This window comes from Gallinula chloropus (assembly GCF_964237585.1).
Source record: "Gallinula chloropus genome assembly, chromosome: 22".
Classification (NCBI taxonomy): Eukaryota; Metazoa; Chordata; class Aves; order Gruiformes; family Rallidae; genus Gallinula; species Gallinula chloropus.
In genome coordinates, this window is record NC_140107.1 from 9,172,726 (window position 1) to 9,307,776 (window position 135,051).

At 50.9% G+C, this 135,051-nt stretch overlaps 13 protein-coding genes across 20 annotated transcripts; 4 read left to right on the forward strand and 9 right to left on the reverse strand.

Annotated features, from left to right (window-relative positions):
* Positions 1–6,606: 6,606 nt before the first annotated feature.
* ELOA (elongin A) lies at positions 6,607–14,873 on the forward strand (the record flags this gene model as incomplete). Its single annotated transcript, XM_084274154.1, has 10 exons — positions 6,607–6,699; positions 7,295–7,413; positions 8,353–9,559; positions 10,804–10,918; positions 11,258–11,413; positions 11,987–12,084; positions 12,347–12,527; positions 13,052–13,163; positions 13,432–13,583; positions 14,040–14,873. The coding sequence occupies 10 exons, from the start codon at positions 6,607–6,609 to the stop codon at positions 14,099–14,101; spliced, it is 2,295 nt and encodes a 764-aa protein (XP_084130280.1). The 3' UTR covers positions 14,102–14,873.
* Positions 14,874–18,007: 3,134 nt separating this feature from the next.
* Positions 18,008–20,323, forward strand: PITHD1 (PITH domain containing 1). The gene is made up of 6 exons (XM_084274386.1): positions 18,008–18,198; positions 18,412–18,455; positions 18,573–18,650; positions 18,953–19,057; positions 19,489–19,597; positions 19,878–20,323. The coding sequence occupies exons 1-6, from the start codon at positions 18,016–18,018 to the stop codon at positions 19,977–19,979; spliced, it is 621 nt and encodes a 206-aa protein (XP_084130512.1). The 5' UTR covers positions 18,008–18,015; the 3' UTR covers positions 19,980–20,323.
* A 235-nt stretch (positions 20,324–20,558) lies between these two features.
* Positions 20,559–29,050, forward strand: LYPLA2 (lysophospholipase 2). Of its 2 annotated transcripts, XM_084274265.1 has the most exons (10): positions 20,559–20,608; positions 22,870–22,975; positions 23,587–23,618; positions 24,267–24,332; positions 25,028–25,075; positions 25,254–25,324; positions 25,762–25,835; positions 25,951–26,052; positions 26,466–26,642; positions 26,798–29,050. In XM_084274265.1, the coding sequence occupies exons 2-10, from the start codon at positions 22,898–22,900 to the stop codon at positions 26,846–26,848; spliced, it is 699 nt and encodes a 232-aa protein (XP_084130391.1). In that variant the 5' UTR covers positions 20,559–20,608; positions 22,870–22,897; the 3' UTR covers positions 26,849–29,050. The 2 variants fall into 2 exon arrangements, with proteins under 2 accessions (XP_084130391.1, XP_084130390.1); XM_084274264.1 differs by lacking the exon at positions 20,559–20,608 and having other exon boundaries at positions 22,717–22,975.
* Positions 29,051–29,427: 377 nt separating this feature from the next.
* Positions 29,428–32,527, reverse strand: GALE (UDP-galactose-4-epimerase). The gene is made up of 10 exons (XM_084274263.1): positions 32,104–32,527; positions 31,885–32,000; positions 31,537–31,650; positions 30,661–30,837; positions 30,452–30,565; positions 30,287–30,353; positions 30,121–30,206; positions 29,935–30,012; positions 29,699–29,813; positions 29,428–29,612 (listed from the first exon to the last, which is right to left on the reverse strand). Exons 1-10 carry the CDS (start codon positions 32,222–32,224, stop codon positions 29,557–29,559), a joined length of 1,044 nt encoding a protein of 347 aa, XP_084130389.1. The 5' UTR covers positions 32,225–32,527; the 3' UTR covers positions 29,428–29,556.
* A 1,093-nt stretch (positions 32,528–33,620) lies between these two features.
* Positions 33,621–38,175, reverse strand: HMGCL (3-hydroxy-3-methylglutaryl-CoA lyase). 2 transcript variants are annotated; one of them, XM_084274421.1, is made up of 9 exons: positions 37,992–38,175; positions 37,539–37,625; positions 37,229–37,336; positions 36,755–36,850; positions 36,043–36,191; positions 35,303–35,366; positions 34,884–35,072; positions 34,639–34,764; positions 33,621–34,270 (listed from the first exon to the last, which is right to left on the reverse strand). In XM_084274421.1, the coding sequence occupies exons 1-9, from the start codon at positions 38,040–38,042 to the stop codon at positions 34,169–34,171; spliced, it is 972 nt and encodes a 323-aa protein (XP_084130547.1). In that variant the 5' UTR covers positions 38,043–38,175; the 3' UTR covers positions 33,621–34,168. The 2 variants fall into 2 exon arrangements, with proteins under 2 accessions (XP_084130547.1, XP_084130548.1); XM_084274422.1 differs by having other exon boundaries at positions 37,714–38,135.
* Positions 38,176–39,369: 1,194 nt separating this feature from the next.
* Positions 39,370–44,304, reverse strand: FUCA1 (alpha-L-fucosidase 1; the record flags this gene model as incomplete). Its single annotated transcript, XM_084274242.1, has 8 exons — positions 39,370–39,610; positions 40,227–40,326; positions 41,204–41,394; positions 41,587–41,787; positions 42,181–42,286; positions 42,965–43,102; positions 43,324–43,458; positions 43,961–44,304. 8 exons carry the CDS (start codon positions 44,302–44,304, stop codon positions 39,464–39,466), a joined length of 1,362 nt encoding a protein of 453 aa, XP_084130368.1. The 3' UTR covers positions 39,370–39,463.
* A 1,483-nt stretch (positions 44,305–45,787) lies between these two features.
* CNR2 (cannabinoid receptor 2) lies at positions 45,788–47,115 on the reverse strand (the record flags this gene model as incomplete). Its single annotated transcript, XM_084274359.1, has 1 exon — positions 45,788–47,115. One exon carries the CDS (start codon positions 47,113–47,115, stop codon positions 46,066–46,068), a length of 1,050 nt encoding a protein of 349 aa, XP_084130485.1. The 3' UTR covers positions 45,788–46,065.
* An 11,145-nt stretch (positions 47,116–58,260) lies between these two features.
* Positions 58,261–62,208, forward strand: PNRC2 (proline rich nuclear receptor coactivator 2). 2 transcript variants are annotated; one of them, XM_084274414.1, is made up of 3 exons: positions 58,261–58,354; positions 59,336–59,540; positions 60,193–62,208. In XM_084274414.1, exon 3 carries the CDS (start codon positions 60,211–60,213, stop codon positions 60,631–60,633), a length of 423 nt encoding a protein of 140 aa, XP_084130540.1. In that variant the 5' UTR covers positions 58,261–58,354; positions 59,336–59,540; positions 60,193–60,210; the 3' UTR covers positions 60,634–62,208. The 2 variants fall into 2 exon arrangements, with proteins under 2 accessions (XP_084130540.1, XP_084130541.1); XM_084274415.1 differs by lacking the exon at positions 58,261–58,354 and having other exon boundaries at positions 58,852–59,540.
* Positions 62,209–62,467: 259 nt separating this feature from the next.
* On the reverse strand, positions 62,468–73,324 carry SRSF10 (serine and arginine rich splicing factor 10). 5 transcript variants are annotated; one of them, XM_084274418.1, is made up of 7 exons: positions 73,150–73,324; positions 71,037–71,143; positions 69,209–69,310; positions 67,450–67,612; positions 67,095–67,148; positions 66,819–66,920; positions 62,468–63,733 (listed from the first exon to the last, which is right to left on the reverse strand). In XM_084274418.1, exons 1-7 carry the CDS (start codon positions 73,212–73,214, stop codon positions 63,715–63,717), a joined length of 612 nt encoding a protein of 203 aa, XP_084130544.1. In that variant the 5' UTR covers positions 73,215–73,324; the 3' UTR covers positions 62,468–63,714. The 5 variants fall into 5 exon arrangements, with proteins under 5 accessions (XP_084130544.1, XP_084130546.1, XP_084130545.1 ...); XM_084274420.1 differs by lacking the exon at positions 66,819–66,920 and having other exon boundaries at positions 67,095–67,145; XM_084274419.1 differs by lacking the exon at positions 66,819–66,920.
* Positions 73,325–76,738: 3,414 nt separating this feature from the next.
* Positions 76,739–79,613, reverse strand: LOC311200094 (fatty acid-binding protein, liver). Its single transcript, XM_084274262.1, has 4 exons — positions 79,462–79,613; positions 78,291–78,463; positions 77,927–78,016; positions 76,739–76,849 (listed from the first exon to the last, which is right to left on the reverse strand). The coding sequence occupies exons 1-4, from the start codon at positions 79,595–79,597 to the stop codon at positions 76,799–76,801; spliced, it is 450 nt and encodes a 149-aa protein (XP_084130388.1). The 5' UTR covers positions 79,598–79,613; the 3' UTR covers positions 76,739–76,798.
* A 1,907-nt stretch (positions 79,614–81,520) lies between these two features.
* MYOM3 (myomesin 3) lies at positions 81,521–110,214 on the reverse strand. Its single transcript, XM_084274267.1, has 37 exons — positions 110,195–110,214; positions 107,905–108,039; positions 107,685–107,759; positions 106,859–107,018; positions 106,467–106,624; positions 105,326–105,421; positions 104,475–104,563; positions 101,645–101,689; positions 101,301–101,441; positions 100,547–100,708; positions 100,114–100,255; positions 99,062–99,261; positions 98,717–98,770; positions 98,258–98,385; positions 97,460–97,643; positions 96,394–96,568; positions 95,268–95,389; positions 94,442–94,629; positions 94,137–94,263; positions 93,201–93,379; positions 93,010–93,124; positions 92,597–92,753; positions 92,154–92,263; positions 91,636–91,680; positions 91,309–91,445; positions 89,552–89,696; positions 88,293–88,352; positions 87,347–87,414; positions 86,985–87,095; positions 86,483–86,570; positions 85,342–85,380; positions 84,727–84,832; positions 83,733–83,896; positions 83,090–83,126; positions 82,951–82,973; positions 82,805–82,860; positions 81,521–82,108 (listed from the first exon to the last, which is right to left on the reverse strand). The coding sequence occupies exons 2-37, from the start codon at positions 108,009–108,011 to the stop codon at positions 81,812–81,814; spliced, it is 4,290 nt and encodes a 1,429-aa protein (XP_084130393.1). The 5' UTR covers positions 108,012–108,039; positions 110,195–110,214; the 3' UTR covers positions 81,521–81,811.
* Positions 110,215–115,858: 5,644 nt separating this feature from the next.
* On the reverse strand, positions 115,859–123,175 carry IL22RA1 (interleukin 22 receptor subunit alpha 1; the record flags this gene model as incomplete). The annotated part of the gene is made up of 7 exons (XM_084274339.1): positions 115,859–116,968; positions 117,822–117,943; positions 118,193–118,328; positions 118,803–118,987; positions 120,051–120,232; positions 120,913–121,045; positions 123,133–123,175. The coding sequence occupies 7 exons, from the start codon at positions 123,173–123,175 to the stop codon at positions 115,970–115,972; spliced, it is 1,800 nt and encodes a 599-aa protein (XP_084130465.1). The 3' UTR covers positions 115,859–115,969.
* Positions 123,176–126,643: 3,468 nt separating this feature from the next.
* IFNLR1 (interferon lambda receptor 1) lies at positions 126,644–132,224 on the reverse strand (the record flags this gene model as incomplete). The annotated part of the gene is made up of 7 exons (XM_084274076.1): positions 126,644–128,189; positions 128,386–128,513; positions 129,198–129,354; positions 129,867–130,009; positions 130,854–131,032; positions 131,282–131,405; positions 132,167–132,224. The coding sequence occupies 7 exons, from the start codon at positions 132,222–132,224 to the stop codon at positions 127,281–127,283; spliced, it is 1,698 nt and encodes a 565-aa protein (XP_084130202.1). The 3' UTR covers positions 126,644–127,280.
* Positions 132,225–135,051: the final 2,827 nt, after the last annotated feature.

The window sequence follows — 135,051 nt, forward strand, 5'->3', positions numbered from 1 at the left end:
CCTCCTGTCTGTGGACCAAGCCCAAAGAGAAGCAGGATTTGTCCTGGAGGGAAGTGGCTGCTGTCCTGTGCCGCTCAGACAGCTCCCAGCAGGATGGGTGCCAGGCTGAGAGGTCTGCAACCTGCTGGGGCAGGAAGGTTTGGCCTTCTGAAAGGAGTGACTGGGCTGTGTGAGGGTCTCCCCCAACCCCTTCTGCTCTCCAGCCTGCTTTGAGTTTGCCCTTTTTTAACAGGAACAAGCACAGGATCTGCAACAAGCCACTGGGTTTGTCCATAAAACTGCTCAGAGGCTCCAGACCCCATTTTAGAGACGTGAGCCCAGCGCTCAGCAGCTCCTAGTGCAGAGCCCAGTGTCACAGCTGCCTGAGCTGAGCTCTCAAAGCTCCTTCACTCCTCCCAGAAAGCCCAGCAATGCAGCTGCCTTTCTCCATCCCCTGTCCACCCCACTCCAGAGTCCTTCTGGGATAAAAGAGGTTTCCTAACCACGTTCCACTTGAAATACACTGGAGCCATGAGAAGTCTGGGCTGGTGTTGATGGCTGTGGGATGCTGCCCATCCCCTCTGGGCACCTGACGGGCTCCAATCTGAAGTGCATGTTCCTGTTCTTCCAGTGCCTGACTGGAGGGCAGAGTGACCTTTACTACCTGCAGCTGATTTCAAACAGGGTGTCGCTCCTGCTTCTCACTGAAACACCACTGTAGTGACTTGAAAGGGGTATTTTCCCAACAGATTAATCCTGGCTGCTGGAGCTGGGATGGTGTGAAGAGATTTCAAAGGGCCCAGGCAGAACAGGAGGGAAAGACAGGTCTTTTGCTAGGCAGTAGTTGTCCTCACATCCTGTCAGTGCTGCTTATCTCAGCCCCACACCACATAGCTGAGCTAAGAGAGAGCAGGACTGATGCTGTGTGACACCGTGTACAAGTTACAACAGGCTTATTTTCTTCCCTAACTGACCAGGCAGAGTTCCTGTCCTTCACCTGCTGGTGCCCCCAGCCCTGAGTTCAAGCAGGGTCTGAGCCACAGCAAACACCAAACTGGCCTGGAAAACTACCTGGACACTGCAGCTCCCAGCACTGTTTTGCTGCCTGTAGTTCCCCCAGCCCCAAGACAACAACAAAGGTTTTTCCTGTCCCATCATTTCCACTATTCAGCAGACCTGTGCCCCATGCAAGGTCTCTGCAAATCCTGGTTCCCTCTGACTCATCTGTGGGCTGTGTCAGCTCCTTACCTTGCTGTTAACACTGGTTAGTCCAAGGGGACACTCTGGCCAGCGCAGGGCTCTGCAGATTGAGAGACAAAGACCCTCAGCTTTCCCCACAGGACATCCCCCTCCCCTCCCAGCCAGCTGACTGCTCTTACCACCTCCACACTTACAGCTTTGGGGGTGATGTGGGGACAGCAGCCCTCAGCCGAGTCCCGAGAGACATGGGAAGGAGTCAGGTAGCACCACTCCAGCCAAGGGCTCGCTGGAAGCACTGCCCAGGCCAGGCCTGATTCTCCTCCCACTGCCAAGGGCAGGAACGGAGGGAGCAAAGCCTGGCTCCAGCCCAGAGGGGTTCACCCGGGCACGGGGGGGTGCCGGGGGCTGTTGCTGACGGCCTCCCCTGAGGGGGGGCGGCTCTGTGCCCCCGGCCTGAGGGACTCCAGGCCTGGGGGAGTCTGGTCCGAGGCCCAGCCCGAGCAGTGCCCGGCCCGGGCAGCTGCGGCCCAGCGACATTCGCCTCTGGCCACCAGCAAATCCCCCCCCTGCGCTTCACTCGCTCCCCACAGCCGTGGCGGCGCCGTCGGGAGCCAAGGGGAACCGGTGTCCCGAGGCGCTGAGCCCGCCGGCTGCAGCTCGGCCCCTCGGAGGGGCCATGGAGGCCGCGCCCCCCGCAGCGCCCTGCCAGCACTCAGCATGGCGCTGCCGGCACTCAGCATGGCGCTGCCGGCACTCAGCATGGCGCTGCCGGCCGCCGCCGCCAGGGCCCGGCATGGCGCCCGCCGAACTCTGCCCTCACTCGCCATGGCCGCCGACCGCCGAGGTAGCGGCTGCGCCGCTTCCGTTTCCTGCCCACAGTCAAGATGGCGGCAGCGGTGGGGAAACGTCGTGTGGGCAGCGGGTGGTGAAGCCGCTTCCGCCGCCGCGGCCTCTCCAGCAGTAAAAATGGCGGAGTCGGTGCTGGAAGTTGTGGGCAGGCTGCAGTCGCGGCTGGCCGGCAGCTCGGAGCCCAAGAAGGTGACGGCAGCGGCGGCGCGGCCGGGGCTCTGGCTCCGCGGCGGGGGCGGCGCCGGGGGTCGGGAGAGTCCGGGGTACTCCGCGGGGGGCCCGGGGAGCGGGGCCGGGCCGGGCCTGCTCTCCATCGCGCCGGGTTCCCCCTTCCCCCTCCTCCTCCTCCTCCTCCTCCTCCCCGAAGTTTCCTGCCCGCGGTCCGCGGGGCAGCGCGGGCGGCCCATCGCCCCGAGCCCCGTGGCTCGTCCGCGGTGGGAACCCCCCGCGCCGCTCCCAGCCTGGGGCCGGGCTGGCCGGGCCCGGCTGCCCCGGCGGGGAGCCCCGCTGAGGAGGTCCGGGAAGGGAGGGGGGTGAGGGGGGGGTTTCCCCTGCTCACCGCGGTGGGGCCGGTGTGGGGGGCAGGCAGGCGGGCAGCGGCAGAACGAGCCGGAAGAACCCTGCCCTGGTGACGTGTTCGCGGTGGAGGAGCCGCCGTGCCCGGCTGCCAGGAGCCGGGGGGCTGGGCAGGGGGCCCCGCAGGGCAGCCGGGGGGTTGGGGTCAGGGCGAGAATTCGCCCGGCTCTGACTCTGCCGGTTCCCTCTGCGGCCTTGGGGAAGCCGCTTGACACCTCTCGGCCGCCCTGGCCGGGGAGCGTGGCCGCTGTCGTGCCCCCGGCAGCCGTGGTGCTGCCGCTGCCCCGCTCGGCGCCTGTGCCGGGGCTGCCCGGCTCCTGCCCGGCTCCTGCCCGGCTCCGTCCGCCGCTGGCAGCGGCTGTCCCGGGCGCAGGTGTCGGTGCCCGTTAGCGCAGCGGGGCTTCGGGCCGAGCTGGGGCCTGGGCCCCGGGCCTGCTCCCGCTGATCTCTGCCGTGTCGTGCGCTGCAGGGCAGCGGCTGTTTGCGGCTCTGTGGCCGAGCTCAGCGGGCAGCGAGGGCTCTGCAGCCGCTCTGTGCTCAGGTGACTGTCAGACAGTCACAAACCGTCGCAGAACCGCTGCCCTGGCCAAGGAGAGGGACGGGGACCCAGTGCTGAGCCCTGGAAAGGCAGGTCCCAGTACCCCGGCTCCAGCCTGGCTGGGGGTGGAGCGGTGGGGACCCTGGGGCCTGTTCTCAGCCAGGACCAAAGCAGGTGACTGGTGGGGCCCCTACGGAGCTGAGGGGCTGCTGAGGAGTCGACTCCAGCTGCTCTTGGGCTCTGCGGTGCTGAGAGCACGTGCAGGGCTCCGAATATCACTTCAGCACGCTGTGAGCAGAGAGTCAGTGCTCCTGTCTCCCAGACCCTCCTGTCTCCCAGACCCTCCTGTCTCCCAGACCCTCCTGTCAGCTGGGGGGAACAGCCGTGTGCCTGCGCCTCCTGGGCACTGTCAGTCTGCAGGCACTGCTTGCACGGCTCTTTCTCCAGTGACCCCGTGGTGTTACGTCGCTTCTCTGTAGAGCTGATGCAGCTCTGCAAAGTGAGGGAGATGTGTTGAGTGTCTGCAGGCTGTAAGTGCTGTGATAGTGATTTTGAACCTGTTTCTCAGCAGAGAGGTCCCATGCAGTGTACTCTCATCGTTTCTGATCCCTTTTCAGCCTCATCCTTGGCAGGGTCAGCGTTTCTAGACTTGAATTTAGTAGCTGTTGCATCATCTGGATAGTTGGTGTATTTTCTGAGCACCTTCTTGTCTCAGAAAATGACTTCCAGCTCTTGTGTAGCAACTGTTTCCACTACAGTCCTGTAGCAGCTACAGCTTTGCCCTCTCAGCAGGACAAATCCACAGCACCTCTGGGTGCTGCCCCCACGTTATGCAATCTCCAGCCTTCAGTTTTCTTACCTCATCCTTTTGAAGTCTGTTATCAGTAGAGTGAAAGGATATTTGCCCCATATCACATACAACTCTCTATTGCCTTGCTGAAAAGTATGAAGTCTTAACATCCATTTTGGGTGAAAATCAAGCTGCTGTCACGAGGGAAGCTTTGGATGCTGCTGTAACAGTTTGGGAAGGGGCTGGTTTAGTTTGGTTTGTTGGGGTTTTTTCCATTTGTTGGGTTTTCTTCCATCAGAGAAGGTGCAGGCTCTGCTGTGGGACTGAGGGAAGGAGGAGTAAGGGAAACATGAGCGAAAGGGCATCCTCACAGACAGGCAGCTGTGCTGTGCTGCAGTGATGTGGTGGTGATGTGTGTTGTAGTGGTCTGGCTGACTTGGAGAGAAAGAAAACAACCTGCTCGTGGCGACCCAGACTTCATTGGAGCTGGAGCTTAGGGAGGTTTTTATGGTTTGTATCTTTTGACTCACTGAAACTCTGCTCTGGAGTGCTGCAGAAGAGCTTTCTCAGACCTGTTTCATGTGGTGTCCAGCAAGAGATGAGCCTGGTGTCTTCTCTCTGTTCCCTGGGCGTCTTTTTCTCCTAGGACGTGTAGGACCTCTGTTGTTTCTGAGGTGAGCTGCCAGATTTGAGTCTGCTTGGCTGGTTTTCAGCTGCAGGCAGTGGGGAGCACTCCCATCAGTGTGTTTCCAGGAGAAACACAGCTCAGAACTGCATCAGGCTCCTCTCACTCGGCGTGTTTCACACACGTGGACCCGTGGTCTGCAGAGGCCACGAGCAGAGCGAGGTGTTGCTGGGCTGTAGGAACACGGGTCCCAGGTAATCCCTACGCAGAGACAGTGTCAGTGTCACAGGGTTTGACAGCCTGGCCTGTCAGATAAGGGCAAAGGTAACCAAAGTGCCTTGTTTCCTGACAGTGTCTTTGGGATCTACCTCTCTGCTGGGAGCTCTGCTGGACTCTGTTAATTATGAACACGCAGGTGTGATGAGTGGAGGGGTCCAATTACTGACCTCAGTGGGTGTGGGATAAGGCAGGTCACTGTGATGTGTTCTGGATCAAGTGTGTGGGTCCCCTGGTCTCAAACCTCACTTCCCCTGCTATACAAAATCCAGAGGTGAGCTCTGCTGAGGATGACACTTTTCTCCTTGGAATTCAGCCCTAGAGGCAGCTGATAAGTAAAGAGGAAAAAGAGCTGTGCAAGATACTACGGTGGGGTGTAGCTAGAAAAGAATTGGGAATTCCCTGAATCCTGTGGGAGATTCCACGTTACCTGGAGGTTCCAACTCCAGGAGCCTGGAATTGCCAGCACAGAAGGCTGAGACCTGGCTGGCTGTGGATTCAGCACAGCTGGAACTGGTGTGTCCCTCCAGCATCCGAGGTGAAGAGTGTGGAGAGGCTGCTGGTATCAGTGTCGTGCTCTTGTAAAACAAGCAGGAGAAACCTGCAGTTGTGGCACAGAAGCCCCAAATCCAGCTGAGACAGGGTTGTGGTGTCTGGTGAACAGAAACTGTCCTGGGGTTCTGCTGAAGCTGGGTGAAGCCTTATCTCTGCATTGAGGAGGGTTTTCTCTCTGGAAGTGGTAGCACTCCTCAGATAGGTTAAAAGAACAGATTTCCTTCAGAAGGAAGGCAGCCTCTGAACCCCTCTGATCCCTGTGCAGTGGAAGCAGGGGTGACTGGGATAGCTCAGGCCATGAGCACAGTGCTTTAAAGAGAGGATCTGGATCAGGGACAGCCCTTTCTCCAGCACACAGCACAGCCCTGCTGAGCAAAGCCTGGGCTGTAGAGGGGCTGTAGTAATGGCAGTGCTGACGAGGTGGGTTTGTGGCTGGAGCTGAGCTGTGGGAAGCTACCTGGGGGGCAGCGTTGCTGTGGGGGTCTCGGTGAAGCAGTGTCCCAGCCCACCTGGGTGGCAGAGGTACAAGCCTGTCCCCTTCACTTGCAGCCTGGCTGCAAGTTGGAGAGAGCTCCTTTTCCCTCCCTGGCCTGTGGAGCAGCTGTGTGCTGTGTCAGTCTCTCTTGGCAGTGTTGGTGTGGGGAGAAAACTTATTTCAGTGGTCTGTGGCAAAGGGAAGGAGAAGATGGGGATGAGAGGCAGTAGCTGTGGAAGGGCCTTTCCAGCCTGTGGCTGAGAGGAGAGAGCCTGTCAGCACCACTGACAGAGTGGAGGATCCATAGGGGAGATGCAGTTCCCTCTTCACTCTTCAGAGCATCCAGAGATCTACCCTGCCTCAGTGTCTACCTTGCATAACTGGGAAGGATTCATTTTTTTCCCCTCCTTTCAGTGAGTGATGTGATTCTCAGCATCATTTTCTGAGAGTCCCAAGCTTCAGAGTCCTTTCCCCACCATGCTGTGCAGCCCAGTTCTTGTCTCTGTGCTGATGCTTTAAGGCAAAGGACAAGGTGTGAAGAAAGCATTAATATTTGCAAGCACTTCAGGATTCTCAGATGAGCCCTTGTAAGCAAAGGGCCCTTGTGTTCAGCTGCTCAGGAGCTTGATTTGCAGCAGGACACTGGCTGGCTGCCACTCAGATCTTTCTAACAAGCTCCAGAATTGGAGAACTCCAACAAGTGCAGAATTTTCTTCCTTTCTAATCTCAGTCTGTGGTTCAGCATGACAAGTCTGAACGCTTCCTTCTTGTCTCTGCAGCTGCTGAAAAGTCTGAAGAGGCTGTCTGAGTTGCCCATCACCGTCGACATTCTTGTGGTAAGAGCTGTGAAATCTCTCACCGTGTCTGTCAGTCGCGGGGGTAACCTGTTTGTTGAGGAATCGCTGGTTTCCCTGGAGTGAGGTGGCTGGCCTCAGCCACCTGCTACAGCCCAGGAGTGATTGTGACACAGCCACAGAGAAGGAGCGTGGCAGAGCAAGTGTGAAGCCCTGGAGGACGGTCTGTCACCCTCAGTTCTCCCAGCAGCTTAACGCTCGCCTGGGATACGAGAGTCGGAGCAGTTCTTAACTGACTCAGCATCAGATTAGGAAATGCTGATCCTGAAAATCACTAGTGACTTCAGTCTTCAAACTTAACCAGGAATCATGGTAAATACTAGCTTGGCTTAGTGATAGGAGTAATTAACGTTTGAGGTGGAGTGAAGTCTACTTTGATTGATGAAAATGTAGTAAACAGTGTGATACCTGCTGAAAATGTGGTATGTTGTGTAATCTCTCTGCTGTTAGATCAAGGAAGTTCATTCCCTAGCAGCCACTGGTAGTGGGATAACTGTATTGGCTTTAGAAGTTCAGCAGAGGGGAGAAAGCTGACTGCTTGGCTGCAATTCATTCCTGTCTTGGCTCTCTCCTGAAGGAGACGGGTGTTGGGAAGACTGTGAACAGCTTACGGAAACACGAGCTGGTGGGAGACTTTGCAAAGAGTCTCGTATCCAGGTGGAAGAAGCTGGTGCCAGTGTCCCAGGAGCCAGACAGGTAAGTGACCCTGTTTGCTTATCACAGAACCATAAGGGGTTGGAAGGGACCTCAGGAGATCATCAGGTCCAACCCCCTGACCCATAGGCTGTACTGTGTTGTTGTGGTGGAGATGACACAGTTCTCTGACCAAGGGAACGAAGAGAAGGCTCTGGAAAAACTCGTAACACTAACAGTGTGCTAACTCTGCCTGGGGTTTTTGCCTTGTTTTGGCATAAACTTCCTGCCTGGGCTAGCCACAGAGCGCTGGGCTGCTGATGGAGGCAGTTCTGTGGGGAAAAGGAGGGACTGATTTCTCAAGCATCTGCAGTTTGCTGCAGAGATTAAACAGCAGATGCCAGAAAAGGGCCCTTAACAGAGCGAGACGTGCAGTCTGCTTGCTGCTGGTTCTGTGATGCTAAAGGCAGGAAGTTCCAGGCCCAAGTGAAGGAAGTGGTTTGCTTTGAAAGAAGGCTGTTAGGTGCAAAAACCCTCTGGAGCCTGGAAGCTCTTGCTAGCCAGTACGTTGTTGACCGCAGCTTTGTTAGTACCCAGCAGTGACATCGCTTGGATGTTGATGTGGGTGATCAAGACCCCATTGATCATGATAATTTTGATGCCTGTGGTCTCCCTGTGTGTTTAACTGGGGGACATGTTTCCCATAGGCAAAGTGCAGCCAGGAGTGTGTGGGCAGGGAGAAGTCCCCTGTGTGCTTGTCCCTTCTTCCCAGTGCACTGTGGAGTCTCAAGTCCTAATAAAACACTGAGTAACTCCTGTGCTAGAGATGCAGTTTCTAAATCCCTGAGTGTTGCTGAGAGAATTAGTGGTATTCCTGCCACAAAACTACCAAATACAACATTGGTCTTCTGTAAGAGAGGTTCCTGTCCACGTGGTCCTTGGAGTTGATGTTTTTTTCATTCATACTGGGAAGTTTTCATCCATCTTATTTAATCCTTGCAGAAACAACCTAGACCCTGAAGACCGTGACTGTGAGAGGAGCAGCTCAAGCAAAAGACATCAAGAATCCTCCTTCAGAGAGGATGAGGATCCTGACCAGGAGTATCCAGAACACTTCCAGCCTTCTTGCAGCCAGTCTTATAGCCCAGATCATAGGGAAAAGAAGTCCAAAAGGTATCCTAGGCCTGATAGAGCCCATGAGACTTACGGCTATAGCAGCCACGAAGGGAAGAGTTGGGGCAGATCTTCCCCGGTGCTCTCCTCAGATCAGGAGTACTCGGACTATGGACAAGCTGTGTCACCTGAGCCAAGTGAGAGCCCTCAGGATATGTACACAGACCCTTATGGCTCTGAGGAGCAGGAAGAACCGGCAGGATTGAATCGGAAAGCAGTCAGTAAAGGCCCCAGCTTTCAGGAGAAGCTGGGAGGAGGCCGGGAGAAGAACCCTAGTGAGTTCTGTGACAAAGGGAACGTGAGTCGAGGCAAAGAGCACAAGTCTTCTCACAAGAAGCAGCGAGTTGATGGCAGAGGGGAGGACAGGACCTTCAGCCCAGAAAGATTGCACAAGAGCTCTTTGAAAGAGCAGCTCCGAGAAGCCCCCGCGGCTGGGGACAGCAAGGAGAAGCAGAGGCTGTCAGATGGTGCCAAGAAAGAGAAGAATCGAGAAAGCAGCACCCCCAGAAAGGAGAAGTCTCATCTGTTGCCACACTTGGATGAGCCTCTGGACAACCACGTTAAAAAGCAAAAGCATCGGGACTCTGAGAAAAGCAGATCGGAGAAGCCCAAGCTGAGCCTGGAGAGCTCGAACCCAGAGCGGGAGAAGCGGAAAGCTGAGCCTGACTCAAACAGGGTGAAAGACAAGGGGGGTTCTGGGAACTTAAAGTCTGCAGAGGGGAAGCGCAAAGTGTCTGACCCGGACAGAAAACCAGCGGGCCTTTCCTCCAGCTTTGGGGAGGGGGAAGCGGAGGATGAGTTTGAACAGCCTACCATGTCCTTCGAGTCGTACCTCAGCTACGACCAGCCCCAGAAGAAGAAAAAGAAAGTGGTCAAAGCCTCTGTGCCAGCTGGGGAGAAGGACCGGGGACACAGCAAGCAGAACGGAGCCAAAGCCAGCGCCACCAGCTCGGCCTCCAGCCGCAAGAGTCCCAGCCACAAGCGAACAGGCGAGAAACGGGCGGAGAAGGAACCGGAGTCGCCCAAACCAAAGAGGGTAAGGGGCTGGATGAGCTGGAAGTGGACACAGCCAACTGGGCCAGCTGCTCTTGGTCCTCAGCCATCTGGGGCTTGTTAGTTTTGCCCTTGGAGGTGCTGGGCTGCGCCCTGCCCCAGGCTGTGCTTGCAGTGCTCACTGGTATCCGGGACTCCCGGCTCCTGCTGGGAGTCGCCGTGTGTCTCCAGTGTCCCCAGTGTCACTGTGGTGTGGGAGCAGAACTGCTGGAGACGTGGGTGAAGAGGGAGGGAGAGGGCAAGAGAGATGCAATAGGGAAACCCCTAATTATTAAAAAAATGGGGAAAATAAGAGAACCCCTTCAGCCAAATACTCCTATGAGAGCGTATCAGATGTGATTCGCCTGTTAAGCACGAGGAATATTTTTAGGTGTGAGTCAGCTCAGAATCAGGCCCAATACACAGCTCATCTCTACCTGCTAGCAAGGCTCCCCTGTCTCCCCTGAGTGTTTATGGCTCTCTAAGAGAGCCCACCTTATCTGTACCAGTTAACTCGACCTGTTGGTCTCCAGAAATGGGATAAACTGGGAGGATGGGTTTTAGTGTAGCTTGTTGCAGAATACTGACCTTCTTTTGTGAAGGCTTGAAACACCAGTGATGTTCATGTGTTCATTGCCACATGGGTGCCAGGGTTTTGTATATAAATAGAGGAGAACACGTAAAACCTTCTCTGCCTAATCTTTTTACTCAACTTTGAAAGGCTTTGCTCCTCAAAAAGGGTTTTTTTATAATCTTTGAGGCATTTTAAAATCCCACTCTCAGTCTGATAAAACTTTGACACTAGGCACTCAGGCTTCCCTCAGGTGGTGTGGTTCCTCTCCCCTCCACCACTGTTGAGTGTTTTTCAGGCACTGGGGAGGAGGAGAAAAGACAGAATGGGAAAATAAGAGCTTGAGATTAAGGAAGTATTCCCACCAGCTTTCTCCTCTGTTTTTTCCACAGTTCTTTGTGTTATTAATGTGACTGGTGTCCTTCAGTGCTCAGCTAGCAGGTTAGAGGTAGGGATGGCTTTTACTGGAGGGAGCTGGGTCATTCAGATCTTAGACAGAGCCAGGGTACCGTGGCAGGAGTGCAGCCACCCCCTGAGGCTGGTTCTGGTGCAAGCTGATCAGCGGTGAGTGGCTTAATCAGCATCTCAAAATGCAGTTCAGTGCTGCTTGTCTGCTGGCAGGTTGTAACCTCCTCCTGTGTTCTTGGCTTGCTTACATGTACGTGCTCTCCTTCCAGATAATTCTAGATGTGGTACCAACGTTACCAGACATCCCACTGCCCCCGATCCAGGCCAATTACCGCCCTCTTCCTTCAATCGAGTCCATCACCTGCTCCCAGACAAAAAGGAAAGGTACGTCGGGTCTGAAATGGGCTCTGGCCACTGTTTGTGGGAGGGAGTGGATGCTGACTGGGTTCAAGTCTTTCTGTTGTGGTCTGGTGTCCTGCCTCTGATGCCTGGAGCCCCGGTAGCTCCTTTCTCACGTGCTGTAGCAGGAATGACAAAGAACCTTTGTTGAGCCTTTTTGAGGCTTGGGCTTTGGACTTGCCTTTCTTGGACTAGATTGCAGTCTCTCAGAGAAGACTTGTCCCTGTAGGTTGCTTTCCAGTGACTGCAGTTTGTGTCCCTCTGCCCTCTGTCAGGTTGGGCCCTTCTCTGTTCCCTCCTTACTCCACGTGTTTCACTCCACAGCAGTGTCCTCACCCGTTGAAGAGAGCGAAGCGGGTTTTACAGGCCGGCGGTTGAATTCAAAGATGCAAGTGTATTCAGGCTCCAAAACTGCCTACCTCCCCAAGATGATGTCTCTGTATCAGCAGTGCATCAGAGTCCTCAGTAACAACATTGACTGTAAGTACCCTTCCTCGGCTCTGTAAGTCCTGCTGTTGCCGTACAGGTATGCTGACACCTGTGTGTGTGTGTCCTGGGAACACCTGGCACGTGTTGCAAGGCAAAGTGTTGTGGGACAGATCATAGAATCATAGACTGGTCTGAGTTGGGAGGGACCCAAAGGATCACAGAGCTCCAACCCCCTGCCACAGGCAGGGACACCAACCTCCAGGCCTGGAGCTACACAAGGTTGCCCAGGGCCCCATCCAACCTGACCATGAACACCCCCAGGGACGGGGCACCCACCCCCTCTCTGGGCAGCCTGAAAGCTCAGCTTCTGCAGGAATCAGCAGGCAGAGTCCTTTCCAGGAGCACTAAAGTACTGGAAATGGTGGTAAACAGAGCAGACACCCCTTAACTGGGAGGTACTGGTGCCTACTGACTCACCAGAGCTGCTGGTTCCCTTCTCCTTCCCTCGTGTTGTGCAGCGTCGTGCAGTGCTGCTGCTTTTTCCACTGCATTTCAAGGTGTGAAGCCCTTTCCTCAGCCAGGGAGGAACAGGATAACTACTCTGTGCATCTCGCTTCTCTCTAGCCATCTTTGAAGTGGGTGGAGTCCCTTTCACAGTGCTGGAGCCAGTGTTGGAGAAATGCACCCCGGAGCAGCTGTATCGCATCGAGGAGTGTAATCATGTGAGTGCCTGGGCCTGGGGAAGGGGCGGTGATGTGGGAGAGATGGTCTGTCCCCATCTGCAGTAGCAGCAAAGAACAATGCTCTTTACAACAACAGGTGGGGTCTGCTAATCCCAAATTCCTGGCTTTGCCATCTGCCCATCTTTGGCTGCCCCTGAGCTGAATTGCTCTCTGGTATTCCAGTGACACCGGCAGTAGTGCTGAGGAAGAGGGGTGTGAAGGTGTCAGGAGGGATCCCAGCTTACGTGTGGGTTTGTCTCAGGTACTTATTGAGGACACAGATCAACTGTGGCACAATCACTGCCTGCGAGACTTCAAGAATGAGAAGCCAGAGGAGTTTGAGTCCTGGAGGGAAATGTACCTGCGGCTCCACGACGCGCGCGAGCAGCGGCTGCTGATGTTAGCACGGAACATCGGCTCAGCTCACGCCAACAAACCCAAAGGTAGAGTAGGGCTGAACTATCAGAGAGGGGTCTGGGAAGGCTGCTGGGATTGTCTTTGTCAGGGGAAGATCTTCTGGAGTGGCTGGTTTGGGGCTAGTCCAGTTTAGGAGTTGCTGAACTCTGTTCTTTTTGGTGGCTGCTGTTTATTGGCTTGGCAGGGTCCTGATTCCATGTGCAGTGTTGCTGCTGCAGACTGGACACAGCAGTGTTTTACAGCAAGAACATGGAGAACTGCAGAGTCCCCTCCTGTCCTAGTAGAGTGGCTTCTACATGCTGGGCTGAATAATACCAAGGTGGAGGGAAGTGTACCTGCTCTTTGGTGAACACAATGAGAAGTTCTGAGCTGGTGGTCGGACTTCTCACAGCCCGTGTTGCGACCGCAGGAGTTTCAGATCCTGGGGAGGAGCGCTGGCACGGCTGGGTTGGGGAGAGGTGGCTGGAGCTTGCTGTAAGAAGACAAGCACCTAGGAGCCTTGTTCACAAGAGGCTGGATCTCAGCAGTGTCTCCCTCTGGTCTCCTACAGGTAGAGTGGCCAAAATGGCATTTGTGAACTCTGCAGCGAAGCCCCCTCGGGATGTACGGCGGAGGCAGGAGAAGTTTGGAACAGGAGGACCTCTTCTGCCAGGGAAGACCAAGTGAGTGGCTGCTCAGTAGCACCTGCTGTCCAGGGCCTCTTTTCCTGTGGGATCCTCCTGCCAGCTTCTCCCTGAAGCAGATACTGCATGTCCACAGGGTCCTTTGGCCCTGAAACTTGTCACTGTCATAGGTTCTTTCTTGCTGGGAAGGTTGGAGATGCTGGTCACCGCTGGTTCCATGTGGTAGCAGAGGTGGCTTTGTGTCTGAAGAACTGCATCCAGCCCCAGTGACCTCATTACAGAGGTGCCTGTCCCATCTCTGTTTCAGAATCAAACCAGTCCTGTACACAGCTGGCAAAAGCCACGCTCGGGTGAGCGAGGAGCAGTCCTATGACGGGCCCAGCACCAGCAGCGCCCACTCTGTCCCATCTTCAGGTAGCACCTTCTCCTCCTACGACCCCAGGAAACCACCAGTGAAGAGTAAGTACAAACCCCAGGAGACCCCTGTGATCTCCTAGAGCTTCTCCTTTACAAACACAGGAATCTGCTGCTGCTGCAGGGAAATGCAGGCTGCGCAGGAGGCTTGAAATGTCTGATTGCACCTGCCTGCCCAGTGCTGATCGTGTCAGCCTGGCCTTAATGGCCCTAAGGAGGCAGCAGCCCTGCCTTGTCTGGCTGGCTGTTTGGAGCAATGAAATTGTAGTGCAGCACCCTTGGGAAGGAAACAGGGAGAGCTGAAGCAGAGAACTCTGTTCTCACAGTGCAGGAAGCTGAGTGGGCTCTCCTCAGTCTTTAACCTGTGATCAGAGAGCACACCGTCCACCTTGGGGCTGCAGCTGGGATTGCTCTCTGTTCCTGGAGTCTCTGACTGTTGCTTTAACACGTGGGGGGTTGTTTGGATTATTTTTTAATATTATCAATTGTTCTCTGTTGCAGAAATTGCACCCATGATGGCAAAGACTATCAAAGCTTTCAAGAACAGGTTCTCTCGGAGATAAGTTTGCAGTGCAGATCTGGGACTGTCCCTGGCGCTGGGGAGTGGCACTGAAGGAGGAGAAGGTACCCAAACAGCCCTTTTCTTTGAACTCTTTGGAGGCTGCAGCTGCTGGGAGAAGCTTCCACCTGCACAAGACGACAGCACAGTATTTTATCTTCTATTCTGGTCCCATTCTCAGTGTCAAGCCCCCTCTTCCCCCCCTGCCCTTACCATCCTGTTTCTGGCTGTGCCATCCCTCACAAGAAGGGTGCACAGAATCTCCCAACACCAGAAAATGTGAAGTCTTGGCACCTGCTGAGAGTGGAAGATCCAGAGACTATTTACTATTTAACCTTTTAATAAATTATAAGATGGTTTTAATTAATATTTTGCCCCTCTTTCCTGCTGGTATTATTTATGTTGCTCCCAGTAGTCTCTGCCCTCCCAGTGCAGTGCTTGGGCCAGTGTCTGTGTGACTTGAGCTGGCAGGCATCCCTCTGTCTGAGTGGACACTGGGTATCACAGGAGTCTCTCCTCCTGATCTGGTACTTGCTGGGCCTGAAGTCCCACCTGGTCTCTGGGGGACAGGTAGGACCCATTTCCTCATCCATCCCTTGGCAAGCACGTCAGGTCCTGAGGCTTTGCTCTCTACTTGTGTATGTTAATAAAGTCTTAGCTCTTGACCTCCTCTCTGCTGTTACTGTAGATCTTGTACAGATGCTTATGTTGTTGTGCAGGGATGCCAAGAGCCACTGGGGACTTTTTCTCTGCTGCTGTTGTCTTCTGCTGGCTACTGGGAATAAAACTGCAAGGGGTTTGGGGAGAAATTTTCCTGTGCACCAAGTCAGATTAATTACTTTTTATTTTTTTTTGAGAGAGAAAAATGTCTCTGAAATTTAAAGTGTTTTTTTAAATATCAATGATGGCATTGATTTGCCTCTTTTAGTGGAAAGAAGGAATACTTTTATCCTGTTTTCTGTGTGGAATCAGGAAGGATTTTATTTCCAGTTTGGAGCTGGTGCTTAAATCCTGTCTGGTCCCTGTTCTGTTTTCCTCAGCACTGTCTTTGGAAAAAGCAAGGATTTTAGTCTTTGAATGTGAAACCCCTTGAGTGGGGTTGGAAGGAAGGGAGTAAAGGGAATCATGTGCGTACTGCATAGCAGGGGGTCAGAAAGCTTGGTTGTACTTGATGTCTGAGGAACTGGAGCCCTGGGGGGACAGGGTGTGCGATGCTGGGGGCCGTGGAGTGTGAGGAGCAGTGACAGCTCCTTGGGGGAGCTTGTCAGGAGCTGTGAGGGGTGTGGGATTCCAGGTGGAGTCGCTGAGGAGAGCCAGACACCAGCTAGGCACCCACTGTGGTGACTGCTGCTGCCTGTGGGTTACAAACCTCTCTGGAGGTGATGCAGGGCAGAGGATGGAGCTGGGTAGACCCAGGTCATGTGGAGAGCAAGATGCTCCATAGTGCTCAGAGGTCTGATCGCAGGCAGGAGAGATCCTCCTGTTCCAAGCCATAGCTGTTGCCCTAGGATTTTGCTGTCTTACTGGAGGAGATGCTGGTAGGGGCTGCTGTTGGTGGTGGAAGCTCTTGAGAAGCTCTGCTGCTGCTTTCTGCAGCTGCCAAATCCTGAACCAGTGGCTGTGTCCTGTGTGCACTGCCTGGGGGGGAAACCTTGCTGTGAAGAGCCCCCCTAGAAAAAAACCCCTGTATGCTTCTGGTTTCTGTTTGGTTTCTTTCTTTTCTCTTCCCTTTTGTTGAAGCCATTCTGAACACCTGTCTCTTGGTCTGTTCTTATTTTGAAGGTCTTGGAAAAACGTTCTCAGCCTCTCACGTGCTGTAAGTTTGTTACAGTCCCAGATGCTTTAATGTTACCCTGCAGCATTTCAGTGTGTGTTGTGCTGTACAGTAATGGCTCCTTACTCTTGCATTTTTGCTGTATTTAATTTTGCTGTATTTTTAATTAGATAACAATATATTCTCTTCTGCTGACCGTTGTGCTACCATTTATTCCTCCTCTGTACTCGGGGTAGGGGCAGAGGGGAGGGAAGAGGGAGCCTGGAGCAGAGGATCTGTGTGAGGTCTGAGAACAAGCTCTGGCACTGCTAAACTGCCACTTAATGAATACTACAGCTCGCTCCTCTGGGGAGGGTATTGCTCAAAGCATTGCCCAGAGGGGGTGATGCACCTTCCCTCTCCCAGCAGCCTCTTTGCTCCAGGCTTTGCCAACTGTGTCTGTACTTTAGTGTAGCTGGATTGCAGGACAGGGGGACATACAGACCCCACACAGAGACCAGCAGCTGTGGCACTGGGTCTGAATTGGTTTCGTGGATCCCACTGGTCCTGGGACTGATGTCAACTGTGCCACCTTCCCTCCTCTTCCTCAGACACTAAACCCACATGGCTGGAAGAGCTGGGCACCAGAGGAGGGTTGTTACTTTCTGAGACACAAACACAACAAGGCCTAGGGGGGAGTGCTTGCTCTGGTCCCAGGCCCTGGGCTGAGACTGGTGCAATGTTTTGTGTGACACTACACACGAAGGACCTGGCAGAGCTGCCTCTTCCCCCCTCTGCATCCCACTGGGGGTGGGATGAGCAACGTGGGCAGGAGGGGGGTGACTGACTTGCATTTGTATTCTGGTCCCTGACTGTGTATATACAATTTTCTATGTTCCTTTTTTTTGTGGTAACCAAGATGAATATTTTAATTAGATAAGTTATACGAAAAGAGGATCCCCTGTCTCAATAAAAGCCGAACACTGGACTGTGGCTGTTGGATCTCTTCTGTCCCTGAGCCCTGGCTGTTCCCTGTGCTGTCAGCAAAACAGAGGCCCTGGGGCATCTCGGGGGGCTTCTGCTCCCAGTCCCCCCTCCCCGGGTTAAACCTCAGGAGTTCTTCCTGCTGCAGCCGGAGCAGCTGAGGGGGCCGGTGTAGCCTGACCCTGCCCAGGGCCGGGCACCCTCTCATAGAATTGTAGGGGTTGGAAGGGACCTCCAGAGATCATCGGGTCCAACCCCCCTGCCAGAGCAGCTCCCTAGGACAGGGCACACAGGTCGGTGTCCAGACGGGGCTGGAATCTTTCCAGAGAAGGAGACTCCACACCCCCTGGGCAGCCTGTCCCAGGGCTCCCTCACCCTCACTGGGAAGAAGTTCTTCCCCATGTTGGTGTGGAACTCCCTGTGCTCCAACTTGCAGCCATTGCCCCTTGTCCTGTCCCCACAGACACTGAGAAGGGGCTGGCTGATTCCCCCTGCCTCCCCTGCTTCAGATAATTACAAACTTTAATTAGCTCCCCTCTTAGTCTTCTCCAGGCTGAACAGTCCCAACTTAGCCTGTGCTCAGAGGGAGATGCTCCAGGCCCTTCAGCATCTCTGTCCCTCCTCTGGACTCTCTCCAGGAGATCCCTGGCTGTTTGATCCCAGGGAGCCCAGCACTGGACACAACACTCCAGGTGGGGCCTGGCCAGGGCAGAGCAGAGGGGGAGGATCCCCTCCTGTCACCTGCTGCCCACACTCCTCCTGATGCCCCCAGGATCCCCTTGGCTCTCTCAGCCCCCAGGGCACACTGCTGGCTCATGGCCACCCTGTCACCCACCAGCACCCCCAGGTCCTTCTCCACAGAGCTCTTCTCCAGCAGCTCACCCCCCTCCGCCGGCGCGGCCCCCCTGCCCGGGCCGGCCCCCAGCTCCTCTCCCCAGCCCCGTCCCCTGCCCGGGCTCCTCGCCCTGTGCCCGCCCCCCCCTGCCCGGGCCGGCCCCCAGCTGCCCTCCCCGGGCCCGACGCCCCCTGCTGGCGCTCGCTCCGCCGCGGCGGGTTGGGAGGGGGCGTGGGAGGGGCGTGGGGAGCCGCGCACACGTGCAGCGCCCAGCCCCGCCCCTCCCGCGCGCTGCGGGCGGGGCGGTGTCGCTGCGCATGCGCGGCGGGCGGGGCGCGGGCCGGCCATGGCGCACGGGCCGGGGCGCTGCGGCTGCTGCGGGGAGGCGGCGGCCGGCGGGGCGCGGGGCGCGGGCTGGGGCCTGTACCTGCGCATCGACCGGCAGCGCCTGCAGTGCCTCAACGAGCGCCGCGAGGGCAGCGGCGCGCTCGTCTTCCGCGCTTGGGAGGAGCGGGGCGACCGTGCCCAGGTGGGGCCGGGCCGGGGCTCGGGGGGGCGGGGGGGGGGGGGTTGAGGGGGGCACCGGGCTGGGGGGGGGGGTGTGGGGGGGGTGTGGGGGGGGCGGGCGAGGTGCCGCGGGGCCCGGCCTCGCTCCTCAGCCCCTCCGAGCTCCCCTGTGTCCCCTCCCCGGCTCCCCGCACACGTACCTGCGCGGCCCTGACCTGCTCGTCTCTCTCCGCAGTTCGTGGAAAGCGACGATGACGAGGAGCTTCTCTTTAACATCCCGTAAGGCCGCGCCCCGAGCTGCTGCCCCGAGGTCCCGGCGGGCCGGCGCCTTGCCTGGGGACCCACGGGGAGACGGCAGAGGTGATGCAGGCGCCGTCCCTGCGTCTCTCTCTGCAGGTTTACGGGCAACGTGAAGTTAAAAGGAGTGATTGTGATGGGAGAAGATGACGGCTCACACCCAGCAGAGATGAGACTGTGAGTACAACGAGCGTTAACTTTGCTGGAGCCCTTCATTAGGAGCGCTTGGCTGAGACACTGTGTAGAAGCCAAGTGCTGCTGGCTGCAGGGGCATCGACAGGCCGAGGGGGCTACATGTGCAGGGTGTTGTTGAGGGGGTGCTGGGTGTTCTGGATGTGATCCTGCTTCGCAGCAGCGCTGGTATTTCCTCTCTTAGGAGACAGAACAAATCCAGCGTCTCATTGTGGAGAGGAAGGCAGAGCCAGCCAACCCGCTGGCGCGTGCTAATCACTGCCTGCGCTCCCTCCCTTGCTTCCCAGGTTCAGGAACATTCCTCACATGTCCTTTGATGATGCAGCCAGGGAACCAGACCAGATGTTCAGCCTCAACCGGGATCCGACGGGAGAGCTGGAGTACCCCACCAAGTATGACACAGAGCGGGGGCCGGGGGGCCTGGGGGCTGCTGCTGCCGCATGCAGAGGCTGCTGGTGTGCTGCTCAGGTTTAGGGAGAGGGCAGCTCCTTCCCTTGCATCTCAAACCTGTCCACAGTAGGCTTTACCTCCCCAGCTCCATCCTGCCCTTGTCAGGAGAGAGCTCCAGTCTGGAAACATCCTCCCTGGAGCCAGGGGGTGCAGAGTCATCCCGGTGCCGTGTCCCCTGCTTCTGGCCCCAGTCACAGCTTGTCACCGTCCTGCTCTCCACAAGTGTGAGGGGAGCTGCTCCTCCTGCACCCTCAGGCGTCCGCTCCCAAGTCTGACGTGGGTCAGGGTGGGAGCTACACACAGAGGAGGTGGCAGCCCAGCAGAGTGGCAGCTTGTACACACAGCTCCTGCTTCAGAGTCTGTTTTCTTGCAGAATTGCCCGTTTCTCCAACGTTTCCCACCTCTCCATCCACTTCCCGAAGAACTTCGGAGCGGAAACAACGAAGATTTTTTATATAGGCCTGAAAGGAGAGTGGACAGAGGTGGGTGAGAGCAGAGATGAGCAGCCTGGCCTTGCAGAGATGTCCCTGCTCGCTGCAGGGGGGTGGAGTAGCTGACCTTTGAAGGTCCCTTCCAGCCTAACGCAGTCTGTCATTCTAACTCTGCGCTGAGAGTGTAGAAGGGGCTTTAAGTCGTAGCTGAGATGAAAGTCTGGCGATGGGGAAGAAGTGGGAGTGGTGGGTCTGTGAGCAGGGAGGGAGCCTGCTGAGCTCCTGCCAGTCAGGGGCTGGAGGGGTGACTCGACTTGTCCTTTCCTCTCAGCCTCATCGCCACGAAGTCACCATCTGCAGCTACGAAGCGTCAGCGAACCCCACTGACCACAAGCTGGAGCAGATCACCCCGCAGACCCACTTCATCTCCTAGCAGCGCCCTGGGGACCCTCCGGCAGGCCCACGGACGCGGCAGGCGGGCCCGGGCCAGACACCGGCTCTCCCGGAGCCCCGCGGGGCCTGGATCGCGTCCCGGCCGTTGCCTCAGGCAGTGGAGCGCCGGGTGCGGGCGGCGCCGGGGCGGCCGCTGCGAGCGAGCGGTGCGCCGGGCCCCGGGGAGGCGGCGGCCCCGCCGCCGTTAACGGGACAGAGACCGGTGTTCAGGCGGCCGGTCCCGCTCCGCCGGGGTTGAGTGCCAATAAACCGCGCTGAGGCGCAGAGCTGCGGCCTGGTCACCGCGTCTGGCCCCGCCCCGGGGGCGCGGCTGGGCGGCGGGAGGGGGGGGTGGGCGCGGCGCTCGGGGGTCGCGCCGGCAGCCGGGGCGGGGAGGGGGGCGGGCGGGGGCCGGGCCGGCGCGGATGATGCGGGAGGCGGGGCCGGGGCCGCGCCGGGGCCTCCCGCGGCCTTTCCCCGCCCGCCCCCGCGGAGATGCCCGTCCCGCAGGCTTGGCCCGCGCGTCACTTCCGCCGCGCTGACCCGCGGCGGGGCCCTGGCGGGCGGAAGTTCCGGTGGGAGCGCGTCGGGGGAGCCGGGAGGAGAGCGCGCGCCGGGCCCGCGGGAGAGGTGGGGGCCGGGCCGGGCCGGGCCGGGCCGGGACGTACCACGGGCGGGGGCGGGGGGGGGGGAACGGGACCCCCCACCAGGGCAGCGGGGGGGGGGAGGGCGGTTCGCGCGCGCCGCGGGGGTGGGGGCGGCGGGAGGCGCCTGGTCCCGGCGCGGGGTGTCCCGGGTCGGGGGCCCGCGGGCTGGGGGCGGGCCGGGCCGGGGGCCGCGCAGCCTCCGCCGGTCGGTACCGGCCTCTAGAGCCGCCTTGGCCCGGGGAACGAGTGTCCGGGAGGATCGCGGGGCGGCCGGGCCGGGCGCTGGGCTCGGGCTGCCCCGCCCGGGCGGGGCTTCTCCAGCCTCCCGCTGCGTTCCCGTCCCTGCCCCGCTTCCCTCCGCGCCGGGCCCGCGGGCGGAACGGGGCCCGTTGTTGACCCGCAGCTCGCGAGGCACCGGCGCCGGGCCCCGGGCTCCCGTAGCGGGGGCAGCCGTGGGAGCCGGCAGCCCGCACGGCCCGGCCCGGCCCGCCCGGGGCTTGTCCCGCCCGGGGCCCGGCTCGGCCCCGCCGCGGCCTCCGCTCCAGCTGCTCTTGGGGGGCGGATGTGGCCCCTGGGGATGCCCCGGGAGCGGGAGCAGCGCCCCAGGGAGGCACCTGTGGGGGGACCCTTGGGGTGATGCTCGGGGTGTCCCGTGGGGTGTCCTGTGGGGTGTCCCGTGGGGTGTCCCGTGGGGTGTCCTGTGGGGTGCCCCTTGCAGGGACACGGGGGGGTTGACCCATGGGGTGACCCTTGGGGTGATATCCCGTGGGGTGTCCTGTGGGGTGGCCCATGGGAAGACACATGGATCACGACCCATGGGGTGTCCCCTGGGATAACCCTTGGGGTGATACATGGGATGTCCCATGGGGGGTTCTGTGGGGTGACCCGTGGGGTGACCCCGTGGGGATGCCACAGGCAGCCTCGACCCTCCTGTCCCCGAGTCCTCTGTGGAGGAGGCGCAGACGCCGTGTCTGCCGGGGCAGCCGCAGGTCTCCGGTCCCACCTGTCACGGGAGCTGCTTTGCCTGTGGCTCGTCGTGCCAGGGATTTTGGCAGGTGCTGTTCCCCTCTCTGCCTGTCCTGACCCGGGACTACACGCCAGCACGTGGGCTGAGCCTCTGCCAGGTTTGCCAGACCTGAGGAGCTTGTTATTCCCTTGTTGTTCCCGGTGTTTTTATTGGAGTGGGGAGGAGAGCTGATGCACAGTTGGTGAAACGAGTCGGGCAGGTCTTGGCCCAGGCTGGTAGAGGAGGCAGCTCGTTCTGGTGGGTAAGGCTGGCTGCGTGGTACCGGGGCTCTGGGCAGGGGGGACTGGTGGTCCTGTGCCATCTGAAACCCTCTGGGGATGGTGCTCGCTGTGAGGTGATGAGAAGGCTCGGGCAGATCATGGGGTTTGATCCTCCTGGTAGTAACCAGGAGGCTGATCTTGCTCCTGGGAGCTGATGGCAGCACTGGGAACGTAAGTGGGGGGCTAGGGCCTGTCGTGTGTGGTGTGGCAGCTGCAGGGATTTGTGCTGGACTGGGAGTGATCCCCATCGCCTGCCGTGCCTGAGGGTGCTGTGGTGGGGGCTGCCAGCTCTGCCAGAGCCGTGCACCCCACGGGGGACCAGGGTTTGGGGGTGGGGGTGATGATCAGCCCGTCACGCTGGCTGCTGCGCTGAGCACAGCGGTGGTGGCCCTGGCTGGCTGCTCAGCACAGAGGGGGGGACACGGGGATGGCTTTGCTGGGGGGGTGGGTACAGGCTTGGAGAATGCCATGTCAGTGCCTGAACGCCTGGGTTTATCCCCAAACAGCCCCATAAAAGAGGGCTGGACCTTTTATTAGCACCATAAAGCCTGTGCTGCTGCGCTTCCTGTCCCCAGCAGATGTGGGTCAGGCTGCTCCTGGCAGCCAAGGGACGCTGAGGCTGCCTGTTGCCCTCTGCCCACATCCTCACAGTCACACCAGCAGCTCGGGGCTCTGAGGTGTGACAGGAGGAGCTAATTGTAACGCTGCTGCCGCCCCACGCGCGGCCCCGCTCACCGGCATCGGCCGTGGGGCTGTGGGGAGAGCCGGCTGCTCCCCGGCTCCCCAGCCTTGCTGTGGGCCAGGGATGGGGCAGGACGGCCCCAGGAGCACCGGCCTCAAAGCTTTCAGCAGCTCTCAAACCCCCTCCCCCAGAGAACTGGTCCCTCGGGAGCAGCCCGTGGGTGTCGGGGGGGGGCTGAGGCTCCCCTGCCTCACCTCTGTCCGTCTGTCCCGCAGGTGCCAGTGTCCGAGTCCCGCTCGGTGTATGTGTGGTAACAACATGTCTGTCCCCCTCCTCGCTGACGCAGTGACTGTCTCAGGGGCAGAGCGGGAGACGGCCGCGGTAAGGCCCAGACCCCTCCTGCTCCTCCCTCCCGCAGCTGCGGGGCTCGGGAGCTGCTTCCCTGGGGCCGAGGGAGCCCCGCGGGCTGAGCCGGCGTCCCCGGGGCTTGGCTGGTCGCAGGGGATGCAGGACCTGGGGAGGGGGAACTGTCCCTTGGGCTGGGACCTGCCCTGCAGTGGGAGTCGCACCCAGTTTGGTTGTTGGAGCTTTCAGAACTCCTTGGTCCTGCCCCAGGGCCGGGCAGGCTGCCTCCCCCCTGCTGCTCCCCGGGCTGCTCTCCCCTCGGGTGGGTTTGCAGCCCCTTGGTGAGCTCGGCTCAGCCTGGCAGGACCAGCCCTCCCTCCCTCCATCCCTCCCTGGCCCTCTGTGGTGCTGGGCAGCCCAGGGGGCTGAGGAAGGGCGCCCACAAACCTGGCTGTGACAGCCCAATGATGAGGAGGTGCCTGTTCCACCCACCCCTCCTGCTCCAAGCTGCAGAGCCATTACCCTCCGCTCCTCTCCCCTGTGACTCAGGGGCCTTTTGCCACCTCCCCACCAGCCCAGCCCAGCCTCTCCTGCCTCCCAGCCTTTCACACCATCTAATTCCCTTGCTTTTCTGCTTCATTTCCCAGGTTATTTTTTTACATGGCCTTGGAGACACGGGGTGAGTACAACCAGAGCAGCTGTTGATGGGTTCGGCTGTTTGCTGGGAGCCCCAGCTGTGAGATTTGGCTGGGACTTGGAGCTCAGCCCCGTGGCTGTGCTGCTGGCCAGCAGCTGCCTGGGCTTGAGTATTTATTGTGATCCCAGCAGCCCCCCCAGGTTTGATGTTCTGCTGCCTTTGAGGGGAGCAGATGAGCGCTGTGGGGTTTTCCAGCCCTTGGGAGGGCTGGGAGTTGTGTTGTGTCTGTGAGAGTGCATCTCCCCCCAGCGCAAGGCCACCTTGGAGAGGGCAGCGTGAGGTGCAGCAGTTCAAAGGCTTCTCCCTTCCTGGGAGATTCTCCCTTCCTGCCTTGCTGACAACAGCCCCTTGCTGACAACAGCCCCTTGCTGACAACAGCCCCTTGCTGACAACAGCCCCTTGCTGATAACAGCCCCTTGCTGATAACAGCCCCTTGCTGACAACAGCCCCTCCGCTGTTACCGCTTGTGCAGCGGGGCTTCACGGTGGGAGTCAGGCTGCTGGGGTGGGTAGGATAACCTCAGCACACAGGGCCAAGCAGCTCTGGAGGAGAAGTGTCCTCGGGGAAGTCCCTCACCGTCTCCAGGAAGCTCAGGTGAGCCTTCAGCTCCCTCCTCTCCTCTCTTCCCAGGCACAGCTGGGCTGATGCCCTCTCCTCCATCCGCCTCCCCTACGTGAAGTACATCTGCCCTCACGCGTAAGTGCCGCTCTCACCGCAGGAGGGGCCCTGGGGAGCCTGGGTGGGCTGTGCCAGCCCTCCTGAGGCTCTGGGAGGGCAGAGGGGGGGCTGTGCCAGCCCTCCTGAGGCTCTGTGGGAGGGCAGAGGGGGTGCTGTGGGAGCAGTGCCCCAGCCCTGGCCTGTTCTGGCTGTGGGCAGTGGTTCCCCACAGCGGCTGCTCGGGGCGGTGTTGTCCCTGCCTCTGCCCTCCGCCTCTCCCCGGGGGCTGCTGGGGGCTCGGCTGAGGGGAAGGGAACTGCTCCCTGATGCTGAAGGCATCCTGAGCCAGGGGTGGGGGGACACTCACCGGGCTGGGAGAGCTCTGCTCTGCCGCAGCAGTGTCCCCAGCAGCAGGACCTTGGCTTCCTACTGGTCTCAGCAGCAGAAGCAGCCGCTCTGGCAGCGTCTCTGGGCTCAGCAGGAGCAGACAGGAGAGGGAGGAGGCTGGTGCTCCCTCCCCAAATGGGCTCTGTACCACCCCGGGGCTGCCACCACAGCCAGGCTCTGCTCAGGGACCGGCCCTGGGGTCACCTGGCAGTCCCTGGGCTGGGTCTGGTGGCCCTGACCTGCTGCTGTCCCTTGTCCTGCAGCTGGGGGTGGGAGGGTGTCCCCCCCTCCCCTGGGCTGGGGCTGGCTGCCCTCCAGCAGAAACACCCAGACTGTTTCCTCCACAGGCCCCGGATCCCAGTGACGCTCAACATGAAGATGGTGATGCCCTCCTGGTCAGTGCTGCAGGTTTGGGGAGGGGGGGACACACAACACGGGGCTGAAGAGCTTAAATCCACTGTCCTGGCAGAGTTGGGGGAGGGCAGAGCTTTGACAGCTCCCACCTCCCCACACCCAGGGGGGCTGGGAGAGGTTTGGGGCGACAGCTTGGGGTGACCCTGTGTCTCCTCCCAGGTTTGATCTGATGGGGTTGACCCCGGATGCACCAGAGGATGAAGCTGGGATCAAGAAAGCTGCAGAAAACAGTAAGAAACTTCAGGGGGGAGGGAGTGCCAAGCTCCTGGGTGCCTTTCCAGGACATGGGCCTGTCGGAAGGGGTCCAGAGGAGGCCAAGAAGATGATGGGTGCCCAGGGAAGTGGTGGCTGCCCCCTCCCTGGAGGTGTCTGAGGCCGAGTTGGATGGGGCCTTGAGCAGCCTGGGCTGGGGAGGGTGTCCCTGCCCATGGCAGGGGGTGGGACTGGATGATCTTTAGGGTCCCTTCCAACCCAAACCAGTCTGTGGTTCTGAGATTTTCCCTTGCTGGGACAGGAGTGAGTGTCTTCCCTCCCCCTGTCCCGCTCCCCCCATCCCAGCCCACCTTCTCCCTGGCTGGAGCCGCATGTGTTTGGTCTCCCCTCTCCCTGACGCCTCGGGTGCTGCTCTCCAGCCCTTCACTGACCCGTTTCTCTTGCCTTCTCCCAGTTAAAGCAATTATTGAGCACGAGATGAAGAACGGGATCCCCCCCAACCGCATCATCCTGGGGGGCTTCTCGCAGGTGAGCTGTGGGCTGGGGGGGCTGAGCCCCCCCCCAAAGGGCCTGTCCATGGCAGGGGGGCGGGTGGGGGCTGGTGGGCACCCCGCAGTGCTGACCCCTCCCTCACCTGCTGCAGGGCGGTGCCTTGTCGCTGTACACAGCCCTCACCTGCCAGCACCAGCTCGCCGGCATCGTGGCGCTCAGCTGCTGGCTGCCGCTGCACAAGGCCTTCCCCCAGGTACCCCACCGCCGTCTGCGGGGAGGGGGGTGTGGGGTGGGGAGGTGGGGAGTGTTTCCCATCCGGAATTTTCCACAGTGTGAGCCCAGGGTGCCTGTGGGGGGGGAGTTAATCCCAGCCCCCTGCTCCCTGGATGTGGTCAGGGCTCTGCCACCCCTGTGGGGGGGGTTTAATCCCAGCCCCCTGCTCCCTGGATGTGGTCAGGGCTCTGCCACCCCTGTGTGGGCATCTCTGAGCGGGGAGCAGTGCCCTGGTCCTGGTGCCAGCGCTGGGGGGGGGGGCATTCGGTGTGGGGGCAACCACAGCTCTGCCGCTTCCCTCATGAGGACGGCTGGGAGCTGCCTGGGGGGCTGCAGGAAAAGCACCAGCTCCCCTCCCCTGGGCACCCCCAAGCGCTTCCCTCCTCGCTGCAGGCGGCCAACAACGGCGTGAACAAGGACATTGCCATCCTGCAGTGCCACGGGGAGATGGACCCCATGATCCCCGTGCGTTTCGGGGCGCTCACCGCCGAGAAGCTGAAATCTGTCGTCACCCCCACCAAGGTGCAGTTCAAAACCTACCCTGGGGTGATGCACAGTTCCTGTCCTCAGGTCAGTCCCTGGGCGTGGGGCCGGTGGGGGCCCGGGGTGGGTCTTGGGACCCCCCCGGGATGCGTTTGCTGCCCGTGGTGGCCGCGCAGCCCCCGTGCCTGGGGCTGGGGGTGCCCCTTGAGCCCCCCGTGTGACGGGCTCGGCGCTGCCCGCAGGAGATGATGGCGGTGAAGGAGTTCATTGAGAAGCTGCTGCCCCGGATCTGAGCGGAGCCGCTGGGGACGGGCGCGGGGAAGGAGGCCCAGGCCGCAGCCGCCCATCTCCCCCCCATGACCCGTCTGCTGCAGACAGAAGCCATGGCCCCCCCCCCGCCCCTCCCGCCGCACCCCCGGGCCCTGCCCCCCCCAGCTCCTCGCACCGCGTCCTCTCCAGCTGGGTGGGGGGCCCTGCCAGCCCCTGCTGCTGCCGGAGCTGAGACCGGAGCTCAGGCCAGTCTGGGCGGGGCCTTTTCTCTGCTCCCAGGGGGGCGGGTGGGGGTCTCCATCCCGCCGCCTCCCCGGCCGGGCACTGCGGGGCGGGGGTCTGGGCTGGCACGGGCCGGGCCTTGGTGTTGGGTTTGGTTTTTCTCGTGACAGTATTAGGGGTGGGACGGGAGGAGCTCGGTGGGCGAGGGCAGGGCTGGGGCACCCTCCGGAACCTTCCGGAACCCTCCGTGGGGCAGAGCAGCCCCTGCTCCTCCTCTGCCCTCAGCCCCTCAGCCTCCGCTCAGGCGACTCCCGGGTTCCCAGGGGGAGCTCCGGAACCCGGGACTCTCCTGCCGAGGCCGCGGGGCGCAGGGAGAGGCTCCGCTCTGGGCCAGCAGCTGCCCGGGGGCGGCAGAGGGACACCCCACAGCTCCTGCACCCCCACGCCGGGCCTGGCCCCAGCCCTGTCGCACACGCACACTCCCCGGCGGGCTCACCCCTCCTCCAGCAGCCTTGGCTTGGGGCAGCTCTGCCCTCCTCCAGATAATCACCTCCTCCCTCCTCTTCCTCCTCCTCTTGTTGCTTTTACAATCTCCTCCTTGACCTGGGGGGGTCCCAGAGGGGTCTCCCCCTCCCTGGGCCGGCTCGCTGCCCTCACAGCCAGCTCGCAGGCGGCTTCGCTGCGGAGCCCACCCGGCGCCCACCCCCTCCTCACTGTCGCTCTTGCTGCTACTTCTCCTTCCCTTGGCACTCGGGCTGGCGCTGGGCAGGAGAGGGGAGGGGAGACCCCCCCAGCCCCTGAGCCGGCTCCTGGCGCAGCTGGAGGAAGCAGCTTTGCTTCCAGCGTCATCTCACCAGCATCCGATGCTGGGGGGCTGCTGTGGCCCAGCCCGGGGGTCTCTGGGCCCTGCCCAACAATCACTCCTCTCCCCAGGGCCTGCAGGCTGTGGCCAAGCCGTGTCCCCCCAGGCTGGGGGCCAGGACCTGCCCCCGCCCAGAGCAGCTCCCGAATGTCTCTCGTGGTGGTGGGGGGGTGGTCCTGGCTGCCCCCCTCCTCTCCCCAGGGCTGTTGAGCAGCGCTGCCCTTCTCCTCGCTCTCCTCCCTGGGCTGAGCCCGCAGCAGGGTCGGGCCCTGCGGGGCTGGAGCTGTACATGTCTTTTAGGAAACAAAACGACCCCCGCAGCCCCCCACCCCCCCCAACCAGCCTCCAGCCCCTCCGCTGCCCCCCGGGCGCCCGCGGTGCCGCCAGGCCCGACCCCTGCCCAGGGCTGCCCGGGGGGCTCGGTGCCGGCAGCGCTGCCCCCGGCCGGGATGCGCAAAGCAATAACCCGCTCTGAGAGCCAGACCCACCCTGGGGTGGTCCCTTGGGGCTGGGGGGTGGGTTTGTCCCCCAACACACCCCCACCCTCCCCCTCCCAACACCTCCCCCAGTCTTAACCCAGCAACGCTGCTGCTGGCAGCGGGGGGACCCCGGCTCTGTCCCCCTGTTTGGGGTTCGGTCCCGCTCACTCTTCTACTTCATCTGTGTTAAAGCTGCTGTGCCCCCCCCCCCCCCTGCACTCGGTGGGTGGGAGGGGGCGAGAAGGGGGCTGGGGAGGGGGGCAGGGGGGTGCTGGGACGGGGCAGCGGCTCCCTGCGTGTTACCTGGGCGCTGGCGGACGGACAGACTGACCTATCTGCCTGTGAACTGGAACCGGGTGCGCAGGGGGGGTCTGGGCCGCGCAGCGATCCTCGGGCACGGCCGGGGGGCAGTGCTGGCCCCTCCCCAGAGCATTCCTGCTCCCTCGGGCCTGGGCAGCACCCGCTGCGGGCCCGGGAGGGACAACGGCTTCTCTCCATTCCTCCATCCAGCTTTCTTTATCCTTTGGGTTGGGGTTGGTTTTTTTTCCTTTCTTCTTCTGTTTCTCCCCCTCTCTCTTCTGTCTTCCTTGTACGTGTTTGGGGTTTGTGTGTGTGTGTTCCACAGAGTCCAGAAACAAGGGTAAATAAATCATGAACCTCTCCCAGCGCCGCTCTGAGTCCTGGCTGGGTGGGAGGCCCCGCGGTGCCCTTTCTGGGGCAGCAGCTCCAGCAGAACAGAGCTGCCACTGAGAAAGTAAGAAAGTTTATTTAAAACCAACTCAAAAGCTCGATTCATAATTTAGTCGTGTCAGGTATGAAGCCAGCTGGTGCGTCAGCAGCACCGGAGCCGCCGGAGCCGGCGGCAATAAATAGGAGCAGGAGCTGAGGGCCCAGGGGAGCCTTCTGGGCAACGTGATTATGGGCACTGGGTGAGCCAGGGGGGCTGTGTGCAGGGGGGGGGCTGGCCAAGCCCCAGCCAGCAGCTGCTCCACCACGGCTGGAGCGCGGAGGAGCTGAGGTTTGGTCCTCACAAACCAGAATGGGGGGCAGGAGAAGGGGGGGCAGCCCCTGGCAGCCATCAGGGCGTTCTCCTGGGGTGACGGGGGCTGGGGGGGGCTCCTGGAGCTCCCTCCCCTGCCCCCCAGAGAGATGCCCTGGGGGCCCTGGCTCAGTTCTTGCTGAAGCCGGTGGGATTCTGCAGCTGCCACCGCCACAGGTCCTCACCTGCAAGAGGGAGAGCGGCGGTGAGGGATGGGGGGAGGCAGAAGGGGGGCTGGGGGCAGCACAGGGGGTGGGGGAGATGCTCTTACACATCTTGTCCAGGCCAAAGGCAGCTTTCCAGCCCAGCTCGCGCTCCGCCAGCGCCGGGTCGGCGTAGCAGGAGGCGACGTCTCCCTCCCGCCGGCCCACGACCTTGTACCGGATCTGGGGGGACAGTGGCACCGTGGGCTGGGGCTGGGGGGCTCCTGCCATGGCAGGGACAGTGGGGGGGGGGGGGGGCGGCCAGGGTGAGCCGCTGGCTCTGTGCCGGTGGGGCAGACCTTACCTCCCTCCCTGAGGCTTTCTCCATGGCCCGGACCATCTGCAGGACAGAGTAGCCGGTGCCTGTGCCCAGGTTGTAGATCTGGGAGAAGGGTGAGTGACACAGATCAGGTTCCTCCCCAGGGCCCCTGTCAGCTCCCCCAGGGCTGCGCCCGCCCAGCCCCACCCCAGACAACAGCCACCCTGGTACCTTGCAGCCACAGTTCTCCTTGAGCTTCTTCAAAGCAGCGAGATGGCCCCTGGCCAGATCCACCACGTGGATGTAATCCCTGACGCCTGTGGGGACACGCAGGGTGAGCGGGGGGCTGGGGCTGCAGGGCCAGGGGGGTCTCTGCTCCGCCCGTCCTGCAACGCACCCGTCCCATCCTCTGTCTTGTAGTCGTCCCCAAACACGCTCAGGAACTCCCGGCGTCCCACGGCCACCTGCAGAGAGGGACGAGCCCAGGGCAGCCCCGTCAGCTCACACCCCACACGGGCACCGTGAGCCTGGGGGGCCTCAGCAGCTGCAGTGGGGGCTCTACCTGCGCCACGTAGGGCATGAGGTTGTTGGGGATCCCCTGGGGATCTTCTCCAATCATCCCCGACTCGTGGGCGCCGATGGGGTTGAAGTAGCGCAGGAGAACAGCGTTCCAGTCCTGGGGAGACACAGACGGGGCTGCTGGGTCACCCCAGCGCGCTCCAGGGGAAAAGGCTCCATTCCCAGCGCTGGGTGCCAGGGGCAGCTCCTCACCCTCTCTGCTCTGCAGAGATCCCGAATCATCTCCTCGATGAAGAACTTGGATTTGCCGTAGGGGTTGGTGCAGCCGCCAGCCGGGTGGTTCTCGTCCAGGGGCAGGTACTTGGGGTCTCCGTAGACGGTGGCAGAGCTGCTGAACACGATGCTCCTCACGCCGTGGGCCCTCATGGTCTGGGGAGCAGGGACCAGCCAGCACTGAGCAGCGAGCTCCATGCCCTCCAGCTCAGCTCAGCCCCGGGCAGGCGGCAGTTCCCAGGGTGCCAGCGCAGCCCTGGGAGCAGGGCAGGGGCTGCGGGCAGCAGAGTCACCCCAGAGCGGGGTCACACCCAGCCAGAGCCTCACAGACCCACCGAGGAGCCGTTAACCCAGCGCTGCCAAGGCCACCCCCACCCCATGGCCCCGAGCGCCACATCCCAACGGCTCCTAAATCCCAACGGGGACCAGGACTCCCCCGCTGCCCCAGGCAGCCAGTTCCAGGGCTTGGCAGCCCTTTGTGGGAAGAAATGTTTCCTGATATCCAGCCAAACCTCCCCCAGCGCTACCTGAGGCTGTTTCCTCTTGTCTTATCACTTGATACCTGTGTGAAGAGACCAACCCACCCCCCTTGGCTACACCCCCCTTCCCAAGAGCTGCAGAGAGGGATCAGATCTCCCCTCAGCCTCCTCTTCCCCTGACCAGCCCCCACCAAATTCCCTCAGCTGCTCCCCCTCAGACTTGTGCTCCAGCCCCTTCCCCAGCCCTGCTCCAGCCCTTCAATGTCCTTCTGGTAGCGAGGAGCCCAGAACTGGAACTCAGCACTCGAGGGGTGTCCTCACCAGTGCCCAGGACAGGGGGACGATCACATCCCTGGCACCTCCCAGCCCCGCTCACCTCCAGCAGCCGGATGGTCCCAGTCAGGTTCACCCTGTAGTACTCCAGGGGCTTCTGCACCGACTCCCCCACTGCCTTCAGCCCCGCAAAGTGCATCACGGCCGAGAAGCGGTGCTGCAGAGGGAGAAAGGGCTGGGTGCCAGCGCCACAGCTCCAGGAGGCAGGAGCTCCGGGCAGAAACCCATCACAAGTCTCCCTGGGAGATTCATTCAGGTCTCCAAGGTCCAGAGGGACGTTTGCCGGTCACAGCACTTCCTGCTCAGCTCCTGCCCAGCCCACGTCTCCATCCCAGCTCCCAACCCCCTGCACAAGCCCCTCTCCTCGGGCCGCCGCAGCTCTTGCCCTCACCTTACTGAAGAGCTCCTGCAGCGCTGCCTCGTCGGTGATATCCAGCTCCTGGAACAGGATGGGCCGGCTCACGATCTGCTGCACACGCCGGAGGCTCTCGGGGAGCGAGTCGGACCCTGGGGAGAGGGGAGGGGGCGAGGTGCTGGGGCAGCCGCAGGTCCCCAGAGGGGCTGAGAGGGGCTGAGCCCCGCGGCAGGAAGGGACGGGGTCTCGCCGCACCTCGGATGGCGTTGTGGAAGTTGTCTATGACCACGGGGACGTAGCCAGCCTGCGCCAGCTCCAGCACACAGTGGCTGCCGATGTAGCCAGCTCCGCCGGTCACCAGGATCTTCTCTGCCATGGCTCCTGCGCAAGGAGAGGCCGCTCGGTGCGAGAAGCAGCCCGGGGTGGGCCCGAGAGGGCTGCCGGGGCTCGGAGTGTCACGTCAGCACCGCTCCAGGACATCCGGAGGGGGCCGGGCCGGCAGGTGGTTGGACTCCCGGTCACACCTCCCGGGCAGGGAAGGATCCTCCACACCCGCCCCGTGCCGGGGAAGCCGCCGCTTCTTCCCGTTACACCCCAGCCGGGGTCACCCCCGGCACGACCCCCCCCGGCCCACCCACCGCAGCGGAAGGGCCGGGACGCGAAAGCCCCACCCCGGGCACCGCGCCCCCGGCGGCGGGGCTGGCCGAGGGGGGCTGCAGGGGAGGCCGGAGCCGGGCGGGGGCTGCGGAGCCCGCGGTGCCGGTGAGCGGGACAGGGCGGCGGGGCCGGGAGCGACCCCCGGAGCCGGGCCCGGGGCTGCCCGCGGAGGGCCGCGTTACCGGGAGGAGGCCCCGCGCGGTGCTCCCGGCCCGGCCCGGCCCGGCCCGGCCCGGCCCCGCCGCTCACCCGCCGCCGCCGCCGCCGCTCCCCGCGCCGGGCGCGGCCCCTTTAAGAAGCGGCCGCGCTCCCCGCCCCGCGCGCGGCTCTCCCATGGAAACGTGTCAGCGCCGCGCGCCTGGCGCAGGGAGCAGCGCGCTGGCCACGCCCACGGGCGAGCAGGGGATGGGCGGGGCCTCCGCACCCACCTGAGGGGAGCGGCCTTGCCCCGCAGCGCCCTCTGGCGGCGGGAGGCCCCGCCCAGCACCGGGCTTAATTGGGCGCTTGATGAATTAATTAACCCGGCGCTTCATTAACCCGGCGACTCATTAACCCGGCGATTAATTAACCCGGCGCTTCGCTTCGCCGTTCCCGTCTGTTTCGGTGTCACGGCTCCTCTCGGCGACCCCGAGCGCCGCCCCGCGCAGGCCCGGCCCCGCCCCCGGCCCCGTCAGGCGGGAGCGCGAACCGGCGCGCGACGGGGCCGGCGGGAAGCGCGGGCGGGGAGAGGGGGAGGGGCCGGGAGGGGCCTCGACAGCTCCTCCAGTCCCACCCCTGCCAGAGCAGGATCCCCCAGGCTGAATCCCACAGGAACACATCCAGGGGTTGTCTCCAGAGAAGGAGACACACAGCCTCTCCGGGCAGCCTGTCCCAGGGCTCCAGCACCCTCACAGGGACAAAGTTCCTCCTGACCTTCCCCTGGAGCTTCCTCTGCTCCAGCTGCACCCGCTGCCCCGTGTCCTGTCGCTGCCCCCCCTGAGCACAGCCTGGCTCTGGCCTCCTGACTCTCACCCCACAGCCACTGGTGAGCTCACCCCTCGGCCTCAGGCCCGGGTTCTGCACCGGGGGCTGCCGGGAGGCACCAAACCACCCCAGGAACTCCTGAACTGCAGGGGTTAAACACACATCTTTAATGGGTCAGAACATTAAATAGTGCAGTGGTTACTCCTAGTGTTTGTCAGTATCTTACAACAGATACAGTCCTTTCTGACAGACAAACCAGTCCAAGGCTGCCCCGTGACACTGGGAGCACCAGGAGAGGCTCCTGTTGGGAGCGAGGAGAGAGAAGGGCAGGACAAGTGCTGACCTGGAGAAGAGCTGGGACAGGAAGAGCCTGGGGTTTGTCCTATGCTGGTAGCTCACAGTAACAGACTCTTGAGGTAGGAGTTCCTGGGGACTGTTCAGAGCAACTCCAGCCCCTGCAGCAAGGCAAGTGTGGTGGCCGCTGCTTCTCCCCCAGCCCATCCACGTCCTCCCTTCCCTAAGGCAAGTGGCTGAAGTCCCAAGGTTGAATGTGACATGTGCTTTCATCTCTTCATCGATTCCAGGGGATCATGCTCTTCCTCTCCAGTGCTGAGGATCGGAGGCAGCAGAACGGAGGGGAAACCCAGCCAGTGCCAGACCCTCACTCTCTTCTTGATCCCAGGGGGAACAGGAGTCGGTGTCACAGTCTGCAGGATGCCTGGGACACTTTGGAATTGGTTCGTCTGTTGAGAGCGTTGCAGATGAACATGCCTGTGTCCATCAGCTTCTGCAGATCCACACCCTTCACGGGGGAAGGAAAAGAGGTGGGACACACCTTAGTTCCAGTTGTGCCATGTCAAGCTGCCCAGTAAGAACTGGAGGGATGCTAGCAGGAGGTGAGGGAGCCTGAAGAGGACTTTAACAAGTGCTGCTGCTCGTTACTGTGATTCTGAGAGGGAGGGTAATCGCAGAGGGCTGAAACAGGGGCAAGAGGAAACACTGCTGGCAGGGCAGGTGATGCTGCAGCAGGACCCAGCCCTCAGGCTGGGCCTGGCTGACCCACGGGGCAGACCCAGATCGATCCTGCAGCTCGACCCATCTCCCTCCCGCTCCCCAGGCCACGTTTGGAACCCTCACTGGAGCCCACCCACACCTCACTGTGGCCCTCACCGTGTGGATGCCCAGCCCGTTCAGCATGTACACCAGGTCCTCTGTGGCGACGTTTCCTGAGGCTCCCTGGGCGTAGGGGCAGCCGCCCAGCCCAGCGACGGAGGCATCCACCACACTCACACCCATCTGCAACCAAAGCGCCGTCAGAAAGCCCCTCCTGAAGGACACACTGTGCTCCTGCTCCTCAGTCCCACCAGCAAACACAGGGAATCCTCCAGGAAGGGCGTTCACAGCAGGACTCTTACCTGCAGAGCCACCAGGATGTTGGCGAGCGCCTGCCCGTAGGTGTCGTGGCAGTGAACCGCCAGAGCCCCGACTGGCACCTCCTTCATCACTGCTGCCAGCATCTCCTTCATGCTCCCTGGGGTCCCAATGCCGATGGTGTCCCCGAGGGAGATCTCGTAGCACCCCATGGAGTACATCTTCTTCGAGACCTGAGCAGGAGCCAGCACGTTCACCGCTGGAGTCCCTGCAGAGGACTCGAGCGCACGGCAGCCACGGGGGCAACAGGCTCTGAACTGCCCCCACCCATCCCAGCCACCAGTAACCTTCCCCACTGCTTGGTGATCCAGCCTGACACAGCCCCCAGCTCCCCCATGCCCAACTCACACCCAGGGAGCCAAAAACCTCTCAGAGATTCTGGTTATATTTATGATGAACTCACCTCAGCGACTTTAGCTGCGGACACCTTCCCTTCATAGGGACATCCAAGGACACAGGAAACGTACCTGTGGTTAAAAAACCCCACAACACCCATTCAGCTGGAGAACTGAAGTGAGGTTACACTGGCCCAGTTAGTCAGGGCTTGTGCTGCATCTCACACACACAACAGAAGAGCTAATTTCACGTGCTACACACCAGGTTGCTGGGCTGAGCTTACAGAAGTAACTACTCAACAATTCCTGCTTCCAGGGACGTGGAAAATTTGCCAATCCAGGAGCACACAGGCTACACAGGCCAGTGAGGTTGGGGATCTACCTGGCTCCACGTGGAATGTCTGCCTAGAGGCTGGTGTTACTTTGGGTCTTGTGGTAACGCAGAACGATTCCACAAAGGGCAAATCACAGAACCCCAGACTGGTCTGGGTTGGAAGGGACCCCAAGGGTCACAGAGCTCCAACCCCCTGACACAGGCAGGGACACCAACCTCCAGGCCTGGAGCTACACAAGGCTGCCCAGGGCCCCAGCCAACCTGGCCCTGAACACCTGGCAGAGTGTTCAGATCCATCTGGCAGAGTGCAAAGCAGAATGGACTTTGCACCAGGCCAGTGTCTGGAGCTGTGTTAGTGTGGTGGTGCCTCTCACCACGCTGAGCTCACATCTGCTCACACCCAGCCAGCTGGAGAAACACCCCCAGTGTCCCCACAAGCCGCTCGATGCCAGGCCCACAGCAGGAGCCGCTCACCCCCGGACAGGAACGCTGCCTGCTCTGGCTGCCGACATCACTTCCTCGAATCTCTCCAAACTCTCCTCTATGGAGCAGTTGATGTTCTTCTTGGTGAAGAGCTCAGATGCTGCTCCAAAGATCGACACTTCTTTGGCCCCTGCTGCCACCTGCCAATGGAGAGCATGAAAGGGTCTGGAACACCAGTCTGATGTAGCTGAGGGAGCTGGGACTGTTCAGCCTGGAGAACAGGAGGTTCAGGGAGACCTCACTGCTCTCTCCAGGAGGTGGTGGGGAGCTGGGCTCAGCCTCTTCTCACAGATAAGTAGCCATAGGATGAGAGGGAATGGCTGGGAGTTGTGCCAGGGGAGGTTCAGGTTAGAAATGAGGAGAAATTTCTTCTCCCAAAGAGCAGTTGGGCATCAGAACGGGGTGCCCAGGGAGCACAGAGTTACAGATGCAGCAGTAAAGCTGCAGCAGCTGGATGGAGCTGCAGGATGGGGGATAAGGCTGAAAGCATCCCTACCAACTACCCATCTTTTTATCTGAATAACAGGAAACACATCAAGGCCTCATAAACATCAGGTTTCTATTCCCCCAGCAAAACGATCCCTCGTAAAGGAGCCCTGAGGCCACAGCGTGTGGGAACACACAGTGTGTGCCCCACCCTCCCCCACAGGCCCCTCGTGCCCACACAGGAGGCACTGGGAACGCCCCGTGCTGCCTCTCTTACCGCTGCCTGGAACCCCTTCAGGTTGGGGGTCAGCACAGGATAACTGATTCCAGGCAACTTATTGATCCCTTGCATGACTTCGGTGTGGTCAGCCATCTGCAAAGGAATCAAGGAATTCTGAGTCACAACATCCACTTCTGATGATTAACTATGTTTATTTATCTCAATTTATCCATATGAACTGGGCCAGCAGTACTGGGGGTAAGAGAAACAGGCCCTGAAGCACTGCACCCTGTGAAGGGTGGCAGTGCAGGCACCCAGCCAAGCCTGTGCCAACACGTGCAGCCAGCTGTTTGTGTCCCAGCTGCGTGTTTGCTCTGTCACAGGTCCAAGGGGAAGGTCTGGGATGTTGCAAGGTCCTTTATGTGCCTTTGCTGCTTCTCACCCAGCTACAAGCTGCAGTAACCAGGGCTCTGGGGCTGCAATCCCTGCCCTGGATGACCATTACCGGGTGAATCCCGCTGGAACACTGACCTGGGGAACCCACTTGGGGGACACAAAGCTGGTGGCCTCTATCACCTGCAGCCCGGTCTCTGACAGCATGTCGATCAGCCGGATTTTCACCGCCGTGGGTACCACACCCTGAGCAGGGGAAAGCGAAGCCCCGCCTCGGATCAGGATCTCCCACGGCCTCTCCCACCGCCGCAACCCGCCCCCTCCCAGCGCCGGGCCGAAGAGGGAAGCGGCGGGGCGCAGGGTACCCGCGGAGGGCCCCGGCCCCGGCCTCGGCCCCCGGCCCCGGTCCCGCCCCCGGTCCCGCTCCCAGCCCCCGGCCCGGCCGCACCTTCTCGTTCTGGAGCCCGTCGCGCGGCCCCACCTCCACCACCTTCACACGCTTCGGGAAGGCTCCGGCCGCCGCCGCGGCGCTGACCTGGGGAGCAAGGGAGGGAGGGAGAGCGTGAGCCGAGCCCGGCCCCGCGCCCGCCGCTCCCCGCCGCTCCCGGCCCGGCCCCGCTCACCGGCCGCAGCGACACCGCCCAGCGCGGCACCAGCCTTCGCGCCGCCGCCATGTCCGGCCGCCGCCACCTGACCGCGCCGCCCCTCACGTGACGCGGGGACGTGGCCTCGCGGTCACATGACACACACCCACCCCCCCACCCTCCGCCCCGCTGCCCGGGGGACCCGGGACCCTCGCTCGGCGCCGGGGCTGCTGCGCGGCCCCGGGTTCCCCTCGCCTAGGGACCCGCTGCCCGCTCCCGAGCCGCCGCCCGGCGAGGAGAGGGGCCGCCCGCGGTACCTGTCCCCGCGGGCCGTCCCGCGGCAGCGCTCCGGGAGCGCACCGTGGCATGTTCCCCCGGCAGCGGCACTGAGCCGCCGCTCGGCAGCCGCCCGCTTATACGAAGGCTCTTCCGCTGGCTCGCGGCGCCAGGCAAACACGGGCTGTTTGTCTTGGCCGGGCCCTCTCCCCGCGCCAGCGGCTGCCAGCGTGATGGGGTGGCAGACTTAAAAAGGCCATCGCTCTGTTGTCCCTTTTCCGCCCCTGTCCCCTCCGTGACGCCATCCCCGGGCAGGGTGCTGCTCGTGTCAGTAAGTGGGTCCCTGGCCGTCAGTGCCAGTTCTCTGAAGTCCACAGAGGTTCGTCAGTACAGATTGTTATTTATCAATTGGGTAACAGCTCCTGCAGCCCTGGGGCTTAGCTCGGGCTGAACTCTTCAGTGTTCCAGCACATTTCAGCTGCACCACATGGTGCAGTAACCAAACCTGTGTACACACCGTGGAGCCTGTGCAACGGCTGCACAGCAGAGAGGCTGTTGTGAGGAATTTCATCACTTGAGTACGTATTGTTCAGCACTGGAACTCCTGTTTCACCCAAGCACAAGGCAGAGGTTGCATTCAGAACAGGGACTTCACTAAGTTTGCTTAAGAACAGAAAATCTGCTGCTTAGAGCTGTCTCCACTAGAATATACGTCAAAGCCCACAGATGGATCTGTGTCAGCTTGTGATGTTCCACAGCAGATGAGAGATGTGTGTGGCTGCAATCACAATTGTTTCTGAGGTCACACCCCCCTCATCAGGTACCTGTCAGCTCATCCCCTGTGATGGGCTGTGATGGGCTGTGGCTGGGTGTCCTCAGAACATGCCCATGGCTCACAAGGCTTCACGGTTCCACATACAGGAGTATAGTGTTGCTCATCAACATTTCCATGCTTAGCTAAGCCAGGGAAAGCAGCAGGGCCAGCTCCTGCCTGGGAGGTGCAGATCCTGGGAGGTGCAGATCCTGCTGCCCTGCGCAGCCCAGCACACCGTGGACAGCTCCTGCAGCCCCACGTCCTGGGAGCTGCCCTGCCAGCCCAAACCCGTTCAGCACTTCCTCAAGCCTCCCCTCCTTTTGGCTGCTAACTCTGGGGTGCCCTGCAGCCTGGCCTGACAGCCCAGCCAAGTCCTCTTGACTGCCCCACACCAACTCAGAGTCTGTCCCATCACCTGTAATCCCAGCAGCAACACCCACTGAGAAGCCCAGCTTCACATCAAAACCCCTTCTCCTTCCAGGTTGAGATGTCTGGCTTGTGGGCTGTCACATCCCAGCAGAACACAGTCCTCTGCTGCCAAACAAGGTACGCTGATACATCCATCGCTTACAGGCAAAAGGGACTGGAAAAGAGATTCTCTGAAGTGGAAAAAACCCCAATTTATTCAACACTAAATGAAAAATCCTCTCAGACACCATTAAAAGGCAGGGAGAGACTGATGCTTTCAGCCCACAGCCATCACTTCACACCCTCAAGCTTGACAGTCCAGCCAGTCTGAGGAGGTACAAGTGGAGGAGGTGGAGGCAGATAGGGCAGAGTTATGAGCAGTCCTTCACTTGGGGACTTCTGCCACTTCAGAGTCCCTGCAAAACCCAGCATCATCACCTGCAGAGACCAGGGGAAACACTCAGTGGTGGCTCACGTGGGTACGTCCCAGCCCAACACCCCAGCACACCCAAACCACCCCCGCAGTCTCTGTGCAGCATTTCCCACACGTTTCCAGCCAGCCCTCCCAGCAGGTGACACGCAGCGTGTTACGGGGCCAGACACATGCCTGTGGTTTGTTGTTTGTTTGGATTTTGGTTGTCTCCCTGAGAAGCCTTTACCTCTGTTTGTCAGAGCAAAGGGCACTCTGGCATTTGCGTCACACTGACATTTACAATTAGAGGGGCAGTGCCCCTGGTCTGCACTGGAGCTGCAATAGCCCTGATCCCTTCTGCCTGCGAGGCTGGTTATTTACCTCACCTCCCCGTGTCAAAAGGATCAAAGAACAGTGGGAGGGAAGTGCCTCTGCTTAATTCCATGTGAGCCCACCCAGTGTTCGGTGTTAACAGTGAGCTAAAGCCTGGAGAATAACCTGCTGGGATCTGGAGGGAGGCCAGAGCACCCCAGAACAGTAAGTGTGGGGTAGCAATGTCCCCACTGACCCCGGTTCCCCAGGGAAGGGAGGCTGGACCTTCCCAGCCCACGGTTTGCTCTCAGAGTGTGGTAGGTTCCTTACTTGTGTGGCTGGGGATGGAGTGGGTGCAGAAAGCTTCAGAACGCTGTCTGGAGGCCAGACGAGAAAGATGGCATAGACAGCTGGTCCCTTAGAAGTGTACCTGAGAGAGCAGGAGTTCAGCAGGGGAAAAAGCCCCGTAAGAGAGAGAACCAGACGTGACCTTGACCTTTCCAAACAGCACGAGAACAGCCGCTCGCCCGCTGCCACCGTACAGGGGTCACCTACTTTCCCCTCACTCCAAAACCTGTCCCTTTGAACCCACCATTTGGCCAGTCAGCACTGGCTGATGAAACCCAAACAAAGTCCGTGCGCGCTTCCTAAAGGCAAATGTCATTTGCTGTCCTGTCCTTGCTGTCTGGAAAGGCCAGCGGAGGGGATGTGCTGCCTGATCCTGATCGGTGCTCTGCAGTTCTACACTGAACACACTTGGGGGGACAAAACCCAACTGAGAACCCCAAATCTGTCTTGTAGCATTCCTGGCCAGGTTGATGGAGCCCTGGGCAACCTTGTGTAGCTCCAGGCCTGGAGGATGGTGTACCTGTCTGTGGCAGGGGGTTGGAGATCTGTGATCCTTGGGGTCCCTTCCAACTCAGCCCAGTCTGGGATTCTATGATTAGTATTATTATAGAAGCCAAAAAGCAAAGCCCTTCCAAACTTCTGTGTTGAGATCAGCTACATCTGTGCCATTCAAACTAGCCAGGACCATCACTTAACAGGCCCGACAACAGCAGTGTGGAAGGTTTCTGAAAGGAAGAGCTGGGGCTTCTCTTCCAACTCACGCAAGATGGATGAAGTGCTGATTTTTATTCTCTTCCTTCCCTTGGATAACTCTCTGGGGTGGTAACTGGGTGCTCCAACTGTAGGATTTGACCTAAACACCATCTGCACCTAATGGCAACACTCTGTCCAGCTTAAGAATAAGAAGCCCCAGCTCTGGAAGTCCCAGCCCAGAAGGCAGTGAGCAGAGGGGTCCTTACCAGACCATGTCCGTGCTGTTGTCTGTCTGTACTCTCCATGGCTTCGATCCATAAATCGCCTCCCCGTTAGTGTCCAGCCACCTCCCAAGGGCCAGGAGTCTTTCTTGGAAGATGGGAACAATCACCCCTTCTTTTGTAGGTCCCACATTGAGAAGGTAGTTGCCTCCAAAACTCACAGTCTGCACTAGTTCCTGTGACAGATAAACCAAGGTAACAGATCGAATTACCTTCTCTCCTGAAAACAGAGAAACAGAGGAGGGCATTGTCCTCATCAGCTGCTCCCTGAACTCCAGCCTGACCAGGAAACTCTTCCTGCAAGCAGGAGGATGAAGGAAGTCTCAGTAACTCCCCCACAACCATAACTTTGACTTCAGCTCTCTTACCGTGATGATACTTGCTTCATCCATCAACTCAGCCACCTTCATGTTGCTTCGGTAGCCCCAGGAGAGCTTGTCAATGGAGGAGCACATCTCCCACTTGTGGGCTGGCAGGGTCCCTGGCTGGTATTTGTCAGCACAGTTGTAGTAGCCTCCGTGATGGCACGAGCAGTTATTACACCAGCGATCGTTAACGACAACAGTGTCCTGAAAGAGGAAACTCAGCTCAGGAAAGAGAACTCTTTGGACTTTTCAGCTTCCATTCATCCCTCCTAAGTGAGCACAGGCACCTAACCCCCCCTGTGTAATCAAAGGAAAGGATGCTCCAGAGAAGACCAAATCCCTCTCTGGGAGAACCTCAGGGAGAAGTTGAGGCAACAAGGTTCCTGGCCTCAGAGCCTCCCACACATGTGTTGTAAAGGACACTAGAGTTGTCTTGTAGGAGGACAGTGTCAGCCTCTAAGTGTTTGTGAAAGAATAAGTCACATCTGGTATCTGTCAGGTGGGTTACTGATTAGATTGTGTTCCTATCTCTCTGCTGCCAGACCTTCCATGCCCATAAAACACCAGAGGCTGTGAGGGGGTAGCTGAAAGTGGTACCTTGACAGGACTATCATTATACAGCCAGGCAAGGAAAGAGGTGGAATTCCAGTAGGACTCCGGAGCTTCCCAGTCTCCATCCGACCAAATCAAATCTGGTTTATATCTAACAGAGAGATGAGTGTTATTTCAAAATGGCTTATTTGCTCCTACCACAAAGGAAGCACTGTGTGTCCTGCATCTGCAGTCTAGTTTCACTTCCTCTTCCTATTGCCTGGCATTACCAGGAGGTTTAGCCCATCACTTTCTGCTTCAGACAAAGCTTTGAGCAGGGTTCCTGCAGCAGGAAAGGAAGACGTGCTGATCTCAGCTCCAGAGAAGATGCAATCCTTCCAAAAACCAGCAGACTGCATCTCAAGGGTAATTACGAGGCACATTCTTCACCTGGGGCAATGGCTGCTCTCACAGCCTCATATTTGTGTCAACAAGGGGAAGCAAGGCAAGGATGTAGTAAATTCACAGTGAAATTGCTCTTCTGCTCTCCTACATCCTAAGCAGCTTGCTCCACTCTTGAAGCCACCCTGCACAAAGGCAGAATTAAAATTAATTGCTCTTGCATGAAAAACCCCTCTTGTCTCTACCCCATTCTACAAGTTAAGACTCTCCACAGGGCAAACGTGAACCCCTTTTCTAGTTACCACAAGTCATGACTGACACACCAACAGATTTGCCTTGGCAAAACATCAACATTTTTCACCTCTCCTCTCTGCACCCACTTTGTGTCTTTCTCTGTAGTATGGAAACCAGGCAATGCTCTTGATTCCTAACTGCTTGCAGCTCTTACTTTAAGACAAGATCATAAAGTTCTGGCATTGTCTTCTTTAAGACGAAGTCTTGGGTCTTGAAGCCACTTTTTTTGTCGGCTAGATAGAGTGGATTGAACCACTCTAACAGGGAGTGATACAGCCCGTAGCGTATGTTGCTGGGGGACAGAAAACAGAGGAGAGAGTTAGGCTGGCAGCAGGAATTAAGAACCAGTGGCAGATTAGATTACTGATGTTGTTATTTCACAGAAGATGTCATGACTTTGCAAATGTTTCTTTTTTCCTATTAAACTCATTGTTTTCAGCTGTTTGTCAGGAACAACCAGGAGAATTCAATGCCTGCAGATGAAAGGATGAGCAGAGTTCAGCAGTGCCGTACCTCTCCCTGAGGGCTTCTCCCAGCTTTCCCACGAGATCCTGGTGGGGTCCCGTATCCAGAGAATTCCAGTTCCAGGAGACGGGCGACCCCCAGTTGGTGAAGCCTTCATGATGCTTTGTGGTCAGTACCACGTACCTGAGGGGAAAAAACCCTGCTCCATCAGGGAGACAAAGGAACTACCCCAGCTTCCCTGGCAAACCCAGCCCTTCAAAAGGCAAGAGACTGAGTAACGGTCCTGTGAGGAGCTCTCTTTCAAGAGCCTTTAGATTTACAAGTATAGTAAGGGGTTTTAATGCTGGAAAAGAATGAACAGTTGAGACTAAGGAGGCAGCAAGACCCATCATCCCCTCAGGACCTTGGGCATGATCCCTCAGGGACCTCTCCATCTCCTCGGGGATCCCTCATACCCTGGGGAATCCAGGCACAGCTCCCTCCCCGCATCCTCTCTGGGCCTTTCTGTCCCCTCTGAGAAGCCCAGACACGGACCCCCCACCTGCCCAGTGACCGGGGCTCCCCATCCCCTCACAGACCCTCAGCACCGATCACCATCCCCTCAGGGACCCCGGGCACTCCCCTCCGCCTCACTCCCCCTCCCCTCAGAGACCCTGGCAGCCCCAGCCGGGTGCCCACCGCTGACCTGGCACCAGCCTTCTGGAAGAGCTGGGCCCACTCACGGGGCTGGAAGTCGCGGGCGGTGAAGTGTGGCGCGAAGTCGGCGTAGGTGGTGTGGGGCGGGTACCGCAGCCGCACGAAGCGCTCGTAGTCCGCGCGGTGCTCGCCCTGCCAGTGCCACCAGAACCACTCGGAGCCCCAGGCCGGGACGGAGAACACCCCCCAGTGCACGAACACCCCCACCTTGGCCTGGTCGAACCAGGCCGGCAGCGGCCTCGCGTCCAGGCTGTCCCAGTCCGGGCGGTAGCGCGGCGCGGCCCACACCGGCCCCAGCGCGGCCGCCAGCCACAGCAGCGCGCCCGCCGCCATGCTGCCGCGTGACGTCAGCGCGCCCGCCGCCATGGCTACCGAGGCAGCCGCCATGGCTACCCGCGCAGCCGCCGGTTCGAGGCTGCGGGCCGCCTGCTCGCGGGGCTGCCGGTCCTTCCCCTTCCCGCCCTCCCTGCCAGCCCGGCTCTGCCCTGCTGCAGGTGCCAGGGGATGGGGCTGAGCCTGCAGGTTGCCCCCACCAGACCCCTCTCCTCTCCTCCTGGCCCACCCGGGCAGCAGGAGTGGGTGCAGGGCCTGGCTCCGGCACCCGCACGTGAGGCCCCGGTTCACTCTCTGGGGACACAGAGCAGAGTCCAAGGGCCTCGTGCCTGTGCCCAGCCAGGCTCTTCCCTGTCAGAGGTGCTTTGGGAGCTGGCCAGAGCCCCGCTGCTCTCCAGGCACTGGCACAGGGTCCCACTGCACTCTGCTCTACTTGCAGGTTTGGCAGCTAAAGCTGCTGCTTTTATGTAATTTCCAAAAAGCCTGACTGAGTTCCTCAGGCTCAGAACAGCTGCCCCTCAGAACAGCTCGGGCTGAAACCCTGAAATCTGGAGGAGCTTGAGCCCCAGAGGTTAATGGAAGAAAAGGCTGAAAAATGGCTTTAATGTTTAATCCAGTAACATCCAACAAGTGCCTGAGTGACACAGCTTTCCTTGAATTTGCTGAAGTCCAACCCCTGCCAGAGCAGGATCCCCCAGGCTGAATCCCACAGGAACACATCCAGGGGGGTTGGATGTCTCCAGAGAAGGAGACACACAGCCTCTCCGGGCAGCCTGTCCCAGGGCTCCAGCACCCTCACAGGGACAAAGTTCCTCCTGACCTTCCCCTGGAGCTTCCTCTGCTCCAGCTGCACCCGCTGCCCCGTGTCCTGTCGCTGCCCCCCCTGAGCACAGCCTGGCTCTGGCCTCCTGACTCTCACCCTTTACCTATTTATGTTAAATCCCCAGCTGTGGCAGACTCCATAAACCACAGCAAAAGCATTTCAGTTTTCCATATAACTCATTCTGATACTAAATGCTGTGGGACACGATTAACCAGGACCATCTGCATGTGAGTGTGGAGAAACCAGCAGCACCATTCCCAGCAAGGCCCGTGGTACCTCCATCTGCGGCCAGTCGTGCTCCTGCACAGTGCAGCGAAGCATTTGGGGCTGCCAGGAGCTGGTCATGACCCGGTGTTATTCTTTGCCACCTTTTCTGGGATCTGAAGACGCTTTGTCATCATGCTGCTAATACATAACATCCCTGGGACAGCATTCAGGTTCGGGATAGATAGACATGCCTCTGCCACATAGCGATGTGCTGTTAGCACTTTGCTGATGGTGCTTGTACAACTCTGCCCGTGCCTGGTTAAGGGGTGTAGAGAGAATTACATGATGCCTGGGGATTTCTAGAGACCATGAGTGCTTTACTTAAGGTTTAGCTGTATTTTAAGGAAGCATAAGGAAAACATCACTGGATGTAAGAAAAATGGGTTAGGAGGTTCCTGGTGGAGAGGTGGGAAGCCAGGAAAGAGCTGTATTAAAATGTCAGGATCTGCTGTTCTGGCGTGTGGTGTTACCCACTGCCTCATGGGTGGCACACTGGTGTGGCACCAGTGTCTCTGCAGCTCGGGCACTGTTTGTCCCAGAATAAAAGAGCAGGAGCTGGCTCCATGACAGGCACCTGATCCCTCATCTCCCAAGACCCACATACGAAGAGTAAAAGAACGTGATCCAAACTGTTTCTGCCAGCCTGAGCAGGGACTTCCCACAGCTCCTCCTTAAGCTGCACGCACGTCCTCGCAGACCGTCTCTATCATGGAGGACTTGTGGGTGCTCTCTGCTTCTGGGCTGTTCTCCGGGGCCCTCGGCTGCCTCCTGAACTTAGAAAAGACCATCCTCAGGGAGGAATAAAGCTCCTTGCTCCGCAGGGCATAAATAACGGGGTTCACCATGGAATTGAGCAGGCAGAGGGTGCTGCAGAAGGCAAACACCTTGCGCAGGTGATCACTCAGCCTGACAAAGATGCTGTAGATCATGAGAATGAGGACTGGAGACCAGCACAGCACGAGGACGGTCAGCACCATGACGAGGGTCTTAGCCAGCATAATGTCCATCCTCATCCTGGTGTTTTGCTTTCCCACCTGCACTTGGTGTTTCTTCATGTAGGCCACGTGCTGGCGAGCCCTCCGGAGCACGTGTGCGTAGGCATAGATGATACACCCCAGCAGGCCCAGGACGATGCAGACCCAGCTCAACAGATAGTTTCTATCCACAAAAGGGAACAGTTCAGAGCAGGTTGAATTGAGTGTGCAGCAGTTCCAGCCCAGGAGGGGCAGGGAAGCAATGGTCGCACACATCACCCAGGCCACCCCCAGGGCCACCCACGCTCTCTTTCTCGTCATGAGGAGCTTGTATTTAGATGGTCTGTCGATGGAGATGTAACGGTCCAGGGCAGTCAGCAGCAAGCTGCTCACAGAGGTGGAGAAGCATGTGTTCACACCCCACAGCTGCAGGAGGAATGCTTCTTTAGAGAAAGCAGTTTTACCAATGACATGGAAGTTAACAAAACTGGAGACAAAAATGAAGCTTGCCAAAATGTCAGCCAAGGCCAGGCTGCTGATAAAGATGTAGGAAGGTTTTCTCCTGGTCCTGGGGGAGGAGAAGATCAGGTATAGCACCAAAAAGTTCTCAACAACACACAGTATCCCAAAGAGGCCGCAGAGCGTGGCAATGCTTATCTTCTGCGCTTGTGTGCTGAGGACCTTGAAGCACTCCATGGTCTGCATACTGCATTTGGAGACATTTTCATGTGCCTTACAAACATCCATTGTAATTCCCTGAAGCCAGCAGCTCACAGAGAGTGCTTTTGCTTCTTTCTCCTCTTCCTCAGCTGCTCTGAAAAATACCAAGTGGAAGGGAATTAAAAGGAGCACAAGAAGTAATTAATTCAACCCCCTCAGGCACAACCCTCTCCTGTTTTTCTCCTGTTCTTGCTCCTGATTATACTTGTGCTTTAAACCAAATGCACTTTCTTTGAGGGCTCAGCTGCCTGATGTAACAGGCAACAAGGTCACCCTGGGCCAGGTTACAGAGAGCAAATGAAGAGGCAGATACTCTAAAGTGGCCTTATTAGCAGAGGGAGATGCTGTGTCCCGATGCCCTGCACCAACAGGTCTTACTGCCCTGCTTCAAAACCCCATGGGATGAGAAATCCCTTTCCAAAGGCTTTGAGTATCCAGGATCACAGAATCTCCAGGTTGGAAAAGACCTTTAAGCTCATCCAGTCCAACCGTCCCTGTCCTGTGCTGACCCAGATCCCTGAGCACCTCATCTCCCCTCTGTTAAACACACCATGGCTGGTGACTCGACCCCCTCCCTGGGCAGCCTGTGCCAGGTCCTGGCAACTCTTCCCATGAGCCTTTTCCTAACATCTGATCTGACCCTGCCCCGGCTCAAATCAGGATCCCACATCCAGACAGTGGGTCTGCATGTCCTCACTGCTGGAGGAAAGTGCTGCTCTGCCAGTGCTCCCTTTGCCACCCTCTGTCCCTGCCCTCAGCTCTCTTGTGAAGGAGGAAGTGTCCACAACACACAAACCACAGCAGAGGGGACGTGTGACGGCTACAGCTACCCAGTGAGTGCCCAGGCGGTGCAGGGGCTGGGCTGCTGCACTCCTGGGCTCCAGACACCTGTAACTGGCTATCTGTGGTTTCTCTGTCTGGTTCTGGACATTCAGCAAAGGTGACAGCTGTCTTTGGAAGGGACAATAACCAGCAATGACCAACACACCAGAAACCTCTGTCCACAAGGCCTTGGCGGTGGCACATGCTTTGTATCTGTGTTCCTTCCTTCCTCACCAGTTCCCCCGTTCCCTGTCCCCCATCACTGTGTGTTTTACACTACTTGCAAAATACCCCTCAGCACTTGAGCTGCTGCCCAGGAGATCGTGGAGAACAGGCTGAGCCCCACACATTGCTCCTGCCTGCCTGTCGGGGCTCAAACATCAGTGGTTTGGGGACACAGGGTGCCAGAGCAGTTCAAGCCTGATTTGCATTTCTTGGTATCTCAGCCCGGTGGAGCCTGGACTTTGGGCTGCAATGTGGCTGGGCATTGCAGCAAGACTCGCTCCTCTTACATCAGGCTCTGGCATGGGGCAATCACACAGGACCGGGGATGTCTCAGTGCTTGTTTCCTGCAGAAACAAGTGCAGCAATAATCACTAACTGCTGTTAGTAAACCTGACGGTGTCTCCCTCTCCAGTGAGAGATGGATTTAGTGGACAGACAGACTTTGACATCTATCAGGGCAGCAACAGCCTCCTTGTGTATCTAAAACTCCCCAGGCAAAGCTCTAGCATCCAAACCAAGATGTCTCTTAATTAAGCAGACTCCAGCATTCCCAGGACCATCTTAATTCTCAGTATCTGCAGCTGTGTAACGTCCAACAGACACATTTAGGAGCTTGGAAACTGTACTGAACACCAGGCAAGAGACTGAAGGCCAGCAAAATGCCATCCCTCACGTTATGTGGAGGGGGAGAGAATTTGCCTATAATGGCAAAGTAACTCCTGCACTGACTGCTCTGGCACAGCAAACTCCATTAAGCTGACGTGATTCAGATAAGCCTTCAGGTTCAAAATACTGTGCTGGGCTCGCAGCAACCAGCCCAAGACCTTCTCTTCCCACACCTGTTGTGTCTCAGGCTGAATGACAAGGACAAATCTCTTTGTGGTTTTGACTGAGCTCCCCCAAATCCTCCTTCCAGCTCCTGTGTCTCTGAGGGACAGCATGAGGCTTTGGTATGGCACAAGATCTCTTCTGCAGAGGCTCCAGAGTGTGAGCCACTCTCCTTGCACTGCCTGTCCCTTGAGGTTTTTTGGCCATAGGGCTGCTTTTTCCTGCCCAGTGGCTTTTTATCTCTTGTCAGATGGGCTCCTGGATTGAACTGTTTGTGTGCTCATGCTCACTGCCTCCTGCACGCTTCAGCTCCCGGGAAACAAGCCAGCCTGCATCTGTATCCCAGGAGAGAGCTGCTCTGCAGCATCCTCCATGGGGCAAGTCCCACTCCCAGGGTGGAAATCCCCTTCTGAGGGGCAGCATCTCCACCTCCCTGGGAATTACAGCCCTGGGCACCACTATACATCCCCACCACAGCCAACCCAAGAGAGTCCTTGCCTGATGGAAGGTGATTTCAGCTCAGCAATAAAGAGCGAAGGGGCTTCTCACCCTCCTTTAGAGCCATGAGGCTGCAGCACAGATGGACTGGTTCCCTGAGAGCTGCAGGAGCTGAGCAGCAATTTTCCAGGCCTCTGCACAGGATTCATCCTCCTCCCAGCAGGATCTCTCAGGATGGGGAATATTCTGCCAAAATAAAGCCATGGAAACCCCACCTCTTGCAAAGGAGAAGACCCCAGTCAGCACAAGTAACAGCAGCTGCTCCCAGGAGGCAGCAATTGGGAACAATGCACCACCTGAACAAGAAGCCTGGCTATAAGGAACAAAATCCAGGTAAAACATCTGAGAATGCAGTTTACTTCTCCCAGAGCCTCACTGACTGCAAAGTCTGCCCAGAAGCAGCAGAGAAACCTTCTCCCCATTAGATCTGCTTGTGAGCCCGCTCACTCCAGCTTAATAATTCCACTGGCTTTGGTGGAAACTAAGTTTAGGAGTGACAAAAACTCCTTTTCCATTTCAGTGCATTGCTGGGATTGATCTCAGCTGCCAGATTTACACAGCCTTACACGCAGCAGCACGGCTTCTGATGTCACTTGGGATGGTTTCTCCATTTACAAAGATGTCTCAGGCTCCTTGTGATTAATAACTTAACATACCAGTAGCTTAGATAATGTAAAGTTAAATTTTCCTGCTGGGGTCAGCCAGCACAGTGTGTCTGCTGCACTCTGAAGCACTGACCTTGAGTGTTTCATCGCCAGAATTTCAGAGATTTGAATGTCTTAACTGATCACCTAATGTGAACCAGCAAAGGGATTTACCCCCAAATTGTCATTAATGCTCAAAATCTCTTGTTTTACAAGGATAGGATGCCCTGGTTTAGTTGCAGGAGAGGCTTTGCCATCCTTTTGGAGAAAGCTGTTCCTCCCGGTTTGTCCCCCCGATCATATCGAACAATGCGGAGCAGCGTTAGCGGCGCCGGCTCCCGGCGTAAGAGCTGCCAGATTGTAGGCTTCATTTCTGCTCAGAGTGTGGTTCTGTCCATGTGTGACTGCTCAGGGGTGACAGCATTCAAACCACCACACGCAACAGAGTCTTGCAATAAACACTACCTCAGCCTGCAAGCTCAGCATCACTCTCACGCGTGAGAGACACTTGGAAATACATCTGACATACCCAACCGTGAGAGTTCCTAAAACCAGTTGTAAAGAGCTAGTCCACAGCCTGCTAATTAAACACTTACCTTTCGTGCTCTTGTTAAGACAGCATTCAAGCTAAAAAAGCAATTTTCTCATGCTTGATTGTACGTTGTGTTGCTGGTTATCCTCAATAACACCGGGAATCTCCTCGTGACAAAGCCTCACGGCAGAGCGTCCCCGGGCTGCCTGCGTGTGTGTCAGCACTGTGAGCTCAAAGGTACAGAGTGTTTTACTGTGAGAAAAAGGATCTTGATGATCTTAAAGGTCTTTTCCAACCTTGTGATTCTGTGATCCTTGGCTGCAGAGTCTCAGGGCAGGTTAGCAAACGCAAACTCACCTCCTGTCGCTCCCGTCGTGAGCTGGGTGATGATGCTTGAGGGCTTCCTGGTCCCTCCGGCTCTCAGGGCAGTGTGTGCTGTGGATGGTGCCTGCTTCCCTCTCCCTTCACATCCCTTCTGGTTTCCTCTGAGTTTCTCAGACCATTCTGTTTTATTCTCCCTGGCTGGAACTCCATCAGTGCAAATCTCTCCTCTGGTTTCTTGCTCTCTTTCGCATACTTTTGGGGAACGCGTGCCGGGTTTTCTTTCCTTCCCCACTTCCCCTCTGCGCTTTGGGTTCTGCTTCTGACTGCTAGTGCCACATCTTACAACCACCCCAACCTTCCGACTCACTGAAATAATTTGCTCAGTCCCTCTGGCTCCTCTACGTACCCCCAAGTATTCGAGGCAAGAGACACTGAGGATCTCTCCCTGATTTCTCTGGGGAAGAGGAGGGGAAGGAAAAGAGCTAAAGGCAGACATGGAAAAATCTGGATATACTTGGCTGTCTGTGGGTTTAAGGGCAAGCTCAGCTAGTTGTGCCATCATGCCTGGCACCATGAACAGCAAGAACCCCACCTGTCTGTGCCCCCAAAAGTGGGTGAGGCACTTCTCTGCACACAGATGTGCTCAGCCAATGCCAGAAGAGAAAGGTGATTTAGTGAGCAGACAGGAAAGGAAATGGCTTGGGGTCTCAAGCTAGAGTCATACCCCTGCGGTCTCTGCCTTACCTGCTCTCATCTGCCCTTGCAGCTAACCACTTCTCCCCCTGCTCGGCAGCAGCAGCCTGCAGCTGGCTTTTTGCAGGTTGTGCTGCTGCTGCCGGGCAGTGGGGACATCTGGCAGGGACACCACAGCACCGGGCAGTCCACTGCCTGTTGCTCAAGGCTCCGTGCTGATGGATACAGGCAAGTTCACCCCCAATCCTAAAGGAATTGGACACGTTATGGTTGGGTAAAGACCACACGAACTGTAGTGGGGAGCACACACAGTGCTGGCTGCAAAGGAAAGAGGCTCTCCTCAGCCCTCAAACGCACCCTGGTCCTGCTCCTACAGAGCAGCCGCAGCCTCCTCCCCTCTCCCAAGCGGGACCTCAGCCTCCCCTCCTGCCTGGATCCCCGTCCTCCCATTAGGTGGATCTGGGATGGGTTTGACTAGCAGGTACATCTCCCGCTCTCCAAACGTTTGCTTCGCGTATTTCCACCGCTGGTGGGTCGGGAGTTTCCCAGCGCTGAGCCGTTCAGCAATGCTCGGCTGCCCTCTCCAGGGGAGCCCACAGACTCGTGGGGACATCGAGCTCCGGACGCCTGAGAAACAAGCAGAACTGGGAACACAGCACTTCCTCTTGGCCCCCAGTTGGGAAAAGGGGGTTCTCCACTGCCTGCGGCACTGGGACCTGCGTGACCCTTTCAGTGCTGCTCAGGGCTGGGTGCTTTTGAAGGCCCCTTTGTGGATCTCATGTGCAGAAACCACAATGAAGATAAAGGCATCACGTACTGCTGTGTAAACAAGGGAGAAGAGGCAGGTTATCAGCTCGGTCTCAAAAAATAACACCATTTCAGTTCCCATGAACAGGCAAATTTTCTTGTGCAGAAAAAGAATGAGACTGTGAAGTATGAAAACGAGAAAGACACTTCTAGGGTCTAATCCTGATTTAGAAAAGCAACACTCAGCCTCCAACCACCCCTCACTCCATCACAGCTTCACATCCAGCAGTAACCCCCAAAATACAGACCCCAATGTCCTCTAAATGTTCTAGTAAAGGAGCTCATGGTGTAAGAAACAAGCATAACTACTGCAGCACAGCAGCTGGAAGCTTCTAATTTAATTTCTGGATACTCTTTATAGCAAAGTAGTCACACCAGCATCAAAGCAGGCTGGTAAAGGCTGACTTCTGCAACTGAAGGGCTTTTTGTTCCCCTCCAGTTTGGGTGTTTCCCCCTGGGTATCAGCTGCAGCTACCAGCTGTGAATCACGCTGCTGTGTCCCCCGTGCCTGGGCCCAGCAGCTGGGATCAATAGCAGCTTCACGTTCCCATAAAGATCCAGTTCTGCTTTTGCCTGCTGGCCCCAAGCAGAAGTACAACCAGCTCCTAATTCCTGGGAGCTGACAGAGCACTACTAAAAGGGGCTCTAAGAGACTGTCTTGGCCAGGTGGGCGTTAAATGCCCCTCACCCCCCACCCCAACTGGGTGGGGCTGCCTGGGTTCTGCACACCTGATTTAATGGTATTTAAACCAGAAGAACACTCAGGTGGAGCTGAGCTGTGTAAATAGCAGTGCTGGGTCCTGTTGAGCATTTTAGGTCAATGTCAGCAGCAGCTTGTGTTTCTGGCCTTGCTGCTGGTAGCTATGGCAGAGCTCAGTGGGGCTGAGCAGGATGGGTGAGGTGGAGAGGTGACCTTGGAGGGGCTGCTTTCCCTGCAGCCCTCACACAGGTACTAGCTCAGGCTGCAGCGGTGTTGGGCTGGTGGGTGCCCCAGCTTGCTAGGCTTGTGTCTCTGAGCTGTCAGGGCTGGTCCTGCAGCATGCTGGAGGGAAGGCTTAAAGAGGACCTGTGCAGGCTGTGGGGAAAAGGGCTTGTGAGCTTGGGCTTCCTCACTAGTAGTTTCTGTGTCCAGAGCTGTGGGGAACAGCCCCTGGGGTCTGTTAGGACACAGCTCATGTGATGCGGTGCTTAGTCACCAGTGCTTGCAGAAAGTGTAGCTAAGCTTTGTGGGAGTGCCATGACTTGCTGGTATCTCTCTGACTTTGGGGTGTGCTGGGATGGCATTTGAAAATCCTGATAGGAAAAAGCTGGGGATCTCTTGGAAAGAGTCCAGTGGAGGCCACAGAGATGATTAAAGGCCTGGAGCATCTCCCCTATGGGGAAAGGCTGAGTGACCTGGGGCTGTTCAGCCTGGAGAGAAGAAGCCTGAGAGGGGATCTGATCAGTGGTTATCAGTATCTGAAGGGTGGGACCCAGGGGCCATGGGCAGCCTCTTCTCAGTGTCTGTGGGGACAGGACAAGGGGTGATGGGCTCAAGTTGGAGCACAGGGAGTTCCCCACCAATGTGGGGAAGAACCTCTTCCCAGTGAGGGTGAGGGAGCCCTGGGACAGGCTGCCCAGGGGGTGTGGAGTCTCCTTCTCTGGAGAGATTCCAGCCCCTGTCCTAGGGACCCTGCTTTGGCAGGGGGTTGGACCCCATGGGCTCTGGAGGTCCCTTCCTACCCCTACTGAATCTGTGAACTGAGTGACCTGGGCAGGGCTGAAGCCTGTGTCAACAAGGTGTGAATCAGAGCCATGGGGTGATTTGATAACTGCACTTCTTGAGGAAACACACAGGGAAAAACACGCTTGTTTTCTTCTGCATAGCAGAGCTCAGGTAGGTGACGTGGCTCGTGGGGTGAGTGTGCCCTCTGTCCCTGCACAGTGCCTGTGCCCTGGGTGAGCAGTCTCGCTGGAGAACACTCTGCTTGTGTGTGAGGAGGGTGTTCTTCCTGTTGATAGGATTCAAGCCAGGCTTACTGATTTAAATGGGCTGAAGGTTCCTGCAGGCTTCTGTGACGCAGGGCTGGCTGGGGTTCAAGCAGGAAGCCTACAAGGTGTGACTCGGGAGTCACACCTGGATGTGCTTTTATTTACAGAGTTCAGGCATCAGCTTCAGGGCAGCTGCTTTGGCCCTTTAACCCCCCCTGGGCCAGGAGGGTCAGGGATGAGACCACAGGTCTTGGATGAGCTCTGTGCCCCCACAGTGGCTTCACTCTCGCTGGTGAGTTTGTGGTGTCCTGTGTACGTGTGTGTACAAACGTGTGAGCTGTGGTCTCACAAAGGAGAGCTGTTCTCAGCGATGCTCCTGAGCACGTCACTGGTTTCAGCAGTGTAGAGGAGGAAGCTCACTCTGGAGACTGCAGCTCAGGTTCTGATGGACACCAATTTAATTCAGATCTGCAGCTTGTACAGAACACACCTTTATATATCCTGCCTCTGCTTTATGTAACAACAAACTTATATGGAGCTTTAAGCAATTAAAGTACATATTTTTCTTGACTTGTTGGGGTGCTTGCCTTGTACCTCTTCTCTATTTACTCTGGAAAGATTAAAATAACCACCTAGATCCTGTAGATAGCTGCTGTGGGCTTCCTGAGCTTCGACTGTGAAAACAAGGGTTGTCTGCCAAAGAGAATAAAGGGTGTTCCAAACAGTACTGCATACCCCAGACCCTAATGTGTTTGGAGAAAATAGGAACTCGATGCACTTCCTGCAGGAGGAACACTTGGGTAGACTGTTACCCTGGTTAATGTTTGACTCTGGAAATGTGTTTTAAGTGTGTCATGGGATTCTTAGTAACCCCAAGGCGTTTACTTTTTATGGCTGCAAAGCCCGAGGATGACAAAGCTCTCGTCACCAGCAGAACAAAACTGGGGTGACGGTTCACTATTGACTTAGAAATGATTCATCTGTGCTGCTGACTTCCTGCAGCATCCAGGAGTGGGTGGCTCCACTGACGGGCTCTGGCAGGAGTATGTGCATTGTGAGAGCCAGCTCGGTCACAGCTGAAGTGTTTCACTCTGGGGCTGATGAAGCTCTGGGGACTGTGTCTTCACTGGAACTTCTGTGCGTGTTGCTAGTCGCTGCAGTGTCAGCACAGATGGAGCTGCTTCCCTTAGGCTGGTATTAACACTTGTGTCAAGAGGGAACGGAGATGCTGGACAGAAAACAGTAGTGGTTAGGGAGAACCTGGAGTTGTGTCAGTGTGGCAGCAGAGGTGTGAAGAGGAGGGTGAGTCGTGTAGATTCTGGTGACAAAACTGGCTCCCTGGGAACACGAGGAAACTTGGTGGCTCAGTTGGCCTTGGTTTTACCTGGAGGAAATGGAATCACTCAGACTGAGTGGACACTTGTGCAGTGTAGAGTTGGATGTAAGACCACGTGGCAAAGGCGCAGTGGGGTCTGTCAGCACGTGGTGATGTGCAGCAGGTTCAGGCAGCACAGTGCAGGGGCTGGACCGTGTCTCTGGCAGGGGGAGGCTGCGTGGTGTGAGTGCTGGGGACAAGCTGCTCCTCAAGCAGCTGGCATCACCCTGCAGCCCATGAGCAACCGAGCTGAACACAGCCTTACCACAGCTCTGGGAGCTCCATCGCTTCTTCCACTGCAGCAGTGGAAACCTGCCCAAGGTTTTAGCAGCTGAAGTGTAAAGCATGAGTAATTTTCTCCTCACTTGCAAGTTGGGCATCGTGGTGTGTTGGAGCTTCTGGCCTGCCTGCCCTTTTGATTTAAAAACAGACCCTTGCATTCCTGCTTGAGCTGTGAACAGCACAACTTACTGGAGGGTTCAACTGTTTTCCTGGTGTGTTTCAGAAATAGTTTCTGTGCTACAGGACTCATTTATCACTGATATTTCCTGCTCCCCTCTGGCGAAATGTCAGCCTGACCCCAAAACTGAATCTGAAAAACAAGATGTTTTTTTGAAACATCTGAAAGATAATGATTAAAACCTGCCAGACCTCATTGTCCTTGATCTGAATGGAAAAGTACTTGGCTGTTCTGCTCTCCAGACAAGCGAGCGTGTTTGCAGACTGTAAAATGCTCTTTCTAAGTCTCAGTGACATGTCCTGACTTAAAACCATCTACACCCTCACCTGAAACAGTGATTTAGCAGGTATAAACATGCTAAAGATAAACCCAAGCAAAAACCTGTTTGTGTGTATTATAGGATAGTTATTTGCGATCATTGGTAGACTTTTAAGTGTATAGGTGGGGGTTACAGAGATACTGTTGTCTTCTATCTAAATGAAAGCTACTAAAAGTACCTTAGCTGTACCACCAAGTGCCAAGAATACAGAGAAAAGGGAGGAAAACAAATTCATCTCTGTGCAAACATACAATAAAGAGCAGGAACAAAGGTCTGGGCATTGGTTATGTCAACACACTTTGTATATTAAAACATTATAGCCCGGTGTTTTTTCAGTAACACTGCATAATGAAACACAAACGGCTTAAAGATGCAGCTTCTCTTTGGGCAGCTTTGTCCTGTTAGGGGCTGAGGGCCCCAGTGCCTCCCTCGGAGCCCTGTGAAGCCAGAAACTGGCTCCATTTCAAATGATTATAGATAAAGGAGGGAAGAGTAATATTTTTTTTTCATTCCATAGGTAAAAATGAACTCTCCAAGGCACCTCTCTATACAAACTTGAATGTCAGAATCATAAAATCGCTTAGGCTGGAAGAGACCTTTAAGATCACGGCCTAACCCTGCCTAGTCCACCCCTAGACCATGTCTTCAAGCATTGTTCATGGGGTTTTAAGTGCTTTTTTTTCCCCCCTCAGCGTTGGTTAGTGGGAATTAGACACTCCTGGAGTTTCCAGTTCTCTTTTTGGTCTTTAATGCAGCGTATGGTTCTGTATGGTTCTTGACCGGCCCGTCGGCGCTGGCCGGGGAGGGGTGTGCAGGCTCCTGGTGGTCAGGGGATCTCCCCCAGGCCGCATCTCCCGCGCTTTGTGTCAACGGTCCCTTGAGGCTCTGGATCCCTTCCCCAAACAGGAGGTTCAAACGGGGGGGGCTTTTCCTCGCGTTTCGACATCGAAAATTCCTCCGAATCATTCTTAAGTCACTTAAATTTTACAAACTCTGTGAATAAATGCGGGGGGGGGGGGGGGGTGGGGTGCGGGCTCATTCGGCGGTGCCGCCTCTGGCGGCCCGGGAGCCGGGGCAGCTCCGCGGGGCTGGGTTTTGCTCTTTGTTCGCTGCCGCGTGAGCCCCGCGGTCCCTCTCGCAGCTGCGGGGAGGGCTTTTTCTCTGTTTTTTTTCATTCTTTCACCGCTTTGAAGCCCCGAGCAGCAGCTGGCGCGGCCACCCCCCACCTTTTGTGGGGCTAATTCCTGAGGGAAGGCGGAGGAGGGAAGCTGGCTGCGTGGCGGAGCGGGGGAGGGGGAGACGCCGTCGGGGGGAAGCCGCGGGGGGCAGCCTCGGACCGCGCCGCAGGCGCTGCCCAGCGGAGGGGCCCGTCTCGGACAAAGGGCCGCGGTGGCAGCGCTCCCGAGCTGCCCTGCGCTGAGGCGATTCAAATGGCCGCCCCGCCCGCAGCGGTCATCTGCCCGTCCCCTCCCGGCAACAGGCGGGGCTTGGTTGGCATTGGTGGAGAGAGCAGGCAGAGCGCTCCTATTGGCTGGAGCAGGGTGCTCGGGGAGGGGAGGAGGGCGAAGGTATTATACGACGTAGGGAAACGGCCGCCATTTTGTGTGGGAGAGAGAGGGGTAGCGGCCGGTGTTGGCGAGGCGGTTTGGGTTGCGCTTTGCCGGGGGGGGGGGTGTCGCAGCGTGACGGCGGAGCAGCAGCGGGGGCGGTTCCTACGGGCCCGTGCGTGCGTTCCTGTGCTTTGGGCGAGCGAGACGGACAGAAGTCGGTAAGGGAGAAGCGGTGTGGGAAGCGCCGGGCGCTGCCGCCGCCATGTTGTGTTCGCTGGGTGGATCCATTGTTGGGGGAGCGGGGACGGGGCTCCCGGCTCCCCGCGGGGACGAGGGACCGGGGCGCGTGGGTGACATTAGAAGGGAGGACGGTCGGAGACGCACGGACGGAGCTCTGGCAAGAGCCGGCCCTGTGAGGGGCTCTGCGGGGGGGCAGAGGGCTCGGATTCTGCTGGTGGCGCTACCCCGGCCTTCAGACTCAGTCGCAGCAAAGCGACAGTTGGCGGTGAAACCGGACGGCTCTTCCCGGAGCTTTGGGGAGAGAGACGTGGGGTGCTGGTGCCTGAGCGGTGCCGCATCGGCTGGGGGGGGCGAGCAGACCGCAGCGCGTGAAGATTAAAATCGAAACGTCAGCAGAGGATGAGCCGCGGGCTGAGCAGGGAGTCGTTGGAAGAGTTGATACGGAATTACTTTGGTCAGGAAGGGGAAAGAAACAATTGACAGCTTAGTTTGGCGTGCGATTGGTTTCCTCTTAGTGTTGGGGACGGAGGACTGGGTGAGTGCGCTCGGGGAGGCTTTTCTGGGACGGGTGTGTCTGCTCAGGACGGGAATTGACGCTCCAGTTGCCCGGGAGTTCATCCCAAAGTGTTTTCCGTTGTATTTGACACCCCGAACCCCTCAAAAGATAAGGATCCTGCTTGCCTATTAAAATACTTAAGGCGCGTATGTGGGAGAGCGCAATACAAATGCTTTGTGAAATGCAGAGTACGATCGTGACGTTTATGCAAATAGCTGAATACTGCCGGGTCGTTTGGGGTTTGGTTTCTTTAGTTTGAAGTATATGGTCTTCTTTTAGAAATAAGAGACACAACTGACTTCGTGAAGTCTGTGAATTATTTTAGTGGGTTTTTAAAATTTTGCTTTTCCCAAATTTGAAAGGGAAACAGCTGTTCCCTTAAACTCCATTCTCCTTTTTGCAGTGGGACTTCTCCCTTGGAGCTTCTCTGCCGAGAATCCGATGTTGGGCTCGGCTACCCGGCTGAATACAGCAGATCAGCCCATGAAAACTTCCATTCCTAGCCAAAGGAAGGAGTCCAGCAAGAGGCAGCACCTACTCTTTCAGGCTTGGAAGCAAGAAAGGGGACAAGAGTTGGAGAGTGTGGAATCTGAGAAGACAACTGAAAGGTAAGTGGGGTGGGAGGGGAACAGGAAATGGTAGGAGAGTCAGCACGAAGGTGCCAAGTACCGTCCGATAGTGTCTGTCTGTCTGCTTTGGGAGGCCAGTTACAAATGGTGGGTTTTCAGTTCACTTTGGGTGTATTGGAGTAGTTCTTGGACTTGGAAAGACTAAGGAGTGGCTTTATCAGTGCAAATTTTGCCCATACTTTTAGGTGTAACAAGCTTGGCTTAAGTGTCTTTAGGATTAAACACACCTTAAACGTGGCAGTGTGGTGTGTGAGGAACACGTCTTTCCTCTTGCTGAGGAGAAAAACGGTGGATAGGGCAGCTGGGCTGCCTGGAGGGCCCAGCGCTTCCCTGGCTGGGTGTGACTGCACAGGGGGCAGGGCAGGGTTCCCGAGGGATGGGCTGGTCTGTGACGTGCTGCCCAGCCCGAAGTGGAAGGGTTAAGCCCTGGCAGAGTTGTTAATCTCCCCAAATAACTCTGGGTTATAATCCAGTGTGTGCGAGCGAGTCAGCGAGTTCTCAGGCACTGCTGAGGTGGTGTCCCTAAAGGAGAAAACCCCCCACTTTCAATTGAGAGAAATTTGGGTTAATGTTTTCTGGTATAAAATCAAATAGCAACGTGAACTCCACTGACTCTTCCCTGTTTCTACAGGTGACATTTAAGTTGAAGATGGGTGGTGGAGAAAGATACAACATACCAGTTCCCCAACCTAGAAATACCACCAAGAACCATCAACAACTTAAAAACAGGCAGAAGAATAAAGACCAGAATTCGCAGATGAAGACCTATATGAAGAAAGAAAGAGGACATGGATGCAACTCATCACCTGGTGCATGGCAGGCCATGCAGAAAGGGGGAAAGAACAACGTTCATTTCCCCAACAATCAGCATTGGAGTCCTACACTATCGAACCGCAACCTGTTCTTCACACCTCAGACCAATCAGAACTATGCTGGAGCAAAGTTCAGTGAGCCGCCCTCACCAAGTGTTCTTCCTAAGCCACCGAGCCACTGGGTACCCGTTTCTTTTAAACCTTCTGATAAAGAAATAATGACATTTCAGCTTAAAACATTACTAAAAGTCCAGGCTTGAGAGATTTCCATACTTTGTAGTTACTTACAGGGTTTCATATTTGAGAGCTGTTGTTCTAACCCCAGATGCACGGGTGTGCAGAACTAGGTGTTCTTGCTGCACGTTGTCGGTCACTTGGGAGAGAGGGGTGGAAGTTTACATTCCCCTGACTATTTACCTCAAAAAATGACGTGCTGTGTTCACTGTGAAGTAGGTTCCTTTCTCTCTGTAATCACTCTAATCAAATGCTGAACAGTCGCCACTTACTCTGTATGTTGTAAGAGTCAGTGGGACTGTCTGAAAGTTGGAATTGTTAGTACTTTCTGGTGTGGTGTTCAAACCTTTGGCTTTGACTTCCCTTACTGTGGCATTAACTGCAAAGGAATGCACTGAAAGCTTTAGTCAGGGACTTGCTGCCTCACACTCCTGTAGAATGCTAAGTAAATAGAAACTGCAGAGCTGACGTGCTTTGGAGAGTCGGGAGGAGCACACTGGGCTCCCGACTGTGCCAACCGGTGACACGGCAGTGCCAGAGGACTGCCAGAACTGGGGGAAAATGTAAAAGAACCTCCCACCCCACCCACCCCTTTGTGTTCTGACTGCACCGAGTTCTCAAACACACCTTTGGATCAGTGTAAAGTTTGAAAAGGCGTAGTAGTTCCTTAGGCTGCTCTTAACTAGTTACCCTGTAGTAACTGCTCGCTCGTGGCAGGTATTAAGTGTTTTCAGAGGGGAGACAGAGCCATGTAAATAAGTGTAAAACTTTGTAGCATATGTAAATTCATGCTGGGCTTTCCCGGACAGAAGTATTTTTAGTACAAAACTGCTGAATGTAAGATGTCCATGTGGAGTACATGGCCTGATTTAAAAACAGATATTTTGTTTAAAAAAAAAAGACATTTGTGGCTGTGCCCTTGCACTTAACGTACAGTGAATATGCACGTTTTGCTGGTTGTGAGCTCATTTTTAAAGTAAACTCAGTGCAAAAGAAGCTTATTTAGATTTTTTTTAAGGAAATTTAAAAAAAATACAAAAAAATAAAAAAAAAGAAAAAAAAAAACCCTGCTGAAATGAATATCCCTCTGTTGGGAATGTATAGGAGCATGTTAAATGGTGAGGGAAGGTGTTCACCAGGAATGCCAGTGGCTGAAATGGAACTGCTGTGACAGTGTAGGTGGAACAAACCCAGCTCTCCCAGTACATACTTAACACAGGGCTGGGCCCTTCCCAGCACAGGGTTGTGGTGCCGTCACTTCAGGTGATCCCAAGCTGGAAATAACTGAAGTGAGACAACAGAATCCAGGGCTGTTGCCTAAGGAAGGGCTTCAACTGGGGCAGTGTTGTTTGGGATGTCCTTGTGTATGGACAGAGCACAGCAGCAGCTGGTTCAATGTTGACAAATGTCTTGCTCCAAGCAAGAAGGAATTGGCAGTCTTTAACCTTTGGACTTTGGGACCTGGACCTTTTAGCCAGCCTATGAGCTGTATCCCCTTAAAATCATGTATATGTGGCTTCAAATTGCAGTTACTAATGGTATATTAGTATACTTTGTCCAAATTTGAAACAAAATTTCAAATAAACTCAACTTTTTACCCCCTAAAAGCATCTGTTTTCTATTTATTTCGTCAACTACAGCCCCTCTTGTTCCTGCCTTGCCCCTCATCTGACTACAGAGGCTCGACACTCAGTGCTAACACAGACACAACTAAGCCTGGCCCAGGGCCCTGCCCAGCAAAGCCAGGCCTGCAAGCTCGGGCCCAGGAGCACTCTGACCCCGCTCAGGGCTAGAGGGAACGTGGTGGTAGCCGGGTGCTTGGCGCTGGGAAGTAAGGCAGAAGGTGCTCTCGAGTTATAGTCAAAACGTGTACATTTTATTCCCAATTCACAGGGTTATTTGCACAGATGGAACACAAAACGCAAGAAGGATGTGTATGAATAAAACATCAGCATCTTCTGATCAAACACACTACAGGGTACATAGTCTTCCCTTCCTAGAATAGTCTCACCAGTAAGAGCATCTTCAGACAAGTATTATAGCAATGGACTACAGACTTTTTAAGCAAGTTACAAGATAAATGAAAAAAAAAAAAACCAGCCCAGCAATTATTAATGGGTGATTATATCCTAAAAATGTGTATATTTATCCCTTTGTATTGCAAAAGGTTCATCTGCAACATCCCTGCCAAAGCCTCAAGCAGCAGTGCTGGGCTGTAGGTCAGTCCGACTGCCCCGCTCTGGGCAGAGCTCCAGCTGTTACCCCAGACTAAACAGGAGGGGAAAAAAAAAGGCATCTCTTTCCAAGGAGAGCTCAAACCAACATTGAAATTGGAAATTCCCACTTTGAATACAGCCATTATACTGTACATTTACATCTTCAAAAGACATCGAAAGGATAACACGTAGTTTCCAGAGACTGGTCTTGGCAGCCCCTAATTTAAACACCCAGCTAATTAAGCACTAAAGTTCATTTTTTGACTCGTCAGGTGGGTGCATGGACTTGCGGTGAAAAAGACGTTCCAATAGAGCCTTCTGCAACTGCTGAGATCAATCGAGAGCACGCTGCAGATACTTTGGAGCACAGCCATTACTTTCAGCAGATTTATTAGTTTTTTTAAACATGCTACTTCAATTCTACAAATTTTGCAGGAATGACAAAATCTACCACAGAAAAAAAAACACCCCATAATTCCCACTGTTCTTGAGACTCCAAAAGAAAGATGCCTACACATGATCTTTTGTAGCCTGCATCTGTTCTTGCATTCCAGCTGTGCATAACCTGCAGGTAGCTTGCACAAGACAGGCTACTGCTCTTGTGTGGGTTTTTTTTGTTTGGTTTTTTGTGGTTTGTATTTTTTTTTTAAAGAGCAGGACTAGGATACCTGCACCAAGGGAGGGAGATGTCACCTAGATGGGCGTAAACATTCCCTGCCCTTTATTGGCCACATCCTGCTAACTCGTCCCCAACTGAAAGGCCCACAGAACAGCTTCTTCACAATTTTTCCATGGGAGCAAGAACTAGGACAACATCTTTATTCATGCACTCTTGAAACATCGTGGGTTTGTGTTCGGCTTTTTCTGGCTTGTTCATATACACAAGTCAAGTCAAAGTTTAGTCCTACCTCTGGGAGAGAAAGAAAGAACCATCAGAACTGTCAGAGACTACATGACACTTGCAATGAACTGGATTTTCAAAGCAAAAATAGAATTAAACTCTGCTATACACAACCGGCGAGGCACACAATAAACCGACACGCGGGCAACACAGTCACGGTTACTGTTACTCTGAGACCTGCAGCCTGGACACAGATTTCTCCCTCCTCCTTCCCACCCATCCAGCTGGAATTCTGGCTGGACTCACTGGGCAGCAAGTGCAGCATTCACTCCCTTGCAGGCTGCTGACAACAGCAGAACCTGCTCAGGGCCATGTTTAAGTCAGATTTTAGTGTTGAAGGCTCTATATGTTTAAGGAAGATGAGGGGGAGGAAGCTTTTCCACTGATTTTAGGGACAGCACAAGATCATCACAGCTCAACTAAAGTGCACAAGGGGCTCTACCAAAGCAATTAAGTGCTTCTCAGAGTTGTTTCTCTTCAGTGGTGGCATAAGAGGAATCAGTTGTGAATACCACAAGTGCCAGAGGCAGCTCAAATTCCAACCCTCACCAGCAGAGTTGTGCCACCTGCCAGGGAACCACCCCTGGCACAGTAATTAATATGGAAGAATTCTAAATCGATAGGTGATAATAGAAATTTTGATCTAGGTGAATCTTGAATTGCAGATTTTAAGTAGCTTGTGACCTGGCTAATACCATCTGAATTATAACCACAGGGAGCTCCACCCAGCAGTAATGAAAGTTAATGGAAAAAAGTGCCAATATTAAACTAAAACATATGCTTCTCATTCTTATTGTAATGTCTAGTACCCCTTTAAAAAGGTGAAATGGTATTAATTCAGACACTAAGCGATAAACTCCTGACCTTACTGAAATACCATAGTAAGGATTTCACTCCGTAAGGGATGCGTAGCTCTACTCCTATCCATGCTCTGGAGTCAAATTCTAAAGCTACAATAATTCCAGTGGATCAGTATTTCCTTCATTTTTTTATTACAGCATGTTTGCTAAATTTACAGCAAGCAGAAAATAAGCTGGGTCTTTAGTTACTTTGATCAAAACATTGATGTTTTAAAGGTAGTACACAATATTTGTTAAAAAGAACATATAAAAATACCTTTTTAGAAGCCTCTATAAGAAAGGAAATACAAAGTTTAATCCCACAACTTTCCTCTGCTAGAGCTGCACGCTACTGCTACAAGTTTTAAATAGACTTTTTTTGCTGTTTTAAACTATACATCCAGGAAAGTCTACAAAATTAAAGGAACGTGCATATAAATGATTGCATAGCAGAACATGAACATTAACTGCAAACAGTAAAGAAAAGAGTTAGAAATACTATCAAATGTACAAAGACTCTAGAATCAACCCCCTAAAGCACGTTCCACTGCCAATATTTAAAAGCCATCTGCATTTCTTCAAAGGCCCTGCTGAAAACACTACAACCCCAACCTAAAACATTTCTCTAAAAAGGAACTTTTTGGAAAGCAATGTCTTCATATGCACCTATGTATGTAAGACAGTGAGGAACACTAGGTGTTTGCTGCTGGCTTTTGAAGGTAATAGGAAAAGAAACCCAATGCCAAAAGCCATTTTCATAACAGAAGTATCTTGCCTTCTAGAGAAATACTGGTAAGATTACACACTGGTTTTATTTTTCACATTCAATTTACTAAATATAGTGTATTAGTGATAAACTAAATAACTAGAGATGCAGCTCTTGTTCATATCCAACTTCAAACATTTGTTCTTAAGTAAAATGAAGTCTTGTAACCAAACCACTACCCGGTCTGAGGAAGAAGTGATTCAGACTTGCTGGACCAAATACTTTTTGATGTGTAAAAGCAAGCCTTTGTTACTCAAGAAGAGAGATGGCTACAGTTTTATACCTATGAATACACCAACTAACCACAGGAGTCATTGGCATAAAAGTTTAGTTCTTATATACTGTACACACACAACTCGAAACAATCTACTTGTATCTAACAGCAGGAAAACTAAGCAATTTCATGGTTAACTGCTCACTAAAATTTAGAATAGATACAAAAACTGCATAAAATGTACACACAACCTAATATTTAGTCGCTCTGCCATATGCTGAAATCTGAAATTAATTTTCCTTTTCAAGGTGGTTTGTTTTTTCCTCACACACTGAGTACTAGCAGCCAGGTCAAAAGCTGCGAAGCCTCTATCCTGACAAGTCACGACACTGCCCAGTCTCCGAATGAGCTTCCGAGACCGACTCTCTCCCCAGGTCGCACATGCACTGTTAGTACCATCCCTCAGATGGCAGGGTCAAAGAGAAATCACAGCAATCTCCCTCCACAGCGCTCCATTTACCAACCTACTGTGTCAGCGGGCATGGAGAACACAGAAACCTGCCTCTGAGCAAGGAAACATCCGATTCCCAGTCTGATTTTCACAGCAGTCAGTGTTGCACTACAGCTGTCCAGTTTTCCGTTCGTATCACAACGCTTAGCGGAACGGAACCAGTTAAACAGTGGCTTGAACTGGTCAGCACAAACCGGTACCAATTTCTCTACGGGTTTGACATTTTTAATAGGACAATGTTGCAAGTTTACGATCAATCAAGTCATCACCAATATCTAAGCATTAAAAATGCAAATCTTTACAAAAATATACATAGAGACACCACAACCAAATCAGTAGCTGCCCATGACATTTAACCATGTGAACATCCTCTCTCTCTCTCTCTTTCTCTCTCTCTCTCTCAGTGGCTTCTCAACACTGCTTTGATTTTAACCATTGTTGGCTACAGGGAAAACTGACAAAGAAAATATTGTTTAGCACTGTTGCAACATCATATTCCTGATAATTTAAGTAAACTGAACTGTGTGTAAATGAATCTTACATGCCTAAAAACAACATGGATACACTGTTAGTGGCCACTGGACTTGGGACTAGTCCATGACCTTGATCTGGATTTTGACCTAGATCTAGAATGTGATCTTGACTGTGATTTGGATCTAGCGGGTTCTTTTTTTCTCGACTCCTTTTCATATCTTGAGCTGGACTTATAGTGTGTTTTAGAATCTGTTTTAGAGGTGCCTCTAGATTTGGTGTGAGATGCAGACCTAGACCGTGATTTAGCCTTCATTTCTTTCTTGGGCTGTGACTTGGATCGTGATCTTGAATTGGACTTAGATCTTGAAAAAGATCGATTGCGGTGTTTGAACCTATCAGAATAAAGGGGAGAGAGGAGATTTGAATGTAAAAACACTATTCTTAGACATCTAGAACATTAAAAATTGTTTACCGTTTTTTTGCAGGAGAAACTTTTTTTATAAACCTACAGTTAAAGGAATACAGTCATCTAGTTTTCATTTTAAAGGATGTAAAAAGTGTTTTACCTATCATTGTCCGAATGGCTTCTGCTACGACGAGGTCTTCCAGTAGGTCTACTGCTAAAAAGGTACATCAGAAAAAGTAAACGGTGACAAATACCTGTGTATGCATACAAATGCTTAATAAATTACTTCAAGCTGTGCATTTGCTTTTAGTTATTCTTCAATGAAGCACAGAATCATTTCATTCAATACTTTGCATTTGATGTAGCATGCAAGATACCTAACTCCACTCCCACAAGTCATTACAGAGTGAGTATAGAGAAAGATCATTCCAAATTTTAACGATTAAACAGTCAGTGGGGTGTTTCTCCTCCAACACACCACCATGCAGTTGAAGCCAAACACACACTACACTTACTTTCTGGGACTATAGGATCTTCTATAGCTGTAATCAAAAGAACGACTTCTAGACCGTCTCCTTTCATAACTCCGACTTCTAGATCGTCTGTATCTGTCATAGTCATCGTAACGAGAAGAACTGTAGAGGTTTCTCCCTTCCTTGGCTTTCATTTGATTTGGTGCTGTAAAAGATAGATATATTTAACATTTTTGAGTTAAAAAAAATGCCAAACTTTCCCTTTAGTGGCACTACTAATCCATGTATTAATCTGTTTATTAGATATTTAGCAAAAAGCCTAATTAACAACCCTAGCAGAGATGCTTATAAAGGACAGATAAGACTGCTGCATGCCATTCGCTTTGTGCTGCTTTAACCACCCAATAAAAGTTAATGCATTTATAATGTGGACATTATAAATCTTGGGGCATGGGAAGGGCGGGGGGGGTAGAGAGAGGCAAGAGAGGACCAATGCTCTATAAACCCAGAATTGGCTTAGGTGACTTCAGGCCACCTGGGAATTGGTTTGACAGGCCAGCCCCAGGACTGAAACATTCTAACGTTCCTGAACTCGTTCAAAAGTGAAAGCTAACAGGGAATTAATTAGACCCCCATTTTCTTGACATCACAGCACCACACACTGTACCTGATCCAGTCTTCTTCAATGACTAGAAGACAGCTCCTACAGAAGCAGCAATGGATGGCACACAAAGAGAAGTTTGATTCTAAACATACCCCCTGCCAGTACAACAATGTGCATTCACTCTGCAGCTTAGTTATTAAAACAATTAGGAGTGAATGAACTTATTAGTCTCCTGAGGTATTTTCTAAGCAGCACAGCTATCTTTCCCTTAGGTTAAGTCCCAGTCTCATTCAGACACATAGTAGTTTACACTTGCTGTAATGAACACTCCCAGGACTAACAGGCACTGCACTGCTCTTTTACAACACTAAGGATGATTTCCTTAAATCATTGTCCAGAGGCTTAGAAGAAATCCCAACGCTTCTAATGCAACAGAAGCTCATCCTTTGGAGCACAGGATTTCCATTGACTTCAAAGAAAAGTCAGAGGAAAAGCTGGACAGGTAATGCTGTCAAATAAGGAGCCTAATGGAAAGATCTTTAAGGCGTTTTTATTCCCAAGGTGCACATGAGTATCATAGTCCTGGTTTAGACCAACAGGAGTGTGTCAGGTTTACTAACAGCATGTTTTATTCTTATATAGTACCTGCATCTATCGATATGTATTCATACACATACAAGTACCAGATGGAAAAGATGCAAGATCTCTTGACAATTATCTGTTCAGAAAATAATACTTATGTTCTCTGTTGAGACACCTTGAAATTTACTTTTATCTTGAAGACAAATGAAAACAAAGATGTTACCTCAATCCTGGGAATTGGGACTGCACTAGGAAATGGCAACAGAATCACTAACACGTTTCAACACAGTGTAAACACAGCAACACATTAAAACCTGGCTACTCTTTTTGACAGGAAGAATTTTCAGCAGTGCATTTCTGCAAAGAAAGCCTGGTAGAGCTGCACAGAAAGCTCTTGAGAATTGTCAGCTAGCAGCAAGAATCAGATTGTAGTTAAGTGACCGTTACACTTAGTTACCTGTTTTAAATTAAAATGCCTCATTGACAGTTACTGGATAAAAAGCAAACCATCCACATGCCATTTATGTACTAGTAAGAACCCAGCACAACAGTTACTAACACACGTCATGTCACCCAGCACTAAACCTTAAGGCTAAAATCATGCAAGGCACTTACTCTTCCGATCCCCCTGTGCAAACTGGATTTCTATTTGCCGCCCACAGATCCACTTTCGGTCCAAGTTGTGGAGAGCATCTTCTGCATCGCGGACGTCTTCAAATGTGGTGAGTGTTAAGGTACTTGGGAATTTGAGTAGTTTACAGACTCGGTATTTAAAGCAAAGAGTTATTTTCTAATTTTGCAGGGCTTTTGTTTCTTTGCTCATGCTACAGTGCACACTAGTCTATTTCATTTTTTTAAAATTACCCCACCAGCTATCTGAGAACTCCCATAATAAAATTAAAATCTCATAATATGACCATGAACTTATCCATCATCAACCAGTTGCTATGCAATACTCTAACTTGTTTCTTCTCCCACTTGTACTTATGCAAGGAACAAAAGCCAGTATCCTTTTCAAAATACATTTGTTAATGGTCATTCAGTTCTTTCCACTACACTGACTCGACTAAAATTAAACCCTGGATCTTAAATTACGTTAGGCATGCCAACAGTAACGATTAACACGTGTCTGTTCCTTTTAGAACTGGGATAGAGCTTGCCTTTTTTTGCACTAAACTGATTTTCAGTTTAAATTATGTTATGCCATGGATGTGTATACAGACTTCCAACAGTCTGGGATAAAAGCATACACTAGAACCCCTACACTCTCAGTCGGGTCAGGTGCTCGATCACACAGGCATTGCTAATTTTAACCTGCCAGATCGACCACTACTGTTCATTCATACACCCTCTTCAGCTTTGTGACCTGAAAGAACGAGTTGCCTTTCTCCTTGTAGCAACTCAGTTCAGCACCACCTACGCAGAAGCTAAGCTACCACAGTGTAGGTATGCAGCTTGATAAACCAAGACCGAATGCAGTTTCATTCAAGCCCACAGTTACAATAGCACTCACGAGAGAAATATGACAGGTTTTGTCAATGGACCAAACCAGAATCATTCAAATGACTGCTTACGTGACAAACAGAAGAAAGACTGTTACTCTGTAGGATACATCAGGTATGACTCCTTTAATCTTGGCCACCATTCAACTTCATCTTGACCTTTAACTCTTTAAGTGCTTGTCAGAAGGACTTGTCATGAGATGCTTGGCCAAAAATGACAGATGGCTTTATCTTTTACTTTGAAAAACAACCTTTTCCCCCTTTTGTAGATAAAGCGAAGCTTTGTCTCCCATTATGGCTTGTCCTTCTTCCAGCTTTTCTTTATTTTTTCTTTTCCCACACTCTCCCTTCTCTTCAAGCCTGATCCTTAAGAGGTCTTTGGCTTGTCTACTTGCCTTAATTGTTGAACTCTACTCTAAAGGTTCTTTCATGCTTTCTCTTTGGGGTCGCCAATACTGTACAGCTTTACATTCTGAGGCAACAACAGAGGACAGTAAATTAGGGGACAATATTAAAGAAAGAAGTTCACCTCATTTTTTATACAATCCAATTTTGATCAAGTGATTCCAGTTTCCATTTGTTAAATTAACAATGAATACCAGCCACAGTTTGCTAAGCACAAGTTTACTTACATACCAGTGATAATAAAAACGTGCTAGACAATTTTGAGTCAGTGATAAATTTTTCATTTAAATTATATAGTATTAATTTCAGTGACATAAGCAAGCTTTTATATTACTGGAATTAAGTTTTGCAAAAAGGCAAAGAACAATTGAGAGAAGTTAATCTTCAAAAATAACGAAACACCACAATATAAGTAAGACACTTATTAGATACAACACAAAAGTAAACTGCTTTTTCATTTAGATTTGTTACCTCTTACACAAACTTGAATTTCAAACTTCAACACCCCTCACTAATCAGCCATCTGAAGAAAGGATATTGAACATAAGCAAATCCTCTGGGACGACGGGTGTAGAAGTCAAGTGGAACGTATACATCAACTATAGGTCCGTAACGACCAAATTCACGGCGTAAGTCTTCAGACCTAGAACATCAAATAGCTTGTATGTCTTTTTTTCCACCACTTAAGGTGTCACACAAAACATCCACCAAAAAATAAAAATCAACCATCAACATGACCACTCATGCTTTTGGAAGCAGTTGGCAGAAGATGCCCATAGCAAAATATTTTTGGGCGGTTCATTCTCAAGCACCACACCAGGCTTCTGTGAAACACTCAAGCCTGAGGATGCTTAAAAGCTCCCCTGGCATTCTCAGTGTTCAGCATAATTCTAAAACATGAGCCTAAACCAAGTAGTGACACCTACTAGGCAATTTAACACAGAATATTACTAGCAACAGTGGGCAGAACCCGAGAAGGACCTAAGAATTGTTATCCAAGTACCACATGTAACTATTTTGCAATATGCAAACAGCAACTGTAAGATCCAAAGAAACAGTACACTGAAATAAACCAGTCACACAAACTCATTCCCATAGAATAATCAATACTTACAACCACATCAAATAGAACAAAACTTGAGTGAGCAACCATTCATGCCCTTAGGACAGGCTTTCCAAAGCGGTGGCTTTACAGAGCACAAAACTCTTCCACAGATCTGTAACTATACTTGAAACAGCTACCTCAACAGAGAGGTTTCTTAATCACATCAGCTTCTCAATGTGTATTTTTGTGTCTCTTGAGGACAATAACCTTATGTAACACCATATTTATGTGGTTTGAAAGTGTTACTATTATTCATTTCTCTTTCTCATCCGTTGGGAAAGAATCTGAAGCATGTATGACGGCAGAAGGCAGCTAGGACAACCAGCATCAAGATCTCACAATGGAACCATCTCTAAGAAGAACGTACCATCTAATCACAAGCTTATGGTGAAAGCTTCAATAGGACACACATTGGTTTTAAAAGTCTGGGAGTAACAGTCCTCCCTAACTGTTACAATAACAGCAAAATAAACGACTGGAAAGAGGAAAGAAAATTAACTTGAAGCTATTTACACTTTTGACCACAACAAGGTTCTTAATTCATTCCATTGTGCCCACACTACTGTTAACTGCAGAACAACTTTGGTGCAAGCTGCCTGGACACCAAGCTAGAAAACTCACGCTTGGATTTTATACAACTCTGCTTTACAAGGGGCTTCCGTGCCCCTCTGCAGTGATTAACGACACGGGCGTGTTCTAACTCACATAAGCATTCTACACTAGCGTGTGCTCTATAAACGTTTCCCAAGCGATAGTAAACACAAAAGGGACACAAACTGCAGAACAGGGATGGGGAAATCTACCGGTTCATTAAAACAAAGTAATAATCCAAGCAGTAAGAACGTGTGCAACACACACTAATTCTTTTAATTCACTAGGAAGAGTTATTCCAGTGAGCTGACACACATATTGAGTCCCTACGGAATTTTGCCACAATACAATTATCACCCAGAAAAAGGAGCCGACTCCCCCCCCCCACGCGGAGTGTCATAAGAGGCCACGGTGCATAACAATTAATGCAATAACATTCCACCCGAACTGGCAGCAATTACCATCCTAACGGAACCAACCACGCCAGGGATTCTGGGGACACCCGCAGCAGACCACAGCGCGGCTTCTCCCTCCCAGCAACAACCGCTGCGTTTCAAAAGGCGCAGTGGAACCTCCGGCCCCTCAGCACCGCCGAGGGGCACCGCCAGACAGCCGGCCCGGCGGCGGGCGGGCTGATCCCGCCGCGATCCCTCCCGCCGGATCCACTCGAGCACGGGGACGGGAGTTTCACTTTCTTCCGGCCCAGCTTTGTTCTCTCCAGACGCTGTTTTGGACCCGATCTCGGGGAGAGGAGGGAAATAGAGCAGCGGGGAGGGCGAGGAAAATGGAGAAGGGCGCGGAAGGCAGGTCGGGGTACGGCGAAGCGGGAGGGAGCGGGCCGGCCTGTCCCGCTCGCCGCCCCGCGCCCCTCCGGCGGCGGCCGCCCGCGCGGCCTAGCGAGCCCGCCAAAGCCTGCGCAGCCCCCGCGCCCGCTGGCGCCCGCCCCCACTCACCGGGTATCGTCGGCCACGTTCCGTACGAAGAGCGAGGTGTTGGGGGGGCGCAGGTAGCGGGACATGGCGGCGGCGGCGGCAGCGGGAGGGGACGCGGGGGAGGGAGGGAGCGAGCGAGCGGCAGGGCCCAGGCGCTGCGGGGAGCCGAGCGGCTGAGGAGACCCTCCGGAGCTGCACGCAGCGCCACCGCCGCCCGCCCGCCGCCTCTCGCGAGACTTCCGGCGGGGCTTCCGGCGAGAGCTCCGCGCGAGGAGGGAAACGCGGGGCAGAGCGAGGGCGGCCTACCGGCGCCAAAACCGGCCCCAGCCCGTGCTGCGCACGCGCGCGCAGCGCGCCCGCCAACCGTCACTCAGCACTCGGGCGGGAGCGTTGCCCCGCCCGCCGGCGCCGCGCGCGCATGCGCTCTGCGCCGCCCCGGCGGTTGCGGCTGTTTCCCGCCGAAAGAGGTGGGTGCGCGCGCGGGTCGCGCTCCTCGCGCGGGCAAGATGGAGGTGGCGGGCTGGTGCGAGAGGAGAGGGTGCTCCTGTCTCCTGCTTCACCTTGTGACCTCTCGGCGCCACAGCTCCCTGCTGCGTGCCAGCGGCCGGCACAGCAAACGGATGCGGCTACAAGCTGGGTGCCAGGCGTGCTCCTGGCTGGCGGGATCAGTGTTCTGCGGCCCCACAGCGCTGGTTGCCTCAGGAGCTTCCATCAGACAGTTGTAAAGCAGCACTGTTTGCAAAGCTCTCCCTTGCAAAGGGCCAGCGCTTTATCTGTGCTAAATCCATTTGTGCAACGAGAATAATAATGTAGGCAGGCCAAGGGATTATTCTTAACGCCGTAATGCGTGGCTCACAAATACACATGCAGGAAGATAGATGGCAGCTCTGTCAGCAGTTACTGGTGATTTGATGAAGATGTCAATAACGCAGCATGTCTGTACCCTTGCTGGTGTGAAGAATTTCTAGCCAGCTGCAGATGGGAGAGAGACTTGGAACCGACGCAGTCCTGTAGCCTGTCACTAGTGTGTTTCTGCTTTTTAATGGAGGAACATGAATGAAAAGTAGTGGGCGAACACCTCTGTCAGTGTCCTGGCAATCTCAGAGTCAGAATTGCCCGGCATTTCTACAGGTTTCGAGAGGCAGCTGAAGTTTGATCGCTCACACAGGAGGTGTATAACAACTATATAAGCTGCAGTACTGAAAAATGACATGGCGTTCAGGACTCTGCAGCAAAGAGATGGGGCCTCTGACGATGTTTTCTGCATTTAATATTTACAGCTGAGATCATTCTGTAGTGAGCATGCTAGCAGCAGGCTGAGTTCGTTACCTTGTGCAATATATCCACAGATCTGCTTAACAAGTCATCAAAATAACATGAAAATCAAGCCAAGAAAGCACATTAGAGGCTGACATTGTGGTGGGAGTGTGTGACACAAAGCAGCAAAAATTCCTTCTGTGTACATTTGTGGAAAACAATGAAATCACCAAAGGGAGTTTGGTGATGGATGGAAATACTTGCTGCCAGGATTACCCTTTAAGAGCTTTTTTAATTGGGAGCAAATAGTTCTGAGAAAGATCAAAAGATTATAACTAGTCTCATGAAGTCCTTTGCAGAGACATCCACTTGGGTTTGTGGAAGAGTGGATCCAGTACTGTTTGATCGATTCCTTTGGGCAACAAGGCAAGGCCCACAATCTGATCAAAATCCACCAGATTTTGAGTAATTCACGTAAGGACTGCACTGAGTATTTCCTCTACATCTGAGATGTCCTGTGGCAGGAGGATGGTGCCGTTGGACTGAAAGGATTGGCCTGGCTGTCAGAAACACAAAATCCCTGTGAGTGCCAAGTAAGGTGAAGTATTCTTTTAAGATTTTTTAGTGCTTTCAAATGAAAATGTTCTAAGTTTAAGTCCTGTATACAGCCAGTGTGGTTTTAGTATGTGTATCTACAGTCTCCAACTTAAACCCCCTTTGTATACCAGGTGTCATGTATTGAGGCTGAACTTTGATAAGGCCTGAGGAAGGAGTGAGTTTGCAGAGCAGATTGTGTCAAGTGAGCTGGGAGTATTTGAGTAGTCACTGAACCAAAATAAGCCCTTGATGTTCCTTTTAAAGGCAACCAAATGCATATGCATTTTGCTTTAACATCCACCCCCTTTTATGTCACAGTGTATCGGAAGGCAATAATCACTTTATCACAATTCCAAGTGCCTCAACCCTTGTGCAATGTACAGACACAGCACTTGGCTGTTGAAGACTGCAAATTTATTACTGGAAAACTACGCTGTGTTTTGTGGTGTTTCCTTGTGCAGTTAGCAGCCGTTTCCCAGCAACTTCCAAACAGAAGCGTTTCAGGCGCTTATATGGCATGTTCCAGCAGCAGTGATTTAAAGCAGCCTTCTTCCTGAGCTTTACCAGTGTCTTGGTTTCTGTTCCGTTGACCTTATTTATGTGTGACTTACATGGACTTTTATTTAGTCTGCAGAAGTGTCCTTAGCATTAAAACTGCCTGGAAAGCAAAATGAACACGGTGATACCCTGCAAGGTTTCACCAGTAAAACTCCCCAGGAGGAAAACCTTATCCCAGAATAAGAATGCTCTTAGATTGCTTCTCAAGTGTTATTAACTGAAACACAACTGCCCCCCTGACAAATCCTAGCATATCTAGTTCTTATCCTAGCATAGGAAGATGTAGACTCAGCACTCCTAATTGGAAACACACATCCTCATGAGGATTTTAAATGGTATAATTGGTCAGTCAGCTTTGTTTTCATGGAGGTTTTACACCCACAGAATCACAGATTGTTAGGGGTTGGAAGGGACCTCGAAAGATCAGCTAGTCCAACCCCCTGGCCCGAGCAGGATCACCTGTTTCTTACAAATCTGCAGTGACTTGAATAAGCATGAAAATTGATCCTATAATTGTAGGATCTAATCAGACATGAACAGAGAAATGGCTATAGACCTGGATCCTGGGCAGTTTTTACGTGTCAGACACATGTAATCTGAACATTGTATTTGAGCTCCACAAACTTGATCTGTGACAGGCAGGTATTGGGAGGACGTTGCAAACTGGAGGAATGTTTTATTCCCTTTGCCCTTGTTGAATTGTACTCTGGTGCACTTCAGTTGGAGTGGCCATGCCAGTTATTCCTTTGTAATTGTTTACGACTGTTAAATACTTAATAGCTGTTAAAATATTACTGTTCCTATTTCTGTTACAGACATGTGATGCAGATCAGCCAAACAAATGTGTAATTGTTCTTTGCTAGCTAGATTATAACAGGTTTTTAGTGCAAGACCAAACTTTACTATACAAAAGAACTCAAGCTGAATATGTTCACTGAGTATGGAGGAATTCAGGAAGTGTTTACATCAGCTTGTGTCTGCTCCTAGGGGTTGTTAGGATAAATCATAAGGTTCCAGTTAATGTCTGGGTTTGGTTGTCTGGGAGGCAGACTTGTGTCACTTTGAGTATAGAAGGGATCTGTAAGTGTACTCAGGGAAAACAGTGTCTGTCAACAATGGGAAGTCATGCATGTGTGAAACCAGAGCCAAAATCATAATTCTCTTCAGTGCTATTTTCCCAAATAACAAAGATTACACCTTGTGGGAACTGTACTTTATTTCAGCTATGTAAAGATGTTACACAGGAGTTGATCTGTCTTTAAACTCTTTTGCTTCTTCTGACAAGTGTTACTCCACCAAAAGTCATAGTCTGTGGAAGACAAATATGCATAAATTGCCTTTCATTTAGACTTCAGGAAATCTATATATAGCTAAATGTGTAGAATTTTCTGGAATGCATGTATAAATCTGTCTTGTTCCACAAGAAAATACAGTTACAGAACCTGCCTATAAATGTGTGTATGATATTCATACCATGGAAATTTTCTTACTGAACTAATTCTGAAGATAAAAAAATCTAAGTATAAATGCCATCATCAACTACATTTTCTTAGTCTCTTTTAAGGGTTATTGTACATATTACAAGAAAGATATGCTTCTTGTAATAGAAATACACTGTCCCAGATAGTAATGGGTTCTTTTGCCTGGTGTTTTGCTTACATCATGTTAGAAAAGTAGTTTGAGATACTCAAAATAATCTTAGGAAAGAGTATGTCCAAACCATATAACTTCAGCGTAGTTAGCTGTCATTCTTGTAGTAGCCTTAACCCAAGAGAACACATTTTAGAAGCCTGATGAGCTGAACTCTATAGAGAAAAGCTCTTTTTCAGTGCCAAACAATTTAGAACTGACTAAAGAACTTTGAAGAATTGTAGGTGGAACGAGTGTATTGTGAATTTTCAGGTCTGACTTGGCCTTTACTGTCTTTTCAGAGACAATTCTATGGATAAAACTAAGGGTGGAAACCTTGCTGTAGTCATCTAGAGGAATTCATAAGACATCTTTCTGCAAGGTGCTCAGAAGCTAAACCCATCCACACTTGAGCACTTAGAACTGGCCCCAGGGCAGTAATTAATGAAAAGGTTTGTTGAGCAGGATACATTCAATGTATGAGCAATGCTTAGAGGAGAGTCATCTAAGGCAGTTGGTTTTAATAAGGCACAGGAATAAGAAAGGGTACTAATAGCATTTTCCACTGACTGTGGTTAGTTTGAAATACTAAAATTCTGTATATGTAGATTTAGGCATCTCTGAGGAATTCTACAAGTAATTTCTGGGTCAGGATCTTTTTTTAAGGTTTTAAGTCTGCACTGAGGGTAGAGTGCAACAGAGAACTTGTTTTTCCTTTGGCTTTTTTCTTCATGTGCCATAGTTTTCTAGCACTTACCTCCACCATTTCATTTCCTTTAATTTCTTGCTCGTGAGAGAATTTTTCTGACTTGCACACAAGCTTCCCATTTACCATGTTCACAGTGCACTGTTGAAGCAGATTTAAAAATGATTACAAATGTTTAGGTTTCAGAATTCAAATTTATAGAGTAGGGAACTATATAAATAGGAAATAAATGATACCAATGCTTAATAACCACACCTGCTAAGTTAAACTGGAGCCCACAGCATTTTAATAAGTGTTAGAATAAGCACTTCTGTTGAAGTGATAGAAATGAATGCAAATGGAAGTGGTACAAGCAAGTTTCATTCATCCACAGAACCTGAAGGAAAAGGATGCAGCCACTCCTGAAATGTCCTACCTTTAGCTTTCTGCCATCCATAGTAGTAATGTCAGCCTCTTTTCCAAGGGTAAAGGAGTTCGTTACAGACTGCTTGGGTGTTTTTGATGTCACAACAAAGTCATCTCCTTTCTGTTGTATTTCAACAACAGGCTTAATATCTTTGGCTACTTTGATGAGGTCATCTGACAAGGCTGTGAAAAAGGCAAAAAGGGACTTTTTCAGTTACAAAGTAGTGAGTTGATACGGAGTAAGAAATCCCACTCCCTGATAAAGGTGCAAAATATACCACCCAATAATAGAAAGTAATGCCTAAGTTAAAAGGCAAAGTCTGTTTTGGATTCCTCTAGGGCCATACTGGTCCACTCCATCTGGTCTGTATGGATTTTGATACTATATTTACTAATCTTGTGTGAGAATATATATTGTTTCATTCAGTAAGGGCTTGCCATGTGATGTCATTTCTTTGAAGAAAACTCTGTGTGTCGTACTCTGTTTCCCTCACCTTTTCTCTGGGGAGGCTGGAGGTGGGGGCTGGCTGTCTAGACAGAGCTGCAACAGTGCAAGTAACCTCAAACTACCTTATCAGGGTGTCTCTGGCATGATTTCAGAGTATCATCTTCAGGTTCAGGCACCATACTGTAGGAGTCGGCTTTTCAATTGTAACTGAGTTTTACTCTACTGAGCATCTCTTCTATACATTTAAAAACCCCAGTGTGAGTGTTTTCCCAGGACTGTCAAGGGATTAATTGCATTTTTAATAATGCATGCACTACATCATAGCCACCAACTCCATTCCTTACAGATTGCTAGACAGCTATCACATGAATTAATCACTAGAGCTGCAGAAAGTGCCTGCACTACTAGTAGCACATTGGAAATTGTACATCACTGACAACCTGTTTGTAGTTAAATGTACTTACAAAGTTACATGTTAATCAAACAAATCAATTTCTGATACATCTCTTTCGTGAGGGACTCATGTTAAGATAGGGATTTGGGGGTTACACCAATCTGTAGGACATTCAGCTTCCTTTAATTTCCAAATGAGACTTACATGGTGGGGGTATTTTGGTCGTCCATAAAAAAACCCCCAAAAAATCAACAACATAGAAATACAGTGATTAAAAATGTCATGCAAAGTGGGTATTGCAGTCCAAGCAGATGATTTCAGAATCAGCTAGACACTTACCAAGAGCTTTCAGAAAGGCTTCACAGTTCTCTTGAGCATAGACCTGCCAGGTTCCGCTGAAGGCCATGGCGGGTGTTGTTAGAATGCAGCTTAGGGCAGTGATGCTAGCAGGACAGCGAGGACTCTCCTTGGCCATTCACATGCTATTTATGGAAAGGGGAAGGCCAGCCCAAATCGTGAGATGGCTGGCTAATTATTCACCATGCAGTAACAATTATTAATCATTTATTTGTTCTTAATGATCATAACCTCTAGTTCATTCTGCTTTGTAAAATGTCTTACCTTGACCAGCGGGTTTGGGATGTTATATTTATTGTGGGTTACTGAATTAACCCACAGTTATTCATAGTTGTAGTGTTGCATGGATTAATTTATTTTCCTTGTGTTCACAGCTTCTGTGTTTGATACATTTTCTGTGTTTTGGATAGAGTTCTTCAGATAAAGTGTCACAATTTACAGTTGATGCCAGGTAATTACTGTCTTGCAGTGGGAACTTCCTCATTAACACCATGTTCTCTGCTGTGGGCACCTGGACTTTGAATGGTGGGAATAAAATCCACAGCTACTTCTTCCAAAACTGTGGGACTCCCAATTGATTTGCAGACAGGGAAAAATCACGTAGGAGTGGGATGGTCAGTTACGACTTTACCCAGCAGATGTCAGTAATGTGTATCTAAAGCTGTTTTCAATACAGTTAGTTTTGTTGGGTTGGTTTGTTTGGGATTTTTTTTATTACCACTGCATACACAGATGATTAAACGTAAAATAAAACATGGAAACATTTTGTGCTTGGAAACTGAAATGAAAGAAGCAGATGGGGGTGTATTATTTTTCTTGTCATTAAGTGCACCAGGAATTCCTCGTTGGTAGTTATTGAGTGATATTTCTTGCTGTCTGTGCAAGCATGACTGTTGATTTTGGAAGACATTCATTAGATTATATGTCTTGCAATTATATTGCTTAATTCAAATAGAGCCTGTATCCCAGGGGTAGATGACCTTTCTAAGTTAACTTTTGTTACCCCACACTGGTCAGTATATTCTATTTAAATATAAAACCAAACGCTGAACTTTTTCTTATGAATTCACAATATTTTTTTCAGTATATATATTTTAAGGAAAATTCACACACAAAGAGCCAATTGTACAATTACATTTGTGTGTGATTATACCTGAGTAGCAAGGATGAGGTTCTGAGAGTGGATAAAGCCCTATTTATGTGTGGGGTGTAACACACCTGGCTCCTAAAGTGACGTGTTTACATTGGAGTTACTGTAGGGCGTGATTCATCTGTCCTACCATATAGTAATGTTAATGATGCCATCAGAACCGCCTGCTTTTCTTTACTCAATGTGTGATGAATCTAGACAATCAGCTGAGCTCTCACTTTTTAATACATTATATAATTTCAATTCAGTTTTAGGTAATGTCTGAAATGTAATTGCCTTTAGTCAGAGGTACAGGGTTTATGTTGCCCCTCACATGACTAGGAAAAATACTGCCACTGTGCAGACAGTTTATAGTAGTTTTTTTGAGCAATGGAAGATGCTGTTTTGCCAAATAAATGTGTTTAGCTGGATGGCTGCCTTAGGAATAGAATCACTTTTCTCTCTCCCTAGCATAGTTTTGCTGGTAGAAGCTGGGACTGTAGCTATGCCTTTGGAGCACTTGAGAGGCCACACTTTTTCTACATACACAGTAATCTGACATAACTAATAAACCTAAAAATCTCTTTAATTCTAAAGAATATAGATGTTTGGTAGGGTGGAAGGATCTGGGTCCAGCTCTGTAGATGTTCACTCAGCCCATTAATGCCAATTATTACTGCATGTCAGTGTCTGTACAGCAGCTGCTCTGCTCCTCTGTAATGAGCCAAGCCTTGGAAATGTCACTGCCTTGTTTTCTTCCCATGGGGCTTAGGCTGCTGAAGGTCCCAGTTCCTGGCTTCCTCCACACAGGCTGAGTGATTTCAAGATGATGGTACTCTACAGCAGTGCTGAGGTGTCACCAAGAGTATAAGTTTAATAATACACACACAAGCATCTGTTAGCTACAAGAGAATCAGGTAATAGTGATTTAATACAAAAAAACTCCCCTGAAAGCCTGGTTGTCATATGTGAATCCTCTGGTATCTCCCACACAGATCCACTAGGGAAGAGCTTCTCTGTAAGGTGAACGTGCAGACACAGATGCACACGAGTTGTTTGCTAACAACTACCCAAATGAAAATCCTACAGTAATACTAAAATAAAACTGAGACACCAGCCTGAATTTTAGGGCAGAGACACTGCAAGGAATCCAAAGGAGTTTAAATCCTTTTGAATTAAATGTGATGTAATCGACTAATTCACTTAAGTTTTTTTACTTATGCCCCCAGTGGGCACTTGCTCTTCTTCCAGTCCTATCGGTATATCTCCGTGCTTGTAGACGCTGATAGTAACCTGTCCTGTTTCAGACCCATACTTATTCTTGACATAGATGCTGTATTTCCCTGTGTCCTCATTGCAGACTTTCTCTATGGTAATTGTAACCACCGACCCCTTCACATCCATCCTGTAACGATCTTTAAAGACGATAACCTTCTCGTTTTTGAACCAAGTGATTTCCGGGTAAGGCTCTCCAGACACACAGCAAGTTAAACACAGGGTCTGTTGTAAAACAGAGAACAAAGAGATTATGAAGGTACAAAGGAGCAAGGATATTCAAGTGCTGAGAAATTAAGAAAAACAAAAATCAATTCTCTTAGATTTTCAATAGGTGAGAATCCAGGACCGACCACTCCTTTACTTTATATCCTCCAATACAATCAGGATTAAATGTAATAAATTCACTGGGCCTGACTCATGTTTGTGCTGCTGTCTTTTTATAGCTTTCTTAGACTGTAAAGTGACACCTAAATAAGCACATGGTGAATTTGCAATTACTTTACAGGATTTTTATTCTGTATGAGTAAAAGGGAACGTGACTCAGAATTATAAGCAGCAAGGTTATATGACAGGAAAATCAGAGCCACCACTTCCAGGCTTTAGTCTATTCTGATAAAAAGGAAGACAACAAAAAGGATCTGGTCTATGAAACAGACCTAGGAAGCAGTAACCTGCAAGAAGAGACAGTGCCACAGAGAGCTCCTGTATGTGCAGAAGCACACACGTGTTTGGAAGCACCACCAGCAATAGAGGGGGCTGATAGAAGTGGTGTGGAGGGTACCACTTCACACCCCAGGCAATTACAGCAGCTCTGAAAAGCTGCTGGGAAGAAGAGGAGAAAACAAGTAGTTTTCTGCCCTTCAGTTATTCTTCTGTGTCTGTGCAAGGCTGATTATTCGAACAGTTACTCAATATTACCTTGTCCTCCATGATGGTGGCAACATCTGGCAGACCTTGAACAACTCTGGCACGACCTAGGAGTGAATAAATATGAACTTTTAGTTTTACTTATCAGCATACCACTTGGCTCTGTTTCACAGAAGGAAGAAAATTAATTTACTTACACTTTTCTGCTACTGCTGCTTCCCTGAAAGTGAGAGAGAGAAAATTATAGTGAATTTATTTATTAGGCATTGTATTCTCAGTAGAGTATATGACACTCAAACTAGATTTAACTGTGAAAATATTTAGGCAGGAACTTACTTTAGCCTTCTGTGCTCAGCCAGGGCATCTTCAAAGGCTGTGAGGAATGAGAAGGTTTTAGGGAAAGTTGCTGTTTATTTCATTTCACTGAGCAGATTTAACATAATGCATCAGTGTTGAAATTACAGGTGTTTGTGTGCAATGAGATGTATAATTCTATCTAGACAGTACCTGTATCTGCCTGAAGGAAATATGAATCTATATACTAGTGAAATAAGTGGGATCTAATACTCCCTTTCCAAAGATAAGTCCAGAGGAGGAAAAAAAAACCCAACCAATCCAACTTTTTCCAGTTTGGACAAATCCTTGTAAATCTGAAGCCATTTTCTCTTTTCCAGTGTGACCCTTCCAAGCTCTGTTGGTTTATGGAGGAGTCAGACACATCCCAGGAGCAGCTGCCCTCCCTCTCACCCGCTCTCCTTGGTCAGCAAGGCTCCCTAAAGACTTCAACCCTTTCAACCTTGTGCTTCTCTCCCTGAGTTTCCTCTGACTTCTGTGGGCACTTCACTGACCCTCCTTATCCCAATTTCATAGCTGCAGCTCAGCCAAGGGAGAGGAGAGTCAGTGTCCACGATTTGAAGGAATCTTGGAAAGCAGCTCGGGCATATCTCATTCCTGTGATGGTTTGTGTGACTCAGCTTACCTTGTCCAGACAAGTCAGTCGACAGTTTGTGAGAGCTGTTCCCATCAAATAACTCCAGGGTGTATTTTCCCTTATCTGCATCTGTTGGGTTCAGTATGTGAAGCCAGATCTGATTCATTGTGCTCCCAGCTTTCATTCTGTCACGGCTTTCCAGTTGTTTCTCCCTAAGAAAACAAATGATATCATTCCAGTAGTATTCAGCAGAGCTGTATAAATCACACCACTGGCTTTTTTAGGTTTGCTCTGGTTAGAGTGGGAGGCAGGACCTCACTGTTAATTTCATGGAGCTCAGTCACTTTTGAGAATCTCATGGGGTATCTAGCTGGGCTTTTAGGCAGTTTGCCAAAGCTCTGCAAACTCTGTAAAAGACCTCTTAGTTCTTATTTAGGAGATTAAATAGGATTTAGATGTTAAATATCTGTAAGCATTCAGCCCTTAAATGTTATTAAAAATTGGCCTCCTTATATATGTGTGTAGGTGGTATCCAATAAAACACTATTTTATGAAGACATTGGGAGGCTAATGCATGGAAATAATTTTACAATGTTTGGGAATATTTGTTATTCAGAGTGCAGGAATGGAGTGGTTTAGGGAAGCACAGAGTAGTAGAAATAAAGGATTTGAAAAGAACAACTTCCTTTCCTGGCTGTAACCAAGGTGGTGGTAACTGAGCAGAGCCTTTCAAAGCATCATTAGTAAAGATGATCACTTACAAACATTTCTGCAGTGCTGAGATAAAAGTAACGTGACTGCTTACTCTGAATTGCTAGAGATGTTTCAGGATGCAGAGTGAATCGTGTTTTTCAGCCCTGACACAGACAAGTCTACCATTGCCTTAAAAAGCTACAGGCTCAACGTGTTTAATCTTGATGATGAACAAGCAACAGTACTCCATAAGTACTCCATGAGTACTCCATAAGTACTCCATAAGTCTTGCAAATATCTTTTGGGGACTTCTGTGATTCTATGACTTACTAGTGATTCTGTGACTTACTTGTGGTACCAGGTTGTTTTCATGTAGTCTGTGTAGTACGTCACATCTGTGTAGATTTTGATGCCCTCGTCAGTAGGCTGGATTTTCAGAGGTGTAGCAGAAAGAGCTGGTAGTGTAAATAAAAGACTGAAACTGAGAAGGATGTTCAGGAAGGCACAAATGTACACGTGCTGTAGCAAAATCCTAAGCCACCTGTTAACACTTGTCTCTGGAGAAGGCAGCTAGCTGAAAGCTGGATGTTATTCTACCTCTTGAAGACCCTGGATCTTTTAGCCAGCAATGCCAGCATCTCTTCTAGAGACTTGGGTCTGGAATGCACATCTCATAGACAGGAACAATACAGCCTGCCCAAACTCACAGAACAAGGGCTGTGACCAGGAGTAGGCTGCCAGCATGTAAAGGTCAGAGGGTTTAATGTCCCTGGGTTTATTTATTGATCATCCTCCAACTGGCAGTTCAAAGGTGCTTCTAACACTAAAAGGTTAGTAAATGGGTGGTATCATATTGACCTCTTGATTCAAACCCAGACACAGCTCCTGGGCAGTGTGCTGGGACTGGGGCACCCCACCTTTCTCCCTTCCATTATCAAGGTGTCAGCTGATGAGAGTGACATACCACTGATCTTGCACAGCTCCTTCAGCAGGTCTTCAAAGGCTGCAAGACACAAAGATTTACGTGTCTATAAATCCTGTATCGAGCACGTCTGACCTACCAACTTAATTTCACGATGTTTAGGATGTATTTTTTATATATCTAATAGTTATTCCTTGTCTTTTTTTGTTGCAAATCTTGCTCAGAATGGGGTTTTTGCCACTGACTCATTTATTTTTAGATGCTGGGCATTTCTTACTATATTTAGGTGCTTCTATCTTCCTTAGCACTCAACGTGTGCAACAGACTGCCTCCCAGAGAGCAGGTTTATGTATCAGGTTTAAATGATAGATTCCAGATGTCAGGGTAGGATTTAATCTTGGGAAGCAGAATCTTCTGGGCGATGCTGAGTTGAAGTGAGTGAAACATCATCGAGCTTTTAACTGTGGTGCTTGACAGAATTTATAATATGGCCACAGCTTGATAAATGAGTATTTATATAAGTGACATTAGAATGTCAGAACCACATGTTTATTGTTCAATTTCCAGAGCATATTCAGAACCCTGAAAAGTGAGGCAGGAATCTGTAGGAACATGCCATTGTTTTTCCACTTGATGTTGTCTTTAATAACTATTCTGTCATTGTCATTCAGCCTCGAGGGTTTTTTGACTGGTGGGGGATGCAGAGTAGAAATGGGAATTTATTCTCCTGGTGCTTTCTTTGGAGGACTGGATGATCTTCCAGGAGTGAAAAGTTGTGTGTGGATTACCAGATGAAGCACAGTATGGACAGTATGCTCTGGAGATCAAACACAAAGGAGAATTCTTTTCTGTTCACTGGGCTCTGTGTAACTCTTGCAGAATGAGAGTGTTCTTTCATAAAGCATTTTATGACTCCAGTCTCACATGAAATGTGATTTTTTAAACGACAAGCATGTGTATATATATGTATAAAAACAGACAGACATGTGTGTGTGCTGTAGTAGATCAGGAAATTCTTTAATTTGACCAATTATTTTATGCAGGTTTTAATACCTATAAAAGCATGTATGCACTATAATAATTACCAGCGTGGTAGAAAATGATGAAATTTGTTTTTAAATCCAAAATTAATCCCAGGCAGAGGTGTGAATGTGTTTTATTGCCTAATACAAGGTTTTCTTACCTCCTTTTGTGAGATCTAGTTGGGTATAGTCCTCTCCTCGGTCATCTGAAACAAGAGCTTTGTATTGACCCTCATCTGCTTTGGTTATCTAGAAAACACACAGGTACATGTATAATATATATTTTTTTAAAAAGACAACCCCCAAACCCACCCCATCCCCAGCTGTAATTCCACATCTCATGTAAAAGGGTAGGATTTAGAGAAGCGGAGAAAGCTGAGCTTTGCCTCTCCCCCCCCCCACCCCCCCATGGAATGTGGCAGGACAGATTGGGCACTTTTCTTTTTAGCCACTGAGGACACGTTAACCTTTCACCAGGCACTCCCTGCTAACAATGCCTTCCTTCTCATGCAGATCGAGCTGACGATCAGTTAAATCGCTTCTTCTTTTGTACCTTCAGTTCCTTTCGCTGAGTGGGTATTACCCAAAGCGCACATGGAATATTAATAAGATCACCCCATATGTTTTTCATTTTACGCCCCTGTGTCGTTTGATATTTTTCACCTTTTTAATACGAAGAGTTCCTATCCCAGTCTGTGGATCGAACACACCACCTGCTCGGGCTTTCTTGTTGAAGAACCACTGGAAGCTGGTGTCCTTCCTCAGGTTCGTTGCCTGTTTGAAGTCAACATTTAGAAGTCAGGGTTCCGAGTGCACTTTACTGCTGGATGTCTAGTTGCCTTTCTAATATGAAACATCATTTGCATTAGAGGATTGCCCCAGAATCTTAGAAACTTCCTTACCTTTCCCTGGTCTGCAGCTAAGCCTTTGGTTGAGCTCTGTCCATACCCTTCCCTTAAAATTCACATGTAAAACTTCATGCTGAAGGAATTCAGACCATGCAGTTACCACACAGCTGTACGTACCTTGCAGGTAAGGACTACCTCACAGTTTTCAGTAACCTTCCAGTTCAAATTCTCAATAAAATGAGGACCTGTAAAAGAAAAGACCCATCTTGTGCTGCACGTGGGCAGCTCCCCAGTGTCGGCATGGAAAGGCTTCCATCTGGTGGTGAGTGGGGCTGTGGGGAACGCTGCGGGGCTCGGCGTGCAAGAGGCACTGCACTTCAGTGCATGTAATGTCCTTGGGTACAATATCTTTGCTGAGGAATCTTATCCTAAAGTGTAGGTGGTGATGCTGCCTGGTGGTGCCTCTGCTCAGTGTGGGAGTGGGTAGATTATTTCCCAGGGGAGTTACATTAGAACAGAACAGCTATATATTCTCTGATTTTCTTCCTGATTCTGGGAGGATGAATTGGGGGACAGATTACTTTCTGTGTACTTTCACCTTATACTAAGCATCTCTGAGGACAGGAGACTGGACAGTGGTATCACAGTGGTTATTAACTCCTTTTCCAATTGTATTTTTTCTCTGAAACTGTTTTATAAGCTTCCTTTTTTGTGAATGTAAAATAGGGGATAAAATGGAAGTGGAATGCATGTCTCTTTTTAAACTTCCTTAGAAAATCCTGTTTTCTACGGGGAAAGTGTGTGGCTCTTAATGACATGGTATATATTGAGGTTGGACACCTTTCAGAATTCCATGATCCGTGCTCCAACACTCATGCAGAATCTCTCTACTGAGGACTGTGGCTAGCATGGCTAGAGCTATTTAAATAGGTTATTTTGATTTTTAAGAGCAGGCAGAGTATCTTGAAATGAGGAATCTTCTCCTACTGTAGTAATCAGATTAAATAACACTCTTTAAATAAAGGAAAGTATTTGGGGCATGCAGTGAGATAACCTTGCTCAGTTTCTGCCATCCTGCTGGCATAGTTCTGGCAAATCATTATTAACCTTCAGCTTCTCTTACCCTGCTTCTTCTTCCATGCTCTCCGCTTTGCATCAGCCTCCTCTGCAAGTTTAGCAAAACCTGTGAGAACAGCAGTGGTCAAAGGCAAGAACCCCCCTTACTGTTTCTCAGTTGTACCACATTAGACATTTCTGATCACAACATTATTACCATTAGAGCTGTGATACTTGTTTATCAGCCATCTGTAGTGCAGGAGTTACTCCTGGTCCTCACTGACAACCCTCCACACATTTGTGCCATCATTCTCTCATGGCACTGGTTGCTCAGAACCTGGCATTTGTTTTCATTAGAACAGACAGTCTTTGAAGACCTGACCGTTGTGCATTAGGGAATGAAATGGGTGGGTTAGCTAACAACCCTGAAATGGAAATGTTTAAAAAGCAAAAAACACAGAAGGCAGCAGAGAGCAGAGAATGTAACTGCAGTTACCTCCACTTCCTTCATCTTCAGTAAGGAAAAATGGGCCCTTTCAAAGCACACTTCATCTGACTTATTTTATATCCTGCACTCAGCAGAATCCCTCTGTCAAACCGTGTCCCCCTCCGTGGCTATGGGGTCAGACAGACCTGACATTTCTTAGACAATTCCCATTCAGAAGGTTTGGCAGCTTTAGAGTGTCACTAGGAAACAAACTGTAAGAAGTGAGAAGTAGTCATAGATACTCTACAAGGAAGCACTTGAATGAGAATCTTGTTACTTTCTGGGTTTAATTCATTAAAAGAAGTCTCTGCACCAGCATATACAAGGACCCTATATATGGCATGTTGAGCTTGCTTTGTTGGGCTTGGACTTCGCCTTGAGTACAGTTAATACTGGTTTCCTTCCTCCAGTTTAATGCAACTACCCAGCTGTTCAACACACTGAATTTTAAACCTGATCCTGTCCTGAGATAAATAAGTACATGTAATAACATGCCATGCAGTTTCCTGCCAAGACACAGACAGTTTGCCATAGCAAGAGAATATGTAAAACATTTGAAAAAACCCTAGCTAAGCATTCCACTGGATATTTTGTTTTAGCAGAGCATTCCTATCGTCAGGGACCCTATTTATAAGACCAAAAGCTTCACTTTATGTTAAAGAGAAATTCAGATTATTTCTTACATGATTCCTGGACTTTAAATGTGTGCTAAAATAAATATTTGTTCTCTCCATTCCCAGCGTGCTGTTATAGCTTTGGAAATACTTTGGGGCCTTAAGTGCCTAGAGAACTTTCCACTGAGCATGGCAGTCTATATTTGATCCTGAATTTCCACTTACACTCGTCCACAAGAACAAGGGTGAATTGATTTTTAGCTTTTCCATCTTGCAGCTGGGCTGTGTACACCCCTTTATCGTCATCACAGAAATCCTGGATTATCAGTTCCACGAGACCTTTTCCTTTGACAAAGTTTATCTTATGTGTCTGTGTAAAACAAAGGAAATAGGATAAACTGAAGAGGTTTTCCACTGAATAGGTTTTCCACAGCAGAGCTGTTCCAAGGCACAGTATCTTCTGCAACACTCGGGGATTACAGTCCTTATATATGTATCCTTGTGTACTTCCCTCAGCTCACAGGAGTAATGAAGCCAACGCAGTCTGATATTCCATATTCTGGCTTCATCTATTAATTGTTTCCATATGGAGGTGAAGTAAAACTGCTGACAATAGAACTTTTCTCCCAGAAAAAAAACCCCACATAACACAAGACATTTTTTCTTGTGGGATATTACAGACTTCTCAGCCTACCAGAACCTGTATGAGTTTTAGTATAATAGAAGCATTGCCCTTAATTACACCTCTGTGGCATGTAAATGCATATTTGGGCAGCGATGAGTAATATTGCCACCCTCTTGACATCATGCAGGCACTACTGAACCTGTTACACATCCACCCCGAAACTTGCCAGACGCTTGACCATAAATACCTCATTACACCTTACTGCCGTGTTTGCTCTGGGCAAATATTATCCTTACAAAGAGCTTGACAAACACTTTGTAATCGTGGGTAACTGTGTCAGGTCTCCAGTGTAAAAAAGACAGCTCTTAGAATAGACAAAGCCTTCAATATATTTGGTACACATTGCTTTAAAAATCCCCCACATCACAATAAAAGCTCTGAAATGCTCTGGCCTTTCCCTGTCCCTCTGTTATATCTGTTCTCTTTGTTATCTTGGCATCCCTACGCTGCATTTAACTGACAAGGGAATGATTTACTTTGTTCTTCACTCTCAACTGTTCTCCCCTCTGGTCCTGTCATTCCAAATACTTTTAAAATGTTATAATATTAACTTGATAGGGGAAGACAAAGAAGGGGCTAGAATGTTTTTAAATGTATCAGGAGGTGGGGGAGCACTGTAATGTGTGATGGAGTGTTATTTCCAGTGCCTCAGACTGAGAAATAAATCACTTTCATCCGCCCTTAGAATTCATGGGATTTATCCATACTCAGTTCAGAGAGATGGAGTGAAAAGCTTGCAGCTTTGCTCAGTAAAGCAGAAGAAAAATAGCCCCTCTCATTGTTAGAGATGGTGTTTCTTTAGCATCCACTGAAATGAGTCGGGTTTGTCCAGCCAAGACAAAGCTCTCTGTCCTGCACCTTGTGTTTGTACTATCCCATGAATTACACACGGCTGAGGTTTGATGTCATGAAATTCCCTTCTAAAAGGCAAGTGTCTGCTGCAGCAAGATTGTCAGTGGCAGCCCCACGGGAGGCGGGGGATAGCAGGAAACCTGGATAAGGAGGGGACCTTCTCTGAGTGTCACCACTGAAAGTTTTGTTGGCTGCAACACAGAGGAATATTACAGCATCTCGAACCAACAGTGTGGGTGCTGCACCCTTGCTTGATACTAGGGCTGAGCAGCTTGAGAATCAGACTGTTGGCTTTCTGTTCATGCACACTGGGAAACCAAGCCCATGGCTTTTCAAAAACTCACATCAAAATAGCTGAAGGGGATTTAGACAGCTGGGAACTTGCTCTGTCTCCCTGTTCAGCTGCGGGAAAGTTGGTCAGAATTCAAAGCAAACCAAAACGTACTGGAGTACTTGTAAGCTCCTTGTCATTGAAGATTAAATGCAGCTCTGCATTTGGTGACAGCTTTTCAACCTCCAACCACAGCCGCACTTCTCCTTTCTCCAGAACATCAACGTTCCACCCAGATATCAGCTTGATCACTGGAAAACAGAGAGAACCACAGAGGGGATTTCATAGGCAAACCAAAGAATGTGGATCAGCCAGGGTTCTGCCAGGGTTCTCTCAGGGTTCAGAGTGTGTGTGTGTGTATTTATATATAGTAAGAAGCTACCACCATCCATATATATATATATTTATATATATATGTAGATTCTTACTGGTTCAGCTTACATGGGTTCCTGATTTCATGGCTACGTTTCAGTAACTTGTCCAGATCTGAAATGCAGAGAATAAACAAGTAATTAAATTAGTAAAACTAGGGCAAAATGAATTCATTGTCTTTGTTTAGTTTAATTTGTTAATGAGCTTTATTTATGTCAAGAAGAAGACATTAAGTATAAAATGTTCAATAGTGGGGAGGACTAGAAAAGGTTGTGGAAATGTCTGAATAGAATATTGTCTGTATCAATTCAAGAAACATGTTAAAAGCATTTTTAAGTCACTGTGATGGTGTAGCTGTGTGTGAAATCTGAACTGTGATGGAAAAATGACCTTCCAGAAGCATGGAATCTTTTCTTAGGGGATGGTAAAGGAAACTGCCCTTGAGCCTTCAAGGAATGGGAAGCATCTTTCCAGTGATGCCACTGTCATTATCGCTTACTATTCCTCTACAAGAAACTTTCCTCTAAATATCTAATATTAGAAGATTATAGCACATTAGATTTTTGTTGTCAGTTATTAGATTTTACCTTCTTTTGTCAAAGTGCAGCTGGCAGAGATATCATCATCCACGTCTGTGACCTCCACTGAATATATACCCAGATCCTTTTCTGATGGGTCTTTCAGTATAAGCTTAGATCTTAGAAATAAATAAACAAACAAATAAGTGTAAACATTTGATACATCTGGAGCATCAAATATAGTTCTCTGTCATTACACTGAGGAGCAAGTCAGAAACATTAGTACTGTGAGAGGTGATGGTTCCCTTTTGTGACCTGAAGATTGCACTGAATGCCCCTTTCAGGGACACCAGACCTGAGAAGCAGGTACAGAGACTTGCAGTTCAGTTGTGTTTATGTATTTCACCTCAGTACTGGAAGGAAACATCTGGCTTCACATTTTTCTCAGTGTTTAATGTGTTCTTTATTTGACAGTGCCCAATTCACTTTCCCAGTGTGTGTTATATACTCACTTATTGCCTTTCTCTTCAACCTGAACTCTGTCAGCATCTGGTGGTCCCTCGTAGTCCTTTGACCAGATAAATTCAGAGGAGTCATTTTTTTCAGGAGCTTCAAAAGCCATATAAATGAAACCCTCTTCATCAACCCCAAGTTCAATTTCATTTGTGCCTGGAAGGGCAGAATACCACAAAGCATTCCTTTACCAAAACACAGCAGGGCTTAGCTTACTGGGGGAAAATAAAAAGAAAAGCTGACTGTACAGGCAGAGTAAATACATTTGGGAAGTTTGATTTGCTAATCTTTATATTGGCTGAGGTTCCTTCTTGCTATGAAGCCTGTAGCTGGTGTTTCACAAAGCAGTTTTTTTACTGGAATCATCCTCCTATTTCCCAACTTCCCAATCTCATCATTTCCCGTTTCATACCAGGTTTGGTTTTAGCCACCACAGGATCTGAGGGGAGCGATGGGGGTCCAATTCCAGCCTTGTTCAGTGCTCTTACCCGGAAAATATAGCATTTCCCTGTCTCCAGATCTGAAACCTGCAGGAAACAATGGCAGCAATTACTGTAAGCCTAAATGAGAAGCAGCAGTTGGATACTAAGTGTATATACAGACCTTCATATGGGTGCTGGCTATGGGCTGTTTATTTATTTGTTTCCATTCCTCTGACCCTTCTTCACACACATCTACATAATACCCTGTAACTGGACCTGCTCCTGTGTACAGTGGTGCTTCCCAGTGTAGCTTCAGAGAGGAGTCTCTTACTTCAGTGCACTTCACATCGTAAGGAGGGCCTGTCACAGAAAGGTGTGCTGTCAGGCACGGACAGTGAAGGATGCGATGGTTGAACTTGAGATTGCAACTGTGGTGGGTTTACCCGGCTGAGAGCCGAGATCCACACAGCTGCCTGCTCCTTAAAGGAAAAGAGCAGGGGAAGGGGGGGGGGGGGGGGTGAGGCAAGGGAAGGGAAAAGGAAGGGGCAAATAACAACCCCAAAACCAAGAAGATCTGAGAAAGTCCTTGACTGCTTGACTCAACTAAAACCATCAGGGTGTTATCAGCACTGCTTTCATTTCAGCTCTCAAACACAGCATCCCATCCGCTGCTACAAACGAAGTTAACTCCATCCTGACCCAAACCAGGACATTATAGCAGAGGGGTTTAAGATAATAATTGAAGAGTGGGTCCACAGGGGATTCTTACTGTGATAATTGACTGCAGAGGTAAGTTCTAGAAAAAAGTATGCATCAGCTGGGTTAATGTTATTTGCTTTGGTGTGATATTCAAAGTCATTAAGATATTAGATCCAGATTCTTCATCCTCTGGAAATACTATTAGAAATACCTGAGTGCTGTATCTGTGTAATGCAGAATAGCCTGCATCTGAATCAGAGCTTCCTTAGAGGTGTGTGTTTGTGTGCTTCTCTGCACTGGGAGCCACCCTTATGCAGACATGTAGTTTTCAGAAGTCCCTTGGGTTCACAGAAGAGTAAGGAGGTAGCCCGTATACCTGGTGACATGTTTCTGGCAGTGTCTTTTGCATGAGAGGTACCTGGTTCTGGCATTGTCCATTCCTCACATCTGAACAAGTCGCTGGGCTCAGATACTTCCCCAACACCAGCCATGTTTACTGCACAGACACGGAATTCGTACAGGTGACCTTCCTCGAGGTTGCTGACCTTTGGGTTCAGAAGTGCAAAGAGATTACTAGTACAGCCTTGCATGGTCGTGGTCCTGTGAGGGTGGGAAGAGAGCTGGAGACTAGACAAAGTATAGAGGAAAACCAGCTCAACCCTTGTTATAACCACAGTTCCCACTATGCCTAAAGCAGATCAGTGTTGTATCTGAAGTGAATACCGTGTAAACCCGTTGAGGAATTGGCTGGATATTGACTTCGTGCCAGTCTTGTTCAGATGGATCGTGCTGATCGAGGAAATAACCCAGAATCTTTGTCCCTCCTTTGCGCTTCGGGGGTTTCCAGCCGATGGTCATGTCAGTCTTCCCACAGCTGAGAAGAACAAACCCATATGGTGCTGATGGACGGGCTGTGCAGCAAAGGGAGAGAGAAAACATGATAGTGTTCAGTGCAGGACTGGGATCTGGGGATCAGGAAAAGAGACGTAGGTGTGGGATGAACTGGGCTGAGGAAATCTCTGTGCTCAGACCAGATTGGATTCTATTTGTGTTAAACTCCCCTACTACCATTTCACAGTGTAAAAGGATTTGAAAATGACCAGATTCTTATTTGGGAGTCACAGGAAAAGCAATGGATGTGTCTCAGGATGTTCCTTGCATGTCTCTTTATGGTTTGATAGGAAAGATGGGAGGGGTGGGTTGATAAGATGGAGAATGTGGCAGGTTTGATACTGATTAAATGTGTTTGGTGGGATTTTGCCCTGGAGAAATTCACTGATTTCAAGATACCAACATAATCAAGCACTTAAAATGCCAAATGAATACTGAAAATGTAAGACACTGCTAAATCAAAAAGCTAATTAACTGTGTCCACCTTTGACAAGCATAACTGATGACAGAAGCTGCAGGGTACAAGAAAATCAGTTTCCCGTTACTTCGCTTTGCTTATCTGCTGGACATTATTACCACTGCATGGAATAATAGCTGTGCTTGATAGCTCCATTTTTGAGGGGTTTACTTGGGGGGTGTGTGTGTCTCCCTGACTTACCAATAGCTGGTCTCACAACAATGGGATCTGTTTCTGGGGAGCTTTCGCTCAGTCCCGCCTCGCTGACAGATTTCACACAGAAGACATACTCTTTTCCAGGCTGCAGCCCAGGAACAGTAAATCTAGGAGGGCAAATGAGTATGTTTGTGTTTGTTCAGAGTACAGTCCTTTGAACAGACAGCAATACATTTTAATAAGACATTCTTACTTCATAGAATCATCAAATGCTTTGGGTTGGAAGGGACCTCAAAGATCATCTAGTTCCAACCCCCAGCCATAGGCAGGGACACCCTCATCAGACCAGGCTGCCCAAAGCCCCATCCAACCTGGTCTTGAACCCTGCCAGGGATGGGGCTTCCACAGCCTCTGTGGGCACCCTGTGCCAGGGCCTCATCACTCTCATAGTTAAGAATTTCTTCCTACCATCTAACCTAACCCTGCCCTCTCAGCATGAAGCCATCACCCCTTGTCCTGTCACCGCACTCCCCAGTGACCAGCCCCTCTCCCACTCTCTGTAGGACCCCTCTCAGTATTGGTAGGCTGCGATTAGGTCTCCCCAGAGCCTCCTCTTCTCCAGGCTGAACAGGCAAAAATCTCACAAAATCATTACTCCTTACAAAATCATTATTTGCCATCACAAATTAAAGGGCACTGTCTCACATAAAATAGCTCCCAGTCAATCAGACAGTAAGGAGAGATCAGCTAGAGAGGTGTCACACTGCTGGCTGGCATTGTCTGTGGGATAAATAGGGCTTTTTAATGGGCAGCTTCTGCTTGACATGATGCCCACAGCTAGAGAGGTTTTCTAAACCCTAGGTGTGAGTGGCACCAACTTACTCTACTGGAAAGAGAGAAAAAATATGGCATGTGGTTCTGCTGGTGCCACGAGGTCAGCGCTGCCGCCCCACAGGCCACGCAGGTCTGCACAGACGTTGCTCACAGTCACCCTTGGGATGTAAAAGTGAGACTTTGAGCAACACTGAATTCTCCAGGAGGCCGTGGTGTTTGCCTGCCTGTGTGTGGTGGAGGAAGTTCTTTTTTATCTGAAATACAACCCCAGCCATAAACAGAAGAATCCAGGTTGGCTCCCTGTCTTATCCCAATGGAGTATAAGAACTGCACTCACTCATTACACGTCACAGGCTTATTATTGACAGTTTGCCATTCTTCTGTCCCAGTCTCCCGACAGTATATGTAGTACCCAAGAGGCTCCAGACCATCCTTTAACTTATCCCACTGCAAAACAACAGATGTCTTGGTGTCTCTGAACGCTAAAACCTGAGATGGTGGAGGCAGAGTAGCTGTAAAAAAAGAAAAAAAAAAAAAGGAAAAAAGGGGGGTGTTTAATTTCTAAATTTTAAAATTGATTAATTAATTTATAAATTTTAAACAGAGTTATAACTGAGTTGGCCTGTTTGATTGATTAATCTTTTCCAGAGCATCATTTTCAAATTAGAGCAAAACACCATGGACATTGTCCCAGTCAACAGCCTGTATATTTATATTTGGGCTTGCCATATCTCTTACTCCTCTCCCTAATAGCTCTTTGATTTCTGCAGAGTATCCTCTACTTAACCTTCTCTGAAGTAGAGAAACAACACTCCTAGAGTAATTCCTAGATGACTCCACTATAAAATGGAAGCTGCTTTGCTCTTGTGAAAGAAGGATGGTATGAATCAACACTAGGAGAGCTTTAATATGGGAGAATATACAAAATAAAAGAAAGAGCAAGTGCCCATCTCTTTGCACAGTGGAATCACGAGCACAAGTCTTTGTGTCTCTCACTGTTTTCAGCTCTGGGAAGAAAACACAGCAGATGAGCCCCAGTGAAGGTTGCTGTGCTCTGTGGAGCCCCAGGAACAGGCTGCTTCAGCATCATTCCTCCCAGCACTGGTCTGTGTAACCCCTCTCTCACACAGTGCTGGCAGCATACTTGGATTAAACACAGGCTTCAACTGTTTCTTATTTTATTAAATGTAATTCACCCACCATTGCTTAGTTAGATTTACACTGCACTGGCCAACTGCAAAGTAATTAAAGAAGGATTTAAGGCTTTAAGAGATTCCCTGATATCAAAGCAGCTACCGTGCCATCATATACCGTGATGTCTAAAGGAAAGGGGGGTGCAGGGGAACCCACACAGTACTCCCATAGTGCATCTCCTTTCCCATCCCATAGCAATGACGTGTTACCCAGTTTGGCTCCAGCAGTCACGGGCTCGCTGGGCAGGGACGGCTCACTGATTCCGAACTTGTTGACAGAGCGCACGCGGAAACGGTATGAGCTCCCTTGAGCAAGATCAAAGAGTGCAAATCTTGGGCAATTAGCTGGCATATCCAAATTAACCATTTGCCAGGAGTTGCTGCCTACAACCGACTGTAACAAAGAAGGTGATGATTTATAACTCGTGTGGTAACTCAGGCTTAAAACAGAGCGGTAAGAAAGCTGGGTTCTGCAGGAAGGTAGTTTTAAAGCAAGCAAACACACAAAGAACAAACCAACCAAACCCACACAGGATGTATTGCTTCTTGAGACACACAAACTTTTCTTCCCTGGCAACAGAGGGCCCCTTTGCAGCAGAAATGAGGAATTAGTATGTATGAAAGGAGATTAGGAGAAGATACCACCAAATAATCAGCAAAATGATTAGTGGGGAGCAGGTAAGTGAGTTATTGTGCAGTTCTTCACAGCTGTTCCACACTTAAGGGCCCACAGGGCAGGAAGAGTCTTCCTGTTAAAACTGCCACTCTTCTGTGGTGGTGTAAAACTTACTTGTTTATTCTTTATTAATCATTACTACTTGAGTTGGTATTAAGAGTCAGGACCGTAGCTCAAACTGTGGAGCTGGAGAGAGGCTAAGCAAGCCATTTTTGAGGCTGTAGTTCTGCAGTTACCAACACAGTGAATAGCACTGCCTGTGCTACAGACCATCTCAGAAAGAAATGATTCTGTTAATGCCATTTCCCTTCTATGAGATGTTATTTTCTTACCTTTTCCACATAATAATTCAGTGGCTCTCTGCCTCTTGGATCTGGTTCGTCCCAGGCCAAAGCCACATAATCTTCTCTGACCTCACTTGCATGTACATTAGTGGGTGGCAGGGGGATTTTAATATGTCCTGTGGGAAGTCAGAATAGGCTATGCTTTAGTTACCATGTGGTAGGGAAAAAAATGTTGGTTTAAAATGAATCCTGTATGCCCACTCTAAAGTTAGATTCTTCAATATAAAAGAGGAGACTTAAACCCTTGGGGGACGTACAGGCAAACCAAGGCTATTACGAAGGGCTGTGCTATTTAGTATAGTTTCTGCTCCTTAGGCAGCTTACAATGATGTTTCACTATATATTTTCCTAAGTGTGTTTTCCCCAGAGTCATGTTATTTCAGATCTCTCTGTTGTGTAGCAATCCTTTCTCTCTGGGAGAGTGGCTCAGTATGGATTTCAGCTTACCTTCCAGGTCATCCTTGGAGATCTCTATCGTCCTGCCTTCGTCGTATGGGATAACTGTAAGGTCAGACAGGGCAATGTTACCCACTGGGAGGAGATGCTTGGGCCTTGTCAAAAAAGAGTCCAGGCCCATGTCCTTTCTGCATATGCACAATTCTATCCATTTCATTACACACACAATGTGCTAACTGGTATTTTGATTATTTTCTGCTCAGAGCAGAGTTGAGGTGTGTTCAGCACAGGCCCAGCGTGGCACCGTGTGGCAGTGGTATTTGTGAGAGCCTGTTCACTTACACCTGCCGCCTCCCCTTCACGTAAGGAACACATTTTCCAGGGTTTAGTACAAACCTGTCACTCTCTTGTCCTTGCTGGGGTCATATGTTGTAACTGGGTCACTGGGTTTTGAGGGATGACTGATGCCCTCTTTATTGACAGCCTTTACTCGGAACTGGTATGTCTGTCCCTCGGCAAGGCCCAAGACAGGGTATCTGCAGGTTTTCACAGGCCTCTCGTTGCAAGGCACCCAATCCTCTGACCCAGCCACACACCTGAGATGAAACACAGCACATGGAGGTCCTTCATAGAATCACAGAATGGTTTCGGTTGGAAAAGACCTTCAAGATCATTGAGTCCAACCATCTACCCAGCCCTGCTAGGTCCAACACTAGACCACGTCACCAAATACAACATCTACTCTTCTCTTCATCTCCAGGGACGGTGACTCAACCACCTCCCTGGTCAGCCTGTTCCAACATCTGACAACCCTTTCAGTAAACAAGTTTTTCCTAATAAAAAAAAACTTTTTTATTAGGAAAAACTAATAAAACTTTTATTTTATTAAAAATAATAAAACTTCCCGACATGACTTCTGACTGTCTCCCCTTGTCCTGTCACCAGCTACCAGGGAGAAGAGACCAACCCCCACCTCACTACAGCCACGTTTTAGGTCGTTGTGGAGAGTGATGAGGTCTTCCCTCAGTCTTATTTTCCCATGACTAAACAATCCCAGCTCCCTCAGCCACTCCTCATAAGATTTGTCTTCTAAACCCTTCACCAGCTTCATCACCCTCGTCTGGACACACTCCAGGTGTGGCCTCACCAGTACTGAGCACAGGGGAAGGATCACTTCCCTGCTCCTGCTGGTCACTGTTCCTGATGCAGGCCAGGATGCCATTGGCCTTCATGGCCACCCAGGCACAGTGCTGGCTCATGTTCAGCTGGCTGCTGATCAACACCCCCAGGTCTCTCTCCTCCAGACAGCTCTTCAGCCGCTCCAGGCCTGTAGCTGTGCATGGGGTTGTTGTGACCCAAGTACAGCACACAGCACTTGGCCTTACTGAACCTCAGTATTTTCTCCAGCACACAATCATGAGCCACTTGAAGGTGGTTAACATACAGACCTTTCAATGTAGTAGCCCAGGATGGGACTTCCTCCATCATCACTGGGTGCCACCCAAGAGAGAGTCAAGCAGTCCTTGTGGACATCATGGCATTGCACGTTGAGCGGGGATCCGGGAGCACCGGCTGTTTCTGCTGCAGCATCTAGAGAGACACCAAGTGACAATGGTCAAGTTTTTCTCTCCTCTGCATCAAAATTTTCATCCAGTAGCTTAATTTCAAGTGTGTACGTAGGGATCTACATCCATCCCAGTAACACCAGTACGTTTTTCTAATCCCTAGACCACTACTGTAAATAACATCTGGGCATTTTGATACTTGGATCCCTGCACAAAACTGGGAGACATTTTCTTGTGGATGGGCTTGTGAATTCCTTTGTGGCAAGGTATTAGGGAAGGAGCTTTTGCTTTAAGTAGGATGGAATCCTGCTTATACCTCTAACAAACACGTAAGTGGTCTGCTCTTTATATCCATCCAGTGAGGGGACGCGGAGAGTGTAGAATCCCTCATCTTCTTTGTAAGCACATGACACTGTCAGAGAAGCTTCCTGGTCTTGGTATTTTAGTTCCAGACGTTCAGAGTTCTGCAGCAGCTCCCCTGTGAAGCATGAGAAGATAAAACACAGCTTCAGACGAGTTAGTGAGTACAAGGTGCTCTCCACAGCAGGTAACTGGATGCTCTGAAGTTGTCCAAGAAGACAGAATGGCTGCTACTATGCATTTTGTGTGTATTTATCACACCTGAGGTAGAAACTCTCCCCCAGCTCTCTTCAGATCACTAAAACCCAACAGGTTCTGCTATTTTCACACCTGATTCTGGCACAAGCACTGGAAGATTACCAGTTTGCTATCTCAACATCCATGACTGCCAGCAGAACATCGAACAGCCAAGAGGGTTTTTTCACTAGACAACCACTGCTTTCCCAAGGCTTGGTGCTGTCATTGTCCCTCAGGCTCACAAACTTTTCTGACAAGTAATGGCATCACCTGCAAAACATCTTAATGGTGTCACCCTTTTACAGATGAGGAAATCCTACAAATGAAATAATACCTGTAGCTTGAGAAGAGTTTGGAGCAGCTCAAGAATCCTGAATTCTAATTCTCTTCTGTGAACATTAGGTCACAGATATGAATTTAAATGGTATATTTGTCTAGGTATATGTATATAAACTTATCTGTTGCATACAAACCGTCTCTGAACCAGGTAATGTCTCGTTGGTGTTCAAGTAAATCAGAAGTGAAGTAACAGCAGAGGGTGAAAGGCTCCTTTTCTCTTGAAAATAAGGGTTTCAGTGGAAAAGCAAAATCTGCCTCTCTGGCCTTAAGGGATCCTATGAAATAAGAGTCAGCATAGTAAGGAGACTTCCCAGAGCCTTCCTCCTTGTGGTACTTTCATTATCTTATATTTAGAGTACCTGAGCCCTGCACTTTTCACATGCAGTCAGGCTAATAGCAAAAGCTATTGCTCAGACAAAAAAAGGAATCCAATTTCTTTAGGCTATAAAAATAAAAGAAATAAAAATAATTTACTTACTTCTGTATATTTCTGAATCAAATCCTGACTCCTTTCCATAATATTCTATAAGGCAAGAAGAAAACACCTTTAGCACATCTCAATGCCAAGTGTGTATTTTCCCCTCAGAAACTTAGAATGTTGTTCAGAAAACTGTTTTTCTCTCAAACCAGCTCTTGATGTCAACCTTGAAAGTGCTGCCACGCAGTAAAACATTAATTAATTTGGCAGCTGATGACCTTCACAAACAAGTGAGGATGGGCCTGCAGAGGGAATCGTTCCTGTGGCCAAACTAGAAGAAGTAATCCTGCTCTGAATGCTCGTGTGCACACAGTGCCCCTTAGCTAGGGAGGGGGTTTGCTCAGGTTGCTTTCTGTCATTTTAAGCTGCACTCAGAAGTTGATGCTGAATAAAATCATGCACACAGAGAGCTACAGCTTGTGTCATCTGAGTCTACCAGTATGGTACTGTCCAAATTAGAAGCGTGACAATCTGGGATCACCCATACCTGAAATGCTTGTTATGTCCCTGTTTGGAGACAGAACGTGACAGCTCCTCCCTGCCACATACAGCATGGAAAAGGAAAGAGCAACGTGTTGGTGTCATGAACATTGCTGGCAGAGGAATCTGGCCAAACCTCTGGGTTTACACAGCATTCCCAGAGGCTGATGTGGATTCCTGAAGACTGCCCATCACTGGAACTCCAGGCTTGAGCCGAAAGAAAGGATATCTGTCCTGAGCCACTGATGTAATTCCTGAAGCTGAGGAAAGTGTGTTCCCTACACATCCCATGCTTCACCAGCCATGGGTTCTTTGGAAGCTTTATACCTGCACACTGACCTGCTTCACCTGATCCAGCCTCTGAGAGCTGCTGGCATCGCAGCACAGAATGAAATTCCTGGAAGCTGAAACCTAAGAAGGATGCACTGAACACAGGATGACACTGAGACACTTTCTTATCTTTATAAGCTGCAAGAAATGCCTGGTTTTTCAATGAATGAAGCCTGGCAGTAGCAGAGCTCACTCATAAGCAGAAGATGAGGACTGAGTGTTAACAGCTGAAGAGGAAAGAAGTATTAAGCACCAGAGATTAAAGCTCAGCCTCATCCCAGGTCCTGTGAGACCCTCAGTGATGTCTTTAGTGAACCTGCTGTAGGAACCACGGATTCTGGAGACCCTCCCCTGGCATCAAGGGCGTTCCAGACAGCATGGGGCCAGGAGAAGAGATGCCATCGGCCTGCCTGGGGGATCAGGAATGTTTCCAGTGGAGGCAGGATTAAGGTCTTGGTGCAGTCTCTATTTTCAGAATGTTAAATGCAAATAGCAAAAGGAAGAATCATGTTACTGGGATGGCATTAGACAGGGTCAAGGGAGAAGGACCAGCGGGCCTCTCGCCTGCAATCACAAGGAACAATGTTTGCAAGCTGTTTGAAATGCTCATCAGGCCTGATGGAGGATGTTTTAATCAGGCACTTAGAGGTGAAGAGAGCAGTCCCATCTGAGGTTTGCTGTGATAGATACCATCATGCCTGCACTGGTCCTAAAGGTTCTGATGGGCTTTGGGAGGAGTAGGTGATTATTGCCAGGGATTTTTGGGGTTTTTTTTTCAGTCAGCTGCTTCTGCTTTATGGCACCAGCCCAGTTCCTGAGTTCTGGACATACTGTAGGAACCTTATGGAAGAGGAGCATGCACACCTGGTAACTCATTCTGTGTTTCTGCATTAGGGTAAGGGGAATTTAGGAGTGTGGGAAGGCTTGGAAATGAAGCTTTGCTGGGCTATTATACATGTCCCTTTAAAACTGGCATATTTCCAGATATGCTGAATTTTGGCAGTTTAATGAAAGGATCTGAAAGATATCATGAACAATACACTTCTTTTGCAATTCTGGAGTCACGTTCTTCTGTACACATATGTACCCCCAAAGGCTATTCAGATGTGATCAAAATATGGTATGCAAATAGTAAGTATAATAACATAACCCATGACAGAGCCAAGAATCAAAGCACTGACAGTAAATCTGAAATTATCTAAACCAAAGAAGACTTTAGTCTGTCTGAAAAAAATAGTTCAGGCTGGCTTTGCAATTCCATCAGCTGAAAAAACCCATCTCTTCATGACCAGTGACATGTCCAAATCTGTTTCCTTCCTATTCATGTTGCTGTTTGAATTTGGGGGTTGGACTAGGTGATCTCTAGAGGTTCCCTCTGAACCCTGCTGTGCTGTGGTTCGGGGAGTTCCTCTCGGGGTTTGCTTTTGCAGAACAGGTATCCACAGAGTCTATGCCAGTTATTTTAAGAACAGCACAGATCAAAGAAGAAAAATCTTGTGTTTGCCTCTGGATTGAGAGGGAATTGTGGTGTTCTACACTGTGTGTCACTGAGAGATCCCTTTGAAAGCCACATCACTTGTTAACCAACCTCTTGCTTCTCCTTAGAAATGCCTCAGGCTCTTTCTAAGCCTGTTCTCTATTTAACTCTATGGCTGCTTCACATTAGTCCAGAAGAAATAAGGACCTAAATTTAGTACAATTTCAGCACAGTGGAAGGACAGCTGTGTCTGTATGGAATCTGAAAGATTTTGCCTGAGTCTAGAAGTGACTGCAGAAGAGAAACCATTACATCATCCCCACACGTATTGGTTACTGGTAGTTGGGAATTATTTCAGCCAGCTGTGCTTTCTCCTCTCTGATAACTGAGAGAAATTCTCCTCTTACATTAAGAGTGCTCACTTCCTTCTCTGTTTTTCCACAGTGCTTGTATGCTCCTATGATATAATGTCTAGCATTGAAAATACTTTGAAGAATGTAAAGAATTTGAAGATTTAAAACCAAAGGAACCTTTTCTACTCACTCCTGACAAGCACTGTAGCAAACGAATACGCCTCGCCGTGCTGATTCTTAACTTCAACACTGTATTCAGCAGAATCTTCCATGGAGCATCTGGGGAAAAAAACCAACAACATTTCCCCTCCTTTTTAGCTTTCAACCATTGCTCATACTTCACAGGACAAACTCAAAGGGGTTCCCCCCTTTAATCCCAGAAGTAGGTATTTGCTTTTCAACAAGAAGCTGCTTTTCCTTTCAATTGCAACTATTTCTGATACTTAATAGCATTTTTTTTTCCTTGATACTTAGAAGCACATCTCCTCAAGCAATGAACAAGCAAAATACCTGTGGAACCTTTGGTTCCATTTCAGATGTGTGTGTATCTTTATCACATGTATAAGTCACAAAATTGAACCAATGTCATTCTGATTACATTAATCCATCCTAAATCACACTGGGGAGTCAGCTTGGGAAGTGCTCTCAATGTTCGTGGCCTTACCCTGAATGAGAACATTTTGACCATGCCTAAAAGGAGGAGCAAAACCAAATCATCTCTGATTTACTTTGGGTTTTTTTAAGATGTTTTAAACCTCATGAGCTGCAGGTGAGATTGCTTCCTAATGGCAGAGGTTTAGCTCAGACACAACACACTGAAGTTCAACATGGTCAGATTCCAGAAGAATTACCACTGTTTTGTTTAGCATACACAAACTGGGAGTTTCAGAATCACAGAATCCCAGCCTGGTCTGGGTTGGAAGGACCCCAAGGGTCACAGAGCTCCAACCCCCTGCCACAGGCAGGGACACCAACCTCCAGGCCTGGATCTCAGGTCTTGCTAAGCTGAAAAAACAACTCAGAGCAGAGCACATACATTACCTGCTGATGTGCAGGGTCAGCATCCCAAACTTGTTTTTTATCCTGTATTTGCCTGCTGGGGCGAGGCGAGGGTCAATACGGGCTCCGTTCTTGTACCTGGTTGAAGGAAACGTGCTGCTTAGGAAAGGGTGGAGCAATGAACTGGTAAAAATACTACTTTATTTTAAAATTAACCATGTCAGACACAAGAAGCACAATGGAAAAGAGGAGTAGATATAATTCCCTCTTTTCCAGGTCTCCCATGTCAATCCACAGCAGCTTTGCAGTCAGCCTAGATCCCCTCCCATGGTCCTGCTGTGCTCCTCTAGGGCAGCTTGCAGACTGCCTACAGGCAGCTTAGTGTTGGCTCCTTGCTCCTGCCTCAGTTTACGCTCCCTGCTTTGCAGGTTGTGTGAGGGAGTGTGAGCAGATGTCTCTCGCTTCTTTGTGCTCACTGGGGATCTGTGGGAGGTTCATATTCTCTTTGCCCTTTGAATAATTCAGAGAGGTTGTCTGGAAGGACACGGGGCATCGGGAGCTCTGGCAGGAGTGAAGTTAGCTGCCTACAAAGTCATTAGTAATGCAAATGTTTGCATACTGCAGACCCTCTGTGGGAGGTCAATCACTTGACAGACCCATCAAAGTACACTTTGCAAATTGTTTTTTGAGGTGATATTTCATTTATTGGTTATTGGTGGTAAGTGCTGCAGTCAGGCTTGGTACATAACACTCCCTCCTCCGTGGTTCCCTAACTCAGGGCTGAGTAAATGAAAGTCTGGGTAGGAGCGATGTCAGTGCAATGCTGACGTGTGCGTGGGGCCCAAAGCAGCCGAGCCGTGGTGGTGTGTATGTGTGTGGTGACCTACAGCCAGCCACAGATGCTGGTTTCCATGACTAAATCCTGAGTTTGCCCACGGGACAAAAGAAGCAGGGAAGTCTACATGACTGTTGGTCCTGCCCTGGAAGACTGCCCCCTCCCTCTGAATACTTAATGTCTTCACACTGTCCCAGCAGTGGAACCACAGAATTGAAAGTGTTTGCTGTGATTTCTGAAGCCCTCACTTCCTCCTTCCTGGCAGGACACAGATGTTAGTCTGTGCTGGAAGGCAAGCAGGGTGCCAGCCCCAGGGGCAGCGTGAGTCAGTGCTGCTGACTGACGTACCAAGTAACCTGCGGCGGGGGGGACGCCAGGACTGTACAGACCAGCTTCACTTCCATCTTCTCCCACACTGCATGCACTCTGAGGGGGATCCAGAACATCGGTGGTCTCCCTGCACGAAGCTCAATGTATTCCTTCTCCACACGTGCCTTTTCGACAGCCTATGGCAAGGAGACCAAATAAAGCTGGAGAAAGGGGTTATGTTCAAATTGCACTAATTCTTCTACAAAAGGGACACGTGTGGTAACCCTGCAGTGGCAGGAGTGTTCGGTCATCTCCTTATTCCTCAAGGCTTTGAGGTTGTCCCAACACCTGGTTAGGTTTGGTCTCCTCTCCAGAGCGCTACTTAGTGCTGGCAGTGTTAATCTGCTACCAAGAGAGATGTCTGCTCTGACCTTCCTCCGAAGGGCCCTCCGGTCAGCCCTCACACGCAGCAGTCTGCAGTTCCCAATAACCTCTTTTTCCAACTTCTCCATGTCATTCCCAAACAGAATTCTCTTTTGCCCCCTCTGTTCTAGCTCTAGGATGGCAGCCTCTCTTCTTAGCTTGTAATCCCTGGAACACAGGATGATAAAAGCCAACAGAAGTTAGGATGATGCCTTTTATTTCATTTTGGGCTTTTTTGTTGGTTTATAGCATGTGTTTTTGGTTAAATCAGGAGGAGTGTTACGGACAAAACCACCAAGCTGTAGGCAGGATGGTGTGAATGTCAGACAATTGTGCCTCATAAGAACCAGCAGTGCTACCAGGAGAGAGAGTTCTTTAATGACACGAGAAGGGGAGCCACACTTTGACCACTTTTACTCCTGGGCAGGGAACTGGGAGAGGGATTAAAGGGAGGAGAGATGTTGCTAACTACTTAGGCTGTTCAGCCATCACAGAAGGAATGGGCTCCAGGCTTACTGTCAAGATTTTCTAGGAAGGGGGTGTGTGTGTCCCATCTGTTACTGTTACTTTGTTAATCTGCCTGTACTTCCCATTTTTATTTATGAAACCTGGTTTCTGTCAAGCCCCAGCTTGTAAGCAGGGCAGTATTGCTAATTACCACAGGTACCAAGCTGTTAGAATTTCATTTCCTGCATTTTAGTTGGTCTGGTATTCTTTTTAAAGGAAGAACTTCTTAATCAAACCTGCTCTTTTCCCTTCTGACAAGATGAGGTGGCTCACAGACAAACTCTGCCCACAATGGCTGTATTTTAGTTACCATGATTTCTGACTTACTGTGGTATTTCGGAGGTCAGGGCAAGGGCAGCAGCTATCGATAACTCAGAAGGGCTGAAAGTCTCTTCTTCCTCACTTCCAGAAGCAGACACACATAAAAGAATTCAGACAAGGCTCCATAAGTTCATAAAGTTAACATTCAACAAAGCTGTGTAAGCTCAGTGCTGAGTGTCCTGTCTGGACCTGATTTACTCAGCCTGCCCCCAACTCTGTGCCTCACCTGGTTTTGAACTTTTTCTTTCTAGTTGTGGAGGTCATTTCCAAGCTCTGTTGCCTCTCCTCCTTTTGCTCCTCCTCTCTGTGGTGGAAGAAGCTTCGGGTTCCCATGCTGGGAAGTCAAAAATGAACTTTCTTGCTGTAATACAGTAAGATATAAAGTGGCTTTCAAATAAGACACCTTAACAGAATCTCTTTAAGTTGTCACTAAGGCTTTGTTTTGCTTTGACATTCAAGGGCTGGGAATGAACGTTCATGTAATCTTATCTCCTGGCATTTGGACTATGAAAGGGGTTTGTTTTGTGATGCTTCTGTGAAAAATGGAATGGGATGAAGAAATGAGTGAATTTTTAAAGGCAGCTGAAGCTGTAACAGAAGAGCAAATAGGCAGCATTTTGTGGGTAGATTCCTTTTCCTACAACTGATTGTGTGCTCTAAATCTGGTGGATATTCTTCCAGGGAGTTCCATGAGATCAGACCCCAATATAGCATGTAGATGCGTGAGGAGCAGCATGAGAAGGCAGATCAGAGAGACAAAATAAGGCATGGATCATCAGATAGGGAGATGGGGAAGAAAAGTTTAGGAAATAAGCAGATTTTTGGTCTGGAAACTGGTTTGAGGGGGTAGCCATGATGCCAGACAGTCTGTGATCTGCCACCTGACTTGTGTCCACACCATGTCCTGAGCCTGCCTGGCTGTGCAGGGTTAGATAAGGCAATGCTGTGGAGCCAAACACACAGGCTGCTGTGCAGGAACCACTCTGTGTCTGTGGGAGCTGGAAACCCAGCTGGATTTTCTGGAACTAACCAGCTTCAATTCCCAGTAATGAAACAGAGCTCTTCTTCAGCCTGTGTTCACACCTGCACAGCTAGGCTCCTGACAGGAACAGGTACAGTTCAGTACTCTAAGTGGATAGAGCTTCATCCAGCCACTGGAGTGCATCCTGAGAGATCACTTGTTTCTTCTGAGGTCTTAGAAAAAGCTTGACAAATCACAGAAAAAACACAGCACCCTTAGAGGAGCTGCTCAGTAAACAGCATGATTTCCCCCAGAGTGAAGAGGAATCTGAGGGAGAAGCCTTCCCACAGATCCCTTTCCTGCAGGTGAAAGATGGGAGCAAACATCCGTGCTCCTGGCTCCCATCCATCTCCTGCATTAGCTGCTACAGAACTAGGCAGGTGCTGCACTCTCTCCTCTGGGAAGAAGCAGCGTGCTCCTTTTAGGGGCTGATTTAATGAGCAGGCATTAAGGAAAAGCAAATTTAAAAAGTGTATCTATCCCTCCTTATCACATTCCATCCTGCAGCTGGTTCAGGAACGGGCAGCACAATGCTTACACGGTTCCGATGTTCAAGTTCTAAGGGCTGAGGTCACTTCACAACAACAGCTTTGGAAATATAATTGTTGCTGAATAATATTTGTTCAGACATAGTTGTGAGTCTTTCCCTAGCTCATGTTCCATTATTGAAATTTTTCCCTTTTCAAATCTTGCACCTGGATTTTAATTTTACTGCTCTCTAAGCCTAAACCAATTAAAGATACAAACCCCTCAGCTTTTGCTTGTAGTACAATTTTCTGTTAGTGAATGTCTTAAAAAACAGTCCATGGGGAAAGGATGGTTCTATGGAAAAGCAAAGATTTTTGTGGCAAATGCAAAATATCCCAAAATGCAAACAAAATGCAGAATTCTCCTGAGAATATTTCCCGAGTGGATGTTAACTTTGGAAGACACAAAGAAATGTGGGCAAGACAAAGAGAGAGAAAATAAATCAGACATTCATGGTAAAAACAATATTGTAATTTCTTTGAATTCTATTCTTCTCAGGACAGTTTCAGCTGCATAATGACTGCTGGTCATCAGATCCTTGTTTCCATTTTCATGAATAGTTACCAACACAGGTTAATTTTTACTACATAATGCCATTTATTTTTCCCTTAAGATTTTCAGTACTTTTTAATCTGCTGTTTGTTGTAAAGATACAGAGCTCTGATCTGCTGAAACCTATGTTTTTCAACCCAATTAGGTATTTTTCTCTAAACATACCAGTAAACCAGAACAGATCCTTGAGAGAAAACATGAAGCAAACCAGTATTTTCCTAAGAACAGCACTGGAAAAACAGTAATGACACTTTAAAGCAGATACAGTCATGAAGCACAAATGACACTTTAAAGCAGATACAGTCCTGAAGCACAGCTCAAATCAAGTGATCATACAAAATAACTGATGCTGCTATGAATATCTTACAAAATCTTGCTATAAAGAGTAGTTTATTTACAGATAAACCAGACTCACCCTGTGAAGACTACAGTGCCTGTCCTCATGAAAGAGAAAGGACAAAGGAGTGTTTCCTTCTCCCTCTTGATGACACTAAGAATGACTCTCCCCAAAAGAATGTTCCCCATGTTTTAGTGCCCATCCTGGAGTCTTAAATATAGCATCCTACCATGCCATCGCAGCGACAATGGGAGACCCAGGCAGGGCTCACGCGGTGGGAGCTGCTTACTGCGGTGGCAACTATCACAGCCTCTGCTTCAGATCAGGCACATTGCTGCCTTTGCCAAATGATAAGAAAAGGAGACAGGTGCCTCCCAATTTCAAGCATCAGTTTTGGGTTATCCTCTGCTCGTTTAGAATGGAAGCTCACAGAGCATCTAAACCGAGTTAGGAATATTTTCATCTCCCCCAGGAATTTCCCTTGGGTTAACACTGTCATTGTTATAACAGTGAAATAACTCCCTTTGACATCTCTTTAGAGAATGCCAACTCCAGCCAAATTATGTCAGTGTATAATTAGATCAGGAGGTAACAGCAGCTCTTACGTTTTGGTTGGCTGCAACTATTATACTTACTACAGGCAGACAAGGGCTTGCAGCCACAATAGCGGGCGAGCTCCCATACCCAGCTGCCCGTGGTGGCAGCTCAGAGGCTGGAGAAGGGTGAGAGAACAGAAGCTGCTGGTTTTCCATGTGTTCTACACAGGTTTGCAGTCTCAGCGTTCAGGATAAACCCTTCCCAGCAATGTGAGAAGGGGGTGGTATTTCTTCTGGTGTCACAAGGAGAAATGAAGGTTTCAAAGTAGTGAAACTCTGAGGCTGCAATCCCAGTTTGTGAGGCAGATGTTCATCAGCCACGTTTGATGTGTTGAGGGGTCAGCACATCAGTCCTGGGCTGCTCAGACCTGCCAGAGATTGGGAGGGAGAGGATGTAAGAAATTGCCATACTGGATGAAGCTGAAGGTCTGTCTAGTCCAGTATCATCTGAGAGTGGCCCACAGCTTTTCCTGCCCTGGACACAGTAAATTGCCTGATTCTCTTTTGAACACTTTCTGACTCCTGTGGGAATGGATCCCAGCGTCAGGCCCGGCGCGGTTTAGTCATCCTGCCCACAGCAGTAGGATCCGTTTCTTTGCTTCACCAGCTGAATAAGCCAAAGCTGAAACCCAGCAGGATCAGAGCTACAACCCCAGGGACCTGTGTATGCAAAGTTTACTTAATGACTGTGTTTCAGACATTGCTAAGGAAGCAATGAACTGCTGGGCAGGCCTGACTGAACGGGATTTGTGTCAGCTGAGCTGCCAAACTGAAGGAATGCTTTTCTTTCACTGGCTTTGAACAATTGCATGGCCACTTGAATGCTTTCCTGACTTTTGCATTGTGAGAAGCAATGGCTAATTATCATCTATTCTGCTTAATATTAATAATTTCATTCATTTTTGTCTATCACTCCCCTGCTGTATGTTTTAAGGTGCCTGAACGTATGCTCTCCTCATATTGATGCTGACCACTTTTGTCACCTTTTCTTACAAAAGTATCTTACAAACATGTCTCAGAGCTCTCAGTATCTCAGTTGGAGACATTTAACATCCTCTGAATCAGCAAGTATGAGGCTACTGCTGAGCACTGTGGTCCAGCTGCTGCAGTTCTGCTGCACTGTACATCCAAGCAGTACTGTTAGGCCAATGTGGTGCCAGAGCTAGAGCATAAAGTCTATTTTATCAGGGTCCCTGACATTTTCAGAGCTGCCCCTCAACTCTGCTTCATTCTGTCTCCAGAATTTGGAGCTTTTAATTTGTTCTTTGAGTAAGTTTTCCTCAAAGAACGTGGTAAAAAATCACCATTGGGTTTTTGATGATCTTCAAACAGGGCACCTTTCGATGCCAAATCAAGTAATGGGCAAATAATGAGGGAGAATGGGAGCCTCAGGCAGCAGCAGTATGTCCATCCCTGTGCAGGGGTCCCTGGTGAGCTCCAAGCAGGGCTGCTGGCGAGGGGAGTGGCGAAGTGGCAGCTCCCAGATTTAGCTGGGAAGACAAAGCGCAGTGCTGGGCTATAGGGTTACAGCTGCCACCTGCTGTGCTGATATCCCTGTGACAGCTGGAACCCCAAGGCTCACCTGTCATCGGCGGGACATCTGCCTGGGGAGAGCACGGCCTCCGTGGGGAGGCACCTCTAGTTCCCAGTATCGGGAGCTGTGGAACCTGCTGTCGGGAACGGCCGAGATAAAGGGGAGCGGCGTGCTGTTGGGTGCAGATGGCCTGCATGGGCATGGGGAGACCTTTGAAACAGTGTTGAAACCCTGCTGTTTATCTGAAAATGGCCTTGCACAAAATGAGAACGAGCTGGTGAGATCCTGCTGGAGCTGTTTGCTGGGAGGCATGCTGACACCAGCAGGGCTGGCCGTTTGGTGACGAGAGGCAGTGCAAGGCAGAACGGTCGGGTGTGGGTAGGGGATGGGTGGGCACTTTCCTTGCACAGCTACAGGAAAGCTCAGTAGTGTCAACATGTCTTTCCAGGCTTTTCTGAAGAGAAAGAGTTTTAGAAGGGATGATCTGCTGGCTAAGAGGTGACTCATGGGACAAGAATCAATTTCTTCCTGGTTACTGTATCAGGACCTAAAAGATAAATATTGACTTAGCCATGATCAGAGCAGCAATTTGAGAGTATGACTGTCAGAGAGTCCCAGGCTGGTCTGGGAGGGAAGGGCCCTCAGGCCCCCCAGAACTCCTTCCACCATGGGCAGGTGTTGCAGAATGGCTTGAGAAGCAAGGCCATGAGCCTCTGGAGCAGCTGTGCAAGCAGTCCCTGTGTAGCTCAGTCAGACCAGGCCCCACGTGTTGGTGAGAACAAAAGGATCAACCATCGGTCAGTGTGTTCCTGTGTGTCATGCAGCAAGGCCACGGGATGTGGGGGCAGGAGGTGTGATAAGGATCCAGTGCTCCTGGGACTGAGACAGAGACGTGATTCCCAGGCTGCGAGGTGGGTGGAGTGTGTAAATGTGACCTTTAGCTAAGAGCCAATTAGAATATGACCAGTATAACACGTGGTAGGAATAGTATCAAAGGAAGTGTGTGCTTGCAGTAAAGTTGAAGGGCTTTATCAATCACATTGATTGGCAGCATCTTCCCTCTCGTCTCAGCAGGCAGGGACACCCCCCACCAGCCCAGGGTGCCAAAGCCCCATCCAACCCGGCCTTGAACCCTGCCACTGATCCAGGGCCAGCTCCAGCTTCTCTGGGCACCCTGTGCCAGGACCTCCCCCCTCTCCTGGAAGGATTTCTGCCTTCCAGCCCCTCTCCAGCTTTCCTGGAGCCCCTCGGGGGACTAGAAGGGGCTTGGAGCACTCCCCTCAGCCTTCTCTTCTCCAGGCTGAACCACCCCAACTCTCTCAGTGATAGAAAAGCTGTCAATCACTTCCCTGCAACATGGCATATGGAGTCTCTCTCTCGACTGTGTTCCCTGTTTATTGCAATTGCCGCTGGTTTAAGGTATCAGTATTTTATGGCATTCAGGGTGTCTGAAGAGGAGACTGACATCCCAGCTGTGGGACACTCTGAATCTTTAGGCACCTATGTACAGCCTCAAAATCTGCTCCTAGGATTTCTGTGCCTCAGTTCCCATCTCTCCTCCTGGGGCACCGAGACGATACATGTGTTAAGGACTGGACATGATCAGCCCCTGCAGCAGGGGGTCTGCAGAGGGATCTGAAAGGCTTTCAAATAGGAAATGTGTTTTTGAGCAGCATCTTCAAATACTTTCCTAAGGCCCCCCTTCCTTCCACACTACGCTGCCCATACTGACCCTGTGCTGAGGGTTATGTTTCACCACATGAGCCAAAATTTTAGCATTATGGCACTTGATTATTCCCTGAGTAGCATCACTGGGAATGTTGTTGACACAAGATACTCAGCCCACTGGCAACTCTGAGTAAGGTAATTGGCATCACTGGCTTGAGATGCAGCCTCTCTGGGGGGAGTTAGTGGGGCAGAATGTCACCTCTGACAAGGGTCACCTCTGACAAGGGCCTTGTGCCCCTTGAAACACCCCAGCTGGCTGCTGCAGCCCCCATCACTGCAGGGGGGGGTTTGACTGTGGGGTTTGGACACAGAGCACATGAACCAGCTCCAATGACATTCCACAAACCCTTTGATACTGAATGGCATGAAGTCAAGGTAGCATGATGGAAACCTTCTTCCACATCACTGCCTGGACCATGTACAGACCTTCAGCACATCTAGCATTTGACCTTTTGGCCTCATATGCCGTGGCCATAGTGCTTTGTTCACTGCTGGTGCTGGAGTTCAGACCTGAACCTTTGCCCATAAAGTTTCTCAGACTTAAAAGTTCCTTTCCAGAATTGTAGGGGTTGGAAGGGGCCTCAAGAGATTATTGAGTTTAATCCTGGGGTGAATCATCAAATCCTTCATTAAGTTACGGTTTCTTTTCAAAATCACACCAAAGCAAGTGGAATTAGCCTTTAGCCTCAGGTTCCCTGGAGTGAGGAAACACCTACGTGTGCTCATGGTGTGCACAGCTCAGCTCTGCTGCTGGGCTGTGCAGTTCACGGGAGTACTTCCCTGTACCATCAGAGCTTATTCCTCTAAAGAGCTGGAGTTCTCTAAAACTGATGTGATCAGAACACTCACAGATTTTCCACCACATCCCTGGAAATCAGTAGGCTAAACTATGCTTTCCTCTTTTCCACCTCTGTTCCCTGAACAGATGCTACTCAGCTTGGCTTTGGTAAAGCTGAGGTGCTAAAGGCATTTGGCTCTCAGTGTACATTGGTTTTGGTTCATCTGAGCCCTGGAGGGGGGTGTGCTGGTTACAGGAGCAGAGGACTCCTCTCCATCATGCAAACAGAGTGTGTTCCTCATCGACATCTGTGAACGGGGCAGGAAGCAGCTCAAGACCTTCCTCAGATTACTGAGGGCATGAACTGAGATTAGTGTGAATTGAGATTGAGGGCTGAACTGAGATCAGCATAAAACCTCATGTTCCTGCCCACGTGGAACGTGATCCTGGCTGCTTTGTCCCCGGGGCTTTCCAGGGGAGAAGAGAATATGCAACTAGTTCAGAGAAAGACCTGCACTGCAGCTGAGAAACACCTCAGGACCTGGCCCAGACTGCCCTGAACTGTTACAGAGATGACAAGGCTGGATCTCTGGAGGAGCGTTACCCAGCGCAGCAGCACAGGGACATGCAGGTTCACAGAACTGCTGCCTCAGGAGCAATTCTCCCAGTTTCAATGGCTGCTGTAAAGGCAAAGTCCCTTTCATGGGAGGAGCCTATTGTTTTGCACAAATCATCTATCCAAGGGCACAGCACCAACGCACATTTAATTCTTTTACTGTGCCATCATATATTTAATCCTCTTATCTTTCTATATATCTGCTGGTGAATTTCTTCAAAGGGTGGAAATATCTTGGACCTGGATCTTTGGTCTTGGCAAAGAACAAATCTGTTTCTGTTGTAAACTTTGATAAATTTTCAGGAAACTCAATCCAGGATTTGAACTTGAACTTTTAAAGTAGCCCAATTCATAACCAGTTTGAAGGATACCTTAGAAAGAGACCCACTGCTTCAGGGCAAAGATACAGTGCCAAGCAGTAGTTACCTAAGAAAAGGCACCAGTCTTCATGACAGTGGTGGAAGCAGCCTGAAACTCTGTGCCATGTTAATACATCCACAGCTAGCTGTTTATTTGCATTACACTATTTGCAGGGTAGGTTACTATTTCCTGGAAGTGAAAATAATATGGATTTTAATACAATTAAGTCATTGTAATAAACTTATGTGTTTTGATCCTGATCCCACAGTACTTTTAAGTCCAAATCTTTGAAGAGCTTAGCAAGAGGAGTGCTGTTGTCCCTGTCTGACATAGTGTCTTGGGACATGACATGACTCAGTTCTGTGCTGATCAGCTCCTTTCTTGCTATTAACCTTTCTGTTTCTTGAGTCTCTAGGAACTGCAATTTATATGCAGAATGTGAGAATGAATCTGGCAGCCTCCACTGCTCTGTGATGTTCTCTCCAGGGAAGCTGTTACTGGGTTGGTCTGGGAGGAGGTGGGCTGCTGACAGAGATGACAGCAATTCATCCTCTATGGCATAGTCTGTGTCAACTTGCACTGAAGACAGTAACAGTGGCAGTTCTGCTGTCTGCTGTCTATAGCATCCTCCTCGTTCCAGCAGAGACAGTGACAGCTGGGAAACATCCACTTTACTGTCCATCCCATCAGTCCGTGGCAGCAGTTGTGTTTGCCCAGGGCTTCCCTGTAACAGAGCTGACTCTCTTGTCTCATTGCTGTTCCACAATGCCAAGCTTGGCCTCTGGTCTTTGTAATTCCAACTGCTGCAGGTCTGACCTAGCATCTGAGTTATGAGCTTCCCACCCACAGAATTATCCGGAGAAATTTCCTTTAGCATTTGTTTTGGCTTCAGATTCTTGTTGAGATGGTCTGTGCCTTCAACACACACCCCATAGGTTACGGGCAGCGTCTGGCTGGACACGGTGGTAGGAATGCTCTGAGGAGCATAACCAGCAGTGGCTGTGCTTGCTGAGCAGGGGGGCTGAGTGGGCAGCTGGAATGTCTGCACATCCATCTGTTGCTTATAGGCAGTTTCTGGTGGATGGAAAGACCACGGTGGCTCCAGTGCTCTGTCCAAATGTTGGCTGATCTGAGATAACTGCACTTCAGGGACAAGAGCTGCAGGTTTGGATAAATTAATGGGCTTTATAATATGCTCTGTCAGTGTAAGAGGCTGGAATGATGAAATCCCTCTGAAATCCTGTTAAAGTAGATAGACAAACATAAGTTATTAACAAGAAGCTGAGACTTTGAAGGTTTGCTTTAGATTCTTTAAAATATTCTTTGAAGAAGTATCAGTAAAAGGCAGTGACAGCCATCAGGGATCTGCTTGGTTGAGGAAAGAATTCTGTTCCTGGGGAAAGACCCTTCAGAGGAGTACAGAGATCTCTTGTTATGCATCGTGGCAACTGCAATCCTAAAGTATGAGGAAGGAAAAATTCTTTCACTTTTGCAAAATTTGACCCAAGCCCTGGAGCATGGAAATAGGCTGTTAAGTTCATTTAGCATGCAGAACCAGTGCTTGCTATGGGAGATGAAGGTCTTGAGGTCCCTTCTAACACCATAGATTCTGTGATTCTGTGATGACAGGTAGGAAGGCCCAAGGTTTCAAGAGCAGAAAAGGGGCTGATTTTGAGGAAGTTTTGAGCACCACCTTCTTGGGGACTTAAAAACTGGAAACCAAAATCTTCAAAACTTATGAAAATTTTAGATTTAAGATGAGAGGAAAGGGAACTTGGGGGATTCTGGATTTTGAGAGCTCTTCTGACATATTAGTATAGAGCCCTGCTCTCCTCCAGAGACAACACATACAGTTTATTTCCTTTAATTGACCAACCAAGTCTGCAGACATCTTCACTGGCTCGCTTTCCAGCTTTCTCCAAGGCAATTTGTGGTAGGATGTGGTAGGATGACCAGATTTAGCCTGCCAGGAATCTGCAGTGATTGCCTACACGATGTTCTTGGCTGCCCATTCATCCTCCTCCACCAGCAATGCTCTCTGAGTGCATGCACGTGGTCTGGGGTGTTTTAAAGGCGTAAGGAGGGACACTCACCAAAGACATCGGCTGCGCGCTGCGCTGCTTGACGTACTTGTAGATCATGTAGCAGATGGAAGCGAACACCAGCCCCGCACAGAACGCCAGTGCCACGAAACAGTAGACGAGCCACGTGTTGTCTGGTGAGTGGGGAAGAGAGGAAGTGGGAAATGGAGCTTCAGAGGGTTCAGACAGACAGGCTGCAGGCACTCAGCAGCGTTACTTTACAGGCCTGGTCCCACAGAATGAGATTTTTTAAATTAAGAAAGTCAGTGTTGCTTCAAGATCTTGAGCACAGCTCTGTTACCTTATACCAGCTGGAAACCAGTCCCTTTTGTGCATCCAAAATCCCAGCTGGACTTTTACAGGAGCAGCATTAACAGCCTCACCTGGTAGTGTTTTGACGCAAAATACTTGGGATTTGCTGCATTTCTGGAGGAGATGGATGGACACTGTTCCATTATACTCAGTGTCTGGATCCAAGTTGGAAACTTCAAATTCTTTGTTTTGCTCATTCTTTGTCCACTGTGTAAAATCAAGTCAAAAGCTGCATTTTAGAAAGATTCAATGCACTCATGGTCTTCAAGTCAGATTGCAAAAATCGGTCTAAGAACTTATTTACTAAGAAGGTGTTACAGGACTAGAACAATTCTGTATCTCTGGAGTCCTGAACATATAATTTGTGCTCTACTGTTAATGTATTTCATTTTGTATTACAGTTCCTTAAGACTTGAACTAATAATTAAGACATTTTCTTTTTGAATCTGTTTTACCTTTTGCTACTTATATAGTGCCCTGGGAAACTCTGGTTTCTTTTCCAGGATTTTAGAGGAATGCTCAAAGTTCCCCTTGCCTACTGAGAGTCAAAAGACTCTGAGGTTTTCCCTTGTACACCAGAAATCTCATCCACCATGTATTAGCTCCGTTGTCCTTCTCCATTTGACATGAAAAGTGATTAACAAAAGACAGTGGGCTTAGTGGCCCGAGGTTGAGCTTTACCTTTTGCTGTGTCCTTGGGTTGACTATTGTTAAGTGATACTCAACAGCTCCGAATTTGCTGTAGATGTCCTCGATGGTCAGCTGGTGGTCATCCTCACCTCTCAGTGGAGTATAGGGGGGCCGTATCAGAAACTTTATGGACCGTGTATAAGGAATATGGTCTACTTGTGGTGCTCCAATAATAGCTAGAAAGCATAGAACAGGCTGTTAAGATTAAAGCAGATACATTATCAATTATCTTCTATATATCTTATACCCCAGACTGGCTGTAAATTATTACTTCTGTTTATCTAGAAAAAGTTCTTTGGGCTGTATTTCACTGAGCATAGGAAAAAATGAGGCAACTGTCTTCCCTCAGGGTTCTTCCACCTTCAGACAGTGTTTGTTCAAAGAAATTCTGTCCCCAGGCTTCTCCTGAGGACCGTGCTCTCAGTTTCCCTGTTATTCCCCTGTCCTGCACAGGGACATCCTCCTTCAGGCGTGTGTGAAATCCCAGCACAGGGCACTCAGCTGACACCTAGATTCCTCTTCCCACCCTACACCCGGTTCTGTCTTTAGAGTACTTTAACAGCATATTTAAAAGCAGAATTCAGTGTCCCTCCAAGGCCAGGCAGCTCAAAAATGTCAAACTAAAAAGAATGCCTCTGGGGGATCGGATCCCCTCTCTGTGGGTGCTAATGCTTCTGCTGCAATGAAAGGTGAATGTTTAATGACCACAGCAAGTTGTGGCTCTTTCAAAGCTCATCCCATAAGCACTGCTTGCTAATGCCACCTTGAATTATTTTGGACACATAAGCCAGACACAGAGCCAGTAAGAGAATTCCCAGAGGCTGTGTTGGATGTCTGCAGTACAGCTTCCTTAGTGGCTGGGAACATGAGGTATCCCTTGGTCTGGCTGCCTATCCTGATTTTCACATCTCTCAGCTTCTGTGACTGTCTCACTGGCTGAGCTCAGGTTGCCCATCGTGTCTCTTGCTGGTTTCTTTCTGCCTCTTGTCAGCCTTAACAACAATTCTTCCTGCAAGGACATCTGGCTTTTCCTTTTCTCCTCCAATCCCACTTTGGTGTCAGACCATTTGCTCACTCACCCCCTCGCCCAGTAACAAGCCTTCCTCAGGCCTTCACTCCCTGTCAAGCACAGAGTCTTGCAAACCCCCAAATCAGAGGAAATCCTGTCCTAAACAGCAGTGAGACTTGGACTTAATCCCCAGCAACCTGGATTCCATAGATCCCAGCAGCAGTACGTACTCTCTTTGCGAGGTTCAAACCTTAGTGAGGACACCCAGTCGGAGGAGCAGAGGTTCTGGCCAGCGACTCTCACCCTGGCGTAGTACTGGTCTGTGAAGTTCTCTGTTTCCCGAGTGAGGTTGCAGAAAGGCTGGGTGATGCTCTGGCACTCATGCTTGTTAAGCCAGACTTTTTCTCCATACCTTAGGACAAAAAAACCCCCCTCCTTTTAGTCTGATAGAACAGATGCAACACAACCCTTCCCCAGAATTATCCAAACAGGCTGTTTTTCCAACTCTTAGTGGGCTTATATTCTGTAGTACCAAGTGGCAGGGAATGGAGTGGCAGTGAACCTTCCACTGGACTACAACCCTTATCTGTTCCTGCTGCTGATTTCTGAGTGGGTATCACCTTGAGGAAGGGCAGGAGCGTCCTGCAAGTCAGCAACTCTGAGGTTCTTCACCCAGCTCTGACACTGAGTGATTGCACAGGAGTTTGCTGCCGAGGTTGTAAAACCTACTCAAACGCAACAAAGCTATCAGGCAGCATTGGTTTGATCTCTCTTAGCTCCAGTGACTGAACCAGAGGAAAAGAATAGCTTCTACCTGTATTTACAGGTAACAGAGAAGGAAGCTGCTGAAGGCAGAGAGTTGCTCAGTAATAGAGTAGAGCTGGCAACCCAAGGTGTGAAAGTATTTGCTTAACTGAGCACCATCCACCAGTTTAAATAATCCTGACCTTCATTGAGTTGTCTGTGCAGAACCATTTCCCTAACAGTGAAACAAGCAGCAGGAGCAGCAAAATCTACTTTCTTGGCCCTCCTCTGCCTAAAAACAGCAGCCCTAACAACACCAGGACTCCAAAGAAAACACACTTCACATACTGTTTGTATTGGACATCAAATACTGTGCCAGGGGGAGTATCTGCTTCAGTTTCCCAGGTTAGGATGTTCTCAAAGTTTGTAGAAGAAAATCTTGCACTTCTCAGACATGATGACCTTTCTGTAGTCACAATGCCTAGGGGAGCAAAGAAACTAGTATTAAAATGTGTATTCTGGCATCTGGCATGAATGGGACCAACGCTGTGCAGCCTTTGAGTGACCAGACGTATCAGGAGGGTCATTCCAGTTTGCTAGAGATGGACTGTGAAGCCAGAGCTTGAACAGAAAAGGAATTCAAACCCTGAACACAGAGCTGTCTAAGTGATTGCTGACTAATCCCAAAGCAATTTAAGTCAGGAATTTTTACAGAAAACAAACCTTCAAAATCTCAGAGACAAACCCACAATCCTTGAGGTCCCTAACAGGTTTCTTCTAAAACAGTTAAAGGGCTGGAAAGCCAAGGACAACAACCTGTTTTCGAGGCTAGATTCATGTCTCTGAATGTCTCTGCTTTCTGCCCAGACTCAGGGAAGTAATATGCTGAGAAGAGTTGCACGTGATTGAAGACTCATTAACCTCTTGTGCTCCATGTTTTATTGGATGGAGCCTGCCTGTAGGGTGACAAGCAAGGAGTGACCTGATGCCTGGACTCTGATCAGGGTGTGCCAGGGCAAAGCAAACAACTCAGCTCCCTGGTGCTGAGGGCTCTTCCCCATGCAGGATGACTTCTAGCTTTAGGAAAGCAGGAATAACAAACATGCCCCCGAGTCAGAGCTGCCTCTGCAGAGCAGAATGCCACCGTGATCCACCTGCAGCAAACCGGCTACGGGCAGACGCTGGAGGAGAGTGTCCCAGGCACTTGGCTCCCTCTTATCATGGGAATGTACAAAATGACTCAGAAGACCTAACTTGGAGAGTTGATAAGCTCTGTAAATTCGAACTAGAGACACATCCTCAAAGACAGATAATTTACCCATTGCTCATCTCGTGGTTTGCGCTGGTGGTAAACACCTTGAACTTTGTGTGGGCTTCAGCTAACAACCAGCAGTCACGTTATGGTGCTTGTAAATGGACACTCAGAATAAATGCACCCCCAGCAGCGAAAAAAGGTGATAAGCAAGTAAAAGGCTTTACAGATGGGAAAACTAAGTGCCAGAAAGGGAGTGACTGGGACAAGATCACACTGACCAGTTGTGGTAGAGCAGGGACTAAACCCCACTGGTTGCGGGATCCTCGCTCCCTTTCCCCCCAGCTGCTTCCATGGAGGAGAACAGCGTCACTGGTTCAAACCAAGTGCAGTATAGGAGGAGAATTCAGCATAAAGACACAGATCCAGGTCTCAGTCTTGTCAGATGTGGCATTTTGGCGGGGAATGGATTACAGTCTAGTCCAGATTTTGTCCCGACTGCCTCTGCAGTCACTACTCAGCTCCCGCCAGGCTCAGCCCCATCTTCCTGGTGAGGCAGGAATGCAGAGGTTGGGATGAAGTGAGTGGGTTTCCCTATCTGGGTCCCATGAAAACTCTGTCACCAGTATTGTGATCGTATCAGCAGTAGGAAATCTCTTTCTTCCCACATCTATCCATACTAAAACAGAGTTATGCAAAGCAGTGTAACACAAAGCCAAGTGTCAGCAAGGAAAAACAGGGTATCTCACAGGGAAGATTCTGAAAGCACCTTCCCTACAGTATAAGACGACAGGGACAGGAGCAGATGAATAATAAAGTGACTTACTGAAAACCCAGTGCTGGAAAACACAGCAAGTTTACCCTTGATTCACCCAGGAGGGAGTTTGCCACATCTGGAGTAGGATTAAATGGCTTTTGGAGACATGTTATCTGTTTGTACCTGATTTTAAATCAGGGCTGTTCTTGTAGTCATTTGCATCTCCATAAAAGACACAGAGGGACTGACCCAAAGCCCTCTGAAGTCAACAAATATCCTTTAGTCCCACAGGATTTGGGTTGTAACACATCAGTGGCAACCACTTTGAAGTGAAGGAATCTTTTCTTCTCCCTCCCAATCCTTACAGCACTGAGCACACCAAGAGTACTTTGAAAATATTGAAGGGAGAGAGAAACACAGAAGAGAGCTTCTGAACAACCACCACCAACAGCTCATTCTACAGGTCTTCTTTTTCTATAAACGTGATTGAACTCCCCCCATACCACAGGATCAAACAGCAGCAACCATCATCAGTGCCAGGAAAGAAGTCAGGACTTACCGACCACTGCAAATACAGCCAGGACGACCAGAAATTGCTTCATGAATGACTACACAGGCTGGGCTGGGACAGCAGGCAGTTGATCCTGCGTGCAAGTGAATCACCTTTTACAAGAGGTAAATTCTTGTTTGTGAGGCCAGGCTGGATTTGTTGCCCAGTAACAGGCTGGGGAGCTTCTATCCCGCCTGCATCCGAGTCTGAGATCAGCAGCTCCAGCTGCCGCGCATGTGTAGGGGAGAAGGTGAGAGCCGGGCCAGGAGCACCTCTCCCCTTTGCAGCCTGCACACCTGACTGTGCAAAGGTGCACAAGCCAGAGGCTGCTGAAAGAGAGCCAAGTGCCATTTGGGCTGATAAGGAGCTTCCTGCCCGAAATCCCTCTGAGGGCTCTGGCTTTTGGGGCTTGTTTTTCTGGTTGGGTGGCTTTGACCTGCTAAAACTCTAGAAATTCAGACTTAGAGCTCTGCACACAGTTGGTTTTCTGAGTGCTGAGAGCAAGACACTTCCTTAAAAAAACACCTCTGAGTACTCTTGTGAAAGCAAAGCCAGCGGGAGCGCCGGGGTTTAAGCTCTTCTATTGTTTGGACCGGCCGTGGGTGGGGGCAAGCGGCTGACTAGCTGTGCTGCGCACTGGGCAGAGCCAGAGCTCCTGGGGTCTGCCATGGCTCTGCATCAGCAGAGGGCTGCAGAGCTTCTCTCCTTTGGCAGGGGAAGGAGGTAGGGCAGGGGCACGTGCTGCCCCTTGCCTTTTTTCAGAGGCTGCTGTAGACCTACACTTGTCCTTTGTGGCTGCTGGCAGTATGAAGTTCTGAGTATCACAAGTGCCAGGTGGTAAGAACTGGGATTTCGGATGAAATCTGAACAAGAAAAAGGTTCAGTTCCTTTTTCACAGCGTTCTTGGTTCTTCAGGGCATTGGGAAGTCACATTAACTCTTCTCAGAAGAGGAAAAGGCATTTCCTTCTTTGGTCAGAAGTGAAAACTAATTGCCTGTCTCCAGGAGATGTGGCTTTAGAACCACCAGACCTGTAACATCTGAAGCCCTGGTACAGCTGCTTATTTTACCCAAGATGGGCTCAGCAGAGGAGCCTTCACGGGTGCCACCTGCACTGGAGGCCTAGGGAAATCCCCCAGGCACTGCTTTTGCACTGGTACTGTGTGGCTGTTCCCTTGAGACAGACTGGATCACCTCTCTGGCTTCCTTTGTCCCGTGGTCCTAACTGCTCCCAGTCCTGTTTTGCCTCAGACTAACTGAACCTCCACCACTCAGAAGCTCCACCAAAGCAAAACCAACCGGACTGTCCTGAGCACTGAGAACCAAACTGTGATCACTTCAACCTTAGAAAAGCCTTCAGAGGAGTGTCTGACCCAAACCATATAGGACAGCAGCACGTTAAACTCATTCCCTCTTACATTGTCTGAAACCCATTTAAAGCTCCTAAATGCCAGGGTTTTGTTCCCTATTATTCCAAGTGAGGCCCACAGGCAGCATCAGCAGCACGATACCTGCAGCCCATTTAATCAAAATACAAACCATGGGTTCTTCTGAAAGCACCACACTGCTTCCACTGCTCTATTCCTGGGGCCAAACAGGACAGAAATTACTGCTGCTCCTGCTTGCTCCTTCATCCCATGGGTTTCCTGTTCCTGAAGTTGCTTCTGTTCCCTGCCCTGCCTGGATACTACCGGGCTGTATGCTCCAAACCCTGCCACTGACACCGCTGGCACTTGGTCTCATCTCCCTCAGACAAGCGCAGAAGCCACACAGGTTTGTTAGACACACCTATCCACCACTGTGACCTCCATCTCGTTAAGTACAGCTCATTATTAGGGTGTTTCCTGAATACCTTGCTAAAGTATTTCCAGTTTTTCCTCCTCCTGTCTCTGCCTCATGCTTTAGCTGCCTGATGACCCATGAGAGGGCAGAGCTGAGGGAACTTGTAGTGCACCTGAGACTATAGTTTTGAGAAGAAAACTTTATCTCTGCTCTCATTGCTAGAGATGTTGCCTTTTGAACAGCCTGGGAAATGCATCTCTGAATCTTCAGGTACCTGAAGATCTCAAAAACTCCCATTCCAAGTTTCAAATCAAACTGAAGACCCTGAGCCTAGACCAGAAGTTAGTTCCTAAGGACAAAAACAGGCTGAGAGGTTCATCACAGTTTTTTCATGGAACTCGGCTTAGAACTTGGCACAACTTGGGAAGGAGGAGGAGAACTCTGTGTGCCAGAGATTTGTGAAGATAGTAGATCAAGGCCAAAAGAGATCAAAGTGGTTTTCCCCTCTGAGCTGCTGTGGGGCTCAGGCTGCAGAGCCCCACTCTGTGAGGACTGCATGAAGCCTCGTGACTGCTGGCCCAGGGATGTAGGGGACTGGATTCCAGCTCTTGCACTTAGCCAGCTGAGGAGCAATGGTTCTTCCAGTGGGAGAGGAGAGATGCTTTCCTCATTACATGGATGCAACTGTTAAGGTCTAAGATATAGACATGTGGTGCTCTGGAAGAGGGAGCACTGTGCTCCAGCCATCCCTGACCCTTTCCCATGGAAAGCAGGTTTCAAGCCCTGGTGAAAGAAAACACGGAGGAGCAGGATGGTGCCTTCTCCATTACAGCTCACCTAGCCTGCAGCCTTTCCCTCAGCTTCCATCCTTAGAAAACCTGGAGGAGACAAAGAACTGCTCCCAGGTTCTGTTTGCAGAGCTGTGACATTTCAAAATAATTCTGAAGAAGTTACACAACCCTGGAGCTTCCCGTAACTCCAAGCCTGGGGGTTTTCCTTGATTGCACAAGAAAATTGGTGCTGATCCTTCCAAATGAAGTGGATGGGTTACAATACAGGATGTACTTGGGTACACTGTGTGGAGGACAAGCAAGAAAAAAAGGGAACATTCCAGTTGATGAGTATTTCCTCCCACCTCCCCTTTTTATGTTAAATCAGGACCTTAATTACTACATAGTGTCATAAGAGCATCATGGGTGGAAAAAACCTTCAAGATGAAGTCCAACCACCACCACTACACCACCATAAACTCTAAACCATCTCCTGAAGTGCCACATCTACCTGGTTTTTTGAACAGCTCCAGGGACAGTGATTCTACCACCCCCCTGGGCAGCCTGTTCCAATGCTTCACCACTCTTTCAGTGAAGAAATGATTCCTAATATCCAATCTGAATCTCCCCTGGCACAACTTGTTCTGACACTAGTTATTATTGGTCAGGCAGGGGACACCTTGTCTCTCCCATGCCTTTTGCTGGTGGGCTTCTGATTTGATCCTTTGCTCAGAGAGATGCTCACAGTCCTGGGCTTGCAGGGACCCAGAGTACCTGGCTGGGAAGTCTGGAATGTTCTAAACTGGCATGTTTTTCAGGATGAGCTGCAGTCACCCTTTGTAGCTGGGGGAAACACAAACACACACACACAAAGTTATGTATCAAAATATTATTGCCTCTGGGTAAAGCAGCTCTCAGACGTTCTGCAGGGTGGGGGAACTTCAGCCTCAATAACTATATCTGTGTATGTATAAAAAATAAATAAACAGGCTTCACATTTATTGGTTCAACTTCAGCTTGCTCTGCTGCTACACAGAAAGTGATCCCTGTAGGGTGAGGGGAGGATCCTTTCATCCCATGGAAAGGAAAGGCTGCTAAATGTCTCTGTGAGGTGCTTCCAGTCCCAGGGATGTGGTTCTGCAGACCCAGAGGAGCCCAGGGAACGTTACCAGTTCATCTGGGCTCAAAATCAACATGCAGGCACCACACTGTGTTATCAGAACCCAGGTCCAGCTTGTCTCCGAGGTGGTTTGGCCTGTAGTAACTTAGGTGTAGCAGTTACTTTGCTCTGAAGTCTCCAGGCAAGGCGCTGGGTGTTTGCTGGGTGACACCTACACCCGCACGCCTCGCCCTTGGCTGGGTCTGATTAGCCTGCCTCACACCAGAGCTTTAACACCTTATCACAGCTCTACTTGTACAGAGGGATGGGGAGCATAATTAGTTACTTAGCAGTAAAAAACTCAAAACCATATAGCTTGATAGGCCAGACACCAGGAGAAAACACTCTGTCTTGGTGAATAAATACAACCCCTCCAATCAGTAGTTACTCCTCCTTTTTCATGGTGGGGTGTCCTTGCCTGGATGGCTGGCAGGCTTTAGCAGTACCCTAGCTCCTTCCCATGTAATGTGCACACTCGTAGCCTTGGAATTGAAGCTTTTGGTCATACTTTTCCTCCATATGGGAAGTTTCACATGTGTCCCTGAGCACTGTGGATGCAGGAGGGGTCCCTTCTGTGGAGTTATCGCTGTCACAGTCACTTGCAATACCTTCATCTTCTGCCACCTGTAATGTCTGAAAGGAGATGAGCCCCTGGGTGCTGGGATGCTCACTGACCTGGGATATCTCACTGATCTGGACATGCTGATCAGCTATTGATTCCTGGTAATACTTGGTGAAGTGCTGAGCCTTCCTCTGCAGGTAGTTATTGTTGGTTGGAAGTTTGGCACAACCCCCCTCCCTCAGTGTTTGAAGGGGGGTCATTTCCAGGGATTCATCCCTGTCTGTATCATGCTGCTTATGTTCCCTGAGACCTGGGAATCTCACATCAGTGAGGGATATTCTTCCCAAAGAGGAACTGTGAGAAAAGGATGCCTTCTTGTTCTTTTGGGATCCTGAGCTGCCCATCTCATTCTTCCTCGCTGAAAAGAAAGAGAAACCCAAGGTATTTAGGTCAAGCTCAGGTCCACTGTCCACACAGGGACTTCCAGATCCAGAGTCTAAGCTCATTTCCCCCTGAGCTGTTCTGGATGGCTGGCAGTTGAGATGTCTCCTTGGAAACTGAGGCATTTCAGTGTATGGGATGAAAGTGCTGCTGTCTTCTTCCTCTTCCTCCTCCTCTTCTGATGAGGATGAGAGGAAAAAAGCCATCCCTGGTAGATTGTTTCTCCCTGAAGTTTTGTTTGTCTTCCTTTGTGGCACTGGCTTCTCTGTGCAGATAAGATGGTGTCTGAAGAACTCCTTTTCAGGGGGCTCGCTGTGAACGGCTGCTCTGGCACCTCTTACATTAGACAAGTCCTACCAGGGAGAAGAAACAAGACACACACATCAGTGAGTTAGTGATGCTTTTTAAAGAATCAAAACTTACTTAGAATGGGACTTAGACCTGCAAAAGTGAGAAGCACAGAGCCCCTGTAAGCCCCCCACTCCTCCCCAGTTACCCTCTGAACACCAGCACGACCTGGAGTCAGGAGACCCGGCGTCTGGGCCGTACCAAAGCACGAGGCATCTTCTTCCGCTTGGCATCTTGTTTCAGCAAGAACATGATGAGGGCACTTGTCAGAAGGAGGGGGAGGACAAACACAGGGGTTGTGGCAGAAAATGGGAACCTCCATTCCACTGCTGGAAAGGAAAGAGACAAAAATAATCACAGGATTGTAGGGGTGGGAAGGGCCCTCCAGAGCCCATGGGGTCCAACCCCCTGCCCAAGCAGGGTCCCTGGGACAGGGGCTGGAATCTCTCCAGAGAAGGAGACTCCACACCCCCTGGGCAGCCTGTCCCAGGGCTCCCTCACCCTTACTGGGAGGAAGTTCTTCTCCTACTGGTAGTAGATTTTAAACCAATACCAGGTTCTTCTACTCCACTTTTCTTTCAGAAATCTCAGAAAACGTTAGGCTCAGGATCTTTATTTTACAGATGTAGAGAAACGATCACAGACTGGCCTAGGATCAGACTGTGCTGGGAGTCAGGGTCACAGTCAGAAGTTACTGTTGGTACCAGTGCCTTGCTGGGAGCAGGTAAAAGGCTTTACTCACTCACGCATTTTTTAGGAGAAATTTGAGTATCCCACAGTTTCATTGTGAGCATTCCTCAAGGACAATATTTCAGGATTTGGGGGAAATATTTCAGGGTTGGATGTTTTAAATCCAATTTCTATAGGCAGGACACTGTTCCCTAGGGAACCCAGCCAGTCCGTTTAACAGTCAGCACACTGCTCTTGGTTGAAAGCTAATTTTTAAGGAAATCATTGACTTGCCCTAACTCCATCTGATGTCTCACCACATCCTTTCCTCAGCAGGGACATACCTTTGGAGGTTAACAGCACACAGACTGGTTGGGAGAACTGGCTGTGCTTGAAGTCGATGCTTTGGAAGGACGACCTGGCACTTAAGCAGTAGTTGCCTCGGAGTGCGGTGGCGTCGATAGTCACTGTGCTCCTCCTGAAGATACCTTCATATTGCTTCTGTTTGGGAACAGAGGGTTAGAAAGATGAACTCTTGCAGTATTTGGGTGGTGTTTCTCTACCTATTGAGCCCATGGTTCTCTTCATCATGTTGTGTGGCTCCAGGGGTTGGGAGGTGCATGGAGTGGCTCTTCATGGCTCGCTGGCTGTTGGTAGCAGGCACCTCTCCTAGGGCTTACAGCCTCAAAGATGGAATTTCCTCTGTGCTGCTGTGGCACACTGTTAACACACCTGAACTAGTTCTTTTAAACCTCAGACATTGCTGACCGTAGTGCACCCTCCCCATCCCATCTTCCTGATATAAACAGGAATAGAATGGGGAACTACCTGTAAAATAAGGATGCACACACACCTCTAGTTTTTTTCTCAAGCTTTGGTTTGACTCTGTTTTGGCCATTCCATTTTCTCCCAGCCCTGGATCCAGTCCCTCCCTGCCCAGAAATCTGAAGCTATTTTCATTCAAACTGGGCATTTTTCCTTATTTTCCTCAAAGAAGTGCTGCTTCTACTGACCTTGTTTTCAGATCCAGCTTCCCAAAGGTTCAAGTCATACATCCAAGAGAAACTCTCCACACAGGGGGCCAAAGGGAAGGAAGCATTCACATGGATTGCTTTCTCCATGACATTCACGTTTAGCACTGGGGGAGCCAGTTCCACTGTAATTGAGGGACCAGACATAAGGATTGTGTGTTAGCTTCACAGAAGTAGTCATAGAATCACAGAATCACAGACTGGTTTGGATTGGATGGGATCAAAGATCATCAAACACCAAACCCCTGCTGTGGGCAGGGACACCCTCCCCAGCCCAGGCTGCTCAAGGCCCCATCAGACCCGGCCTTGAACACCTCCAGGGAGGGGGCAGCCACCACTTCTCTGGGCTCCCTGTGCCAGGGCCTCACCACCCCCAGAGTGAAGAATTTCTTCCTAATATCCAGTATAAATCTCCCCCCTTCCAATTTAAAACCATTCCCCCTCGTCCTGTCACTCCAGCCCCTTCTAACAAGTCCCTCCCCAGCTGCCCTGTAGCCCCTTCAGGGACTGGAAGGGGCTGTAAGATCTTCTCTTCTCTCAGCCTGGCTTCACAGGAGAGGTGCTCCAGCCCTCTGATGATCTTCATGGCCTCCTCTGGACCCATTCCAACAGTTCCATGTCCTTCCATGCTTTTCTGTGACTGCTCTACAATTTAACTGCTATCTTGTGATAGACATGAAGGAAGTAGGATGAGAAAGGATCCTTCTTTTTTATCTAGCATGCCCTCACTGGTGTGTGGAAAGCTTGGAGCTTTGCTCACCTGGAGCACTGATAAACAAGTTCTGGCAGCTGCTACTAAATCTCTTTTCAACCCATCATGGTTTCCTGGTGTTTGTGTTGTTCATAAAGCTGCTTGTGGCCGTTTCTCTTTCTCTGGTATGTGGTCTACTCAGTCGCTCATGCCAACAGTATCGTTGGGATGCTCTTTCATCCCAGTGTCACCTGGGCTGTAACCTAACAGACACTCACCATCCAAGTGGTACTCCTTGAACTGTGACTCTACCCACGGTGACTGGAATGGTCCAGCAACAGCTTTAACTCGAGCTCGGACTTTAACAAACTTGGGAAGGACACAAGTCAGGTTGCAGGAGGTTCTGGGGATGCTTTTGCAGTGACGAACCTTTATCCACTTGCCCATTCGTTCCTGGCTAAGAGAGGAAGCAAGCAGAGTGTAACAGTCAACATCTTGTTTTGCTATCATTTACAGAGCAAGAAGAGGATGTGTGTTGTAGGACAGAGTTTTGCTCAGAGATTGATGCACTTTCCAGATGGATAAGGATGGGCTTTGGTGAAAGGATGCAGCCAGGTCACTGTTGATAATGGTGCTGATTAACATCCAGGCAGAGATGTTTGCCCTGGGCCATACTTCCAATCAGACATCCTTTGTGAGCACTTACCTTTCATACCTCACAGTGTACGTCACATCTGGTGGAGAGTCTTCTCCTGGAGTCCAAGTCAAAACCATGTCAAAGTCCTTTGACAGTAGTGTAACATTCTGAGGAGGGCGAAGCTGAACGTGACCTGATTGAATGGAAAAATTACATGAACGATTTAAAATATCTTTGGGGATAGGAATGATCACCTGGTTTTGACCAGGGTGGTCTCAGAACTTGTGGCAGAGCAGCTCAGTGCATTTAAAACTGGAATTTGGCTGTGGAAGCAGCTACGTCTGTGATGTAGTCATGTTTTCCTCATCTCCTATAAAGCATCTTCAGCTCAACAACTTTCAGAAGTAGGACCACCCTATTCTGGAATTTTGAGTGGCTTCCCCCATGGTCTCACTGGATCTCCCTGTTCATACCCCACGACCCCCAGCCTGCTCCCTTGTGTTGCCCCCTCGCAGCCCCTGGACTGCAGGCTGAGCTGGCTCACAGCGCTGCGCGGTCCCAGCTCCTCAAAGGCAGACGGGCTGAGCAGGCGCTGACCTGCAAGCAGCAGCATGCAGCACGCAGGCCTGGCCCTGGGCCCTGGCCTTTCCCTGACAGGGAAACACGCACATCACTACAAGGAGACACATCCTAAAGACACATTTTCAATGGCCATTTCTTAGAGCAGAGTATTTCACTTCATGTGAACAATTCTACCTGCGTGCCCTGTCCCAGGGACCCTGCTTTGGCAGGGGGCTGTCCCTGATGAGCTCTGAGGTCCCCTCAACCCCTGCAGCTCTGTGATTCTGTAATTCCCGTTTAAACCACTTTAAAGTTCCCCCTGTGCGTCTTCCCTCCTACAAGCAAAGCCACGTAGCGCAGCAAACTGAAAAGAGCGAGCCGCCCCTACTGTACCTCTGGTGTGCCGCAGGAAGCACAGCGCCAGCAGGATGCCGACCCTCCAGGCAGGCATGCCGAAGCGGGACTGTCCCCTCGCTCGCTACCTTTCCCCCATGGTGCTTTCCTGTATCGTAAGCTGAGGGAGGCACGGCGGGGCTCCTGAGCTGCACACACACACATGCGCGCAGCAGCGCGCTTCCTGCGCCGGCCCAGATGCAGCTGCTGCCCGTTGGACTGGGAGAGAGGATGTGAGAGTGCTGGTGGTGGCAGCAAGGGCGGTGTGAGGGCTGCGGCACTGCGCCCTCCAGCGCACCGTCACGGGCTCCCTGCGAAAGGAACACGGGCTAACAGTGGAGCCTGATCTTGTGAGGCGCCTCAGTAAATGAGCGACCTTTGGAATTTACCTGTGTGGCTGTGAAATATTAATAGAAATCAAATAAAGCTGCATGAAATACCTGATAGTAACCGGGCAATAGAAGAGCCAGTGGCCAAGAAGGAGTATGTGATGTTATGATAGGCTTGTGTGCACAAGAGATCAAGGATCTTCTCTTCATTTATGTTACTGACTCCAGAACGTTTGTCAGGAGTTAAGGAATTGTTCTACTTTACAGGAGGGGGAAGGAAAGAGCAACAATGGGAAAGGAAGGGGTCTGCCCCGTGCAGCACCAGGGAATGGAAGGACCTGGATCCCTCTGAGCCACCCTGTGCTTGCTGAACGCCAGTGCTGCCATTTCCTCCTGCCTTGGTTACCTCGGCGGTTATTTGTCACCAACCCAAAAATAGCAATCAAGATCAGGCCTGGCTGCCAGGCCTGTGCCAGCCCACAGATGGGCCTCGACCCCTGCACTGCCTTATCGCTGAGCACACAGGCCGTTGGCCGTGGCAGCTGCAGCTCTGAAACTCTGGAGGTGTTTGTGTTTTAGGAATGGTGCCTTTAAACTCCAGTGCTCTCCTGGGGCAAAGCTCAGCTGCTAAGCTGCTGCTGTACGTTACGGCCTCACACATCTTCCTAAAGCCAAGTTATGGGGCAGAGGTTTTGTCATAGCAGGAAATGTCAGGGTTCAGCCTGAGGGGTGTGCTTGGAGTAACAGGGCCACTGCAGCCTGTGCCCAGAGAGAGAAGGAAGAAGCAGCCAGATCCATGGTGCAGTTTGGTTGGCAGGTCTCCTCTCCTGCTCTTCCCATAGCAGTGACCTCCGGGCCTGTGCCACGAGGAGAGGAAATGGGTCGATGAAGTTACCACGTGGCAGGTGACACCATCTTGGAGAAAAGGGGCTTTGATGGGTCTTCCCCAGGTGGGAAGCTCAGCACGCCCAGCGGGCAGCCCAGTGCTGAGCCTGTGGATGTCAGGGTGGGAGCTGGGCTTGTGCTGGCCAAAGCCTGTATGTTTACCAGCTTCCCCAAACATGGTATGACTCGAGCTGTAGGATGAGGCGAGTTTCTTCAGTCACAACTTTATCCCAAGTTCTCCAACTTTCTCCACCAACTTTCTTGCTCTTTGGCCGTTTTCCTGCTTAATTCCCATGAAGTTTGTCCTCGTGCACAAAGAACTATAATCATTTATATGGGGAAAACCAGAGCTAAGGGTCTGCAGGGTCCCAGATCTATTCCCCTCGGGCATCCAGCCTGCAGAGCTGGTACCAACACGCGGCTCCTCCACCTCCCGCAGCAGCCTGAGCAACACGGGAAGCGAATCTGGACCTTGCTGAGAGCCCGCGGGTCCCTCCCCGCAACACCCGCGGTTCTTGCAGGCGGCTCGGACTCCCCGGGACCCCCGCGGGGTGTGGGGGGTGTCTGGGGGGGGGAAGGACGGTAAGGACACGGTACCACGAGGTGTCGCTGCGTGCCCAGCGAAGGCAGCGGGGCCGCCCGGCAGAGCGCGGCCCGGCCGAACCCGCCGCGCCCCGGCACCGCGGGCAGAGCCGCGCCCTCGGGCTCTGGCCTTGGGCGCCCCGCAGGCACCCGATCGGGGCTGGCAGTGGGTGTGACAGGCAGGAATCACCCAGGGGTGTGCCAAGACCCTGCTGCTGGGTCGTCTGGCCGGTGACAGCCTTCTGGCTGCAGCAGGGATGCTGCCACAGCAGAGCAGCGGGCCTGCTGACGCCACTGGAGTGTCTCCATCGTCGGGCAGATCGCACCACGGTGCCTACATCCTCCCCGTTTTACTCATAGACAGTTCCGTCAGCTTTATAACCATCGTGCTGGGAACCGGCTGCGTTCAGAGGAAGCGCTGTGACCACAGGAAACTCCGCTCCCTGCAGGGGGGTTGGACTAGAGCATCTTTAAAGGTCCCTTCCAGCCTAACGCAGTCTGGTGCCACTCGGCACACAGATGCTTTGGGGTAGAGCCTGTAACTCCTCAGCTGTAGGTGGCCTCTGCATAGTGCTGTAACTCCAGTGATACGGGGGGGATGGATGACACAAGGCTCTCGACTTGCCACCTCTCTGCGTGCAACAGGTGATTCAGGACACCAGGACAAACCCTGCAACCTTCCCTGAGTCAGGCTGACTGATACCTGGCTTGCCCGAGGAGGGGCACCACAGGAGACACAGTACCACTCTTGTGAGGAAGGCACAGTTTGGGCTGGGATTTCATCTTAGGAAACCTTTGGAGGCAGGAGGCAGTATGAAGTACTGTCACCCCAGCTGCTTCCCTTTGCTCTTACCCCAGACACACAGCTGTTCTGGCAGAGCGGCGTGTGCTGCGAGCACGGGAGAAACTCTGATCCCATTGAGAAAAACCCCACCTACTAAAAAATTGAGCAGGGTATTTCTGGTATGAGGGGCACAATGGGAACCAAACCACTGGTCCCTAAGTGCAGCGTGCCAAACACTCCCCTCCTGCTCTGCCATTGCTCTCACCGCCGCGCTTGGCAAAGGGCTGGCTGAGTGGAGTCAGTGT

What these genes read in the sequence shown, in the direction of transcription:
- PITHD1 (XM_084274386.1), top strand. Translation starts at nt 18,016, where the DNA reads ATGGCGCACGGGCCGGGGCGCTGCGGCTGCTGCGGGGAGGCGGCGGCC. An exon ending in AGCGGGGCGACCGTGCCCAG is followed by an intron (nt 18,199 to 18,411) that starts GTGGGGCCGGGC and finishes CTCTCTCCGCAG; the next exon opens with TTCGTGGAAAGCGACGATGA. An exon ending in CACCCAGCAGAGATGAGACT is followed by an intron (nt 18,651 to 18,952) that starts GTGAGTACAACG and finishes CTTGCTTCCCAG; the next exon opens with GTTCAGGAACATTCCTCACA.
- LYPLA2 (XM_084274264.1), top strand. Translation starts at nt 22,718, where the DNA reads ATGGGGCAGGACGGCCCCAGGAGCACCGGCCTCAAAGCTTTCAGCAGC. An exon ending in CATGGCCTTGGAGACACGGG is followed by an intron (nt 23,619 to 24,266) that starts GTGAGTACAACC and finishes CTCTCTTCCCAG; the next exon opens with GCACAGCTGGGCTGATGCCC. An exon ending in AAGATGGTGATGCCCTCCTG is followed by an intron (nt 25,076 to 25,253) that starts GTCAGTGCTGCA and finishes GTCTCCTCCCAG; the next exon opens with GTTTGATCTGATGGGGTTGA.
- GALE (XM_084274263.1), bottom strand. Translation starts at nt 32,224, where the DNA reads ATGGCAGAGAAGATCCTGGTGACCGGCGGAGCTGGCTACATCGGCAGC. An exon ending in TCATGCCCTACGTGGCGCAG is followed by an intron (nt 30,354 to 30,451) that starts GTAGAGCCCCCA and finishes CCCTCTCTGCAG; the next exon opens with GTGGCCGTGGGACGCCGGGA. An exon ending in CAAGACAGAGGATGGGACGG is followed by an intron (nt 30,207 to 30,286) that starts GTGCGTTGCAGG and finishes GTGTCCCCACAG; the next exon opens with GCGTCAGGGATTACATCCAC.
- HMGCL (XM_084274421.1), bottom strand. Translation starts at nt 38,042, where the DNA reads ATGCCACGGTGCGCTCCCGGAGCGCTGCCGCGGGACGGCCCGCGGGGA. An exon ending in GGGACGGCCCGCGGGGACAG is followed by an intron (nt 37,626 to 37,991) that starts GTACCGCGGGCG and finishes CTTGCTCCCCAG; the next exon opens with GTCAGCGCCGCGGCGGCGGC. An exon ending in TGAAGGGGTTCCAGGCAGCG is followed by an intron (nt 36,192 to 36,754) that starts GTAAGAGAGGCA and finishes CTCCATTGGCAG; the next exon opens with GTGGCAGCAGGGGCCAAAGA.
- PNRC2 (XM_084274414.1), top strand. Translation starts at nt 60,211, where the DNA reads ATGGGTGGTGGAGAAAGATACAACATACCAGTTCCCCAACCTAGAAAT.
- SRSF10 (XM_084274416.1), bottom strand. Translation starts at nt 73,214, where the DNA reads ATGTCCCGCTACCTGCGCCCCCCCAACACCTCGCTCTTCGTACGGAAC. An exon ending in AACGTGGCCGACGATACCCG is followed by an intron (nt 71,144 to 73,149) that starts GTGAGTGGGGGC and finishes TTGATGTTCTAG; the next exon opens with GTCTGAAGACTTACGCCGTG. An exon ending in AGCCATTCGGACAATGATAG is followed by an intron (nt 66,921 to 67,094) that starts GTAAAACACTTT and finishes TTATTCTGATAG; the next exon opens with GTTCAAACACCGCAATCGAT.
- LOC311200094 (XM_084274262.1), bottom strand. Translation starts at nt 79,597, where the DNA reads ATGGCCAAGGAGAGTCCTCGCTGTCCTGCTAGCATCACTGCCCTAAGC. An exon ending in TGGATGGCAGAAAGCTAAAG is followed by an intron (nt 78,017 to 78,290) that starts GTAGGACATTTC and finishes CTGCTTCAACAG; the next exon opens with TGCACTGTGAACATGGTAAA. An exon ending in AAGGAAATGAAATGGTGGAG is followed by an intron (nt 76,850 to 77,926) that starts GTAAGTGCTAGA and finishes TGTCTTCCACAG; the next exon opens with ACTATGACTTTTGGTGGAGT.
- MYOM3 (XM_084274267.1), bottom strand. Translation starts at nt 108,011, where the DNA reads ATGGGAACCCGAAGCTTCTTCCACCACAGAGAGGAGGAGCAAAAGGAG. An exon ending in CTGACCTCCGAAATACCACA is followed by an intron (nt 107,019 to 107,684) that starts GTAAGTCAGAAA and finishes CCTGTGTTCCAG; the next exon opens with GGATTACAAGCTAAGAAGAG. An exon ending in CCACCATCATGGAGGACAAG is followed by an intron (nt 82,109 to 82,804) that starts GTAATATTGAGT and finishes GTTTTACAACAG; the next exon opens with ACCCTGTGTTTAACTTGCTG.